This window comes from Brachyhypopomus gauderio, chromosome 16 (genome assembly GCF_052324685.1).
Source record: "Brachyhypopomus gauderio isolate BG-103 chromosome 16, BGAUD_0.2, whole genome shotgun sequence".
Classification (NCBI taxonomy): domain Eukaryota; kingdom Metazoa; phylum Chordata; class Actinopteri; order Gymnotiformes; family Hypopomidae; genus Brachyhypopomus; species Brachyhypopomus gauderio.
Genome location: NC_135226.1, coordinates 466,575 through 610,000, shown reverse-complemented (window position 1 = coordinate 610,000; position 143,426 = coordinate 466,575). Strand labels below are relative to the sequence as shown.

Here is a 143,426-nt window from a genome sequence, read left to right as displayed (position 1 = left end):
CTGGACTCATGCTGTTGAAACATACATCCCCCTGGACTCATGCTGTTGAAACATACATCCACCTGGACTCATGGTGTTGAAACATTAATCCACCTGGACTCATGGTGTTGAAACATACATCCACCTGGACTCATGCTGTTGAAACATTAATCCACCTGGACTCATGCTGTTGAAACATTCATCCACCTGGACTCATGGTGTTGAAACATACATCCACCTGGACTCATGGTGTTGAAACATTCATCCACCTGGACTCATGGGGTTGAAACATACATCCCCCTGGACTCATGGTGTTGAAACATACATCCCCCTGGACTCATGGTGTTGAAACATAAATCCACCTGGACTCATGGTGTTGAAACATTCATCCCCCTGGACTCATGGTGTTGAAACATACACCCCCCTGGACTCATGGTGTTGAAACATACATCCCCCTGGACTCATGGTGTTGAAACATACATCCACCTGGACTCATGGTGTTGAAACATACATCCCCCTGGACTCATGGTGTTGAAACATAAATCCACCTGGACTCATGGTGTTGAAACATTCATCCCCCTGGACTCATGGTGTTGAAACATACACCCCCCTGGACTCATGGTGTTGAAACATACATCCCCCTGGACTCATGGTGTTGAAACATACATCCACCTGGACTCATGGTGTTGAAACATACATCCCCCTGGACTCATGGTGTTGAAACATAAATCCACCTGGACTCATGGTGTTGAAACATTCATCCACCTGGACTCATGGTGTTGAAACATACATCCCCCTGGACTCATGGTGTTGAAACATCCATCCACCTGGACTCATGGTGTTGAAACATACATCCCCCTGGACTCATGGTGTTGAAACATACATCCCCCTGGACTCATGGGGTTGAAACATACATCCCCCTGGACTCATGGTGTTGAAACATAAATCCACCTGGACTCATGGTGTTGAAACATTCATCCCCCTGGACTCATGGTGTTGAAACATACACCCCCCTGGACTCATGGTGTTGAAACATACATCCCCCTGGACTCATGGTGTTGAAACATACATCCACCTGGACTCATGGTGTTGAAACATACATCCCCCTGGACTCATGGTGTTGAAACATAAATCCACCTGGACTCATGGTGTTGAAACATTCATCCACCTGGACTCATGGTGTTGAAACATACATCCCCCTGGACTCATGGTGTTGAAACATCCATCCACCTGGACTCATGGTGTTGAAACATACATCCCCCTGGACTCATGGTGTTGAAACATACATCCCCCTGGACTCATGGGGTTGAAACATACATCCACCTGGACTCATGGTGTTGAAACATCCATCCACCTGGACTCATGGTGTTGAAACATACATCCACCTGGACTCATGGTGTTGAAACATACATCCACCTGGACTCATGGTGTTGAAACATCCATCCACCTGGACTGATGGTGTTGAAACATACATCCGTCTGGACTCATGCTGTTGAAACATTAATCCACCTGGACTCATGCTGTTGAAACATTCATCCACCTGGACTCATGGGGTTGAAACATACACCCCCCTGGACTCATGGTGTTGAAACATACATCCCCCTGGACTCATGGTGTTGAAACATACATCCACCTGGACTCATGGTGTTGAAACATGCATCCACCTGGACTCATGGGGTATATAGGCCAAGAGGTGATACAAACTTCTATGCCCTACATTCATAAGATATATTAGGGGGTGTTTAGAAACATCCATCCCTCTGGATTCCTCTTTATCGATGTTTGCACATGCATGTGGTGCATATGTGCTTGTGTATGTGTACATGTGTGTTTTCTTTACATCCCTCTCTTTGTGTTTACTGTGTAAAGTTTTGCAGCTGCTGTGTGTAACATCTCCGTCTGGTCCCACTCAGCACACAACACTCTGATGGCCAGCTGGGACAACAGCACAAACCATTGATGAGCTATTTATGGACCTTCTGACTCACTTTAATTCACAGGTTTAATTGTACTGCTGTGCGCTTGGGTTCAAATCCTTGTGGTGCATATATCTTTACCTTCTTTAGTCAGTCTTCTATTTAGTCACTCATATTCCCCTCAATTTATTCCACAGATCCATCAGTGAGATACATTAGGCCTCAGGGCAGAAGTCAAGGTATTCTCTCTCCATTTTGATGTTTATTTAATCTGCTGGGTGGTAGAATGCTCCGCTTACTTTAATAGCAGCACAATATCGAGTTCATCGCCACCACATGGCTGACATCAAACGGCCTGCAGGAGGGAGGGGCCTGCAGGAGGGAGGGGCCTGCAGGAGGGAGGGGCCTGCTGTCAACTGCAAGACACTAATCCCTGTTTGCTAAGTTGTGCAGAGTGGAAGTGCGTTATCCCTCAGGCACAACACAAAGGCCTGCACTGACTACTGCTCCCCCTACCACTTAAAACCATTATCTGTCTGTCAAAAGAAAAGCTATTTATGGATAAAAAAAGTTAGACACAGTTTTCAACATGTCAAACTGTTTAGACAAGCTTGTTTTGAAGACCGCGCTTAAGGCTGCATTGTCCATAAATAACACCCAGACATTTCCTATACACTATAAACCACAACAATTAAGTTATTCAGTAGATTTAAAGCTGGCCCTGGACCTCAAATGCAGATATCAAGGCCAAGCTTCAGCTGCAACACAAACACACATATCTAAAGTAAATAAAAATGTGTTTCAGGGTTGTTTCCTTTTTCTGTGTGTTGTAATACCAGAGATTGTTTGTAGGAATTACTTTACCATATGCTTCCTGTTTCTGGAACATTTAGAGGAGTCACCTCTGTGTTTGGAGGAGTCACTTCACCTCCGTGTGAGGAGTCACTTCACCTCCGTGTGTGGAGTCACTTCACCTCCGTGTGTGTGGAGTCACTTCACCTCCGTGTGTGGAGTCACTTCACCTCCGTGTGTGGAGTCACTTCACCTCCGTGTGAGGAGTCACTTCACCTCCGTGTGAGGAGTCACTTCACCTCCGTGTGTGGAGTCACTTTACCTCCGTGTGTGTGGAGTCACTTCACCTCCGTGTGTGGAGTCACTTCACCTCCGTGTGAGGAGTCACTTCACCTCCGTGTGTGTGGAGTCACTTCACCTCCGTGTGTGGAGTCACTTTACCTCCGTGTGTGTGGAGTCACTTCACCTCCGTGTGTGGAGTCACTTCACCTCCGTGTGAGGAGTCACTTCACCTCCGTGTGTGTGGAGTCACTTCACCTCCGTGTGTGTGGAGTCACCTCACCTCCGTGTGTGGAGTCACTTCACCTCCGTGTGTGAAGTCACTTCACCTCCGTGTGTGAAGGAGTCACTTCACCTCCGTGTGTGTGGAGTCACTTCACCTCCGTGTGAGGAGTCACTTCACCTCCGTGTGTGGAGTCACTTCACCTCCGTGTGAGGAGTCACTTCACCTCCGTGTGTGGAGTCACTTCACCTCCGTGTGTGAGGAGTCACTTCACCTCCGTGTGTGGAGTCACTTCACCTCCGTGTGTGGAGTCACTTCACCTCCGTGTGTGTGGAGTCACTTCACCTCTGTGTGAGGAGTCACTTCACCTCCGTGTGTGAGGAGTCACTTCACCTCCGTGTGAGGAGTCACTTCACCTCCGTGTGTGAGGAGTCACTTCACCTCCGTGTGTGAAGGAGTCACTTCACCTCCGTGTGTGGAGTCACTTCACCTCCGTGTGTGGAGGAGTCACTTCACCTCTCTGTGTGTGGAGTCACTTCACCTCTGTGTGTGGAGTCACTTCACCTCCGTGTGTGTGGAGTCACTTCACCTCCGTGTGTGAGGAGTCACTTCACCTCCGTGTGTGGAGGAGTCACTTCACCTCTGTGTGTGGAGTCACTTCACCTCCGTGTGTGAAGGAGTCACTTCACCTCCGTGTGTGTGGAGTCACTTCACCTCCGTGTGAGGAGTCACTTCACCTCCGTGTGTGGAGTCACTTCACCTCCGTGTGAGGAGTCACTTCACCTCCGTGTGGAGTCACTTCACCTCTGTGTGTGTGGAGTCACTTCACCTCCGTGTGTGAGGAGTCACCTCCAAAGTTCATAATGCAATTTGTTTGAAAAAAAGAATCCCCTGATTTTAGTGTAAATAAAACTAAAAACAAATAAAACTATTTTTTTCTGGACTTTTTGAAGGAGTGAAGTATAGCATAGCATAGTAAAGCTTGCAAAAACTCAAGGTTTCTTTCCTCAAATTGCAAATAGACAGAATCTTGACAATCTCTTTTTTCCTCTAGTACATTATTTATTAGGTCTGCAACATGTTGCTTTAATTGCCTGAATGTGTGAACAGCACGGGCTGCTGTGTTTCTGTGGTGTTTGAACTTCAGAATGGATTGAACGCTTTGACAAGTTTGATTACGCGGCTACTCACCACGTAACACCCTCCATTTCACAATGACACATTTCAGCCTGAACGTGAGATAAGAAAGGGGTTGCTTGATACTTTTCTGGGGTTGCTTGATACATTTGAGCACAGATTTCTAATCTTACCTACAATGAGCCTGTGTGGGATCAAGCTTTGACAAGCTTAAATACGCTCATTGGTCAATTACAGTTAATAACCACATCCTTAATTAGATGAATGAGGCAAGTTATTAATTGATTGGCGCCCCCTTGTGGATTGGGTCCACTACATCAGTCTGCTGTAGAGAGACTATGCAACAACTGTGTAATGCATGTGGCTCACAATTCACAAAAGACAAAGTTGATAACAGTAGGTTTGAATAGTTCTGGTCTCCACAGCACAGTGTGGAACCCAGCACAGAAAGCAAAACTGTTTATTAAAGTATTAGCAGACTGTTATGTAGCTCCCTTTAGTGTCTATCTTTAAACAGTTTGCACGTCACATAGAGATACGTAGACCAACTGTAGGCTGGTTCACTTCACTTTTCTTTATTAGAAAACTGCCAAACTGCTTCCACAGGCTCTCACTGTACTGGAGGAGACTGTATAGACTACTGATTTCATACAGTATCAGTAGTCTGATCAGTAGTAGAACCTGATTTTCATACAGGTTCATACATAACACAGACCAAGACCATTTAAGAGGGTAACCAAACCATAAGCAAAGATGTACATAGTCTCATCACATTCAGATGACCATTAAAACTAGCATGAACCCGGGAGATTGGGTGTGTTGTTGTTTGTTTGTGTGTGTAGTACCATGCACAGTGTCAGGCATAATTAAAATGGATTCCTGATGAGCTTTGTTGACCATACACAAGGATTACACACCGCCATCAGAGCAGAGCAGCAAAAAATCACTGGACAAAACACACGGAACGACATCAAAGAAAACTCGGAAAATGTGCTCACATGTCTTAACGAGCTTAATGAGTTCCTGTTCCCGTTCACCTTACATTGCCGTGGAAACATACTTACATAACAGCTCGATCAGCTTCTTCCTACCCCCCCAGAGGCTGAGAGGTGCATTCAGTACACCACCCCCCCACCCCCAAAACACCCCCCCCCCCCCCCCAAACTGCTGCAAGGTTACTGAGGTGGACTGATTTGTTGCTATAATGTCTCTAAGTTTGATGGTGCATCTCAAGCCATTTACAGCCGCGAGTTGAACGGAGCTGTGACGTCAGCCCTGAGCAGAAGGTCCTTCAATCACTATCTGGTCTTGTCAACCAGGTTTGAGTCTTTTGGATCGGCTTTCTGATGAAATTTGGATGATTTACAAATGTAGTTAGAGGGGAAGATAGATGTTGAAGGTATAACGAGGGGGTAGTGGAGTCCCAGGGTAAGAGTCCATGGGAAACCTCTGGGCCATAAAACTTCAAGGACTTTGTTAATTTATTGCTTTGATCTCTGTTTTTGGCAAGTATATTTTGGCAAAGGAAGCACTCAGCCATGTTTTCAGTGTTCTTCCACTTATCTCCACAGACGCAGACAGCGCAGACAGAAATGCACACAGAAAAGACGTCGGGGACACTGATGTGTTAAAAAAACAAAAAAGGCATTTTCAGCATCTAAGAGCTGAGGTTCGTGAAGAATAATGAAACCTAATGAGATAAGACTACAGTGTCTCGCACGTGGATTGATCTCCCTCTTGAACTTTTTCACAACTTGTTTTTTTTTTTTTACAGCTTGACATATAAAATTTATTTAACTGGTTTGGCTACTGAGTGACTAATACAGATAGCCAACGATGTAAAGGTGACAGTATTGATCACACAAGGTTCATCACACAAAAATTAGATGTTTATTGTGTATGAATTCCTCCATTCTGGCTCAATACTTGGTCAAACCACCTTGTGCTGCAGTTCTGTGTGCAAGGAGAGGTTTCAACTGGCTTTGCACATCTAGACATTTTTTTGCAGTCGTCCAGGCAAAATTACTCCAGCTCTGTCATACTGTAAGGACCTTGTTGGCGAACTGCAGTTTTAAAATCTTAACACAGATACTAAATTTAATTGAGGTTGTGGCTTGAATTTGGCTACTCTAATACATTGAGGTTCTTGCTTTTGAACCACTCCTGTATAGCTTCAGTGATGTGTTTACAAACATTGTCTTGTTGGAAGGTGAACTGCCACCCTAGACTGTTTTTGTGTGGACAGAAACAGGATTCATCATGGATTTCTTGGTATTTCGCTCCATCCATCCTCTCTTCAACTCTGACCAGTTTCCCAGTCCAGTCAGATGAAAGCTGTCCCCACAGCGTGATGCTGCCACCACCATGCCTTGCTGTGGGGGTGGTGTTCTCAGGCTGGTGAGCAGATGTGGGTTGTGCCATACACAGCACTTTGCAACAAGGCCATCAGATGAGAGTACCTTTTTTTCCAGAAGTTTGCTGAATCTCCAAAATTCCTTCTGGCCAAGTCTAAATGTCTCATCTCAAATGGCTTTTTCTCAAGGCAGGATTTCTTCTGTAAAGCCCAGTTTTATTTAATGTCTGTGAAGTGGTTGTCCTGTCCACAGCTTCTCCTCTCTCCTTCAGGGTGACCTTCAGCTGCGCGGGTACTTCTCTGGTGACGGCCCTCCTTAATCAGTTACTGACTTTTGATGGACGGCCTTGTCTGGGCAGAGTTGTGGCTGTGCTGTATTCCATTATCCATTTCATAATAATGGACTTAATGGACAGTCCCAGATTTGGGGTATTTTTTTAGAATGACAACCTGATCAATACTTTTCTATAATTTTGCCTGGACTTGTTTCGCTAGTGCCTTGGACTTTATATTTGTGTTGGTATACTCTTATGTTTGTGTTGGTATACTCTTATGCTTGTGTTGGTATACTCTTATGTTTGTGTTGGTATACTCTTATGTTTGTGTTGGTATAATCTTATGTTTGTGTTGGTGTACTCTTATGTTTGTGTTGATATACTCTTATGTTTGTGTTGATATACTCTTATGTTTGTGTTGATATACTCTTATGCTTGTGTTGGTATACTCTTGTGTTTGTGGTGTACTCTTATGTTTGTGTTGGTATACTCTTGTGTTGGTGTACTCTTATATTTGTGTTGGTATACTCTTGTGTTTGTGTTGGTGTACTCTTATGTTTGTGTTGATATACTCTTATGTTTGTGTTGGTATACTCTTATGTTTGTGTTGGTATACTCTTATGTTTGTGTTGATATACTCTTATATTTGTGTTGGTATACTCTTATGTTTGTGTTGGTGTACTCTTATGTTTGTGTTGGTATACTCTTATGTTTGTGTTGATATACTCTTATGTTTGTGTTGGTGTACTCTTATGTTTGTGTTGATATACTCTTATGTTTGTGTTGGTATACTCTTGTGTTTGTGTTGGTGTACTCTTGTGTTTGTGTTGGTGTACTCTTGTGTTTGTGTACTCTTATGTTTGTGTTGATATACTCTTATGTTTGTGCTGATATACTCTTGTGTTTGTGTTGGTGTACTCTTGTGTTTGTGTTGGTGTACTCTTATGTTTGTGTTGATATACTCTTATGTTTGTGCTGATATACTCTTGTGTTTGTGTTGGTATACTCTTATGTTTGTGTTGGTGTACTCTTGTGTTTGTGTTGGTGTACTCTTGTGTTTGTGTTGGTGTACTCTTATGTTTGTGTTGGTGTACTCTTATGTTTGTGTTGATATACTCTTATGCTTGTGTTGGTATACTCTTGTGTTTGTGTTGGTGTACTCTTGTGTTTGTGTTGGTGTACTCTTATGTTTGTGTTGATATACTCTTATGTTTGTGCTGATATACTCTTGTGTTTGTGTTGGTATACTCTTATGTTTGTGTTGGTGTACTCTTATGTTTGTGTTGATATACTCTTATGTTTGTGTTGGTGTACTCTTATGCTTGTGTTGATATACTCTTGTGTTTGTGTTGGTGTACTCTTGTGTTTGTGTTGATATACTCTTATGTTTGTGTTGGTATACTCTTATGTTTGTGTTGGTGTACTCTTATGTTTGTGTTGATATACTCTTATGTTTGTGTTGGTATACTCTTATGTTTGTGTTGGTGTACTCTTATGTTTGTGTTGATATACTCTTATGCTTGTGTTGGTATACTCTTGTGTTTGTGTTGGTGTACTCTTGTGTTTGTGTTGGTGTACTCTTATGTTTGTGTTGATATACTCTTATGCTTGTGTTGGTATACTCTTGTGTTTGTGTTGGTGTACTCTTGTGTTTGTGTTGGTGTACTCTTATGTTTGTGTTGATATACTCTTATATTTGTGCTGATATACTCTTGTGTTTGTGTTGGTATACTCTTATGTTTGTGTTGGTGTACTCTTATGTTTGTGTTGATATACTCTTATGTTTGTGTTGGTGTACTCTTATGCTTGTGTTGATATACTCTTGTGTTTGTGTACTCTTGTGTTTGTGTTGATATACTCTTATGTTTGTGTTGGTATACTCTTATGTTTGTGTTGGTGTACTCTTATGTTTGTGTTGATATACTCTTATGTTTGTGTTGGTATACTCTTATGTTTGTGTTGATATACTCTTATGTTTGTGTTGGTATACTCTTATGTTTGTGTTGGTATACTCTCAAATTTTGGTGCCCTCTAGGAAAAGATGCATTTATACTGAGATCATATGATTTAATTGTACACAAATGGACCCATTCAAATAAATAGGGGACCTCTAATGGCAGTTGGTTGCATCAGAAGTAATTTAGGTGATGTTATAGCAATGGGGTTTAACACTTTTGCAATCCCAATTATTGTGTTTTCATGCAAAGAAAATGGACTTTGCTCATACTTCAGTAATGTTTTGTGTAGTTCATGACATAATTCAGATTAAGTCAATTTCAATTCCAGGTTGAAAGACAAAATAACGTGAAGTTTCAAGGAGGTATCGTATTACAAAATAGGTCAGAATTTAGTTCAGTGTTTGTGATCTTTTCTGGCGGAGCTCAACCCGAAAGGAAGAAGTGTTACTGTGGTTCTGTTTGACTGCTGTGTCTGGTGTTGGTACTGTGGTTCTGTTTGTCTGCTGTGTCTGGTGTTGGTACTGCGGTTCTGTTTGACTGCTGTGTCTGGTGTTGCTACTGTGGTTCTGTTTGACTGCTGTGTCTGGTGTTGCTACTGTGGTTCTGTTTGACTGCTGTGTCTGGTGTTGGTACTGTGGTTCTGTTTGACTGCTGTGTCTGGTGTTGGTACTGTGGTTCTGTTTGTCTGCTGTGTCTGGTGTTGGTACTGCGGTTCTGTTTGACTGCTGTGTCTGGTGTTGTTACTGTGGTTCTGTTTGTCTGCTGTGTCTGGTGTTGGTACTGTGGTTCTGTTTGACTGGTGTGTCTGGTGTTGGTACTGTGGTTCTGTTTGTCTGGTGTTGGTACTGTGGTTCTGTTTGACTGCTGTGTCTGGTGTTGGTACTGTGGTTCTGTTTGTCTGCTGTGTCTGGTGTTGGTACTGTGGTTCTGTTTGTCTGGTGTTGGTACTGTGGTTCTGTTTGACTGCTGTGTCTGGTGTTGGTACTGTGGTTCTGTTTGTCTGGTGTTGGTACGGTGGTTCTGTTTGTCTGCTGTGTCTGGTGTTGGTACTGTGGTTCTGTTTGTCTGCTGTGTCTGGTGTTGGTACGGTGGTTCTGTTTGACTGCTGTGTCTGGTGTTGGTACGGTGGTTCTGTTTGACTGCTGTGTCTGGTGTTGGTACTGCGGTTCTGTTTGACTGCTGTGTCTGGTGTTGGTACTGTGGTTCTGTTTGACTGCTGTGTCTGGTGTTGGTACGGTGGTTCTGTTTGTCTGCTGTGTCTGGTGTTGGTACTGCGGTTCTGTTTGACTGCTGTGTCTGGTGTTGGTACTGCGGTTCTGTTTGACTGCTGTGTCTGGTGTTGGTACTGCGGTTCTGTTTGACTGCTGTGTCTGGTGTTGGTACTGTGGTTCTGTTTGACTGCTGTGTCTGGTGTTGGTACGGTGGTTCTGTTTGTCTGCTGTGTCTGGTGTTGGTACTGCGGTTCTGTTTGACTGCTGTGTCTGGTGTTGGTACTGCGGTTCTGTTTGACTGCTGTGTCTGGTGTTGGTACTGCGGTTCTGTTTGACTGCTGTGTCTGGTGTTGGTACGGTGGTTCTGTTTGTCTGCTGTGTCTGGTGTTGGTACGGTGGTTCTGTTTGACTGCTGTGTCTGGTGTTGGTACGGTGGTTCTGTTTGACTGCTGTGTCTGGTGTTGGTACGGTGGTTCTGTTTGTCTGCTGTGTCTGGTGTTGGTACTGCTTGTATTGTCCTCCCCTGTGCAGGCGAATCACCTGCCTGAACCTCCTCCTCACCACCCCACTTCTTCAAAGGAGCAGTGGGGGTCCAGGCATAACTGCAGGACCACACCAATTCATAGAATTACATGGAATTACAAGATAAAGCACTGTGTGAATAATTTCATGAAAAGTTAGTGGAAAATCAAGATGGATCATCTCCCTAACAGAGCAAAATTCATTCTGCTCTCTAGACTTTTTACTGTTAAATCCTAATGAATTTGTTTCAGTCTATACACATCAGCATTTGATGCAATTTTTGTAAAAAAACAATATAAAATTGTACACTATAAAGCATTCATTATGTTGCAACTGTGACGATCGGTGCTGCGCGAAGGAGGAGACACAGAATCCTTCTGTGGCGAAGACGTCACTTTATTCTTAACACTTATATAGCACATAAAGCGCATGTAAAACATTGAACATATACGGAGACGTTGAAACTTTAGACAACGACGAGCACAGGACACTGCGCGAGCGCACATTAAATAGACAAACCACATTAGCCCCACGTGATTACGAGACGATTCACAGGTGAGACAGATTATCACATGACATAGCCATAACCACGGAGATCCACAGACGCAGACAAAGCACGTGGACAACGTAAACACACGCCCAAAAGGGAGGGGCCGGGGTCCTCAACGTGACAGCAACAGCATAGCATAGCATAGTTGTTAATTCTTTTACATTAAATTCCATTAAATGTATTTGCACAAACATTGTGAAAATCTTTTTAAATAAATCGTTTTTATTTAAATACAATCAGATAATTGATATTCACAACTATGGCATCTACATGTGTAAACTTGTTCAAATCCCTCAGGCTGACATGCAGATGTTTGAAAATAGACTGCTGGGGTGCCTGGTATCTGGGGGTGGGCCGCTACAGCTAGCACCGCTACAGCTAGCACCGCTACAGCTAGCACTCAGACAAGACGTGTTCCTCAGGGACACGCTGATGTTTATACACTGGTGCCAAAAGCACATGAATCTGAATGCTTCAGCAACCCTTTCAATGTTGGTTAAAAAAATCCAGAAATGGTGAGATTGTCCTGTGGATCAGATATCCGCCTCTCCTGTACATCTGAAGCCAGGAGCACATCGCTTGTCGTAAAACCCATAACATCCAGGTTTCATAATCAACAACCCAGATCTGGCGTAGCTCCAGTACTGCTGATAACTATCACAAACAAACAGTCCTTCTCAGGGCTGCATTTGGATACATTTATATCACTCCTACGGTACTCACGTTCATATAGTGACATCTACTCCTCATATTATAACAAATCATTAAGTCTTCACATCAAGCATTCGGTTTGACAGATAGCATGACTTGACCTTTAACTCACTGTTATTCACCTTTAGCTCAAAGATAGTCAAAAGGTCCCTTAACACTGGTCGTGTTTTTGCGAGTGTGCTTATTCTGCATTTACAGATTCTCATTCTGAGTATACATATTCTAATTCTGCATATACATATTCTCATTCTGTGTATACATATTCTCATTCTGTGTATACATATTGTAATTCTGTGTATACATATTCTAATCCTGCGTGTACATATTCTAATCCTGCGTGTACATATTCTAATCCTGCGTGTACATATTCTAATTCTGTGTATACATATCCCTGTCCTTTATTTGCTGGATTGCACTCAGTTCCATAATGCTGCGCTGAACGCTGGGGGTGTGTGTGGTGTGAGGGGAGTGTGAGGGGAGGTGGTGTGAGTGGAGTGTGAGGGGAGGTGGTGTGAGTGGAGTGTGAGGGGAGGTGGTGTGAGGGGAGGTGGTGTGAGGGGAGGTGGTGTGAGGGGAGTGTGAGGGGAGGTGGTGTGAGGGGAGGTGGTGTGAGGGGAGTGTGAGGGGAGGTGGTGTGAAGGGAGTGTGAGGGGAGGTGGTGTGAGGGGAGGTGGTGTGAGGGGAGGTGGTGTGAGGGGAGTATGAGGGGAGGTGGTGTGAGGGGAGGTGGTGTGAGGGGAGTGTGAGGGGAGGTGGTGTGAGGGGAGTGGTGGTGTGAGGGTGGTGTGAGGGGAGTGTGAGGGGAGGTGGTGTGAGGGAAGTGTGAGGGGAGGTGGTGTGAGGGGAGTGGTGGTGTGAGGGTGGTGTGAGGGGAGTGTGAGGGGAGGTGGTGTGAGGGGAGGTGGTGTGAGGGGAGTGTGAGGGGAGTGGTGGTGTGAGGGGAGTGTGAGGGGAGGTGGTGTGAGGGGAGTGTGAGGGGAGGTGGTGTGAGGGGAGTGTGAGGGGAGGTGGTGTGAGGGGAGGTGGTGTGAGGGGAGGTGGTGTGAGGGGAGTGTGAGGGGAGGTGGTGTGAGGGGAGGTGGTGTGAGGGGAGTGTGAGGGGAGGTGGTGTGAGGGGAGTGTGAGGGGAGGTGGTGTGAGGGGAGGTGGTGTGAGGGGAGTGTGAGGGGAGGTGGTGTGAGGGGAGGTGGTGTGAGGGGAGTGTGAGGGGAGGTGGTGTGAGGGGAGTATGAGGGGAGGTGGTGTGAGGAGTGGTGGTGTGAGGGGAGTGTGAGGGGAGGTGGTGTGAGGGGAGTGTGAGGGGAGGTGGTTTGAGGGGAGGTGGTGTGAGGGTGGTGTGAGGGGAGGTGGTGTGAGGGGAGTGTGAGGGGAGGTGGTGTGAGGGGAGTGTGAGGGGAGGTGGTGTGAGGGGAGCGGTGGTGTGAGGGTGGTGTGAGGAGAGTGTGAGGGGAGGTGGTGTGAGGGTGGTGGGAGGAGTGAGAGGAGTGGTGGTGTGAGGGGAGTGTGAGGGAAGCGGTGGTGGAGAGCAGCGGCAGGCGTGATGCCATCTCCTGTGCTCCTGCTGTGGATCAGCACACCACATGCTTCCCACTCCAGCACAGACCTGGAGACCCACTGCAGATTACCATAGCAAGAGCACCACCTTCTCACCATAGCAAGAGCACCACCTTCTCACCATAGCAAGAGCACCACCTTCTCACCATAGCAAGAGCACCACCCTCTCACCATAGCAAGAGCACCACCCTCTCACCATAGCAAGAGCACCACCCTCTCACCATAGCAAGAGCACCACCCTCTCACCATAGCAAGAGCACCACCTTCTCACCATAGCAAGAGCACCACCTTCTCACCATAGCAAGAGCACCACCCTCTCACCATAGCAAGAGCACCACCTTCTCACCATAGCAAGAGCACCACCCTCTCACCATAGCAAGAGCACCACCTTCTCACCATAGCAAGAGCACCACCCTCTCACCATAGCAAGAGCACCACCCTCTCACCATAGCAAGAGCACCACCTTCTCACCATAGCAAGAGCACCACCCTCTCACCATAGCAAGAGCACCACCCTCTCACCATAGCAAGAGCACTACCCTCTCACCATAGCAAGAGCACCACCCTCTCATTACAGCTGAGATCATGGACAAACCACCGGAGCAAAATCATCCACGCATTTGTCTTCTCTAATCACGGCTATCAGCGCGGTGGGAAGTCTAATGGTAGCCCAAGCTCCATGGGCTCCGGGTTCCTGGTTTGATGGGATCAGGAGTCACTGCTTTTAGAGTCATTTATGGTGCAAATGAGCTGATGACAGTTTGTGTGTTGTTTGTTTGTGTGTGTGTGTGTGTGTGTGTGTGTGTTTGTGTGTGTGTGTGTGTGTGCGCGTACTGCATGTATGTATTTGCACACATACATGTATGCACGTCTGTGTGTGTGTGTGTGTGTGTGTGTGTGTGTGTGTGTGTGTGTGTGTGTGTGTGCGTGTGTGTGTGTGTTACTTCTCTTTTTCATTAACTCTGAAACTAAAGGCCAGGTCCTTTGAGGCACTTTAGAGAATGGTACCCAGACAGATTTAGAGATTGCTGTGGGGAATCCCATACAGTACTTATTACTTACAGGGATGCTAACAGTGCAAAACATGACTGTGACTGGTGGGTGCTTAGAATATAAAATGCAAATGTAATAGTGCTAACTGTCCCTAGATCAAGTACTGTTAGCCTCAGTGTTAGCTTTTTTGATGAAAGGTCCCTTTAATACCAAGACATACTGAGTTGACATCACTGGTTGTGAAATAAATTCCTACATCAAGGTGTGCAGTGAGACAGTGAGACAGTGAGACAGCGAGACAGTGAGACAGCGAGACAGTGAGACATATCCACAACAAAATAATCTGGTAGCGCTGCTGTCAGTAGAACACAAGGCCGTGTCAGCGGGTTCAGATGATCCTGAACTGTCGCTGTGTGGCTTACAATCTTATTACAGCCATTACACTAAAGTGGCAACTAGTCACATATTTCTCTTACGCGGTAACTACATACTACAAATTGTACAATCCCATTGTATATCCACCACTTGAGAGACATAGAGAGAGGGAATAAAGGAGAAGAGAGAGACATAGATATAATGTTCACTATGACTGACAACTGTGTATGTCTGTCTACAACTCTATTGCTCTTAACAATCCTATCTTTAAATTATTAATTATGTCACATATACCGTGTTTCTCTTTCCTAGAAGTGGTAAATCATGATTAGAAATGCAAATACCAGGCATTAAGACTCACCCTACTTTTAAACAGTGAGCCTATAAATCCACCCATTCATTTAGATGTATAAATAAGCTAAATAACAGCTAAATAAGTTACATCAAACAAAGCCCATTTACTGTAACTTTAATACGCAGTGTCTGAATCTAGAGATTGCACGAATGACCATTGTTTGAATATACAGCAATTGTACAAGACTGATACGCAAGCCGAAACCTGACAGGATTACTGGCTTTAGTCACGGGTGATGTGAGATACTCCAAATATCTATCAGGGTCTGGCAGTAATAGATCATCTGTAGTGGACATGAAGTAAATGCAGTCTTGTGCCCTAACACTGACCTCACATTACAGCAACTAGGAAAAAATCTATAGAGCCATTCTTCCTACTCCCTAGAGGAGAGAAAGAGAAGGGATAGAAGCTATGCTGACTGGATCGCACAGGGCAAGAATTTCATTAGTGTGTGTGTCTCTGTCACACACACACACAGACAAAACTCACCATGGTGACAATCTGTGTTATGGAAAACTAAGATCAACAGTGCTGGTTTTCCTGATTGCAGTGTGGAATATACAGGTGTGTGCTTGGGATGACAGACCTGCACACCAAACTGTACCTCCATCAGTACCTCCATCAGTACCTCCATCAGTACCCCATCAGTACCTCCATCAGTACCCCCATTAGTACCTCCATCAGTATCTCCATCAGTACCCCATCAGTACCTCCACCAGTATCTCCATCAGTACCCCATCAGTACCTCCATTAGTATCTCCATCAGTACCTCCATCAGTACCCCATTAGTACCTCCATTAGTACCCCATCAGTACCTCCATCAGTACCCCATTAGTACCTCCATCAGTACCCCATCAGTACCTCCATCAGTACCTCCATTAGTACCCCATCAGTACCTCCATTAGTATCTCCATCAGTACCCCCATTAGTATCTCCATCAGTATCTCCATCAGTACCTCCATCAGTATATCCATCAGTATCTCCATCAGTACCTCCATCAGTACCCCATCAGTATCTCCATCAGTACCTCCATCAGTACCCCATCAGTACCTCTATTAGTACCTCCATTAGTACCCCATCAGTACCTCCATTAGTACCCCATCAGTACCTCCATCAGTATTTCCATCAGTATCCCCATCAGTACCTCCATCAGTATCTCCATCAGTACCTCCATTAGTATCTCTATCAGTACCCCATCAGTACCTCCATTAGTACCTCCATTAGTACCTCCATTAGTACCCCATCAGTACCTCCATTAGTACCCCATCAGTACCTCCATCAGTATCTCCATCAGTACCTCCATTAGTATCTCCATCAGTATCTCCATCAGTACCCCATCAGTACCTCCATTAGTACCTCCATCAGTATCTCCATCAGTACCTCCATCAGTATCCCCATCAGTACCCCCATTAGTACCTCCATCAGTATCTCCATCAGTACCTCCATTAGTATCTCCATCAGTATCTCCATCAGTACCCCATCAGTACCTCCATTAGTACCTCCATCAGTATCTCCATCAGTACCTCCATCAGTATCCCCATCAGTACCCCCATTAGTACCTCCATCAGTATCTCCATCAGTACCCCATCAGTATCTCCATCATTACCCCCATCAGTATCTCCATCAGTATCTCCATCAGTACCCCATCAGTACCTCCATCAGTACCTCCATCAGTACCCCATCAGTACCTCCATTAGTATCTCCATCAGTACCTCCATCAGTACCCCATTAGTACCTCCATTAGTACCCCATCAGTACCTCCATCAGTACCCCATTAGTACCTCCATCAGTACCCCATCAGTACCTCCATCAGTACCTCCATTAGTACCCCATCAGTACCTCCATTAGTATCTCCATCAGTACCCCCATTAGTATCTCCATCAGTATCTCCATCAGTACCTCCATCAGTATATCCATCAGTATCTCCATCAGTACCTCCATCAGTACCCCATCAGTATCTCCATCAGTACCTCCATCAGTACCCCATCAGTACCTCCATTAGTACCTCCATTAGTACCTCCATTAGTACCCCATCAGTACCTCCATCAGTATTTCCATCAGTATCCCCATCAGTACCTCCATCAGTATCTCCATCAGTACCTCCATTAGTATCTCCATCAGTACCCCATCAGTACCTCCATTAGTACCTCCATTAGTACCTCCATTAGTACCCCATCAGTACCTCCATCAGTATATCCATCAGTATCTCCATCAGTACCTCCACCAGTATCTCCATCAGTACCTCCATCAGTATCTCCATCAGTACCCCCATCTGTACCCCATCAGTATCTCCATCAGTACCCCATCAGTATCTCCATCAGTATCTCCATCAGTACCTCCATCAGTATCTCCATCAGTATCTCCATCAGTACCTCCATCAGTACCTCCATCAGTATCTCAATCAGTACCTCCATCAGTACCTCCATCAGTACCTCCACCAGACTAGAGATGGGTCAGGAAGCGACGCAGGAGATAGATACTCGAATAAGTAAAGAGAAAGCATAACAGAGAGGTGGCGAGACACCTTCAAACGAGAATCAACCACAGAGAAAGCAGAGACTGGCTGAGAACGTATGGTTACGCCACCTATAGTCTGGGACTGAATCTAGTGCCCCTAGCCACGGCTGGGGGAACAGCATCCGAGCCAGCCCTGACAGCTTGTAAAATGAAGCTCAAGAATTTTGGTAACAACAAAAAGCATTTTATTTTACCAAAGCACATTATTTTTGTTAATTAAATGTGAAAGACTTTGTTTTCTGTATTTGTCATTCTGTCTTGCAAAGCAGACTGTAGTAGATCATGCAGATTTTATAGACTTAAGCAGAAATTTTTATAAATCAAATCGTTTTTTGAATCGAAAATCGTTTTGAATCGAAAATTGATTTTGAATTGAATTGTGGCCCCCAAAATCAGAATCGAATCGTGAGATAGTAAACGATTCCCACCCCTAATCTCCATCAGTATTTCCATCAGTACCCGCATTAGTACCCCATCATTATCTCTATCAGTATCCCCATCAGTATCTCCATCAGTATCTCCATCAGTATCTCCATCAGTACCCCCATTAGTACCTCCATCAGTATCTCCATCAGTATCTCCATCAGTACCCCCATTAGTACCTCCATCAGTATCTCCATCAGTATCTCCATCAGTACCCCCATTAGTACCTCCATCAGTATCTCCATCAGTACCTCCACCAGTATCTCCATCAGTATCTCCATCAGTACCTCCATCAGTAACTCCATCAGTACCTCCATCAGTATCTCCATCAGTACCTCCATCATTACCCCCATTAGTACCCCATCCATATCTCCATCAGTATCTCCATCAGTACCTCCATCAGTATCTCCATCAGTATCTCCATCAGTACCTCCATCAGTACCTCCATCATTACCCCCATTAGTACCCCATCCATATCTCCATCAGTATCTCCATCAGTACCTCCATCAGTATCTCCATCAGTACCCCATCAGTATCCCCATCAGTATCTCCATCAGTATCTCCATCAGTATCCCCATCAGTATACCCAGTGTCCCTTCACTAAATAGAGTCAAAAGTGCATGAAACCTCTTCAATGTGAAAGCAAATCTGCACAGAAATCTGTAAATCCAAACATAAACAATTGTGGATGTAGATTTCCACACATACATTTCTACATCATTTTAAGAACTTCTTACAGTCTTGACCATGATTGTTACAGTAGTACACATAGCAGCACTTAAGAGGCTTGGGAATCACAGCAGAAAGGACCTCATTTAACTATTAAAGGCAACCCAGCACTGGAGATGCTGTTTAATCCTCGCCTGGGACTCATTCATGGACATGAAAGGTGAACAAAAGAAGGAAAATAAAAATACATGAAAAACAAAATCAGTCTAACCGATGCTAGAGCTGAATGTTACTGCCACACAAACTCTGAGCATCTGGCAGAGACTGTAGCCCAAAGCGAGAGAGACATTCCCTTACCTGCCACTGGCTTTGAACATCAGACACTCCCCAAGAGCTTCTACTAGCTTACAAAGTCACACAACCACAATAAGCATTCAAATTAAAGTTAATTAAGCATATTAAACTCATTAGCTGTTATCCAAAGAATCATCACAGCTTACTAAGATAAAAGGAAGAGAATTGTTTGGCCTAAACGAAATAGAGGATCAATTAAGATGTCCTGTTTCTGATGACCAACTTGGGATCCATGTTATTGTACTGAAAACGTGCAGAAATGCACATTACCTTCATATCTTCATATTTTCTAAATTCTTTCTACATCAAAGGTGACGGAGCAGCAGAACCATGCATGACTGCACCTACTCACAGATGTTTCTGTAAATGTAAAAGAGTTAACACATATTCAGGGACGTGAGAGAATGCGTTAGCCATACAGCCTTTCACAGGAAGCTCTTGCTTCCAGCAGTAATCATGCAGCCTTTGTCTCCAGCTGTTTCAGCAGTGTCTCCTGTACCTCTGCACCATGGGAGTGTCACTGTCTTCATCATCACTGCATATCACGGGCACGAAGAACAGCTGTAGTGTGGCAGTTAGAACAAGAAACACATGTGAGTTGCTCCGTCGCGTCCCTGATCTGAGCGGCACTCTGCAGAACTGGTGCTGTGACACCAGCATCACGGTGTCTGTCTCCAACTACAGAGCAGAGCAGAGAGTGTTTGAACATCTACATCTGTACCTCTGATTTCACTCTGGACTTCAACTGTTGCACCTCAAACTGTGTGTGTCAAACAGGCTAATACTCTCTAATACTCTCTAATACTCTCTAATGTCCATGGGATGATTACAGTGCAGTGCATGTAGAAAAATAGGATGGGGAGGGTGGGTAATGGATTATATATGGGAACTCACACATGTTAATGAGGAAGAAGTAATCCTGTAAAGATAAATGTAGGTTTTAATTGGTTTTCTGATGAAAGCGTAATCCATTTCTAAACCTGGCCTAGACGGTCATATGGTCTGATCAAATTAAAATCAGACATAGATGCATAAATATTCATTCACACTGCATGGTAGGAGATTCATTCACACAAGCTATGGAAGGAGATTGCTACGCTATTCTATCAGACAGAGACACCGATGACTGATGTGCTAACCTAGGAAATCATGTAGAGGGGATGTGCTGTGGAAAAGAAACTCATTCAACCTAAAAAGCATCCACACGTCAGAACTGTCCAAAACGTTGTGAGCTCGCAAGCACTGGACCTGAAACCAAAGCAGCTAGCATCAGTGTAAACACACACTGCCCATGACGTTCACACTCCACGGCTGTGGTGCACACATGGAAGCCGCTCCTGAAAAACACCTTCTGAGCAAATCGTGCAGGCAGGGCAGGCGACACGCCAAGGTGTCTCTCTCCATCTGACCAGACATGGCACACACTCACATCTTCACTGCAGGAACACCACGGGTTCATCTTGGTAGCCAGGTCTCCCTACACCCCACGATCCCAAATGAGGTGTAGCGACTAACATGTGTTGTGCAGTGTGTATCTGGGACAGGAAGTGTGGAACAGTCAATGTTTGAAATGTTATTTAAATTGGGGGATAAAACATGGTAGTAGCATGAGGTTTGTGTCTGGAGTAGATTACACACCAGAGCTCACTAGAATAAATATTGACTTTGTGTATTATCTGCATTGCATAAAACCTGTCATTTCTTTTCCCATAAGCAGATGTTTTGGTTGAATTCTGATAAAGCTTGTGCTTTTAGCTCAGTCAGTGGGCTCTAAAGCCTGATTAGTCTTTACCGTCCAAGCTGTTATTATCAGTAAATGGACTCAAGTTCTTCACACAATCTTGTTGCACATGTAATTTCGTTCAATTGTTTAGTTTCGTTCTACACTAAACTCCATTTAGATGTCAGTGTTTGTCGCAATATTTTTTTAATATTTATATTCTCTACAGGTCACTGCACAGTTCCATTGAGGAGCGTTGTAAGAATTTTCAAAAAGCAAATGCTTTCATTTATTTATTTATTTTCTAACAATTCATTACGTGCAGTAAGATTGCACTTCCTCATCACACTTGGGATGAGTTCTCCTTACAACAACTGTGCATTAGAGCTCATTTTCAGAATATTGGCCTGGGGACCTGGTTCCTTCACACAAGCTGAAGCTCTTTTAATAAGCAGCGATCTGTGGAAGTAATACATTACCTGTGGAAATTAAATAAAATTTGTTTAACACAATCAAACCAAAAATGAGTCAACTTTGAAACATACTGTATCTTTTGTTTGAGTATTACTCTAGCACTGCCAGTACACACTGTTTCTTTAAAGAGTTACCAGGGTCCCCATTAAAATATACATATGAGTAGTTACATTAGCAGCAAATGCTTTGCCCTCTCCAGCTGAGCGCTCTCTCTCTATATATATATATATATATATATATATATATATTTGCATAGAGATATATCTTCTCTAATGATGTGGTATCAGAATAAGGCTTCTTGCGGCTGTTTCTCATGCTTCACGTCGCTCTAATGTGTCCATGCTACCAAATGGTTCATTCCTGCGCTATGAGTCTGTTCACCTTGAACTACGCGCCCCTGCTGAATTAATGTAGTCATGTCCATCTCATTTACCCCTTTTTAAAATAAAACTCTGTTCATTAAAAGTAGTAAATTCTGCCCTTCCAACATGTGGATTATAATTAATGAGGCACTTAATCAGACACAAATCCCAAAGCAAAACTTATTAATTTAATTTTTTAGCATCTCTCTTGTTGACGTGGTCAGTTCCCCCAGCAGAGGGGCAGAGGGAGGAACAGACCTCCAACCGCCTCAGTCATGCTAGGAGACGGACAGTGGCACCTCTCTCTCTCTCTCTCTCTCTCTCCCCCTCTCTCTCTCTCCGTCTCTCTCTCTCTCTCCCTCTCTCTCTCTCTCCCTCTCTCTCTCTCTCTCCCTCTCTCTGTCTCCGGCGCGGTACGCGGACACTTATCTCAGTTTAACCAGCTCTACATCGGCGTGAACTACTAAAAGCGGCTAAGAAGAAAACTGGACAACAGGACAGCGATGCCATCTTCTGACGAACCCTCAGTCCAGTTTCGAAAGGAGCAGAATGAATTTAATGCTCTCCAGATTATTGGCATCCCTTTACATCGGGCTACAAGTCGCTCTCCATACGTGTATTTACCCCTGTCATCTTCATCCTCAGCCCTGCCACATCTTGGCACGTATTGGCCACACCGTGCGCTTGGGTGCGCTCCTGCCAACCCGCCAGCCCTCCAGGGTCCAGGCTGCCCTCAACCGAGCCCTGCTCCACCTCCGCCAAAGTGGCAACTACTTCTTGCCTTATAATCTGAGCCTGGAAGTACTATCGCGGGAGCCGCTGGATGGAGACCCAGAGTCCATGTTCAGGTGCGTCTGTCAGGATCTCGTTGTTCGGGGAGTTTCCGCCGTGCTCGCTTTTCCTCAGAGCCACGAAGAGCTCGTCCAAGTGGAGTTTATGTCCTCGTTTTTGGAAATACCCTTCATCAGTATCATTGAACAAGGTGAACCACTCAGGACACAGGTGAGTTCTCCTGCATCTGCTCGTGTGTTATAGGCGAAGTAGTGATAGATCCACTCCAGGTCCACAAAGCTGTATCAGTCTTGTGGAAGATCTGCTTAAAGCGTCTCTCAATTCAAAATAAAAAAACGAATTGAATGAAGTAAAAAGATGTTGCACCTTTTTTCCAAAATGAATCTGTATTTGCTGTATAAATAAGCGACTAAACTCTAAAATTCGACTTCCTACAACGCTTGTTAACGCGAAAGAAAAGAAATAATATTTTCCTCTACTGAACACACTCCAGACAGGCATCGTTCTTCAGATACTGTGAATTAGAAGAAAGTGGAATGATTGAAATCATAGTGGCTTGCACTCTGGTGAAAAGCTAATTTGCCTGGACATAACTGATTATACAATGGCAATAATATAGCATTCAATTAGAATTCAATTTAATCTACGTAAAAATTATTATCGTACTGTTATTGTTCTTAAAAGCGTTAAAATGCCATGGTTTGACATCTAAAAAAATATTATTGATCAAATTTAAAGAAATGTGGCTCCTCTAAATGATTTTTGTGTGAGAATTCGGTAATAATGTAAAGAATTCTAGACAATCCCAATAGTGTTTCAGACTGAAGGCTGAGTCTATCTCACCCTTTAGTATTCTTAGCTGCAGGCCAAAAACCACATCAGTCGTTTCCGTCTCCAACAGTGCAGCCAATTGCAGTGGTTTCTCCTGGCAGGATAACCTCAAGAGTTTTCAACCGTCATGGGCACAGTAGGTTTAAAGCTCCGAGGTTGGATGAGGAGACCTGAACAGATGGTGACTGAGAGTTTTCTATAGGTGAAGCTGACTCTGTAGGCCTATGTCTTTTTTTGTTTTAAATTTTAAATTTAAGTAATCAAGCAGTAGTAAGTCAGTGTGATTAAAACATCACACACTCATCTGAGAAGCGTTATCAGTTCACCTCAATGGTGGATGGAAAATCCCTGAAACTTAAATGTCTGAAATTCATTTAAACCTATAATGTCACAGTGGAAACCTAATGTAGAACTCTTGTAAAGGTGTTGTGATAGCATTCTGAAGTCTGCCTGTTCAGTATGGCTGCACCAACTTGTCATAGATGGCCTCTTTTACAAAACCTTTCCCTGATAAACTGATAAAGCTCCCCATGAGATGAACAAAAGACTTCATTAGAGCACACTTCCCCTGTCCTCACTCGTGTGTTTCTGAGGGAGGGCACATTTTCTCTTTCATCCAGTTTAACACATTTGGCTTCCTTCTGTCTTTCAAATCTGTCCCATGCATTCAAACTAGTAGGGGAATCTGAGAAAGGCTCTGTCTGCAATTAATCAATATTATTGGCAGGCATGTTTGTGATGGCTCTGACATAGTTCAGGCAGAGTGTGGGGTCATTAGAGTCTCTGCCATCTCTCTCACTCCACACAGCCTGGCACGTGTCACTGCTTCACAGTCATTGACTCTCCAAGCCTACTTTAGCAAATTAAAAGGAAAGGCAGTTATTAAGCTGTAAAGTACGCTGGCAGCACAGACAGGAGCATAAGCGAGTATTTTAAGCTACTTTGCCCGTATGTTGTAGGTTTTTATTCTGGCTGGAGGCTCCCAGTGATTCTTTCTTTATAACAGCCCCGAGCGACCATCTTCACTTGACTGTTAGAAATATCTAAAAAACTTAGATATCCATCCATTGGTTCTTTGGGAAAAACATTCTGAAATCTCCATTTAATTCCTGCATGTTTCAGATGAAAGTGCCTTTCGTTTTCCAGTGACTACATGCCTTGGCAGCTCAGCCAGAGATGATCGTTTTCTCGCCATGATTAGTATTGACTGATAAATGCCTCAAGCTTATTTACCACAGCAAAAACCTCCAGTTCTTTATCTGTGCTAAACTCAAGACGCTCATTAACTCTTCCTTTCTCTATTGCAGTTACTTCGGTACAAAAAAATGATGATTAATACATTAAAAACTCAATTTGCTGTTTGAATGAAATTACATTCTAATCGAGGGACCTGAATGAATTATGTTTCATTGTGTCCTGACGTTGGACATGGTTGGAGGAGACTATTAAACTTAATGAACCCTCAGCTCAGAAGAGCTCTGTAGGTTCTGTCTAAAGCTGATTTTCTGTTGACTCATGGGTCCTGTTATCCAGCGGGCAACCATTCAGACATGACCACATGCAGGTTAAGGACGTGCATTTACAATATGTGCCGCTGATTCTGGGATTGTCACATGGCTGTTGGTCCCGTTTCACCAGTGCAGTGCGACTGAGCAAAGCTTCACACTGACCCTCATGACATTGTCAAAGTAAATAACTCACGAATCACATTAGGAACCGTTGGAGAACACTGTGGGTGAAGAACAGGCTAGAGCTGCTCAGAGTATGCCAGGACTTTGTAATTAGATTAGATACAGACTTTGGTTCTCAGAAGCGTCATAGCCTAATATAACTGCTCTCCTGGCTACGCTTTGTCCTAAAGCCTGCCGTATAAAACATAGTGCAGGGGTGCACAATTAAAATGGTGACAAAATAGAGAGAGTAGAGTGAGTATGATGACGAACACTCTTTGGCCCTCAGATGATCTTAATATGCTGGAGCTCTTGAAACCTGAGCGCTGACTGCTGTTGTCTAGAGGACAGAATTACAGTAGTTTTACTTGATAGATCAAAGTATGATCAGCAGGTGTTTCCATTCAGCAAGATTTGCAGACAGTATTGATCCTGAATCAATGGACTTATGCAAACGCGAAAGTTTAGGAGAAAGACCATGCTTGAAGACCATGCTTGAAGACCATGCTTGAAGGTCCTCCTTCCTGGGTGAGACGTTCCCCTCTAGCCACTTCTCTGCTTCTTGAGTCTTGGAGTCACGGAGGTCTCCATGACTTCAGTGTCTCTCTCCAAGACTGGAGTGTGACCACCGTATCCAGACAGGATCACGAATGCAGGTTCAGTTCAAGCTTTTTGACTTCATCTGCCTCTTATACAGATTCATATTTACTCTTCAAATCACAGCCCTTAATTGAAGGTATGCTCTGCACTCACTGAGTTGTATTTAGTTACACACCCGTCTGAATCATCCCTGAATCATCCATGATTGTGCCATGAATCATCACCGTACTCCAGAACACATCCAGCAGACAGATCTCACCTCTTGGAGAGCTACATGCCGTGTCATACCGAGACGTAAAATAAATGTGTGTTTGATCTTCTGCATCTAAATGTAATTTCAACTGTAAATGTACACAGTATGTCAAACATCCTGTGACCTTTAGTTTCTAGCACACTTGTTTCATACCACATTTACGTACAACATCGCAATCTCGTCATGGGGGTCATCAGGTAGGCACCTTATATCATCAGTATTTCGCTGTATTTGTCCATGACACCATCAAAAAGCTCAACAGTGAGGTTTGGTGACGCAGACCCACCCCTCCTCCAAGTTCACATTTAAACCAGCCAAGCTCACAAAACCTATTTAAATGTAAACACACACTGGCCTCCCCGGTGACTAAGGCTGTATCCAGCCTCACTGACACTGTTAATATGTGCTCACTATCAGTTCCATATGGGCTTTACACACTACACTAACAGCACACGCATTTTCTTGTTTACGCACTGTGCTGCCCATGCAGCCAATCACTTCCTAACCACTCAATATTCATGAGCTCACATTTACATAAACAGATCAAACAAATTACATGGAAAACACTTTTTTATGGAAAAGCCCATGAATCTGCCTTTTACAGTTGGTGATACTGCCCCAGTCTCCCAGCAGCTGAGACGTGTTCTGTAACACTGCTCCTGTCATTCACTTAAATTAACGTAACACACCGTGTCGATGGGTGAGATGTAGGTTCTGTCAGTTTCACTGGGAAAACAAAAGGAAACAACCTATTTGTACACAAATCTTAGGATTGGTGTGACTTTATTATAACGGTGAACAGAGCCTCATTTAGTTTCACAAATCAGCCTTCTTTGCCCATCTGGACTAAATACTTTAAGTCTTTAAGTGCATTAATTGCACTCAACAGTAACCGCCCACCCAAACAATGTAGCCTTAAGTGTCATTCCACATGGGGGAATCTGATTGGCCCAATGCCGCTTGCATGGGAACAGAATATTTGAGTGACAGCCTCTGTTCAGTGGATTAAGCAGGACTGTCAGACCAGCACTTGATGAACAAGCAGTCTTAAATAGGCACTTCTCCACAGTTTATCCTGCTACACCAGCAGCAGTAGTGGAGAGGCAGGCCAGCCGCTATCTTCCACGCTCACACATGCGCAGCCGAACACCCACCAGACCCTCACCATGTAGATCATCAGTGTGCTTCAGCTACCATTGTCTGTTGCCTCTATCGTTCCTCTATGGGCTCTGAGGGCTGCTAAGAAGGTGTGAAATACCTGGAGGAGATGCTCCATAATCTCTCACACGTGTAGGTCTGAGATAAGGACAGCCAGACGGCCGACGTGGCCGCCAGCAGGGTGGAGGAAGAGGGGGAGTGGTCTCGCCGCTCACGCCCCATGATGACCTCTCCCAGGGTCATGGCCCTCAGCAGCGCCCGCAGCACTGAGGGGCTCGAATACGCCCTTCCCTAGCTTATTTAATGGCACCTGGAATGGGTTCAATGCCCTTCTGACCCATCACAACAGAAGTGAGTATCCAGGAGTGCAAGGACGTCCTGAAACAAGACCATCTTCGCAGTTTTGTCAGAGCTGCAGAAATGCAAGAGGGTTTTTTTGTGCATCATAATGTGTGTCAACTTAAAATGTGCCCTCAATTTTTCACTGGAGACTGTGGAGATGAAGTCGGGGGAGGACTACAGCTGAAGTGATTATCTCCCCAGAGGTAATTTAAAGGTTTTAGAAGTGATAAATTGGGGAAACCAATTTATCAGGAATTTTTTTCCTGACCCAATTTTCCTATTATTTTCCAGCATATCTTACAGGCTGTCCCCACAGGTCCATATTCCGTATTGTCCTACATCAAACTGGAAATAGTTCTGTTCACTTTGCCTTTGCTTTTTTACCTTTGACCTTGAGCCATCTTGAGCCTTCAGCTGTATCTGTGGTTCTGAGGGGATTTAAACCCTTTTCCTTTCTAAAACACAAGGATTAAAGCTTGGCTCTATATTCACAAGTCACCCTAAATGACTTTTAATTTTTCCACAGATCTCTTTCTCTGAATTGCCATGGTGAGTGTGGCTAAACGAATCAGAGTGCTGTTCAGATCTCTGTGTCACAGCGATTCATTGTCTCTGCTCTGCCAGGCGGCCCGTGGCCCAGTGTTTTCAGGGCTCCAGTGTTGTTGTGGGTTTTTTTTTTTTTTAATTGCCTATCAGATGTTACACGACCTTGAAATAAATGTTGCCTCTCAAGCTATGAGATTTAGAAAGTTTTAAAAGATTTTTTTAATGTGACTGATTCCAAATCCAATATCAGTTGGAAGAGACCTTTTGAACATTTTGACAAATGGTCTCAGTGGGGAGAGAGTGGTTCCATTTCTTTTTTTTTTAGGTAGAGTTGTGAATTTGTGTACACAGATAGGACAGTTTAGCAACATGTTCATTCTCTGCGAGTCTTTTTTCACACATATCTCATTTCTTTTTTCTTCTTCACAATTATTTGTATTTTGCCTTTCATTGTTTGAGGGGAAAATGTTTCAGGTGTCCGTTCTTCTGAGAGTGGAGAACAGTGGCCTTCTGACTGAACAAACATTAGATTGAACAGCAGTTACCATCACGATTGTAGGGCATGCAGCTCCTATATCTTAGCTTAGTTCTCATTTACAAAATGCAGTTTTTATGTCACACAGAGTTCTCATTTACAGTATGCTGCAACTAATCCAGATAGAGCAAATATCTCCTGTGAATGTAAATGCCTCTTTAAAACTACAAGGAGCTGCTGTCTCCTGCTGGGAGTATATTCTGCAGTACTTCAGTAGCTGTCACTGTGATCTATAGGACAGGAATCCATTGGCTGGCTTTAGTTCAAACACCAGGACTTCTCAGTTCATGTTCTTGATCGAGAGAGATTGGCTGACATTGTAGTTCAGAGCTCAAGAACAGCAGTTCAAGATTTATGACACATGCCAAACACTTTTATTCGTTTTTAATACCAGTCGCAATGTGGTAAAAAGGCAGGGCTGCGATTTACTAGCATTATGTTGTTCAGTAAAACATAAGCAGCACGGAGCAGCTGTAAGATTCAGTGGTTCAGTTTTTACAAATGAATGTCTATAAATCTGAGCTCTGTTGAGTGGAACTTCCTCCTCCACCTCTGCATTCTGCCTGAAGGTTGTCAGGCTGCTGTCTGTGTTTGCTCCGGCACCAGTAGTGCGGAATGGAGCTCATCTGTGCCGATAGACCCAGCAGTAGCTGGGGACACACACACACAGCCTTGTGGAAGTGTTTATTCGGTTCTGTCAGGCTCGCTTTCCGGCTCCAGGCCGCAACTGATGACTGGAGACACAGCAGCGGATTGCCTATTGCGGTTTCCTACGCCTTCTGACGAGGTTGTCCAATCCCCTGAACGCACACCGGCGCGCCTTCCAAATTCTCATTAGCTTTCATGCTTTCTGTGGTTCACACCAGCTGTGTCGCAAGAACGCAGGGAAGACGACCTGCGTGGCCTTGACATCTCCTGCACCGCTGCTTAATCACAGAAGCGGGAATTGAACCCGGCTGTGTTTGTGATTTCAGTGTCTCGTGTAAACCGATGCACTGTAACGCCACTACGGAAGAAACACAATTACGTAGGAACTCGGAGGTTTGGATGCACGTCCTGGTCGTTGTATATTTTCTGCACGCCGCATGCAGCAATCAGTGATTCGTTCATTCAACTCAAGCGGGCTTCACTTTCTCTTGGTCTTGGATAAACGTCCTGCAGGGCAGCAGTACTCGGTGCATAAGCAACAACAGCACAGACACTGCAGGCTGGTGAAGGCGTAAGGGTGCGTGCCTCCGTCACAGCTATAGGATCACACACAGAAAGTTTATCTGATGGATCAAAAGTTCTTCTGGGGGCCTATTTGACTGAACGAAAGCACAGGAAAAAACAAAGATTCTAAAACTGACGACCCGCTGTTCTTCACGCATTTAACTCGCTTCCAGAACTTCAAGTGTCTTAAGGTGTATGCTTCAAAACATCTCATGGCTGATATTTCTACACCACCCTGACATTATTCCACCACACACGCTGTCTTCCCAGATTCCACTGTGTATGTACCTCTGCCCAAACCACAAGCTTTCATCTCTTCTCAGCCTGAAAAAGCTCCTTCCACCGATACTTTCCTTTTCCTCTGACACGCTGGCCTCTCAGGAGGCTACACGGATGCTCAACGCAGGCCTCGATTCAGGAGTCTTATTCTTTTTGAGCAGGATGCAAATGTCATCCCAAAAAAAAAACAACAAAAAGCAACATTGATCCATGCATGAAATCATATTATCTGCAACGTCCAGACCAATAGCGTTTGGATTAGGGACATTTCAGTGGTGGCAGCAGTGATGTTGATTCTCTGTCCAAAATGAATGAAAGTGAAAAAGCTGTTTAGGAAAACAGTCATGAAAGAGGCCAGTGTTAGTCCATCGTGATGGCCAGGAGGAAACGTTAAAAAGACCTGAAAAAAGGCATCAGTATTCAGAATTTTTTTTGTAACTCGATCAGATAATACGTCAGTATTATTTACTTGTCCCTGCAGTCCTAAAGATTGTGTCCACTGATTCCATGGATGCAAAGGAATTAGTCTGAATGATGAATTCATCCATAGATGATTAGACATTTTGTTCATTATTAACAGGTAACTATTCACAGCTCTATCAAGAATTCTGTGACAAATGATGTACCATGCATTGTGGATTAAGACTATCCTGCGCTTCCCCAGTTCAAAGCCCGACGACACTCTCCTGTCCTATTGTAAATCAAATGGAAGTTTGCGGTGGAGACTCTCTTAGAGAGAGAGAGCACTTTGCATGTCCTTTAACACATTTCAAATTCTATCAATCAACATATGGAGTTTGGCTTTGCATAGCAAGCAGCTCGCTGAGTTCGAGCAGAGCAAACCACGCATGCAGAGTCTTAACGACGGAGCTTTCCGGCACGTTCCAGCGTGTTTTGGCCCATTTGAAAACAGATCTGTGTGATTTCTCTGCTTGTCTCCATCTGTGCAGAGCGCACAGTGGATCAAGCGCATCACTTTAGGCCTGACTGCAAAAGGCTAATTAGCTTCTTAGTGTGTGATCAGACTCAAAAAAGCTTCTATTTATGTTTGCATATTTCAGAAAATTTCTCCTGATAAGTTACAGCAGGCTTCGTTTGTGGGCACAGGGTTGTTGTGGCTGTGTTGAGTGGGTTGTCTTCCTCTGAAAGTGTTCATGCTACAGATTAAACTGGGATTAAACACTGGGATTAAACACTGGGATTAAACATTGGGAACTCTTTGGTTATTGCTCCCCGGTAGTTTATTCTGCTGGCAGAATAAACTACCCCCACCACCCTCACCGTGCCCCCCATCCCCCACCCCCACTGTCTGGGACTTTGCTGGCCACTGGCAGACTGATAGCATGCAAACACTGTTTAACAGAAAAAGTTGCTGTCAACCATTTCGTATTACTGTGTCATGGTGAGACAATTATGGAGGCTGTGTAATGTTAGGACTTGTTACACTTTCATCCTCTCTCACCTTAGCGCAGCATGTTCGTTGATTGCAAGAGAAAACATTACCAGTCTTGTCTTTAACCTTTTATTAAAAGTAAACAAATATGAATACAGAGCGCTCTGGAGAGAGTACACATAAAGCCTAACTACACTACCCTGTAGTCTTGTGTGCTGGTCTCTACCTGAGACCCTTTCCTGCTGTACTATATAGTGTGGCCTGGGTATGAGCCCCCCTCTGTGATGAACAGAGGACCTCCACGTATATTCCATAGGTTAAAGATACACCTGTTTCTCTCTCTTATTATTATAGGTTAAAGATACACCTGTTTCTCTCTCTTATTATTATAGGTTAAAGATACACCTGTTTCTCTCTCTTATTATTATAGGTTAAAGATACACCTGTTTCTCTCTCTTATTATTATAGGTTAAACATACAGCTGTTTCTCTCTCTTATTATTATAGGTTAAACATACAGCTGTTTCTCTCTCTTATTATTATAGGTTAAACATACAGCTGTTTCTCTCTCTTATTATTATAGGTTAAACATACAGCTGTTTCTCTCTCTTATTATTATAGGTTAAACATACACCTGTTTCTCTCTCTTATTATTATAGGTTAAAGATACACCTGTTTCTCTCTCTTATTATTATAGGTTAAACATACACCTGTTTCTCTCTCTTATTATTATAGGTTAAACATACACCTGTTTCTCTCTCTTATTTTGGAAGCGAGGTCTTCCTAGCTGACCTTACCAAATAAAGTCACAGACTCATCTTACACACCCTGTTTTTAGTAAACTGCAGACACCTCTAGTCTGTGAATGAGCATACAAACACTTTCCCAGATATTCTTGATAACAAGCAGTTTGATTAATAATATAATGTAAGCAAAACATATAGTGATTAATATCAGGATGTTGATTAATACTTTAAGACTAGTCAAATTATATAAGTATTATGATAAGCTGCTTGATTCATACTGTAATGTAAACAAACTATGAAGGGATTAAAATATAATTCCTAACAGACTACATTGACAAACAAGAAGTAACATTATCACTATCTTGGTTAGCTGGGATGTCTTATAACACCTAACTAAATAAGTCAGGCAATGGCAAAGCCATTAACCTTTGTTACAGAAAATAATATTTTTCTAATGATCTTAATACTATTGTTGATATTACTATTATCATTACTGCAATCTGTTATTCACTGTTATTCACTTATATATTTTTACGTAATCTGAATGATTTTCTGGTGCAGATTTGATCATAGCAATGTGCTGGCTGTATGTTGTTTCATTGCTAATGCTAATTACAAGCACAGCTAGATTGCATAATGCTAAATCTTTTATCTGAAACTGTTTCTCACTGCTAGATAGGGAACAGCATATCTTCATTACCAATTTATATCCAGTTAATGTTTTTGAACGTTTAAAATTTTTGAACTCCGTGTTCACTTTGTTGTAGAGTCCTGTGACAAAATGGACGTTTTAGTTGGGTTCAGTTTCCTGCCCTCCCCTCCTCTTCTTCCTCTAACTCTTTCTCCCTTTCTCCCCCTCTCATTTCTCCTCCTCTCCTTTCTCCCCCTCTTATTTTCCCTCCTCTTCTTCCTCTTCCTCTTATTTCTCCCCCTCTCATTTCTCCACCTCCATTTCTCCTCCTCTTCTTCTATCACACTTCCGTGCCTCTTTCCTTTGCCAGAAGCCCATAAATGTGAAAGGCGGGGTATTTGGGGTGGTGGCGCTTGCTAAATCACCCCATCCGTAAGCTCTAGTGCCCCTGAATGGTGCCCATTTGTGGGTGTTACCCAGCCAGCAGCGAGGGCCTCTGGGCCAGGTTCACCACGCAGCCTTAATGCCGTCACTCCCATTATGAAGTGTAAGAGAAATATTTGGGTGCAAAAGCCCTAAGACATCTCATTACTGCCGAGTGTTGCCACGGTGATGAATCTGCGCTCAGTCCGTCATTACCCTAATGTGACATTCTGTAGTACCATTTTTGGTTTCTGTAGGGCAAATAGGATATTTAGAAGTGCTATCTAGACTAATAGCAGGTCAGAGTGCCGCCCCTGAATATATAATAACCTCTTCATGTCCTTATGCCTGGAGTGCATGCGCAGGTCTTCAGAGCACTCCCACTACTGAAGACACACAACTGATTTAATGAGGCAAAAACAAATCTCACTTCCACTTATGAGGAAAAATACTGTATGTACAGATGCATTTAAATAATTGAAATAGGCATAAAATAGGACCTTGAATATAAAAGATTAGTCCAGATTTTCATGTCCTATTACTGCTCCTATTCACAAAGTCCTTGATGTATGCAATATATGGTGAATTAAAGTAATGTTTCTGGCACAAGTTCAAACATGGCTTAAGATGGATGATGAAATTTAGCAGAGGTGAGGTCACCTGATTTCATTAGCATAATGCTTCCACCCAGAAAATGTCGAAATATTTATTACAGCAGTGTTTCCCAGCCCTCAGTACTGACGATGACAGACCTACTAGATTAGACCCCCCACTCAGGGTTGGATTGACCGTTCTCACACGCTCTCACGCGATATCTCACGCCGAAAAAAAAAATCTAGTTTATTTACCTCTGATCCACATCTATGATTCAATGAGTTACTAGTTCGCTCTGGCGCCAACCACTGGCGATCGATTGATCACGATATAACACTTAATTTGTGTCCATTTTACTTACACTGCCCCAGTAACAATTTACCCCCCAGGCAGGAGGACGGGGTGCTGCTCCGTCCTCCCCAGCAGTGGAGACACTAGACGTCCAGCACAAACCACCAGCACAAGGCTCTTATTGACAGAATTGACACACATTTAGGTAATTTCATTGCTGTGATAGCAAAATATCTCAACATCATTCAGATATTTTAAAAGAAACCGGTAACACTTTACATTAAACCTTTACTTACTAACGTTAACTAATGCATTAGTTAACATGAACAACACATGAAGTAACACATTAACAATAATTAACTAACATTAAGTAAACATGTAAGAGTTGCATTAGTTAATGCTGTGTTTATATGAAGTGCAGAGGAGGTGGTGTTGACTAACATGAAGTAATGCATTATGCTTTATGTATGCTTTATGATTTATGAGACTCCATGCTTAAAGTCTCACGGAAGACAAAATTCAAGACTATTCTCTGTCCTGTCTCCAAGATGGTGGAAGGATCTTCCAATAGCTGCTCGGACTGCAGTGTCTCTTGCCATCTTCAAACGTAGACTGAAGACTCACCTGTTTGTTGAGTACTTAAATGAGCATGAACTCAGCAGATAGCACTTGTTGTCTTTGTTCTTAAATTGTTTTAGTAATGCATTACTAACATCTATTAATCATTACTAAACATGTATTAGGTCTTGTTCAGTGAATTAAATATACCTGATGTAAAGTGAAAACCAATAATGTTTTAGTAATGCATTACTAACATGTATTAAACATTACTAAACCTTTCAAATGCTTTTTATTGAATGCACTGGATAGAATTATTAAGGTACAACGTGCTTTATTGCTACAATCTGAAAGCATTACACAATGTTAAACAATAAGCAATCCGTGTACATACAACTACACAGTAGAAACACTAAAACATGTAGAACTAACAAGGTTTTTTTTTTTACTATATTTTCAGTCATTTAACAAAACTGTATTATGAATGTCTTTTCAATGCACCTTACTATTCCAGAACAGCTTTATTCAGCTTTTATTTATTTACTTATTTATCTTTTTTATGAAACGTTAGAGAACATTAACAAGAAAAGTCACCGTCAGTGCGCATTTCGAACAGGCACTGTGCAAAATGTCAAAAATATTTAAAATAAAATATGCCTACCTGAAAATATAAAAACAATTTGCCACACAACAGCAAAAAAATTATAAGTAAAGGTTCAAGTAACAGGGTCTAAAAAGCAAACAACAACAAAAAAATGTTTATAGGCCTACTTGCCGAGATGAAGACGCGACCGAAACAACAAACGGCTGAACTGTTTTTTTTTCACCTTACACGTTTTAAATGGTATGCCATGTTGGTTGTTGTCGTGTGAAATGAAAGACGTTGATGACATAACTTGCACTTTACTTTGTTTTATTCGTCTTTATCTTCTTCAAAACACTCCCACAAGTTTTTGTAACTGTTATAATCTCGGCAGATGCTGCTGAAGATCCTGTAGCGTGTTCAGCTCCGCTCATTTGGATTGTGCAACTGCAGGGTGTGATTTATTAATGTGTAGTAACGAAGAAGCCTATTGCTAATGCTCACACGTCATTTAACCCTTATATGGTCCAAGGGTCTGTGGGACCCATTTTTAAAAAATCAGCTTAAAAAAATTCTACAATTTTTTTTTTTTTCAAACTGAGATTCATTGGTCCTTGGCTCATTTTCCGTGAGCAACATAAATCAGAAAATATTTTCAATGACCACCCCCCCGTACCCCCCCTTCACATTTGTATTACATACAGGGTCCAGGGTCCACTGGGCCCTGGGCTAGTCAAAGTGGGCAATCAACATTGGGTTGGGTAGTTGATAGTCCTCTGTATGACTTTAAAGGATATACAAACAAAGGACAGAGGAGTTTGGCATGCAAAGGTGAGCAACCATCAACACTTTTGATGGTTGTCACATCAGGGGTTGATTGCATATTGTCAGACAGCAGACGAAGAATCTCTATAGAGACAAAGGGGTGAGATCTGAAAGATAATTGATTAACAGAAATTAGTATGATGTTATTTGACAAAAGGCCATATATAATGAAAACAAAGACATTTCATTACTCTGCACTTCATATAAACACAGCATTAACTAATGCACCTGTTACATGTTTACTTAACGTTAGTTAATTATTGTTAATGTGTTACTTCATGTGTTGTTCATGTTAACTAATGCATTAGTTAACGTTAGTAAGTAAAGGTTTAATGTAAAGTGTTACCAAGAAACCTTTAGAGGAAAATGTTGCTGTTTTGGTGAAGCGCCCTCGCTTGCCTCTGTACTGTATTTGCTGAGGAAAACACATTTTCTTTTTCTCCCCATTTTGTTGTAGTTTATTTGAAATCAATTCTGAGCATTGTTGGCCCCTTTCTGTTTCATGACCACTTTCTGGGAGTGTGGAGAAGTGATTGTCCTCCATGATGGTTCGTGATGGTTCTTCTCACGTGATTGTTTTCACGTGGTGAAGATCTCCACTAGTGCAACTCACCTAGCATGAGAAACAGACCCTATCAAAAAAGACATTATATTTCTCACCTGGCACTCAGACCTTAGCTGCAGGTGTAGGGTGAATCTCTCCAAGTGCCTCCAAGCGCTCTGTGAGACCTGAGTGTGAGACGTGAGTGTGAGACTTGAGTGTGAGATGTGAGTGTGAGACTTGAGTGTGAGACGTCAGTGTGAGACATGAGTGTGAGACTTGAGTGTGAGACTTGAGTGTGAGACGTCAGTGTGAGACGTGAGTGTGAGACTTGAGTGTGAGACATGAGTGTGAGACTTGAGTGTGAGACATGAGTGTGAGACATGAGTGTGAGACTTGAGTGTGAGACGTGAGTGTGAGACTTGAATGTGAGACTTGAGTGTGAGACGTCAGTGTGAGACGTCAGTGTGAGACGTCAGTGTGAGACGTCAGTGTGAGACGTGAGTGTGAGACCTCCTACTATAGCAGCAGGTTTGTTTGAGGGGGTTTGGGGAGGAATGAAAATCTTATCAAAGAAAGCTAAAGAAAAAATCTGGCAGTCATACTTAAATCACCATCTGTGGAGATATTTACATATATTCATATATTTACTTTCATATATTTGCTATCATATATTCACTATCATATGTTTACTATCATATTTCACTATCATATATTCATTTTCATATATTTACTATCATATATTCACTATCATATATTTATTACTGTCATATATTTACTATCTTGGTACTGTGTTTGAGAAAAGGCGACATATTCTGTTTGGGTACTATAACAAAATAAAAGAAATCTTCAAGCAGCTGAATATTACCTCCTAGATAAGGAAATCAAATCTGTCCCCTTTTATGCTCCCTGTAAAGCTGATGTCAGTTGTTTATTTCTGCCCGTTGGTATCATGAGCTCATCTATGTTAAACACCATGAGGATCTACAAAACACTGTATAAAATCATCAGCCCATAAATTCCTTTGCTCATAAAATTATTTCACAAGGGGATTGTCTATCTGGGCAGAAATCTGGGAGGGGGCTAATAATCTAACTGGCTGTTACATACAGATAAACAGTCATTTATGGGGCTTTTGCCTGAACTGCTCTGTTGCAGCTTTTAAGAGCCACAGCTTTGTGAGGTTGCCAGATAAATAGTGTACATTCATTTGCTCTGCATCAACAATTTATTTGGTGGCAAACATGCAACAATCCAATTATATATAATGATGCAAAACCATGCATGTGGTCAATGGAATATTAGATTTTAATAAGCTGTTAGGCAGGAGCGTTCGATGCCAGCAATCTGACTCTGAAATGAAATGCACATTTATTTTTGGCTCCAACAGAATGGAGCCAATCCCTTGTCAAACTTTGCTGCACGGCTCAGTGGAGACATCAGTGTTGTAAGTGTTTTAATTCTCTGGAATTTGTTAGAGATCATCACATTCAGAAATCAACCAAAGGTGGAGAAAACCCTCAGAACCACAAAGCATGATGCAGTTTGTCCTGAAGTTTGTTTCCAGTACCGTTTGGATGTAAGTAAATACATGATAAGTTCCCACTAGCTCTCCTCCACGGAGCTCCAGTTAACCCCCAGATGATCATCACCCATCCCTACATGGACTGTTGTTTCTTCCTTCTCTACCCATTCTTACCCTTTTCTTCTGCCTTGCTTCAGAAGGAGCAACTTGAGGGTAGAAATCACCTTGGGTTGTGTGGGGAACGTGAGGAGCACGGCATCCTTCCCCTCCTGCCCAGATCTGTCTCCGTGTGGCGCCGTCTCCGGGAGGGGCTCACACAGTGTGTACATATGTGGAAAGATATGGAAGCTTCTGTCGTAGGCGCTCGCTGGGCAGTAATGCTATTCCAGTCACACGATGGCTCCTCCACGTTACGCTTCCAGCTTCACGCTGTCTGTGCCTGCCCACCAGGTTCAAACGTCCTCTTCTTCCAACCCCCCCCAGCCCAACCACAACCACACAGAGAGCACAGCGAGCCCCCCCCCCCCCCCCATCTCCAAAAAAGAACACTCTTACTCTCCTTCTGTCAAACTCCTATCCAAACATCCCAAACAGCCGTTAAAGAGGAGCAGGAACGTGATCGGAGGCTCGTCTAGCTCATTTCTTTCAACCCGCTGTTGTACATGAGAAATCGACTATGTGCCGGTTCATTTCTTTGAGGACGGAGCCTGATGGGTTTTTCTCTCCGGCTGGTACCTTTCATGCCAATGTATGCGCCTTCCTCAAAGCGGCGATCTGGCTTTCCCTCGAGAGCAAGGTCGCTTTGAGTTCAGAATTAACCAAATAAACTAGCTCTCCATTTTGCCTGTGCCAACTTTCATGAGGAATGTGTTTCCTCTGGATTTATCCACCTTTCTTATTTAAGCATGTAGGCCATGAGGGAATAGGACATGAAGCCTCCGCCCTAGGATATTATTATTTGCATTTTGTTGATGTAAATCTGTGAAGCTGAGTGTGTGTAAGTAAGACTAGCTCTGTGTGTGTGTGTGTGTGTGTGTGTGTGTGTGTGTGTGTGTGTGTGTGTGTGTGTGTGTGTGTGTGTGTGTGTGTTCAGAACCGATTCCACCTGCAGATGCCGACCCGTGTGCCTCCATCGGGCCTGGCGCAGCTGCTGTTAGCCGTGCTGGTGAAGGGTGGTTGGCAGGGGGGAGCTGCCGTCTTCTGTCCCGGCGGGGGGGACGCCGCGGTCCTGGAACAGCTGCAGCACCAGGGTCGTCTGGGTGTGGACGGGGCCCACTGGCACCTGTGGGAAGGCCTGGACCTGTCCCGCCAGAGAAGGGCACCAGCGGGCCCGGAGGGGGAGGAGATGGGGGGTGGGGAGGACGAGGAGGACGAGGTGACGGAGCTCCTCTCCCAGCTCCTGAGCCGCAGCCCCTCGGCCCTGGCGTCCAGCGTGCTCCTGTTTGGGTCGGACCCGGAGTGCGTGGCCACCGTGCTCCAGGGGGCGGTGCGTCTGGGCCTGGCCCAGCCCCTCGCCCGCTGGGCCGTGGCTCTCCCACTGGGTCTGGACGCCTTGCACACCATCGGCTCCCCGCTGGGCCTGCTGGCCTACGGCGAGGTAAACCGCAAGCCGCTCAACGTCTATATCCGCGATGCCCTGCAGCTAATAGGCAGAGCCGTGTTTGCGGCCACCATGGTGAGGCCGGACCTGGCCCTCATACAGAACATGGTCAACTGCTTTGACAAACCCAACAAGCACGAGCTGCCCTCCTCTGGACAATACCTAGCAAGGTAAGCACGAGCTATCGGCCTGTATTAACGTGTAGGCCTTCTGTAATCACTCAGATTACTCAGAGTTAGTGGCTGGGATACATATTTCAACTTAAAAAATATATATTACATTTAACTATTAAGCGTATCCTTTTTTTGTCGACTTCTTATTGATGTTGCTATGAGGAAGTAACCATTGGTGCTCTAGGATTTACAGTCATTGAAATCCTCATATTTCACTCTCAGAGTTATTGCACTGTTTCAGGTTGTCATGGTGGCAAAAGTGATGGAGAGTCTGAATTACACCTCCATGACTCCACAGCCTCTGAAGTATTAACCTGTATTTTAATACTTTAATACATTAACCTGTACTTTAATACATTAACCTGTACTTCTTGTGACCTGTTGGTTCTCCTGCACATCAAACACAGCAGCAAATCACCACCAATAGTGTTACGAAAATATAGTTACAGTCTAGCTGTTAATTTTGTTTGGCTGGGGGCGCATGTGTGTAATTACTGTAAGCTGGTTTGTCAGTGATCAAGGTGGAGTCTGTGTCTGTGTCTGCATCATGTCCGTTATCTTGACTGACTCCCTGCAGAGCAGCCCCGCTGTGAGAGACCACACGCTGATCTCTCTCCTGCAGGACCACACACTGATCTCTCTCCTGCAGGACCACACGCTAATCTCTCTTGTGCAGGATCGCACGCTGATCTCTCTTGTGCAGGATCGCACGCTGATCTCTCTTGTGCAGGATCGAACACTGATCTCTCTCCTGCAGGACCACACGCTGATCTCTCTCCTGCAGGACCGCACACTGATCTCTCTTGTGCAGGATCACATGCTGATCTCTCTCCTGCAGGACTGCACGCTGATCTCTCTTGTGCAGGACCACACGCTGATCTCTCTCCTGCAGGACCGCACGCTGATCTCTCTTCTGCAGGACCGCACGCTGATCTCTCTCCTGCAGGATCACACGCTGATCTCTCTCCTGCAGGACCGCACGCTGATCTCTCTCCTGCAGGACCGCACGCTGATCTCTCTTCTGCAGGACCGCATGCTGATCTCTCTCCTGCAGGACTGCACGCTGATCTCTCTTGTGCAGGACCACACGCTGATCTCTCTTCTGCAGGATCGCACGCTGATCTCTCTTCTGCAGGACCGCATGCTGATCTCTCTCCTGCAGGACCGCACGCTGATCTCTCTCCTGCAGGATCGCACGCTGATCTCTCTTCTGCAGGACCGCACGCTGATCTCTCTCCTGCAGGATCACACGCTGATCTCTCTCCTGCAGGACCGCACGCTGATCTCTCTCCTGCAGGACCACACGCTGATCTCTCTCCTGCAGGACCGCACACTGATCTCTCTCCTGCAGGACCGCACACTGATCTCTCTCCTGCAGGACCGCACGCTGATCTCTCTCCTGCAGGACCGCACGCTGATCTCTCTTGTGCAGGACCACACGCTGATCTCTCTCCTGCAGGACCGCACACTCAAGCTGCCGTCTTACTGCCAAGCTCATGCTTCAGGTCCGAGTGGAACTGTCCTCTTTCCTGTCCCTGTCCCGCTGAGGCAGGTTGGCTCTGTGGAGAGACACTGTATCTATTAGCAACACAAAAGCTCTGAGATACGCTGGCAGTTTGCGAAAGAAAAAGCAATTAATGCGTTGGTGCCTCAGGGAAGAAGACGTTTAACATTTATTATTCAGAGCAATAATCCCAGTGGAATTAACAGATGCATAGCTGGAATACTTATTTCAGTTACGCCTCTCAGCCACGCTGGCTGACACCGTGTTTCAGTCTGTCTGTACGGAACAGGAGAGCCGTTATCATGGCAGACCCGGGTGAGAGTTAGCTATCAGCTCTCTCCAGCAAATTAGATTTTACCAGTGAGGGAGGAAGGAAAAAAAACAGCAAAATAATCTTCAGATGTTAGATTAAAACCCGGCTGGTAAGAGTTGTCTTTGGCTGGGTGAGTAAACTCTCCCAGAAATTATTTTTAAAAGGAAGTGAAGCAAAGGACACTGGAGATTTCGCACCAGATGGGCCTTTTGTATTCACTGCACGGGCTTCCGTGTTCCTGTGGATGACTGGCTTATAGGCCACCATGGGGAGGAATTTAAAGGCAAAGGTTTCACACGTTACAAAAGATAATAGCCCAGAGCAACGATAACGTGACGGACAGTTAGGTCCAATATTCGGTCTTTAATCTCACATAAATTAAAGGAACACAGGACTCGGGTTACCAGGTTATTGCGGAACATAAACATCAAGATGAGCAGGAACTTCAGATCAGCAGATCCTCCCATTTCATGGTGCCTGAGACGGAGGCTGAGCTGGCCCCACGTCCAGCACGCTTCTCCTTTAGTGACATCATGGTAGCGCTCATTACCACTAAAACTCGGGGTCATAGGGTGAGATGAACGCTGCGGACAATCAATTTGCCCAATTCATTTAGTTCTGTCATGTTTTTAATGGCAGAGTGTGGAAGCAGAATCATAGTGGGTGTGCGGTGTTGATGACCTCGGTTAGTTATGGGGGATGGGGAGTGTTCATCTCAACACACTGACCCAGACATCACCCACATCACCCACATCACCCACATCACCCACATCACCCAGACATCACCCAGACATCACCCACATCACCCACATCACCCAGACATCACCCAGACATCACCCACATCACCCACATCACCCAGACATCACCCACATCACCCACATCACCCAGACATCACCCACAACACCCAGACATCACCCACATCACCCACATCACCCAGACATCACCCACATCACCCACATCACCCAGACATCACCCACATCACCCACATCACCCACATCACCCAGACATCACCCACATCACCCACATCACCCACATCACCCAGACATCACCCACATCACCCACATCACCCAGACATCACCCACATCACCCACATCACCCACATCACCCACATCACCCAGACATCACCCACATCACCCACATCACCCACATCACCCAGACATCACCCACATCACCCACATCACCCAGACATCACCCACATCACCCACATCACCCACATCACCCAGACATCACCCACATCACCCAGACATCACCCAAACATCACCCACATCACCCACATCACCCAGACATCACCCACATCACCCAGACATCACCCACATCACCCAGACATCACCCACATCACCCAGACATCACCCACATCACCCACATCACCCACATCACCCAGACATCACCCACATCACCCAGACATCACCCACATCACCCAGACATCACCCACATCACCCAGACATCACCCACATCACCCAGACATCACCCACATCACCCACATCACCCAGACATCACCCACATCACCCACATCACCCAGACATCACCCACATCACCCAGACATCACCCACATCACCCAGACATCACCCACATCACCCAGACATCACCCACATCACCCAGACATCACCCACATCACCCAGACATCACCCACATCACCCACATCACCCACATCACCCAGACATCACCCACATTACCCACATCACCCAGACATCACCAACATCACCCAGACATCACCAACATCACCCACATCACCCAGACATCACCCACATCACCCACATCACCCAGACATCACCCACATCACCCACATCACCCAGACATCACCCACATCACCCAGACATCACCCACATCACCCACATCACCCAGACATCACCCACATCACCCACATCACCCACAGCTTATCTAACATACACTCATGATTTATGGGTGGGAACCAATCAGCAGCAATAAGGAACAGCTGGACTGGCCATGTGTGTGTGTGTGTGTGTGTGGTGTGTGCATGAATGGGTTTGTGTGTGTGTGTGTGTGTGTGTGTGTGTGTGTGTGTGTGTGTGTGTGTGTGTGTGTGTGTGTGTGTGTGTGTGTGTGTGCATGAATGGGTTTGTGTGTGTGTGTGTGTGTGTGTGTGTGTGTGTGTGTGTGTGTGTGCATGAATGGGTTTGTGTGTGTGTGTGTGTGTGTGTGTGTGTGGTGTGTGCATGAATGGGTTTGTGTGTGTGTGTGTGTGTGTGTGTGTGTGTGCATGAATGGGTTTGTGTGTGTGTGTGTGTGTGTGTGTGTGTGTGTGTGTGTGTGTGCATCCCTGTGCATGTGTGTGTGTGTGTGTGTGTGTGTGTGTGTGTGTGTGTGTGTGTGTGTGTGTGTGCATGAATGAGTTTGTGTGTGTGTGTGTGTGTGTGCATCCCTGTGCATGTGTGTGTGTGTGTGTGTGTGTGTGTGTGTGTGTGTGTGTGTGTGTGTGTGTGTGTGTGTGTGTGTGTGTGTGTGTGTGTGTGTGTGTGTGTGTGTGTAAATAGTGTCAAATATGCAGAACAAAATTTATTTGTGTAGGATGTGAAGCTTTGAGATGCTCAGCTGGTTAAACGTTTAGTTCCTACAGGATTCGATGCTCTGGCTTATTTAGTGTCAGACAGGAGAGGAGTTGTTAACAGGAGGAGCCATTTCTCCCTCTCACTCACTCAATCTATAATACGGTAATAAACTAACCTGAACACTGGTGCTCAGGCATCTAGTCGTTACTTCATACAAGAGTGGCGGCTGAAGAAATGTGACCAAATAACAACGCTAACGCCGTTATCTGAAGAAATCACTGCCTCATTCCTTCAGTGCACGGGCGTTGTGCAGTGGGGGAGGCTGGTGTCAGGGTCTGATCACGTATCCCTCTGCTGAATCGCCCACTGAGCTCCTGCAGTAGTAGCACCGTTGGCCCATTGCTGTCTGTTCACAGTCTGCTCTCTTGTGCACAGGTTCTTGTCCAACATGTCGTTTGAGGGGCTGACGGGTCACGTGCAGGTGCAGCCCTCACGCTCTCACGTGCTCACTGCCCATCGCTTCCACGTGTGGAGTCTGCAGCGTGACGCCCTGGGCCAGCCCAGCTGGGTGACGGTGGGCAGCTGGCAGGGCGGCCGGCTGGAGGTGGAGGAGCAGGGCCTGTGGCCCACCGCCTCGCAGCAGGTGGAGGACGAGAGCCCGGGGGTCCAGCCTGGCGGGCGGTGGCAGGCCGGGCTGCCCGTGGCGGGGAGCCGTCTCCGCGTGGTGACGCTGGTGGAGCATCCGTTCGTCTTCACGCGGGAGGTGGACGAGGACGGCCAGTGTCCCGCCGGCCAGCTGTGCCTGGACCCGCACACCAACAGCTCCGACGTCCTGGACCAGCTGTTCAGGGAGCTGGACCAGAGCAACAGCAGCTCCCTGCCGGCCGACGTCCGCAAATGCTGCTACGGCTACTGCATCGACCTGCTGGAGAAGCTGGCGGAGGACCTGCGCTTCCAGTTCCACCTCTACATCGTGGGCGACGGCAAGTACGGCGCCTGGGCGGGCGGGCGCTGGACGGGCCTGGTGGGCGACCTGCTGAGCGGCTCGGCCGACATGGCCGTCACCAGCTTCAGCATCAACACGGCGCGCAGCACCGTCATGGACTTCACCAGCCCCTTCTTCTCCACCAGCCTGGGCATCCTGGTGCGCAGCAAGGACACGGCCGCGCCCATCGGGGCCTTCATGTGGCCGCTGCACTGGTCCATGTGGGTGGGCATCTTCGTGGCGCTTCACCTCACCGCCCTCTTCCTCACGCTCTACGAGTGGAACAGCCCGTTTGGCATGACACCGCACGGCCGGAACCGCGTACGCGTCTTCTCCTACTCCTCCGCCCTCAACCTCTGCTACGCCATCCTGTTTGGACGCACGGTGGCCAGCAAAACCCCAAAGTGCTGGACGGGCCGGTTCCTGATGAACCTCTGGGCTATCTTCTGTCTTCTGGTTCTGTCCAGCTACACTGCTAATTTAGCCGCCGTCATGGTGGGAGAGAAGACGTTTGAAGAGGTTTCAGGAATTCACGATGCCAAGGTGACCTCCCTGACCTCCCTGACCTCCCTGACCTCACTGACCTCACTAACCTCCCTGACCTCACTGACCTCCCTGACCTCACTGACCTCCCTGACCTCCCTGACCTTTAAAATGCTACCCAATAGAGTAGAATATATTTACACTTTATAAAGCACTTTTAGGAAAGAAAAGTAGCTTATAACAATATAGAACAATATGGAAACTTTAGCTGGCAACATATCTTTGAGAAGTTTTCTTTTATTCACTATAAATGTAAAATAGGGTGTCTATAAAAAGTCACCGAACAAGTTCACTCAGAATATTTCCATTTTATGAAGTACTTTCTGGAGGCATTTCATTAACTGACACAGCTGATAATTTGCAGTTAGTGTGAAACCTCTGCTTCTTATAGGGGAGCTACCAGACTTTTGTAATCATAATGTGAATTGTATGTTACACACACGATATATATTTGACCACTGCCACCAGTGAGTGTGCGAGTGTGTGTGTGTGTGTGTGTGTGTGTGTGTGTGTGTGTGTGTGTGTGTGTGTGTGTATGTGTGTGACAAGCAATCAAATCCATAAAAATATATTACATTTGACCACTGCCACCAGTGAGTGTATGAGTGTGTGTCTTGTGCAAGTGTGTCTTTTGCGTGTGTGTCTTTTGTGAATGTGTGTCTTATGCGAGTGTGTCTTTTGTGCAAGTCTGTCTTGTGCGAGTGTGTGTCTTGTGTGAGTGTGTGTCTTGTGTGAGAGTGTGTCTTTTGCGAGTGTGTGTATTGTGCGAGAGTGTGTCTTGTGCGAGTGGGTGTGTTATGCGAGTGTGTGTGTTGTGCGAGTGTGTCTTGTGCGAGAGTGTGTCTTGTGCGAGTGTGTGTCTTGTGCAAGTGTGTGTGTTGTGTGAGTGTGTGTTGTGTGAGTGTGTCTTGTGCGAGTGTGTGTGTTGTGTGAGTGTGTGTTGTGTGAGTGTGTCTTGTGCGAGTGTGTGTGTTGTGCGAGTGTGTGTTGTGTGAGTGTGTGTTGTGCGAGTGTGTGTTGTGCGAGTGTGTGTTGTGCGAGTGTGTGTCTTGTGCGAGTGTGTGTTGTGCGAGTGTGTGTCTTGTGCGAGTGTGTGTCTTGTGCGAGTGTGTGTTGTGCGAGTGTGTGTCTTGTGCGAGTGTGTGTCTTGTGCGAGTGTGTGTCTTGTGCGAGTGTGTGTCTTGTGCGAGTGTGTGTTGTGCGAGTGTGTGTTGTGCGAGTGTGTGTCTTGTGCGAGTGTGTGTTATGATGAGATTCGAGTCACCTCCTCTACAGCAGCTTCAGCAGGATGAATATGCAGACACGCTATAATTTCATGGAAGAATTGAATGGAGTAACGGGAACCCCAGAAAAGGTTTCACGGGCAGCAATAACGCGGCTCGTCTGCCTTCACGGATGTTAGCAGGAAATAATAGAGTCTCTGCTGAAACACAGGAATGTTCCACACTGATGATTTCTCCTTAAAATAGAGGTTCAGGTTTGGAGAAGCTGCTTGTGCTGTGTAGAAACATTCTGTCATGGTTCTGTACATAACGTCTATGTCAGCAGGCCCGAGTGACACAGGAAGACTCCTGCCTGGGGTTCAGGCGTCTGTTCCCGCTCGAACCCTGAGCTCTGCTACGTGACTTCTCCCACGTGTGGATGTGTGGGTGGAGATAACCAGTTCAGTTAAACTTCCTTCTGTGTTTTTCCCAGCACTGCAGTGGCAGTAGTGTAGACCAGCACTGCGGTCTTTTCATTCTTCTGTTTCTGAGAAACCTGAGATGATCTCCAAGATTAAAGGCTGAAAACTTCTACGAAAAAAACCCTAGCTCCTCAGAAGGAGAACACACAGGATGTCATGGAAATATGATGATAAACGTTCAGTATCAATTCTAATTCTAATTCTAATTGTTCAAATTAATACAAAATATTCTGACTCAAATATCTTTTTTAATTTAGGTATGTTTGAGTAAAACATCACCTAACTGTGCCACAATTCATTAAGCACTAACTGGTATTTAAAGACAAGATGTACAGTTTGCCTAAAGTTGAGGTGCAGCAGGCCCTGCTGTGTGGAGAACATTATGTGAGTTCTGCTGTGTGAGTTCTGTTGTGTGGAGAATCTTGTGTGAGTTCTGTGTGGAGAACCTTGTGTGAGTTCTGCTGTGTGGAGAACCTTGTGTGAGTTCTGCTGTGTGAGTTCTGCTGTGTGGAGAACCTTGTGTGAGTTCTGCTGTGTGGAGAACCTTGTGTGAGTTCTGCTGTGTGGAGACCCCTGTGTGAGTTCTGCTGTGTGGAGAACCTTGTGTGAGTTCTGCTGTGTGGAGACCCCTGTGTGAGTTCTGCTGTGTGGAGACCCCTGTGTGAGTTCTGCTCTGTTCTGTGTTCAGCTCCATCACCCGTCCATGGGCTTCCGCTTCGGGACGGTTCGCGAGAGCAGTGCTGAGGAGTACATGAAGAAGAGTTTCCCCGAGATGCACGAGTACATGAGGCGTTTCAACATGCCCACCACGCCAGAAGGGGTTGCCACGCTCAAGTAAGGACCAGACCAACGAACAGGCAGATCACTAACATTAGAAGTGCTGTAGTCACTCCTAACAGGATCGTTTCAAAAGGAGGAGAAACTGTGAGGGTGTGATGAGGGTTGCCAAGTTGATCACCTTCCCATCGTGTGAGCTGATGAGAGAGGGACTCGATTACTCAAAACCTACAGGCCCATGCACACCAGTGTGGAATTCTGGGCATTTCACCAAACATTTGTGATAATTTTTCCCTGTTGGTGTGCATTATACTGGTATGTTTTGTGCTTGCAAGGCTGTTTGGACTAATTTGGAGTTTTAAATAGCTGTTTTCCCAATCAGCTGATTTTTAAGGGGAAAAACATTTCTTGTTTCAGGTCTGTTCAGCTCTTTGTTTGGAAGAGTGAGGGATGAGGGGGTGAGAATCAGGGAAGAATGAGGGATGAGGGGGTGAAAATCAGGGAAGAGTGAGGGATGAGGGGGTGAGAATCAAGGAAGAATGAGGGATGAGGGGGTGAAAATCAGGGAAGAGTGAGGGATGAGGGGGTGAGAATCAGGGAAGAGTGAGGGATGAGGGGGTGAAAATCAGGGAAGAGTGAGGGATGAGGGGGTGAGAATCAGGGAAGAGTGAGGGATGAGGGGGTGAGAATCAGAAGAGTGAGGGATGAGGGGGTGAGAATCAGGGAAGAGTGAGGGATGAGGGGGTGAGAATCAGGGAAGAGTGAGGGATGAGGGGGTGAGAATCAGAAGAGTGAGGGATGAGGGGGTGAGAATCAGGGAAGAGTGAGGGATGAGGGGGTGAGAATCAGAAGAGTGAGGGATGAGGGGGTGAGAATCAGGGAAGAGTGAGGGATGAGGGGGTGAGAATCAGGGAAGAGTGAGGGATGAGGGGGTGAGAATCAGAAGAGTGAGGGATGAGGGGGTGAGAATCAGGGAAGAGTGAGGGATGAAGGGGTGAGAATCAAGGAGGAGTGCAGGATGAGGGGGTGAGAATCAGGGAAGAGTGAGGGATGAGGGGGTGAGAATCAGGGAAGAGTGAGGGATGAGGGGGTGAGAATCAGGGAAGAGTGAGGGATGAGGGGGTGAGAATCAGAAGAGTGAGGGATGAGGGGGTGAGAATCAGGGAAGAGTGAGGGATGAGGGGGTGAGAATCGGAAGAGTGAGGGATGAAGGGGTGAGAATCAAGGAGGAGTGCAGGATGAGGGGGTGAGAATCAGGGAAGAGTGAGGGATGAGGGGGTGAGAATCAGGGAAGAGTGAGGGATGAGGGTGTTAGAATCAGGGAAGAGTGAGGGATGAGGGGGTGAGAATCAGAAGAGTGAGGGATGAGAGGGTGAGAATCAAGGAGGATTGCGGGATGAGGGGGTGAGAATCAGAAGAGTGAGGGATGAGGGTGAGAATCAGGGAAGAGTGAGGTATGAGGGGGTGAGAATCAGGGAAGAGTGAGGGATGAGGGGGTGAGAATCGGAAGAGTGAGGGATGAGGGGGTGATAATCAGGGAAGAGTGAGGGATGAAGGGGTGAGAATCAGGGAAGAGTGAGGGATGAGGGGGTGATAATCGGTGGGGAGGAGTGAATGATGAAAGGTACTTATGCTGTCAGGAACTGAAACACTTTTTACCCCTTTGACTTAGTATAAACAGGCACACTTGTCATAACTTACATACGGTATAATCTTCTGTTTAAGGGGAGGGTGCTGCTGCACTGCTGACAGGGTCCATGACAGTGGCGCTAAATCTCAGCACGGTGCTCCACTTACATTTAGCTGTAGTTGTATGTTGTTGTCTCTCTCTACAGAATAAGGTAAAGCCTTATCGTTCATTTAAGAGGTTCACTGTGCAGCTGTCACAGTCTCAGCAGGAACTCACGTCTTTCAGACCTCAGGAAGCTTGTGGCTCTCTTCAGAAAATTAGAATGTACCAGAGGGAGAAAATGGTGAGATGAAATGTTGAATGTTAGATTAAAACTTGGCTGCTATGGGACTTTGTGTGGGTGAGGTTGTTTTCCTGCTAGTATGACTGCATAGGCTAAGGCACAGGCAGGAAATATGGTTATCATGTCCACAAAAAAAACACCCCATGAGACATCACCTAAAACCACAGGAGGGTCTCACAGAAAGCCAAGACGTGACGACTACCATACACTGAAGTTACGCACGGGGTGATCCTTAATGAATAAAATAGAGGAGAAAACAACATACTGATCCATCATCCAGAAAATGGAGAGGGAATTTTGCTCATTAATCGCAGGATGCAGGGAAGACTGTGGGCGTGCTGTGAGGGGTGATGCCAGCCACTGTGAGTGCAGACCACCAATCTAAAACACGCAGAGAGAGAGAGAGAGAGGGATAGAGACACAGACAGAGAGAGAGAAGCTGACAGACACAGAGAGTAAGACATAGACAGACAGAGAGGGACAGACAGACAGAAAGAGAGACAGAGAGAGACCCATAGCCCTGTGCTCTCCAGAGCCCGGTGGCTTACGGATGTTTATATAGCTGGAGGGTTGGAATGTCTCCTCTCTTCCTAAAGAGGAATTACAGGCATCACCGAGATCAGTGCTCTTGACCAAATGCGGTGTGAGAGTGTAAGGGCGGGCGTGAGGAGTGTGTGCATGGCGGGCTGGCGTAAGTCCCCTCACACCTCTGCTTGCCTCCTTTCACCACGGAGAAAGAGGAGAGGACTGTGAAAGAGGCGACGGCCACCCCCAAATCCTCAGAAGAGGCCAAAGGTTGTGTTGTGAGGATACAGATAACTCCCACATCTACACACACACCCACACGCCTCTCCCTCGCTGTCTCTGTATTGCTATCTTACTTCTTCACACACACACACACTCACTCACTCTCTCCAACACACACACTAAAGCTTTTCTGCACTGTCCATCCTTTTATGCTTGATGGGTTTTTTTTTCTCTCTCGTGTCAGAACTCCCCCGGCTCAGTTCAGGGTGTGTATAACATAGTCAGCATCTTTATTGCTCCTATCTTATTTGAAAACCTCTTCAACCTTGCCAAAACCTTGGGCTAGGTTCCTGACAGATTGGTTTCCTCCACAGATTTTATTGTTAGATATTCAGATTCTTGTAATATCCTCATGAGACTCCATGTCTTCATACGCAGATGATAGAATTTTAAAACGTTAGCCACATTTCTCAAGTGAGGATGTAGCGTTTTTTCTGTTTGAAGGTTTAGTTTCCATTATTATGAGGTACTAGCAATGTGAAATTAGAAATGCATGCAACAACACAGGAAGTCTCAGTCAAGTGGATATAATAGCCTTATTTGTCTGGAATTTTAATTACATATGATATAAAGTAAAAGGACACCATCTATTATGAAGGAGCTTATTTGTTGAATTTGTAGTTTTGGGATAAAAACAGTTTACTGGTCGTGTGTCTCGTCCTTTTTCTCTGGGTCAAATTTGTCCATCAGCTCCTCTTCTGCATTTATACAGCATTACTTCATTCGTTAGAGAGCTCGTTAGAGAGCTTGTTAGAGCTCGTTAGAGAGGGCGGGGCCATGGGTGTGTCTTAAGCGCTCTGCTCTCTGTGATGAAGGACAGATCCCCCTCAGCTGGACGCGTTTATCATGGACAAGGCACTGCTGGACTATGAGGTCTCCATAGATGCCGACTGCAAGCTGCTGACCATCGGCAAGCCCTTCGCCATCGAAGGTAAAGACCTGAGAACAGCGTCTCAGCACCGTGATGCTGTGAAATGTGAATCACACAAATAAGTCGTATTAGTGTTTGTACACAGCAAATTTGGAAGTGTTAATTCAACTCCTAGGGTGTTAAATTCAACACTTTCAAAGTGTCTATATTGGTCCACACGGGATTGAGTTAAAATAACACTTTTGAAAGTGTTAACTGTGATAGTGTTAAAACAACACTCTCAATAGTTGAAATTTAACATAGATCAGTGTTGAATTTATCTAACACTAGAGTGTAGTGTCAAATGTTAACACCATCTACGGTGTTAATTCAACAACGATTAAGGTTCAAAATATAATAACTCGATGGAAAGTGTTAAATATAGCTCAACATAGAAAACTGAAATTTTAAATACTTCTAGTAGTCAATAATCCCCAAATTCACTTCCAGGAACAAGAACACTTGAAAGAAAACCACACAAGTTGCAGTTTGAATTCACCTGTATATCAAACAAGCACACCACCTAAAACAGCACTGGCTTTGCAATAGCTACAACAGAAGTCACGACGTCAGCTCCAGACTCCATGAAACTGCTTGTGCTGTAGACCAGCGTTTCTCAACCAGGGTGCCGCGGCACCCTGGGGTGCCGTCTGTCTTCCTCAGGGGTGCCGTTTTCTGATGTGAAAAAAAACTATAGTGTTAAAACTTGAAGTTTTTATACGCTTTAAAACGCTTTAAAACATAAAAAAAATTGGTGGGCGTGTGCTACGTAGTATACGTAGGAATTCTGGGAGAAACTCTGTCAGGTGTTGATTTTAAACTCAACACCATACAGAGTTTCACAAATTTAACTCCCCGGAATAACACCAACTCTTTTGGGGAAAAACACTCATATCGTTGATCTAGAGTAAACAAGTGTTGAATTAACACTGTATTTTTAACAGGCAACAACAACACTGGAAATTTAACACTTCTGAATTTGCTGTGTAGGATGTCACGTTTACCCACTGGAGGCTGTTGCAGCTTCAGGTTTGTTTGGTGATGCTGGTCAGTTGGTTGTTTTTTTGAGTTCCTCTGGACGTTATGAAAGAGGACCGTGTCTATGTGCTGTCTTTAGTTAGTCTGCTGGATGTTGGCGAAGAGCTTCGATTTGCCCTCTGGTATCTGGAGATCGCAGGTGTAGTGTAACACATAACTGGGCCTTCGCGTGCATCACAGATCTGTTTCAAGCCACCACAGTGCCATCCCTTTTACGGGAGAAACAGCACAAATAACACAAGTGAACCCAAAGTGTCCTAGTCACTCCTGTGGGCAATTTAGCTGTCAATCAGAAATGAACATCCCAAAACCAATCCAGAGTGTTGAATGATATTCAGAGTATCATAAACCCAGAAGACAGTTCTAGTAATTTCTGGAAGGCGTCTCCAGGTGTGGAATCGTATGGAAATTGAAACAACGCTGTGAAAGAACCAACAGGCACCCCCCCCCCATGGTCCCTCCCGAACCCCCCCCCCCCCCCCCCCCTCTGCCCTTCAGCAGATAGTCACGGCGTGCATACGGTGAGGTGATCAATCAGCACAGAGGCGCCAGCGTGTACCTGCAATACCGCAGCCAGAATTTCAATTAACAGGTCGGAGCCGCCATAGGTGCTGCAAACTCCACGATAAAGCCTCGGCTAATAGAAGCGCGTGTAATCATGGAGAAGGCACTCCAGAGTGTGTGTACACACACACACACAACGGCAGCCTCCCTCAGACGGGTTTATAGAGTCCCAAGCCGCTTACATCTGCTCCAACTCTCTCCATTAGGGATATTACTGATATTACTGAAGGCAGCCAGCAATGTTCATGACTGAAGTCTCAGAAACAATACAGCTGTGCTTGGTGTGAACAGAGCAAGGTGACCGTGAGCAGGAGGAGAGACCAGGAAAAGAGGAGTTAGGAGAGTGTGTGTGTGTGTGTGTGTGTGTGTGTGTGTGTGTGTGTGTGTGTGTGTGTGTGTGTGTGTGTGTGTGTGAGTGTGTGTGCATGAGGGACCGTCATTTCTGTAATCTAAACTGCTAGTTAGCTGCTAAAGTTAGCGTAAACAGAGCGTTAACTTAGTACTTACTTAGTAGCTGTGAAAGTTAACATTAGAGATGGCAATTTGTTTCATTAGCCGTAGCACGCATTCATGTGTTTTCTGTAACGTCAGTGAGACCAAAACTTTATTTTTGTGAATAATTCCTTAGTTTCAGGTACCTACCTAATTTGATTTAAATGTAGCTAAGTTTGATGCCAGAGACAAATGAAAGAAAAAAAAACCTAAAAAAAAATAATTTCTTTATTAATGTGTTTATTTTTACGTTGTTTAAGCCAGTGCCTTATACTTATTATAGGGCTTTTCCTATATTGTTATTCCTTTTCTCCAAATTTCTGCAATTAATGCGGCCCGAACCGCTTAACGTACAGACTCCGTTCGAACTGCGTTTCGAAGGTCTCGGCTCGGTGTGGTGTGCTATACGTTTTTGGAGTCAATTAGAGTTATAGATTTTAATAGAATTGAGTTTAAAAATGAAAAATGGCCCTATTAAAATGAATGGTGGAATGTTCAGAATTTCAAGTCATCACTGCCAGTTAGAGTGTGAGCTGGCATAAAAAATGATCAAAACTTTTGTGGCTAAACTGCTGTAAAATCCTTACACCTTGACCTAGAAGCTCCATTTAAATTTTAAATGGGAGAAAAACTTGTCCTTTCTGGCACGCCAAGATATCTAATCATTTGATGAATTAGTTTTAGAGTTATGAGCATTTGTTTGGCACTAGACACAGAAAACTGACCCATTGCCCCCCATATAAATATATCAGAATCAGAATCAGCTTTGTTGAGATTTTTGTGTGTTTTTAACTTGTCATAAATCAGTAATTTTGGGTTAAACCACACCAAAATATATCAAAATCATCAGCAAGGGGTCCTGTCTCACACAATCTCTTCGGTGAAGCGATAGGTTAAATGGGTCCTGAACTACGACCGTTTGTTCGGAGGGTGCAAATCACACTAAAACAAGGTTTTTCCACTCAGAAGAAGCAGACAAAGTGGCAGTTATTATTTGAATGTCTCTCCCCCTCCCCCACACACGCACGCGCACACACCTGCATCTCTCTCATACCCACTCCACACAGTCACACACATATACACCACACACACACACACACACACACACACACACACACACACACACACACACATACATACATGCAGATGGGGCAGATGGAGCAGAGGGGCAGATGGAGCAGAGGGGCAGATGAGGTTGAGGGGCAAATGGGGCAGATGGGGCAAAGGGGGCACACCTTTTCAAGCCCTATAGTATTTTTCCTTGCAAGGAAATGCAAGTCTAGTTTTAATAATTGTTTGTTGCAACAAGCTGCATATTTCATTAAAGGTTTAATGAACTATGATCCGATCCGATTAGTCAACTAATCATAAAAATTAGTCGACTATAAAAATAATCGTTTGTGGCAGCCCTAGTGTGTGTGTGTGTGTGTGTGTGTGTGTGTGTGTGTGTGTGTGTGTGTGTGTGTGTGTGTGTGTGTGTGTGTCAGAAGCTGGGTAGGGGGTTGTTTAGCAGCAGAGATATGTAGGATGGTGAATGATAAAGTGTATGGGTGTCATAAGCTTCCTGGTGCCACTATCTGACAGCAGTGTGACAGACGGCCATATGCAGTTCACTGAGACACACACACACACACACACACACACGCACACACACACACACACACACACACACACACACACACACACACACACACACACACATATAACATGCACACACACACATACGCATAGGCCTACACACACACAAACATAACATGCACACACACACACACGTGTGTTTATTTTTGTGAAGGGTTTTATTTTGCTGCGGCGTTTTTTTTTTTATTTTGCTTTTTTATTTTGCTGCGGTGTCCTTGGTTTCGTTTTCGCGTTGCATTTATCCGCGCTGTTTTTTAGTTACTGTTGTTATTTTGTTTCTTTCTCCCGTCTCACTACGGTTAACTGTTAGTTTTCCCGCATTGTATTTTGCGCGTTGTTTTTTGTTTCTATTTACTCCGTGCCCTCACGGTTTTGGTTTCTATTCGCTTGCGCGTTGAGTCTCCCGTGTTGTTTTGTTTATTCGTTCTGGGTCGCTGTGCGCGTTTCCCTCTCGCTAATACACAGGGTTGCCAACTTTAGACGTTCGGGGGGGGGGGGGGGGGGGGGGGCGGTTAACAACTTAAGTAGTATTATAAGTAGTGTTTGTGTGAGCATGTGTGTTTATGTTCTCACGTGTGAGTAGTGTTTGTGTGAGCGTGTGTGTATGTTCTCACGTGTAAGTAGAGTGTTTGTGTGAGCGTGTGTGTGTTTATGTTCACGTGTGAATAGTGTTTGTGTGAGAGTGTGTGTATGTTCTCACGTGTGAGTACATTGTTTGTGTGAGCATGTGTGTATGTTCTCACGTGTGAGTAGTGTTTGTGTAAGCATGTGTGTATGTTCTCACGTGTGAGTATAGTGTTTGTGTGAGCATGTGTGTGTTTGTTTGTGTGAGTGTGAGTTTGTGTGAACGTGTGTGTGTTATGTTCTCACGTGTGAGTAGAGTGTTTTTGTGAGCATGTGTGTGTTTGTTTTCACATGTGAGTAGAGTGTTTGTCACTTAGTGTATGTGTGTAGTGTATATGGTTAGGTAAGCAGGCCAGCAAGGGTGTGTGTGTGTGTGTGTGTGTGTGTGTGTGTGTGTGTGTGTGTGTGTGTGTGTGTGTGTGTGTGTGTGTGTGTGTGTGTGTGTATTAGAGTAGGTACATGTGCCAGCTCAGATATATAGGAGTAGATCCTCCGTTAGTCCTCCATTAGTCCCCTGTTAATCCTCCGTTAGTCCTCTGGTAGTCCCCCATTAATCCTCCATTAGTCCACTGTTAGTCCCCCCTTTAGTCCTCCGTTAGTCCCCGTTAGTCTCCTGTTAATCCCCCGTTAGTCCTCGGTTAGTCCCCCGTTAGTCCTCTGTTAGTCCCCCATTAATCCTCCGTTAGTCCACTGTTAGTCCCCCATTAGTCCCCCATTAATCTTCCGTTAATTCTCTGTTAGTCCCTGTTAGTCCCCCGTTAATCCTCTGTTAGTCCCCGTTAGTCCTCCGTTAATCCTCTGTTAGTCCCCGTTAGTCCCAAGTTAGTCCTCCGTTAGTCCCCCATTAATCCTCCGTTAGTCCCCGTTAGTCCCAAGTTAGTCCTCCGTTAGTCCCCCATTAATCCTCTGTTAGTCCACTGTTAGTCCCCCTTTAGTCCTCCATTAATCCTCCGTTAGTCCTCCATTAATCCTCCGTTAGTCCACTGTTAGTCCCCCATTAGTCCCCAGTTAATCCCCCGTTAGTCCTCGGTTAGTCCTCCGTTAGTCCCCTGTTAGTCCTCCGTCCTCCATTAGTCCCCATTAGTCCCCCATTAATCCTCCGTTAGTCCTCCATTAGTCCCCCGTTAGTCCCCTTTGGTCCTCTTGTTAGTCCCCCGTTAATCCTCCATTAGTCCCCCGTTAGTCCTCCGTTAGTCCCCGTTAGTGCCCCATTAGTCCCCCGTTAATCCTCCGTTAGTCCCTGTTAGTGCCCCATTAGTGCCCCGTTAGTCCTGTTAGTCCCTTGTTAGTCCCCGTTAGTCCCCTGTTAGTCCTCCGTTAGTCCCCCATTAATCCTCCGTTAGTCCCCCGTTAGTCCTCCGTTAATCCTCCGTTAGTCCCCATTAGTCCCCCGTTAGTCCTCCATTAGTCCCCCGTTAGTCCCCCATTAGTCCCCCGTTAGTCCCCCGTTAGTCCTCCGTTAGTCCCCCGTTAGTCCTCCGTTAGTCCCCCGTTAGTCCTCTGTTAGTCCTCCATTAGTTTGGCTCGTCTCCTGTGTTTTAATGGCCGTTTCCTCAGACCTGTGCCATGTCACTGCGATCACTCCTCATTCCTGCGGCCGCGTGTCCCTACTGCCCCTCAGCTGCAGATCTGACACACAGATGCTGCCCCGCCCACTCCATCAGGCTGCCCCGCCTACTCCATCAGGCTACACTCCATCAGGCTGCCCCGCCCACTCCATCAGCAGCATCTCCATTCGTCACGGCGACGGAGCCACCCAGCTCCACGTGAGGCAACCTCAGTTAATGTGGTTCTCGTAACTTGCTGTCGCTAGTTACTCGTCACGGGGGGGGGGGGGGGGGGGGGGGGGCGAACGAAAGTTGTTAACCGGGGGGGTTGGCGAACGTAAAATGGACACAGATTCAGTGTTATATCGCCGGTGGATGGCGCCAGAGCTAGCGAACTAGTAACGTATTGAATCATATATGTGGATCTGAGGTAAATAAACTGGATATTTTTTTCGGCGTGAGATATCGGAAGTGTGGCGTGAGAGCGTGTGAAAACGGTCAAATGCGTGTGTCTCACGCTCAATGCGTGAGAGTTGGCAACCCTGAATACATGAGACGAGTGTCAAATGTATTGCTTTTGCGAGCCGGCACTCGTGTCCACCCTTCTCTATATTATTTCACGCTGTGTGTACGTTCCCGTGCTCACCGCGTTACACACGCCTTGCACACGAGCTACATTGTGTCAAGATCGGTCTTCCCTGGCATTCGTAAATACCAAAATGAACCCATATTTTTGCCTTAAATGAAGACGGAACAGGTTGAATATCTCTTTCCTCCATCTGTCTTGAAACCTTTCCGCACATGAGTGTGTCCCAGAACCTGCTGCGTAAAGTCTCGCGTAATTTTGTAATTACGTAACGCGACTTAGAATCGATTTTGGGACATTTAAAATCGATTCTGAATCGTAGTAAATGAGAATCGATTTTTGATATATGAATCGATTTTTTGGCACACCTCTAACGTCAGACACGTTCACGTCAGACAGCTGGTGTCTTTGTGAAGGACACGTTCATGTCACACACCTTCACGTCACACACGTTCACGTCACACACGTTCACATCACACACATTCACATCACACAGCTGGTGTCTTTGTGAAGGACACGTTCACGTCACACACGTTCACGTCAGACACATCAGTTCACGTCAGTCAGCTGGTGTCTTTGTAAAGCAAGTGCTCAGAACTCTGAACTTTAAAGATTTGTGTGTTAGCAATCTGCTCTACAAATTTACCTGCAGTTCCCCCTGGACTCTCTCTCTCTCTCTCTCTCTCTCTCTCTCTCTCTCTCTCTCTCTCTCTCTCTCTCTCTTCTCTCTCTCAATCTTAGGTTATGGGATCGGGTTGCCCCCAAACTCTCCTCTAACCCGTAACGTGTCTGAATATGTGAGCCGCTATAAATCAGACGGTTATATGGACATGCTGCATGACAAGTGGTACAAAGTGGTTCCGTGTGGGAAGCGAGTCTTTGCTGTCACAGAGGTGAGACCAGCAGCATTTACACGCAAGCGTTTGTGTGAGTGTGTGTGTATATGTTCTCACGTGAGTAGAGTGTTTGTGTGTGCGTGTGTGTTTATGTTCTCACGTGTGAGTAGAGTGTGTGAGCATGTGTGTGTTTATATTCTCACGTGTAAGTAGTGTTTGTGTGAGCATGTGTGTTTATGTTCTCACGTGTGAGTAGTGTTTGTGTGAGCGTGTGTGTATGTTCTCACGTGTAAGTAGAGTGTTTGTGTGAGCGTGTGTGTGTTTATGTTCACGTGTGAATAGTGTTTGTGTGAGAGTGTGTGTATGTTCTCACGTGTGAGTACATTGTTTGTGTGAGCATGTGTGTATGTTCTCACGTGTGAGTAGTGTTTGTGTAAGCATGTGTGTATGTTCTCACGTGTGAGTATAGTGTTTGTGTGAGCATGTGTGTGTTTGTTTGTGTGAGTGTGAGTTTGTGTGAACGTGTGTGTGTTATGTTCTCACGTGTGAGTAGAGTGTTTTTGTGAGCATGTGTGTGTTTGTTTTCACATGTGAGTAGAGTGTTTGTCACTTAGTGTATGTGTGTAGTGTATATGGTTAGGTAAGCAGGCCAGCAAGGGTGTGTGTGTGTGTGTGTGTGTGTGTGTGTGTGTGTGTGTGTGTGTGTGTGTGTGTGTGTGTGTGTGTGTGTGTGTGTGTATTAGAGTAGGTACATGTGCCAGCTCAGATATATAGGAGTAGATCCTCCGTTAGTCCTCCATTAGTCCCCTGTTAATCCTCCGTTAGTCCTCTGGTAGTCCCCCATTAATCCTCCGTTAGTCCACTGTTAGTCCCCCCTTTAGTCCTCCGTTAGTCCCCGTTAGTCTCCTGTTAATCCCCCGTTAGTCCTCGGTTAGTCCCCCGTTAGTCCTCTGTTAGTCCCCCATTAATCCTCCGTTAGTCCACTGTTAGTCCCCCATTAGTCCCCCATTAATCTTCCGTTAATTCTCTGTTAGTCCCTGTTAGTCCCCCGTTAATCCTCTGTTAGTCCCCGTTAGTCCTCCGTTAATCCTCTGTTAGTCCCAAGTTAGTCCTCCGTTAGTCCCCCATTAATCCTCCGTTAGTCCCCGTTAGTCCCAAGTTAGTCCTCCGTTAGTCCCCCATTAATCCTCTGTTAGTCCACTGTTAGTCCCCCTTTAGTCCTCCATTAATCCTCCGTTAGTCCTCCATTAATCCTCCGTTAGTCCACTGTTAGTCCCCCATTAGTCCCCAGTTAATCCCCCGTTAGTCCTCGGTTAGTCCTCCGTTAGTCCCCTGTTAGTCCTCCGTCCTCCGTTAGTCCCCATTAGTCCCCCATTAATCCTCCGTTAGTCCTCCATTAGTCCCCCGTTAGTCCCCTTTGGTCCTCTTGTTAGTCCCCCGTTAATCCTCCGTTAGTCCCCATTAGTCCCCCGTTAGTCCCCCGTTAGTCCCCGTTAGTCCCCCGTTAATCCTCCGTTAGTCCCCGTTAGTGCCCCATTAGTCCCCCGTTAATCCTCCGTTAGTCCCTGTTAGTGCCCCATTAGTGCCCCGTTAGTCCTGTTAGTCCCTTGTTAGTCCCCGTTAGTCCCCTGTTAGTCCTCCGTTAGTCCCCCATCTATCCTCCGTTAGTCCCCCGTTAGTCCTCCGTTAATCCTCCGTTAGTCCCCATTAGTCCCCCGTTAGTCCTCCATTAGTCCCCCGTTAGTCCCCCATTAGTCCTCCGTTAGTCCTCCGTTAGTCCCCCGTTAGTCCTCCGTTAGTCCCCCGTTAGTCCTCCGTTAGTCCCCCGTTAGTCCTCCGTTAGTCCCCCGTTAGTCCTCTGTTAGTCCTCCATTAGTTTGGCTCGTCTCCTGTGTTTTAATGGCCGTTTCCTCAGACCTGTGCCATGTCACTGCGATCACTCCTCATTCCTGCGGCCGCGTGTCCCTACTGCCCCTCAGCTGCAGATCTGACACACAGATGCTGCCCCGCCCACTCCATCAGGCTGCCCCGCCCACTCCATCAGGCTACACTCCATCAGGCTGCCCCGCCCACTCCATCAGCAGCATCTCCATTCGTCACGGCGACGGAGCCACCCAGCTCCACGTGAGGCAACCTCAGTTAATGTGGTTCTCGTAACTGGCCGTCGCTATGGAGATGTGAGCGTGGAGGAGGGGGGGGGGGTGATGTGGCGGGGGGGGGTGAGCGTGGAGGAGGGGGGGGTGATGTGGCGGGGGGGTGTGAGCGGGTGGTGGGGGGGTGAGCGTGGAGGGGGGGGGGTGATGTGGCGGGGGGGGTGAGCGTGGAGGAGGGGGGGTGATGTGGCGGGGGGTGTGAGCGGGTGGGGGGGAGGGGGGGTGATGTGGCGGGGGGGGTGAGCGTGGAGGAGGGGGGGTGATGTGGCGGGGGGGTGTGAGCGTGGAGGAGGGGGGGGGGTGATGTGGCGGGGGGTGAGCGTGGAGGAGGGGGGGGGTGATGTGGCGGGGGGGGTGAGCGTGGAGGAGGGGGGGGTGATGTGGCGGGGGGGTGAGCGTGGAGGAGGGGGGGGGGTGATGTGGCGGGGGGGTGTGAGCGTGGAGGAGGGGGGGGGGTGATGTGGCGGGGGGGTGTGAGCGTGGAGGAGGGGGGGGGGTGATGTGGCGGGGGGGGTGAGCGTGGAGGGGGGGAGGGGGGGTGATGTGGCGGGGGGGGTGAGCGGGTGGGGGTGAGCGGGTGGGGGGGGAGGGGGGGGGTGATGTGGCGGGGGGGGTGTGAGCGGGTGGTTGGGGGAGATGTGATGTGACATTTCGGGGGGGCAGCCAGTCCCAACTGGTGGACGCCTCGCTGTTGGAGTGCAGCCAACACATTTCGCTTTGGCCCTGCCGCCCCATAAACCCCGCCCACTCCCCCCCCCCCCCCAATTAAACTCTTGTTTACATCCACGTTGTCTCTGGGATGCTGACAGACAACATTCATCTCCCCCTTCACATGGTTTTTTTCTCATGCTAATAAAATTAGTCAGCGCTCTTCTGAAATCAGGGCCAGTTCTGAGATCTACAGGAACAACCAGACGAGGGGACATGAAGGGCTAAATTTGTCTTTCTGGCACACAGACGGTGTGTGTGACTCAAGTCTGAACCTGCAGGGTCACGTGGGCCCGCGGTGCTAGGAGCGCTAGCAGCACTCGTTTAGCTCTAGATTAGAAGGAGAAAAGACGAGTGAGCGGGTCTAAGAGTTCACACACTCGTCTCTCTGTGCAAACACCAAATTCTGGAACATCTGCTAAATTACTTCATTTTCATTTTTGTCTAAAACAATTACTAACCATTTCTACATCTTTTTTTTTTGTGAAAATTGCACACATATTGTTTACAGATTGGGCTATTACTGGTGTTTTCATACCAATTAGTTACCTCGGTATTACATCAGTACATATAAATACTACAGATGCGAAAACACTGTAATATCTAAGACGTCTCTGCTTAAATGTTCTGGAAGAAGTCTAAGCCCTGAAGAGGAGGAGGGGGGAGAGGGAGGGAGGGAGGGCAATACGGCAGGAGGAGCTCCTGTAGAAGGAGTGACAAGGAGGAGAAGGTTGGAAGAAGAAGGTGAGGTGTCACCCTGCGCTGAGATCTCCATCTCCTCATCTTCCTCATCTCCATCTCCTCATCTTCCTCCTGAAGCCTCTGACTGTTGTGTGAGAGAGTGACCACTGGAGTGTGTGTGTGTGTGTGTGTGTGTGTGTGTGTGTGTGTGTGTGTGTGTGTGTGTGTGTGTGTGTGTGTGTGTGTGTGTGTGTGTGTGTGCACCCCGTCACTCCCCCTGTGTGTTCACGCCGTCACTCCTCCACCAAGCCAGACTCTCTCTCCGGGGGAATTGGCATCCATGATGAACAGTGTGTAGCTAAACTCACTAAGGTGTGAAGATGAACTACTCTGTCTGAGGCCGTCAGAGGAGGGCGGGACAAACCGGCGTGTGCTTCATCTCGGGGCGAGTCCAGGAGAGGCCGCGCTCTTTAGGAGTGTTGTCACGGCTACAGCAGCTGCCCTACCACACGTCTAACATCAGCACCCCTGTCATTTCACATTTTTGTAAAACTGCAATTAGTTCTAGTCCCAACACCATGGGCTGTGAACAGACGGGCCTTGCCCCCGAAGACACTCCGCCCCCTTCTGGTGGGTTCTGAAATCCATTATCCACAGATGCGTATCGCAGCAGTGCTGAGAGTGGCCGCGCAGAACTGACAGGCTGATAAATGCTGAACAGATAACATATCTTAATGGGAGCCCGGTCCAGTGATATGATACCAGGAGGAGGGTTTGCAGTCTGACACACTCATTTAGCAAGAAAGTGTGTTTATAGTCCCCCCCACAGAATGGGAGTGATTTAGTGTACATACTGAAATCGTCCATCTCTCTCTCTCTCTCTCTCTCTCTCTCTCTCTCTCTCTCTCTCTCTCTCTCTCTCTCTCTCTCTCTCTCTCTCTCTGTGTTTGTGTACATATTTGTGAATTTGAAAATGTCTCTGTCTGTGTATGTAGATAATTGTGTAAAATAAATAATATTTTGTGTACATATGGACATGTACACCTTTGTGTGTTTGTATGGCTTCATATGATCATGAAAAAGAGCCAGTAACTCAGAATAACCATTACCTCCATCAACAATGAAGTGCACATTTATTAATACGTTCATGGATGAGTGGAATTTAACTAGTGTTGTGCCTGTGTGTGTGTGTGTGTGTGTGTGTGTGTGGGTGTGCGCGTGTTTTGGGGTGTGTGTGCGTGTGTGTGTGTGTGGGTGTGTATGCGCGCGCATATGGGGGTGTGTGTGTGCGCACGTATGGGTGTGTGTGTGTGTGTGTGCGCGCGCACGTATGGGTGTGTGTGTGTGTGTGCGCGCACGTATGGGTGTGTGTGTGTGTGTGTGTGTGTATGCGCGCGCATATGGGGGTGTGTGTGTGTGTGTGTGTGCGCGCACGTATGGGTGTGTGTGTGTGTGTGCGCGCACGTATGGGTGTGTGTGTGTGTGTGCGCACGTATGGGGGTGTGTGTGTGTGTGTGTGTGTGCAGACCCTGCAGATGGGCGTACAGCACTTCTCTGGTCTCTTCATGCTGCTGTGTGTGGGCGTGGCCGGGGCTCTGCTCACTCTGCTGGGTGAACACGCCTTCTACCGCCTCATCCTGCCTCACCTGAGACACTGCCACAGGTTCCAGTACTGGCTGCACACCAGCCAGGTGAGCCCCGCCCACAAGGGCCCAACCTGCCCTCCCACCGCTGCGCATAATGAAGCGATTTTATCACACCTCTCCTAGCAGCACAGATGGACATTTAACACACAAACACACACCACAGCAGGGCTGGGGACACAAACACACACCACAGTAGGGCTGGAGTCACAAACACACACCACAGCAGGGCTGGGGTCACAAACACACACCACAGCAGGGCTGGGGTCACAAACACACACCACAGCAGGGCTGGAGTCACAAACACACACCACAGCAGGGCTGGAGTCACAAACACACACCACAGCAGGGCTGGAGTCACAAACACACACCACAGCAGGGCTGGGGTCACAAACACACACCACAGCAGGGCTGGAGTCACAAACACACACCACAGTAGGGCTGGGGTCACAAACACACACCACAGTAGGGCTGGGGTCACAAACACACACCACAGCAGGGCTGGGGTCACAAACACACACCAAAGTAGGGCTGGAGTCACAAACACACACCACAGCAGGGCTGGGGTCATAAACACACACCACAGCAGGGCTGGGGTCATAAACACACACCACAGCAGGGCTGGGGTCACAAACACACACCACAGCAGGGCTGGGGTCACAAACACACACCACAGCAGGGGTCATAAACACACACCACAGCAGGGCTGGGGTCACAAACACACACCACAGCAGGGCTGGGGTCACAAACACACACCACAGCAGGGCTGGGGTCATAAACACACACCACAGCAGGGCTGGAGTCACAAACACACACCACACTAGGGCTGGAGTCACAAACACACACCACAGCAGGGGTCACAAACACACACCACAGCAGGGCTGGGGTCACAAACACACACCACAGCAGGGGTCACACACACACACCACAGCAGGGCTGGAGTCACAAACACACACCACAGCAGGGCTGGGGTCATAAACACACACCACAGCAGGGCTGGAGTCACAAACACACACCACAGTAGGGGTCACAAACACACACCACAGCAGGGCTGGGGTCACAAACACACACCACAGCAGGGCTGGAGTCACAAACACACACCACAGCAAGGGTCACAAACACACACCACAGCAGGGGTCACAAACACACACCACAGCAGGGCTGGGGTCACAAACACACACCACAGCAGGGCTGGGGTCACAAACACACACCACAGCAGGGCTGGGGTCACAAACACACACCACAGCAGGGCCGGAGTCACAAACACACACCACAGCAGGGCTGGGGTCACAAACACACACCACAGCAGGGGTCATAAACACACACCACAGCAGGGCTGGAGTCACAAACACACACCACAGCAGGGCTGGGGTCACAAACACACACCACAGCAGGGCTGGGGTCATAAACACACACCACAGCAGGGCTGGAGTCACAAACACACACCACACTAGGGCTGGAGTCACAAACACACACCACAGCAGGGGTCACAAACACACACCACAGCAGGGCTGGGGTCACAAACACACACCACAGCAGGGGTCACAAACACACACCACAGCAGGGCTGGAGTCACAAACACACACCACAGCAGGGCTGGGGTCATAAACACACACCACAGCAGGGCTGGAGTCACAAACACACACCACAGTAGGGCTGGGGTCACAAACACACACCACAGTAGGGCTGGGGTCACAAACACACACCACAGCAGGGCTGGGGTCACAAACACACACCACAGCAGGGCTGGGGTCACAAACACACACCAAAGTAGGGCTGGAGTCACAAACACACACCACAGCAGGGCTGGGGTCATAAACACACACCACAGCAGGGCTGGGGTCATAAACACACACCACAGCAGGGCTGGGGTCACAAACACACACCACAGCAGGGCTGGGGTCACAAACACACACCACAGCAGGGGTCATAAACACACACCACAGCAGGGCTGGGGTCACAAACACACACCACAGCAGGGCTGGGGTCACAAACACACACCACAGCAGGGCTGGGGTCATAAACACACACCACAGCAGGGCTGGAGTCACAAACACACACCACACTAGGGCTGGAGTCACAAACACACACCACAGCAGGGGTCACAAACACACACCACAGCAGGGCTGGGGTCACAAACACACACCACAGCAGGGGTCACACACACACACCACAGCAGGGCTGGAGTCACAAACACACACCACAGCAGGGCTGGGGTCATAAACACACACCACAGCAGGGCTGGAGTCACAAACACACACCACAGTAGGGGTCACAAACACACACCACAGCAGGGGTCACAAACACACACCACAGCAGGGCTGGGGTCACAAACACACACCACAGCAGGGCTGGAGTCACAAACACACACCACAGCAAGGGTCACAAACACACACCACAGCAGGGGTCACAAACACACACCACAGCAGGGCTGGGGTCACAAACACACACCACAGCAGGGCTGGGGTCACAAACACACACCACAGCAGGGCTGGGGTCACAAACACACACCACAGCAGGGCCGGAGTCACAAACACACACCACAGCAGGGCTGGGGTCACAAACACACACCACAGCAGGGGTCATAAACACACACCACAGCAGGGCTGGAGTCACAAACACACACCACAGCAGGGCTGGGGTCACAAACACACACCACAGCAGGGCTGGGGTCATAAACACACACCACAGCAGGGTTGGAGTCACAAACACACACCACACTAGGGCTGGAGTCACAAACACACACCACAGCAGGGGTCACAAACACACACCACAGCAGGGCTGGGGTCACAAACACACACCACAGCAGGGGTCACAAACACACACCACAGCAGGGCTGGAGTCACAAACACACACCACAGCAGGGCTGGGGTCATAAACACACACCACAGCAGGGCTGGAGTCACAAACACACACCACAGTAGGGGTCACAAACACACACCACAGCAGGGCTGGGGTCACAAACACACACCACAGCAGGGGTCACAAACACACACCACAGCAGGGGTCACAAACACACACCACAGCAGGGGTCACAAACACACACCACAGCAGGGCTGGGGTCACAAACACACACCACAGCAGGGGTCACAAACACACACCACAGCAGGGCTGGGGTCACAAACACACACCACAGCAGGGCTGGGGTCACAAACACACACCACAGTAGGGCTGGAGTCACAAACACACACCATAGCAGGGCTGGGGTCACAAACACACACCACTGCATAGCAAGGTTTACAAGCACACAAAACTACAGCACATTCGCTTGTGTACACAACACACTATGAGGGAATACAGACAAAGATGCATACCATACACAGTAAGCCCTGTAGTGTTTACAGTACAGTGTACATGATAATAGATAGGAGAAGGTCACTCTGGTAGTGTTTAATAGTCATGGGCCACTGTGTGAATGAATAATGTCCCAGCGTAGTGAGTGCACTACATGAAAAGTCAAAGTGAAAGTCAAATGTGTTTAAAAAGCGCTTTTTACAAGACACGTCGTCACAAAGCAGCTTCACAAATATTTGGGTCCAGATCCCTAATGAGCAAAACCAGTGGTGACGATGGTAAGAGGATAAACTCCCTGAATTAAACAAACCTTGAGAAGACCAAGGCTGCAAAGGGAACCGATCCAGCTTGAATGGCCCAGCTAATAGACCAATATACGACATTATATTAGTGCAGGTAGCCACTTCACTATAGGTGTGAGTCTCAGCTGCTCCAGTGATCTGGGGTGGGTGAGCTGTTTCTGCATCCAACGGAGAAGATGGAGTGGGTGGATGTGGCAGGATCAGAACATCTGCTGGTACCACGGGGATGTTCTGGAGTCTTACATGCGTGGTTGACTCCAGCACTGGCATCATACACTCAGTAACGTCTCAGTAAATCAGTGCAGTGCAACCCAGTGTCCTCTCTGTGCATGAAGAATAGGACAGGTGGGTGCTGGGTACCTGTCCCTAACAGGACAGGTGGGTGCTGGGTACCTGTCCCTAACAGGACAGGTGGGTGCTGGGTATCTGTCCCTAACAGGACAGGTGGGTGCTGGGTACCTGTCCCTAACAGGACAGGTGGGTGCTGGCTGGGTACCTGTCCCTAACTTGCTACAGCTGGAATGCTGGAATGCATTTTATTTATTTCTCCCCCCCCCCCCCCCTTTATTTTAATTTTACTCCAAAACTCTTCTGTTATTTTACTGTCTTGGTGTATTTGTCACCAACTTTTGTTTGTATCTGTTTATTTTCTTTTCTGGCTTTAATGTCCTGCTTCATGTCTCTCAGGATGACTAATGATCAATACGGCATTAGCTAATTAATAGGGAAGCTAATAAATAGGCAGTATATGTGCAGACCGTTTAGCGTTACTGATTAAATACCAGCTGATTAACTAAAACAGCAGTGGCAGAGTGATACATATGCAACACAAGAACAAACAATGTAGAATTGATTGTTTTCAATTATTTAAGTGTTCTGTTTATCACTGTGTTCCTTGAGCTAACGTTTTCTCCACCTACATTTCCTCTTTATAAGCAAGCTTTTATAAAGCATGGAGCAAATGCGCCCTCTAGAGTTAAATAGATGGAAACACATATTACTAGGATTGCATGATAATTCTGTACAACACTTTCAACGTTATGTATTATAATGATTGCAGAAAATCCATCGGGCGTTAAACATGTCATGTGATGAGGACAGTAAAACAGAAACAGCCAGAAGGTGAGTTACCAACGCCTGAAATACGGACCGAACACGCAACACATTTACATACACCCGCTGCTACGCCTGTATTATAATGATAGTATTCAAACGTGTATGCTGTCATCGGTGTTATTTAGAGTGGAACCACAATCAAGAATTATTAACCAAAGATAAAAAATACTGTTCGAGAATTTAGAGTTAAAAGTACTGTGTAATGTAAAAGTACAGAGAGAGCAAATATCATCTCACAAATGTTAGATGGTTTTCTTCTCATTTGTTGATACTTTTGTTCTAAAATAACATTTAAAGTCATAAAAGCAAAAGGTATGAGTCACACCAAAGTCATTCAAACAGAAAGGAAGAGCAGATTTCAATTTACAAATATAATTTAGTACTTATTGCTGAGTGAAGGTACTGATTATTATCCATCTGCTTGCATTAGCATTATTTCAACAAACAGGTTTTAAATACTACAAATACTAGATTATTTTTCCTTAATTTGTAAAACTTGCCATGTATCCATGTGGAGTGACAGCAACAGAGGAGGGTGGGTGATATATCACACCTCTCTGACAGGAGGCTAATGGATCCTATTGAGGGCAACAGTGACTGATGCTGGCATCATTAGTGTACTCATTACATATTTACACACACACACACACACACACACACACACACACACACACACACACACACACACACACACACACACTCACACACACACATACTGGTTTTTATGTCTTACGAGGACACTCCTTGCCAAACCAGTTAGAATGTGGTTTACAGGGACCTACCTTTCCCATTGCTCTAAAGAGTTGCTGGCTACATTAAAAAATCTGGATTTTTTTGCAGAACATGAATATCACTTCAGATTTCTTCTAGACAAAATCAAACTCTTTACATGTCAACCTGACATTGTGCTTGCATATGGGGACATGTTGAAAATGTCCCGCCTATAGCTAGAATGTGGTCTATAAGGTCTTACCTGCTTTACCAGTACACTCACTTAACAATACACAAAAATGGCCATTTCACTGTTTTAGAAGGACAAGGATGGTTTACTAGAACTTGATTATACACAAACACAAACATGACTGCTTGATGCATTACCAAGACAGGCATGCTTAAGAAGAACAAGTCCTTGCATTTAATAAACATTGGACATAATGAGTTTATAGCTTTGTTATTTATAATTTGTATTTTAATGTAAATTATATTAAAAAACAAGAGAATAATCTCCTACATTTTTAAGGAAAAAAAAACAAATCCACAAAGCCTGAAACAAAACTATGTATTATTGTAAAATCTTCAATTAGACTGGGCTTTCCTTTGAAATGTTTTCCCTCTGTTTCTAACAAAATCTCTTATATTTTGTACTGTTCGGCCTGCCAGTACAGGGTCCTCAGCATCTTTGCACTGCTGACATTCTCCCAACGTGGCCAGTTTTCCTTTTGTTATATGAGGCTTGAAGTGTTTTCATCACAGCCATCACTTCTTGTTTAGACCACAGTGTTTTTGTCCTTTTCCCAGGACCTTTGATTTCTGCTGCAGAATTGTCATTGCACACTATTAAAAACAAACAAAAAACAAGTTACAAATTTTGCATTAAGCAAATGTAAAATGATTTACTGTCACAGAATTTAAAAAGTGTGAGATTACTGTGATCATGTAATATCCTAATGATTAGCTGCCATGTAAATTGTGATTCACAATTAAAATTCTGTGTGACACCTAATGTCCATCTATGTGATTAAATTAAATACCAGGAGAGCATCCCACAGTAATGCTCCTATCTGTCTGGGTCTTCTGTATCTCTATAAAAAAGGGAATTACAATGAATCAGCATGTGTATTTGAAAATATATGTAAACATTTGTTTCTCTGCATACTTTGCTATCGCCTTTTCATCCTATCCTTCAATTTTCATGACTCCCACAGAACAGTGGACTAACTAAAAAAATCCAGTGGGATCTTGTGACCACTGATGAAAAACTAGAGGATGATATAAAAGAATTGTGCAGCAAAAAGATTGACTTTACATCTACAAGGCAGACCAACAAAGTAGCAGTGTGTAATAGAGTGTACAGTATGTGGACAGTGTGTGCAACACTGCTGTGTCTTATCCATCTGTGCCTAAGTGGTCCATCAGCTCAAATACAGGGGTCCAGACCACTGATGAATGGGTTAATGGAGGGCTAACAAAGTATGTATGGGAACAAATGCTCTACAGTCTGTAATTGCAGAACTACAAAGTGGTCCTACATGTAAGTGGAGTTGAATAGATGGAGTGTGTATATGGAGATACTCCTAATAAAGTGTCTAGAAAGGATCGCCATCCGATCCAGGAGAGTTAGACAGTCTAACCAACTGTATAGAGAATACCTGCAGATCAGCTCTAGATATAGTAGCTCCACTCAAATATAAAAAGACTAGATCTAAAAAGCTCACCCCGTGGTACACTGACCAAACTAGAAACTTCAAACAAATAGCACGTAAATTATAGCGTAAATGGCGATCTCACAAGTACTTCACTGTGCCTGGAAGGATAGCATTATTGACTACAAACGGGCTCTCACTAAAGCACGCTCAGCATACCTAGCCTCACTGATAGAGAAAAATAAAAACAATCCTAGATTTCTTTTTAATACTATTTCCAAACTTACAAAAAATCAAGCAGGCGAAGAACCTCAGATTCTAGTAAACCTCACTAGTAATGTATTTATAGATTTCTTTGATAATAAAAAAAAAACCTTTTATTAGCAAAACAACTGGTATGTCATCTGGTTTGGTTGATATTGATTTAAATTACATACTGGGAGAAAAACTTGATGCTTTTCATCCACTCCCACAATCAGAATTAGAGAAAATAATTTCTTCCTTAAATTGTGCTACCTGCACTCTAGACTCGGTTCCCTCAAAATTATTAAAAGAGGTATTACCAGCGGTAACTGAACCTCCTCTAACTGTAGTTATCTCATCCATTACAATAGGTCACATGCCCAAATCATGTAAATTAGCAGTTATTAAACCTCTGATCAAGAAACCAAATCTTGATCCGACTGTGCTAATTATAGACCCATTTCAAACACATCATTTATATCTAAGATCATAGAAAAAGTTGTTGCCCAACAATTATGCCTATAAATCTGCATAGGAATCACATATTTGAAAAGTTCCAATCTGGTTTTAGGCCCCATCACAGTACTGAAACAGCATTAGTTAAAGTAACAAATGATCTCCTCCTTGCTTCAGATCAAGGCTATGTATCACTGTTAGTGCTTCTTGATCTTAGTGCAGCTTTCGACACAATTGATCATAGGATCTTGCTAGAAAGGTTAGAACGCTGGGTTGGAGTCTCAGGCACAGCCCTTTCATGGTTTTATTCTTACTTAACAAATCGCTATCAGTTTGTAGAGCTCAATAATATTCCATCCAAACGTACAAAAGTTAAATATGGGGTCCCGCAAGGCTCCATTATTATTTACATTATATATGCTACCATTGGGCACAGTTATAAACAAACATAGTGTCAATTTTCACTGCTATGCAGATGACACTCAACTTTACATATCAGCCAAACCTGATGACAAACTCAGTTTAAGAAAAATTGAGGCCTGTGTAAGTAACATAATACAGGAAGATGATAAATCATGCACCTAACATCCGGAGTCATGCAACAGGCTTGGCTAGGATGTATTAACCAACTAACAACTATGATCTAATAATACCTACACAATACTACTAAGAAGACAAGATATATTTCACACACCCTATGCACACACTAGTTGCTTGAACAGAACACAGCAGCAGCTACAATCTGATACTGGCTCGACAAGGATCCAGAAGCACAGTGCACTATGTTCATGGTCCATTGCCTCAACTGCCAAGTACTCAGACCACCAAACAAACCTGGACTGACCTTCAAAACAAAGTGACATGGACACACACAATACCTTGCAAGCTTTTCCTTGGGGTCATCAGGAAGGCACCTCCCTTTGTTGGTGTTTCGATGAATTGAGCCCCCAACACCTCCAGAAGGCTCATCAGTGGAGTCTGGCGTCCCAGACCCACCCCCCTCCAAGCTCACAATGTAGCCCATCACAGAATTTACCAACAACCCTGCTACCCGACGGCTATCGGAAAAGCCAAGTGACAATCCTACCCATATCTCAACATCACACACACCAAACAATTGATCTCTTCAAGTACTATCCTTACCCCACCTAACCTCAGCCCTTCTTAGCCACACCCACTGACTAGATCTCTTAGCTACCGCTGACAACTCTTTTACCACTGCTCTCATCACACAGCCTCTAAATCCAAACTCAGCCAGTAGTCTTGTGGCAGACTTCGCCACGAAACCCCTAGCCCCTACCTCTACAGGTCTAATATATGCTTGCCAGCCCCGCTCTCTTACCTCAGCCACCAAATCTGCATACTTCAACCTTTTCCTTTCATGTGCTGCATCAACTTCGTCCTCAAATGGAACAGTTAGCTCTATGAAATACACTATCCAATTACTTTCAGAGTACAACACAACATCTGGCCTCAAGTTTGTGACAACAATACACTCTGGAACCTGCAATTTACAGCCTACATCAACCAACAGTTTCCAATCTCTTGCATCAGCCCACTTACCACCAACTTTTGAAAACTGTGCTGGCTCCTTGCTATGCTGCCCCTCACACACAAACCTAATTACTCTATTGGAACTAGCAACTGGCATGCCATTAACTTCCAACCGCTTCTTATCAAGTGCACCTGCCAATGATTTAAGTACCTGATTATGCCTCCATGTATAACGTCCCTGTGACAAACTCACCTTGCATGCCGACAGGATGTGCTTCAATGTACCACTTCCTGCACATAGTTTACAAGTTGGATCCTCACCAAACCACTGCCCAAGGTTTTGTGGAATTGGAAGCACATCATAAGTAGCTCCCACAAGAAACTTTATACGACTTGCATCCAATGCCCACAACTCTCGTCAGGTGATTCTCCTCTTCTCCACACTTTCCCATTTCATCCACTGACCCTGCTTACTCTGTCCTGCAGCTTTTGCCCACCTTACTTCCTCCTCCTGCTCTTGAATAAAACCAGTCACCATTCGCCTTCTCTCAGGAGATGTGGCCTTGCTGAATGCCCTCCATGTATCACCTGACCCTAGTCCTGCCCTCCCATTTTGCACGTGCCCTACAACATCTCTATGCTCCAATGCCCTCTTTGCTGCCTGAGTTGCCTCTTGGGAATTCCACTTTCTTCCTGTACGTGTCACTGGTGCCGCTGCTTTGATCAGTGCATCTTTCGACCCTATCAACAACATTTCTCGGCCTACCTTGGCACATTTAAACTCCTCAACTAAGCTTGTTAGTGGCAGTTCTAGCACTCCTCTCCCAAACCATGCCACACTACTAAGACAATGTGGAACCCCAAGCCATTTTCTTACAGCCTTATTAACAATCCTTTCTAGCCTCTCAACTTCAGTCATTGGAATATCATACACTGTCAGTGGCCACCTTAAACGAGGCAACAATCCAAACTGCAAACACCACAAATTTACCTGGCAAAAAGGACTTATCGATACTATTAATCGCCTCACCCAATTCCTTCCTTAACTCTACAACCTGCTCTTTGTCGTTCAGTGCTGCGGTGTACCACCTACCTAGACTCTTAACTGATTTCTCCAGAATAGACGGTATTACTTCTCCCTCCATCACATACTTTTCTTGTGTCAACTTCCCTTTCACAATTGAAACACTCCTAGACTTACTGGGTTTAACCTTCATCCTAGCCAGCCTAAGATTATCCCCTAGCTTCTCCAACAGCCGCCGAGTACATGGAACAGTAGTCGTTAATGTAGTCATGTCATCCATGTATGCCCTAATCGGTGGGAGCCGGGTGCCATCATGCAGCCTCTCCCCACCTACAACCCACTTAGAAGCCCTGATAATCACCTCCATTGCTATTGTAAATGCCAATGATGAGATTGTGCACCCTGCCATTATACCTACTTCCAGACGTTGCCAAGATGTAACAAACTCCTCTGTGCTGAAACAAAACTGAATGTCTCCAAAATAAGCTTTAACTAACCTCGCAATCTCATCTGGAACCTGAAAAAATTCAAATGCCTTCCACAACAGAGCATGCGGTACCGAACCAAAAGCATTAGCCAGATCTAAGAATACCACATGTAGATCACTTCTCTCTGCTCTTGCTGTTTGAATCTGGTGCCAAATCATGCTACTATGCTCTATACACCCTGAAAAACCTGTAATCCCTGCTTTTTGCACCGATGTATCAATTAACTTATTCTTTTTCAGAAATGCTGCCAACCTACGTGCAACTACACTAAAGAATATTTTACCCTCCACATTAAGCAAGCTTATGGGACGAAACTGCTCTATGGCTACAGAATCCTTCTCTTTCGGAATAAGAACACCACCTGCCCTTCGCCAGTCCTTTGGGATAATCCCCTTCTTCCACACTATAAACATCAACCTCCATAACAACTTCAAAACATCTGGTGCACTTTTATATAATCTATATGGAACTCCATTAGGCCCTGGTGCTGAACCTGCTTTTGCGCACCGCACTACTTCCTGTACCTCACTCCACTTAAGGGGATTAACATCCATCTTCCACTGTAGGTCACCTACTGGCGGAATATCTGCTGGCAATTTCACCTCACTAGTCTTTTCCTCCCTTGAGTACACCTTCTGAAAATGCCCCTCAAGCTCCTTCTTTCCTACCTTTAGGCTCCCTGACTTCTCCTGACTAAACAACGTTTTAACAAATCTAAACAGATCCTTAAAGCAGTGTTTCTCAACCTTTTTTCAGTTGTGGCACCCTTTATATGCATGCAAAATTTTAAGGCACCCCAGTTGCGAACGTAAGTTGTTGACGGGGGGGTTGGGGGGTGGCGAACGTAATCGCGACAGATTCCAATCCCTCCCCCGCCTGAAAAAAAGCTCACGCCCACCAAACTTGAGAGATCTGGTGCCGCGGGAGCCTGGTTGAGAAACGCCGCCTTAAAGAATGCCTCTCTAGCGCGCTTTTTCTTCTTCCTTCTTTTCCTCATAGCTTCTGCTCTCCGTAATTTCCCTAACTTACTTTTCAACTCGTCTTGCAGTAACTCAATGCCCTCTCTTTCCTGCTCATTACCCCGCTTCCACCGCTTCCTCAACAACCTTGACTCCTTGACAAGTTTTCCTATTTCTACCTGCCTCCTTGATTTACAAACAGCCTTACTCATTCCTTTCTTCTGCACAACACCAAATCTTGCCACACCATAATCATAGATAACTTTACCTAGCCTGTTCAACTTACTTTCCACTGTAAGAGATCAAGTGTAAGAGATATTAAATGCTGGATGTCTCTAAACTTCCTCCAACTTAATGAGGACAAAACTGAAGTCCTCCTCCTGGGCCCAAAGGCCTCAAAACAGAAAATTCCAGATCTAATTCTTAATCTCGCAGACTACCCCATTACACCTGGCACAGTAGCCAAAAACCTAGGCGTCATACTCAACTCTGACCTATCATTTGATAAATACATAGATAATACTACTAGGATAGCTTTTCTACATCTCCGCAACATTGCTAAGTTAAGAAATACATTATCACAAGATGATGCAGAAAAATTGGTGCACGCCTTTGTTAGCTCCAGACTAGACTACTGTAACTCACTACTGTCAGGATGTTCAAATCGGAATTTAAATAAACTTCAAATAGTTCAAAATGCCGCAGCCAGGGTTCTGACCAGAATAATAATAATAATAATAATAATAATAAATTTTATTTGATGGCGCCTTTCTGACACTCAAGGTCACCTTACATAATAATAATAATAATAATAATAATAAATAAAATTAAGACAGAGAAAAGGTACAAATAAATTAAAATAATGGATAAAATAGACAGAAGATCGGAATCATACATTAAAGGCAACTCTAAACAAGTATGTTTTGAGACCTGACTTAAAATACGTAATAGAGTCAGAGTTTCTTAAATCGGGTGGTAAGACATTCCATAGCCTAGGAGCAGAGTTACTAAAAGCCCTGCCCCCCATGGTGCTTAAGCGGACAGTGGGGACAGACAGGTGAGTGGAGGCAGATGATCTCAGAGATCGTGAGTGAGTGGTAATGTTGATGAGATCTGTTATATACGGAGGTGCAAGGTTATGAATAGCCTTGAAAGTAAGTAGTAAAATTTTGTAGATGATGCGTTGCCTAACCGGCAGCCAGTGCAGCTGTTGTAAAACAGGAGTGATGTGGTGAGAAGAGGGAGTTCTTGTAATGATACGTGCAGCTGAATTCTGAACCATTTGAAGTTTGTGAAGTGATTTACGTGGAAGACCAAAAAGAAGGGAATTACAATAATCTATGTGGGATGTAACAAGACTGTGGACCAGAATAGCAGTAGTGTGGGAGGAAAGAGAAGGCCGTAGACAATTGATATTTCTAAGGTGAAAGTAAGCAGATCTGGTAATATTGTTGATGTGTGACTGAAGTGATAAGGTACTATCCAGGATGACACCCAAACTCTTTACCTGAGATGAGGGAGAGACAGAACAATTATCAATGGTGAGAGAAAAACTGGTCACTTTGGATAGATTGGATTTAGTGCCAACAAGTAAAACCTCAGTTTTATCACCATTTAATTTGAGAAAGTTGAGAGAGAGCCATGTTTTTATTTCGGGTAAACAGTCTGTAAGGAAAGGCAGAAGAAGATTGGAAGTAGGCTTACTTGAGAGATAGAGCTGTGTGTCATCCGCGTAACAGTGAAAGTTGATATGATATTTACGGAAGATGTTACCAAGGGGGAGAAGATAGATTATGAAAAGAAGGGGGCCAAGGACAGAACCCTGAGGCACACCAGAAATTACAGGAGAAGGTTGAGAAGTGAAGGTTTTGAGCTGAATAAACTGTGTGCGGTTTGACAGATATGATTTAAACCATTGTAACGGTGTGTCAGTTATGCCGATGAAAGACAGTCTATGAAGAAGAGTGGAGTGACAGACAGTATCGAAGGCAGCGCTCAGATCTAAAAGAATAAGAATAGAAATTTGACCGGAATCAGCTGTGCAGAGGAGATCATTGGTGACTTTAACAAGTGCTGTTTCTGTGCTGTGAGAGGAACGGAAACCAGACTGAAATTTTTCATAAAGATCATTGTGTGACAGATATGAGTGAAGCTGAGCTGTAACAACTTTCTCAAGTATTTTTGAAATGAATGGGAGATTGGAGATAGGGCGTAGGTTATTAAAATCGGTAGGATCAGCACCAGGCTTTTTTAAAATTGGGTTGATAGCTGCAGTTTTCAAGGCAGCTGGTACAGTCCCAGTTGTGAGAGACGAGTGAATGATTGCAGTAATAAAAGGAAGCAGAGAAGGAAGACAGGATTTGACCAGTTTAGTGGGAAGAGGGTCCAATGAGCAGGTAGATGGCTTAGCCTTACTAATAAGATCATAGAGTTCTGAGGTAGGAGGAAGAGAGAAAGATGAAAAAGATGTAGAGGAAAGAAAGGAAAAATTATAATAATTAGGGATAGTCAATGTAGAAGATGGAGATTCAAGAGACTTGTAAATCTTCTTAATTTTCTCATTGAAAAATGACATAAGAGAATTGCAGAAGGTAGTAGAACAGAGATACGATGGAAGAGAGTCCGGAGCTTGCACAGTTTTTTTATAAAATGCATACAATGATCTAGTGCAGGGGTAATCAATTAAATCTTTCCGCGGTCTATTTTTGGCAGATAGCTTAGACCTTAGGTCCGGGTCCGCGGTGGCGAACGAAAGTTGTTGAGCGGTGGGGTGGCGAACGTAACACTAAAATGGGTGGTGAACGTAACACTCGTCTGAAAATAAATTCTCCGGTTTAAAATATAGTCTCCCGTTAAATTTTTTTTGGCATTTGGGTCCGTATCCAGTTAATCAGGAATGTGATTGGGTCCGGACAGGACGGCGTCCGGGTCCGGATCCGGACCGCGGTCCGCCATTTGGTGATACCTGATCTAGTGTCTCCATTCATAGAAATAATTAATCCAGTATAGAAGTCCGATTTAGCCTGTGATAGTGAGTCCTTATAGTGCAGCATATGGTCCTTATACATGTCCTTATGAACAGATGAACCAGTTTTGCGAAACAATCGCTCATATTGTCGTCCCTTGGTTTTCAAGAGACGAAGCTCAGGTGTAAACCATGGGGCTGAGCGTGAGAAGTGAACCATACGTGTTTTCAATGGGGCAAGAGAATCCAGAATGGCCTGAAGACCAGTGTTATATGATGACATTAGTTCATCAGGGAACATTTGTTGTTGGAAATCCAAGTGGGAGATTATACTGGAGGACAGAGAGACAGAATCAATATCCTTAATATTACGGAAGGTGATGAGACGGGGAAGCTTCGTGATGAAGAGAGGCAAACTGACATTAAAGGAGATGAGAGAGTGGTCAGATATAGCTAGCTCTTCAACCGAATGGTTAAAAGGAGTGACACCAGAGCAGCAAACGAGGTCAAGAATGTGACCTTTACAGTGTGTGGGAACGTCAATAAACTGTTCCAGTCCGAAGCTCCCCAGACATGATATAAAGTCTTTGGTGAGGGGATTGTTAGTGCTGTCCATATGAATATTAAAATCGCCCATAACTATAATAGCAGGTGAGAGAGTGATCAGATGAGTTAGCAGCGCAGCGAAATCCTGAAGAAAGTCTTTGTTACCTTTAGGAGGACGGTAGATGTTCACAATGATGGTAGGTGTGGAACCAGCAAGTTGACAGACCAGTGACTCAAAGGAGGCGAAGACAGGCGCAGACACCGGAGAGACTTTTCGGTCCTCCCGATGGAATATCGCAAGACCTCCTCCTCGACCAGAGTCACGTGGTTTACAGATGTAAACATATCCAGCAGGAGCGGATTCATTAAGTTGCGTAAAGTCATTTTGTTGTTGCCACGTCTCAGTTAGACAGAGGATGTCATACTTACGGTCAACAAGGAGATCCTGGATAAGAAGTCCTTTGCTCGTTAACGAGCGGATGTTAAGCAGACCGAATTTATGGTACTGTCAGCTCCAGTAGAGGTGCTAGCCAACCGGTCTGGGCACACTAGCACACTGTGGTCAACTACCCGACTCGGTCCACGGCGGGTTCGACGAGCAGTAGATCCGATGGATTGCAGTGGAGCAGTTATGTCCTCATATAGAGACCGGCGGGACCCTCGATGAATATATTTTCGACGGGGGATATAAATCAAATCCGCGTTGGAAAGCAGAGGCGCCGGTAGTGAGAGCAATGGAACAAACTGAGAGTATCGTAGCCGAACCAGTTCCGCAGCAGAATAGTGGATAATACCCATCACAGGTTGGTAAATTCTTGAACATAATATCCAAAAAAGGACGAGCCAGAGCTGTAGACTGTATAGTTTCATGATGTCAGAATATGAATTCTGTTCCAATCCACATTTAATATATGTTGACGAATTAAGCAATCGCTATGTCTAAATCCACCAAATACGATAAATACTTAACTAAAAGTGTAACTTTAAGAACCATATGACTATTAAACATTCAATTAATAACAGTAATCAGAACTACAAAATGGTTCCCAGTTAAATTCCGTATTGATTTTTAAATTCTTTTATTAACTTATAAAGCATTGCACGGGTTTGCTCCTGAATACCTATTATGAACCACAACGTCTGCTACTCCTGACTTCCTCATACAATACCACAGCTCCTGTCTCGGTACTCTATCATAAGTTTTCTCTAAGTCAACAAACACACAATGTAACTCCTTCTGTCCTTCCCTATACTTCTCCATTAACATTCTCAAAGCAAACATAGCATCTGTGGTGCACTTAGCTGGCATGAAACCATACTGTTGCTCACAGATCTCTACCTCTCCTCTAAGCCTAGCTTCCACTACTCTTTCCCAGATATTCAGGCTGTGACTGATCAACTTTATTCACCTGTAATTACTACAGCTCTGAATGTCGCCCTTATTCTTGAAAATCGGCACCATTATGCTTTGTCTCCACTCCTCAGGCATCTTCTGACCTTCCAAGATTCTGTTAAATAACCCAGTCAAAAACTCCACTGCTGTCTCTCCCAAACATTTCCATACCTCCACTGGAATATCATCTGGTCCAACTGCCTTACCACACTTCATTCTCCAAATTGCAGCCCTTACTTCCTCCTTGCTCACCTGAGGCACTTCCTGATTCACAACCTCTACCTCTTCTAACCTTCTTTCCCTTTCATTCTCTTGATTCATCAGTTCCTCAAAATACTCCTTCCACCTTCCCAAGACACTCTCCTCACCAGACAACACATTTCCATCTTTATTCTTTATCATCCTAATCTGCTGGACATCCTGCCCATCACGGTTTCTCTGTCTGGCCAATCTGTACAGATCCTTTTCCCCTTCCTTAGTGTTCAACTTCTCATACAGCTTGCTATACGCCTTCTCTTTAGCTTCTGCCACTGCTCTCTTTGCCTTATGACACATCTCCTTGTACCTCTGTCTACTTTCTTCATCTCGCTGAAAATCCCAATGTTTTTTAGCCAACCGCTTTCCTCTCAAACTTTCCTGAACTTCCTCATTCCACCACCACAACTCCTTGTCTGTCTTCCTCTGTCCTGAGGTCACACCAAGTACTTTCCTAGTCACATCCCTCACTGCATTTAAAGTCTCATCCCAGGTATCCAGAACACCACCACCATTACCCAGTACCTGCATCACCTCATCCCTGAATTTTACACCACAGTCCTCATCCTTTAACTTCCACCACCTGATCTTAGGTTCCGCTCTCACTCTCGTCCTCTTCTTCACTTCCTGCTGTCCACTGCTGTTTAGCTACACTCTCCCCTGGTAACACCTTGCAATCACTAACCTCTCTCAGGTTTCATCTCCTACAGAGGATAGAGTCGACCTGTGTGCATCATACCCCACTCTTATATGTTACCCTGTGCTCTTCCTTTTTCTTAAAGTAAGTGTTAACTACAGCCATCCTTTTAGCATAAATCTACCACCATATGTCCTTCCGTATTCCTTTCTTTAACACCACATCTACCCTACACCTCCTCATCACCACTGTTCCCTCCACCAACATGTCCATTTAAATCTGCTCCAATAACCACTCTCTCTTCTTTAGGAACCTGCAAAACAACTTCATCTAACTCTCTCCAGAATTCTTCTTTCTCCTCCACATCACAACCTACCTGAGGAGCTTAATCACTGATGACATTCATCATCACCCCATCAATCTCTAACTTTACACAGATCACCCTGCCACTTACTTGCTTTACCTCCACTACACTCTTACTAAACTCATCTTTCAGGATTACCCCTACTCCATTTCTCTTCCTGTCTACACCATGGTAGAAGAGTTTGAAGCCACCACCAATTCTCCTGGCCTTGCTCCCCTTCCACTTGGTCCCATGTACACACAGTATATCTATCTTCCTCCTCTCCATCGCATCAGCTAGCTCTCTCCCTTTACCTGTCATAGAGCCCACATTCAACATACCAACTCTAACAACTTCCTGCTCTGCCTCCTCTCCTTCAGCTTCAGAACCCTCTTCCCCCCTCTCCTCCTCCTCCTCCTTGTCCCAACAGTAGTCCAATATCCACTAATGCCCTGTTGGAAAACAGCACCAGTGGCGGTCGTTGTTAACCCGGGCCTCGACCGATCCGGTATGGAATTTCTATTTTTGATCCGCATCATTTGATTTGGCGCCGTTTTTACACCGGATGCCCTTCCTGACGCAACCCTCCCTATTTATCCGGGCATGGGACCAGCACTAAAATACACTGGTGTGTGCACCCTAGTGGCTAGGTTTTAAAAACCCTCACTAACCTATTGCTGTTCCTGGGGTAATACAATTTGACAATTGTAAATGATAACTGAAATGCAATTTTCCAAATCTGCTGTTGTGGACAGCAAATGTTTGTGCAACAGGTCCTCAAAAATAAATTTGTGGGATCAAAAGGTAATTAGTATGTCAATACAAATGACCTGTTGTGGCTCTTTGTCAGGTGATAAGGTAGCCATTGTAGCACTGGCAACAGGTCCTTTTGCAGGAATGGCCTAAAAACTTTACAGAGACAAGATACCACTATCATTGTATCATTGTTAAGCACCAGTGCACTATGTTCCTGTGATGTCAGTATATGGAAATGGTGTGAAAACAATGTGCAAGAGAGTCTGTGATTTGAAATACAGCTTCAGAAAAAGAAGTCCCTCGAGACCACAATCACGTCATACTGTAACGTTTGGCTCCGCCCCTTTGTGTGTATCTTGCCTTGTTCCCTCCCTCTGTTCCCTTTCGTCGATTCTGTTTCGATTCGTCACGCCCCTTTTGTTTATCCCTGCCAATGTTATCCTTGTCAGCTGTTTTGAATATGTGGTTTGATTAGTTTGTGTATATAGTCTGGTTGAGTTCATGTGTTCCCTGTGGGTCTATGTCTGTAGGTTGGTTTACGTTGGTAATGTTCTTTGTCGCGCTTTCAAGTCTCCGTGTCCTTTTTGGACTTCTGTAATCAGTCTGGTATTGAGGTGTCTAGGTCTGTTGCGGTTCTGGTTAGAGTTCTGTCGTCTTTGATTCGTTTCGGTTCTTTGTTGAGTTTCCTATGTTATATGTAATTGTCCTTTTGATCTGGTTGTAATGTGTCTTGGTCTTACTTATACTATATGGTTGTTCCCGCTGTGTATTCGTACTTAAGTGTTGCGAGGGTTTTCGTATGTCTGGGTTTTAGTTCGGTTAAATATTATGGTTTGATCCAGTGTGAATTGTGGTGTGAATTGTTCATGACTGTTGTTAGACATTGTGATTTGATTGTGTGAATTGTTTATTGTCGTTGTCCGAGTCGTAATCTTTGTCTTTACATCAGTGTGTGTTTCTTGTTATGTGTGATTATTATGCCGCGCCGATCCCGGAACGTGCGTGTTGGAAAGGTCGAGGTTATAGGAGGTAGTACCGCCTCTGACTTGAATAAATGTGGTTCTTTGCAGCAATTGTGTCCGCCGTCTGATTCTAGATCGTTACATATAGACCCACCTTTAGAGGACGCAGCTGGAGAACTAAGGATGTCTCGGGATGACTCCCCGTTGAATTCAGTTAAGCCTCATTGTTTGTTGCTGTTGGATTCTTTGCAATCGTGTTTAGCTTTGGATGAAGGAGGTAGATCGAGTACACTGCCTTCACTCATGGCTTGCCCTTGTGAGTACTCAGGTGATGAAAGCAACGCCGATATGTTTGTAATGCATTGTGAGTTGTACTTATTGCATCTAACGTGTCCTCAGCCCTCTCCGAATGTAATAATAGCGTTTGTGAGATCTCGATTGCGGGGTAAGGCGCTAGATTGGGCAAATCTTCTTTTGTCCCGTGGGAGTGTTGAATCATGGACAATATCAGGTTTTCTCCAAGGCATAAAGAAGAGGTTTGCTAATGTGCCTACTCAACGGAAATCCTCGTTTGAGGAGACAGATGCAGTCAGTAGTTTGGAGCCAGCAACTCCCCTGTTGACTGTAATTCCTGAACGGTCCCTGCCCTTGAAATTAACCGCAGTGGACACCGCTACTCGATCCCTCCCAGTCATTGCTACTGTATCTCAAATCCTGACGTCAAAGGACGAGCCGTTCAAGTATCCTCTTAGTAAAGACTATTGTCCAACGCACCGTAGCCTTATGTCCCATCAAGCAGACCCTATTGGTTATGTAGGGAGGGTTAAGGGCCTTAGAATTAACTCTACCACTGTGCTATCCCCTAGAAATAAAGGCCCGCCTGATCCAGAGGCTGTTCTACCTGCTGTACTGCCTGACCCGGAGACTGTTATACCTGCTGTACTGTCTAACTTGGAGGCTATTCTGCCTTGTGTGCGGCCTGTTCCGGAGGCCGTCCTGCCCGACGCCCGGCCTGTCCCGGAGGCCGCCCTGCCCGACGCCCGGCCTGTCCCGGAGGCCGCCCTGCCCGACGCCCGGCCTGTCCCGGAGGCCGCTCGGCCCGTCCCGGAGGCCGCCCTGCCCGACCCGGAGGCCGCCCTGCCCGACCCGGAGGCCGCCCTGCCCGACCCGGAGGCCGCCCTGCCCGACGCCCGGCCCGACCCGGAGGCCGCCCTGCCCGACGCCCGGCCCGACCCGGAGGCCGCCCAGTCCGAAGCCCGGCCCGACCCGGAGGCCGCCCAGTCCGAAGCCCGGCCCGACCCGGAAACCGCCCAGTCCGATGCCAGGTTAGATCCCAGGCCCATTCAGCCTGAAAACAAGCCTGACCTAGAGGCTACCCAGCCTGCCGCGCCCTCAGGCGCCACACTGCCTGCCGCGCCCTCAGACGCCACGCCGCCTGCCGCGCCCTTATACGCCCCTCCTTTCTCTGGCGGTGTCTTCCCGGCTACGTCGCCCTCTGACTACATCTCTCCAGCTGCAGCTTTCCACAGTGACGTTTTTGGAACATCATCTTTTCCTTTAACTTCCACTATCTGGAAGGGGTCTGATCGTGTTTTGGAATCCCGTGACATGGTTGATGTACCCTTTAGGCCTGCGACCAGTTCTACTGCTTCTTTTTCCTTGCCTGCTCCACGGACTGGGAGGGCTGTCATGTCAACTTTAGGGGAGGGTGTTCCGGGGCCTGTAAAAGGAACTAGTAGTGCGGACTCTTGTCTTGATGTCCCTTCTGTTGTGACTCCTAGTGTCTTTGATTTATTGAACGCATTTGATCCGAAGTCGATGCCCTTGTTCCCTGGTCCTTTTCCTGATTATGTGTTTGTTCCTGTGTCTGTAACAGTTCCTTTGCCGATATGTGTTCCAGTGTTTCCTGTGTTAGGTTTTTGTATTTCTGTTCCAGTGACGTATTCTTTGTTGTTTTCTTTTACCTACCTGGTCCCGGTTCATATGTCCGTGATTTTGCATATTTGTTCTTCTGTTTTTTCCCTTCCGTCTGATCCTAGCCCTGTGCCTTGTAGTCCTTTTTACGGGTCTTCCCCTGTTTGTAGTTCGCCTGTTTCTGCTTCCACTGCTCCAGGGTTCGCTGGCCGGGGTTCGGCTCGACATTCTGGGACCTCACGGCCTGGCTGTGCTCTTGATGCGTCTGAGTCGTTGGTGCCTTTTTCTGTGTCCTCTGTTTCAGGGCTTGCCGGTTTGGACGTGTGTGGCTTGGAGTCTTGCCCTCCTCAGGAGTCTCTTGCGTCTTGTCCTGGTCTTTTGCCCTCTGTTCCGGATGAGTTGATGTACGCTGTTGTATGAGTCTGTTTACGGATTTTTTCCTTGGTGTGTTTTTCCTTTTTTTGTTTTGCGTGCCCAGGAGGAGCACGCTTTTGAGGGGGGCTACTGTAACGTTTGGCTCCGCCCCTTTGTGTGTATCTTGCCTTGTTCCCTCCCTCTGTTCCCTTTCGTCGATTCTGTTTCGATTCGTCACGCCCCTTTTGTTTATCCCTGCCAATGTTATCCTTGTCAGCTGTTTTGAATATGTGGTTTGATTAGTTTGTGTATATAGTCTGGTTGAGTTCATGTGTTCCCTGTGGGTCTATGTCTGTAGGTTGGTTTACGTTGGTAATGTTCTTTGTCGCGCTTTCAAGTCTCCGTGTCCTTTTTGGACTTCTGTAATCAGTCTGGTATTGAGGTGTCTAGGTCTGTTGCGGTTCTGGTTAGAGTTCTGTCGTCTTTGATTCGTTTCGGTTCTTTGTTGAGTTTCCTATGTTATATGTAATTGTCCTTTTGATCTGGTTGTAATGTGTCTTGGTCTTACTTATACTATATGGTTGTTCCCGCTGTGTATTCGTACTTAAGTGTTGCGAGGGTTTTCGTATGTCTGGGTTTTAGTTCGGTTAAATATTATGGTTTGATCCAGTGTGAATTGTGGTGTGAATTGTTCATGACTGTTGTTAGACATTGTGATTTGATTGTGTGAATTGTTTATTGTCGTTGTCCGAGTCGTAATCTTTGTCTTTACATCAGTGTGTGTTTCTTGTTATGTGTGATTATTATGCCGCGCCGATCCCGGAACGTGCGTGTTGGAAAGGTCGAGGTTATAGGAGGTAGTACCGCCTCTGACTTGAATAAATGTGGTTCTTTGCAGCAATTGTGTCCGCCGTCTGATTCTAGATCGTTACACATACACTATACACATCAACATTAACTGGCTGCCATTAACATGCACTGATAAACTACTATAGCCTCCCTGTAAACCACAGTGTGCTTACAAAACAGGTCCAAACTTAACACAACCTGGTACACACAATATCCTAGCAGACACTGCAGTTACAATAAGTTGTAGTGTCCTGATATTAAAGGTTTCTGTCACACACATTGACACATGAATATTCCTTAAGTAAAGACAAAGCACTTTGAGATATTCTGTCACTGTCCTCAATAAACACAATGTTCTCTCATAACAGGTCATGGTCAAACACAATCTTAAATACACTTATTAAGGATTTAGCCAATACAACACAACATTCAGACAACTTCCATTTACTGAACTCATCAAGTTCTGCTAGTGAATGCAGGGGTTCATAGTCTGACATAATTTTTATAGTTCTTTCTTCCTCAGGGACCATAAAAGAATTGAGGTAATCACATAGTGAATGTTTACTGTAACTCCAAAAAATGTGCAACATTTTTCTGAAAATCACAGCATTGTGTCTCAAAATTACCTCTTGTGCTACTTCACATGAAATCTGTGAATGGTGCTCCTCAGTCCACAACTGGTCCTTCATGGTCAGTGGTGCAGACGTTGTTTCCTCAGCATCCATCTCAGCTAAATTCTAGAAACACAAATAAGATTCAGAAATGTGACACCAAACATTCCTGAAGGAAAGTAAAAAGTGTTATCTTTTTAAAAACCCATCACTAACCTATTGCTTACTTCCTTGGGTAAAACAATTTGACCGTAAATGATAACTGAAATGCATTTATCCAAATCTGCTGTTGTGGACAGCAAATATTTGTGCAACAGGTCCTCAAAAATAGATTTGTGGGATCAAAAGGTAATTAAGAATGGTATGGAAATACAAATTACCTGTCGTGGCTCTTTGTCAGGTGATAAGGTAGCCATTGCAGCACTGGCAACTGGTCCTTTTGCAGGAATGGCCTAAAGATGTTACAGAAACAAGATACCACTATCATTGTATCATTGGTAGGCACCAGTGCACCATGTTCCTGTGATGTCAGTATATGGAAATGGTGTGAAAACAATGTGCAAGATAGTCTGTGATTTGAAATATATTTTCAGAAAAAGAAGTCCCTCGAGACCACAATCACGTCATACACTATACACATCAACATTAACTGGCTGCCATTAACATGCACTGATAAACTACTATAGCCTCCCTGTAAACCACAGTGTGCTTACAAAACAGGTCCAAAATTAACACAACCTGGTACACACAATATCCTAGCAGACACTGCAGTTACAATAAGTTGTAGTGTCCTGATATTAAAGGTTTCTGTCACACACATTGACACATGAATATTCCTTAAGTAAAGACAAAGCACTTTGAGATATTCTGTCACTGTCCTCAATAAACACAATGTTCTCTCATAACAGGTCATGGTCAAACACAATCTTAAATACACATATTAAGGATTTAGCCAATACAACACAACATTCAGGCAATTTCCATTTACTGAGTTCTGCTAGTGAATGCAGGGGTTCATAATCTGACATAATTTTTATAGTTCTTTCTTCCTCAGGGACCATAAAAGAATTGAGGCAATTACATAGTGAATGTTTACTGCAACTCCAAAAAAATGTGCAACATTTTTCTGAAAATCACAGCATTGTGTCTCAAAATTACCTCTTGTGCTACTTCACATGAAATCTGTGAATGGTGCTCCTCAGTCCACAACTGGTCCTTCATGGTCAGTGGTGCAGACGTTGTTTCCTCAGCATCCATCTCAGCTAAATTCTAGAAACACAAATAAGATTCAGAAATGTGACACCAATCATTCCTGAAGGAAAGTAAAAAGTGTTATCTTTTAAAAGCCCTGACTAACTTACTGCTATTCCTTATGTAACAAAATTTGACTGTAAATGATACCTGAAATACATTTATCTACATCTGCTGTTGTGGACAGCTGATTTTTGTGTAACAATCCTTCAAAAATAGATTTGTGGGATCAAAAGTTAATTAAGAATGTTATATTAATACAAATTACCTGTCGTGGCTCTTTGTCAGGTGATAAGGTAGCCATTGCAGCACTGGCAACTGGTTCTTTCCCAGGAACAGCCTAAAGACGTTTCAGAGACAAGATACCACCTGCATCATTGCTAGTTACCAGTGGACTATTTTCATGTGTTGTCAGTATATGGAAATGTTGTGTAAACAATATGCAAGATAATCTGTGACAAACTACAGCTTCAGAAAAAGAAGTCCCTCGAGACCACAATTTTGTCCTACACTATACATATCAACATTAACTGGTTGACATTAACATGCACAGGAATCAATGCCATCACTTAGTATTTTGATTAAAACAGGCTCACTTAAACAGGAGACATACAATTTAAGAACAGACTACAAGTGTTATTCATTGAGTTAGTGCTCATTTTAAGTACTCAAGAAACAGGTCTACGTTTCAATCTATGTTTGAAGACAGCAAGTGACTCTCTAGTCTGAGACTCTGCACCTTACAGAGCAAGAGACTCTGCAGCTTACACAACAGGTCTATGCTTAACTCAACCGGGTGCACACAATATCCCAGCAAACACTGCAGTTACAATATGTAGCAGTGTCCTTATATAGAAGGTTCCTGTGACACACATTGACTCATGGATTAAGCTTGACCAGCAAATTCTTAATGTCCTTAAACACACTGCACTCACAGGACACGTCTGAGCCATGCACAGCTCAAATACACTCACCGAATTTATTAAAATATATCTGCATATAGAATGTTGCTTTAATTATAGTGAATGCTCATATCTTAATACCTTGCATCTCCATGGCCATTCAGAGTCACCGTAGTTGTATGTGATCTCTTCTCCAGGACTAATGCTCCTTGTTGCAAATAAACACAAATGGGGTTTTCCCGCTACTCTGATTGTTTTCATTTTGCTGTTTGGGCTAACATGGTCATCATTCACAAGTCTCCCAAGAGACTTATCTTCCAATGAAGCATCAACAATGAAACATTTAAATAAAGCATAACAGACAACTTTTAGTACAACAATGAATAAAAGAATATCTTTTTTTTATCACAGCATAACCTCAAAAATAATCACCACACAACCACTTTATGTACACCTCCTTGTATTTACACTCACTATCAATTTATTCAGCACCACTTCAAGGTGCTCTTTATTGTTCTACAGTTACATTCTATCAATTACTTCTGTTTGTCTGCATACTTTACTAGTCCCCTTCACCCTGTTCTTCAATGGTCAGGACCACCACAGTGGTAGATCATTCTCATCAATGCAGTCACACTGGGGGTCCTGACCACTAAAGAGGGTGAAAGGAGGCAAAGTATGCAAAGAAACCGCTGGATTATATTATTTTATTGTAGAACTACAAAAACCATTGTTGTACTGTTCAAATGCATGAGTTGTACTGATCAAATGCATGAGTGTGGATACAAACAGGTGGACTTAATGAAGTGACTGGTCAGTGTGTAGCTACAAATGAGTATAATATACATACCAAAAAAGCTTTCCATTGTAACGAAATTCAAACATGAATATTTTCAGCGCTTCTTTATATATTCTCTGTCTTCTCTCACATTCATGTTTGTTTATTAGGTCCCCTCTGTATTCCAAAAGAAAATCTCCCTTATCAAAATGGACACAGCTGAAAACTCCACGGCCTACATGAGAAAACAGAGAACATGTCAAGCTAGGTCTTCCCAGTGTGGACTTCTTGTTGCTATTGGAAAACATCACATTAAACCACAACAATGCAAAACAAATACATGCTATTACGCATGAATATTAAATTACCTTTATTTATATAGCATTTATTATAGCATTTATATACTTCACATCAAACCCGTCTTTGTCTTTACAAGCAGATGTAAAATATGCAGCCTCCTCTTTTGGATTAAGCTTTCTCTTTCTCAGCTCCATGGCAACTCAAGTGCTACTCTTCCTAGCAAAAAAAAACTTAAGTTTTACTTTGCTCATTAATATCATTAAATACATCTTAGTCTGTTTATTTGATTGTTCGGGGCTTATAGCTAACATATTAGCCCACATTTCTGCATTTTTGAACAAGATATGAGTTTCTGAATGGCTGGAGAGTGCTGTGATGAGCGGGTTAACTTAATTCACAGCATATAAACAATGCAGGCCCAACTGTCATAAGAACATGCTGGTAATAAGGTTACTGAAAATACACAACTGTGATTTTTGTGATTGTCTTTTTGGGTTTATCTAATTAGTGTTGTATAGTTTGCAAAGAAAAAACAATGTAGACTGACTTAATGACAAGTACAAACTAACCAACCATTAATAACCACTACAGGGGATTTTATTCATTCTCACAATGTGATTTGGGGGAGCTGAACTACCTGAGATAGTTATCTACAAATATGAATGGCATTTTAAATTGTATGATGATATATTCAAATACAGTAAACATCATAAACATCAGAGCACATATTCATGCAGATTAAACCCAACAAAAGTGAGAAAATAACTGAACTAACCTAGCACTCACCCAGTCACAGAAAACTCCCTAACACTGACTAGCTAGCTGACAAGCTTATAGGCTACTACTACTCAGAACTACTCTAAATCAGCTACTACTACTCTAAATCAAAATAATCATTTAAACATTTTAAATTACGGCATTGAAGCTAGCGCTACTCATTCTATATTGTATATAGACTGTGCTGGTGTGATTAGCTAAGAAATTATATAACACAATTAGCTTGATGCTAACGTTATATAGGAAATCCCATAGACATGCTAGCGGAAATTAGCATTATAATCGCGGCGCTAATTGGCTTTCTAAAACATCAAGTACAGCATACTTTCTCATGTAGAAGCATCAAAGCACTGAAATGTTTAAGATAAATGTTTGTGATCTAACCCAGCAGGCTAGAGCTACTCATTCTATGGTGTATTAAAGAGTAGACTAGACCACATATTCATGCAGATTAAACCCAACAAAAGTGAGAAAATAACTGAACTAACCTAGCACTCACCCAGTCACAGAAAACTCCCTAACACTGACTAGCTAGCTGACAAGCTGGCTACTACTACTCAGATGGGGTGAAATGTTTAGTAACAAATGAATTCTAAATCAAAATAATCATTTAAACATTTTAGATTACGGCATTGAAGCTAGCGCTACTCATTCTATATTGTATATAGACTGTGCTGGTGTGATTAGCTAAGAAATTATATAACACAATTAGCTTGATGCTAACGTTATATTGGAAATCCCATAGACATGCTAGCGGAAATTAGCATTATAATCGCGGCGTTAATTTGCTTTCTAAAACATCAAGTACAGCATACTTTCTCATGTAGAAGCATCAAAGCACTGATAAATATTTGTGATAAATGTTTGTGATCTAACCCAGCAGGCTAGAGCTACTCATTCTATGTTGTATTAAAGACTAGACTAGCTAAGTAATTTGATGCTAACGTTATACTACAAACCCATGGAAATGTTAGAGGAAATCAGCGTTTTTGTAGTCGGGACAAATAGCTTTCTAAGACCCAACATAAAGCTTAATTTATCATTCAGACAAATCTAAAGTATTAATAAATGTTTAGCAATTATACAACAACAGTGTTTGTATTTATAAAGGTCATTACCTTACCTGATTTTCCAGTCTTTAGAAATTATGGGACGATTAGTATGACGTGGCATCTGCGTAGTGAAACTCCGCCCACTGATCGAATAACACTGGCATGATTGACAGAACTTTTAGCCAATTACAGCTTGAGTAGTCAGTTTAAAGCCCAACCAATCAGAAATCGCAAATCTTAACACTGAGGGCACACAGGAGCATTTCCGACACCAGGCTACGGGGGGCGCTATACTAAATTCTGGGACAACACTGTGTAAAGCGATTTTCATGGTTTTATGGTGTATAAGGACATGGCCCCAAAATTTGAGAGGGAGCTTCTCTCACTTAGATAAGAGCATCTACAGTGCCGGAATTATGAGGACACCAGCCCTGTCCTGATAAACCCAAATGTCCTGGTAATGTCGGTATGTAATCAGGTGAAAAGTCTCTGTAAACCACATAAACCAACGCACACACACACACACACAGTGACTGTGTCTTTTCGAGTGTTACCATAGTTCCAGCAGTCACAGGAGAATAACCAAAGCTGTTTTCTCCCCTCAGCCACTCCCTGTGTCTCTCCAACAGCTGTGACATCCACCGCCTGCCTCCAACCGAGCGCCCCACCTCCCCAGCTCCACCCTCCAGCTCCACCTCCAGCTCTTGTTCTACCTCCACTACTAAGTGGAACAGTGAGAGCACCATGGTTGGCCGTGAGCCCAAAGACGGCAGCCACAAGCGTGTCCACTTCAACCTGGAGACCCTCAACAGCTACCGGCTGCAGGCGCCCCCTCCGGGGCCCGAGCGGGGCAGGAGGGGTCTGGTGGGCAGTCCCCCAACGCAGCTGTGCGCCAATGGAGGCCCGTCTCTGGGCCTCAGCCTGGTGCTCTCGCCCCCCGCCTGCTCCCCGGGCTCCTCCCTGTGGGAGGCGGAGCTGCAGGAGCTTCAGAGGAGAATTGAGGAGTTCCGTGGAAAGCTGAGGTCCGCCCTGGCCCGCCGGGCCGAGCTCCAGACAATCCTGGAGAAGGAGAGACAAGACCAAGCAGAGGGAGAGAGGCGCACCACCAACACCATCTCCACCTCCACCACCACCTCCACCTCCACTGCAGCAGCCAAAGACATGAACAGGAGGTGATGAGCTCAGGCAGCAAAGGGAGAGAGGGAGGGAGAGAGGGAGGGAGAGAGGATTCACATGATTGGCTGGTTAGTGGAGGTGCTGACAGGTGGACCCGGTCATGGCTGGTGCGCTGGAGTACACACGTAATCAGCTGTTTGTGTGGATCATCTCAAGCTGTGTCTTTGTGCACTGTAAACCAGAGCAGACTGTCCCAACTGTCCTGGCTGTCCCGACTATCCCAACTGTCCTGGCTGTCCAGACTGTCCCAACTGTCCTGGCTGTCCCGACTGTCCCAGCGTCTGGACTCTACGCTCCCATGAGGAGAAACACTTGAAACTGAGGCTGCAAATGAGATCTTCATAAGTTTCCATCTACAGCTGACCAACTTCAACACCATCCGTCTCCTTTTTGTAAATAGAGGAACTGGATCTCACAGGTCACTCAGAGGTCATCAGACGTCAGCTAGAACAGACAGTTTTCCAAACCCCAGTCAAGCCACCATGTCTTGTGATAGTGTCATTTTTTACTTGCTTAAATTTGTAAGTAGGTGTAAGGTTCGCTTGTCTGTAGAAAAGTGGTAATTCAGTTTGGCCCTGTTGGAAGTTCTGATATCAGTAGCCACCTATATTACCTTATATTAACTAAACATTACCACATCTTGTTAATACATTTTCAAATAAATATTATTTCTATTTGGGTATGATTTGTTTACATGGTTTGTTTACATGGTATCTAAAAACTAAAAGAAGTCCCTTGTCTCACAGCGCTTTATTTCTCTATTTCTCACTGAACTTGAGACAGACATGAGCGTCTAGTGCTCGATCCTGCGGCTGTCTGGCTGCAGTTCAAGGCGACGTTCACCCCCAAGCCCAAAGACTTCTGTTATCAAGCATTATGGGTGTTGTCGTTACAAATTGGTATTATGCAGCTTTGGAAATAACATGTGAACTCAGAAAAATGTGATTTCTTAGATTTAGATTCTAATCTTTCTCTTTTTATATTTAAAGAGCCTGAATATTTTAAAGTTAGAAAGTTTAATTTAAAACATGAGTTGGTTCCCTGAGAGAGTGTATGTCTAGACAGTATGAGACTGTATATTTGGAACCCCAGTGTGAATCCACAGGCATCTCTGTTATACCATGTGGCAATAATTAATAAGAAAAATATGCACTGACTATATGCAATGTGATTCATAATGAGACAAGCAATTTTTCCCCATGTTGGAAGCTTTTAAAGCTCCTCCCTGTGGGTATAGGAGTTCTCCGAAGCTACAAAAATGGCACAATCATCACATTCACAATTAAAGTAAATCTGTAGGGAATAAATTATCTTGGAGTAGAGAATCTAGGGGCAGTTTCAATCTAATAGCGGAATCAGGTGATCTCAAGGGAGCATGCAAAAACGGATCTTCATTAAGCGTGAGGGCTCTCCTATGCCACGTATACATGTGCTTGGTTGCCAGTTAGCTGCTGGACTAAGTGTGCAGTGTCAGGCATCTGTTATGTGTCTTCCCCGTCGTCTTCTGCCATGTGGGGGCAGTTGGATGTTTCTGAAGTTTCTTGACTTTCATATTCAACCTCTGAGATGTGGAGTTAAACACGAGTCCAAAACACAATTGCACAGAGACAGACTGAGTTTGTCTTTTTATTGAATACATTGGTTATTGCTCTGAGGTTTTGGGGGTTGTTCTACTATCTCGGTTCATTTCTGACTTTACAGGGGAATATAGTAAATACACACACACACACACACACACACACACATAAACAGGAAGTATTGTTTGCACACAACTACCATGACCCAATGCTATATAAAATGAATTCTGGGCAGTGTATGGTGTATGAGAGAGTCCTGTTCACTAATGTAACACACTTCTCTCATTACTCCACACCAGGTGTTCATGGTGCCACAACTGCCAACTGTGTCCATCAAGTTCCAGAACCATGTCACAGCTGGGCGCACCACACAGACCTTCCTCTGGGTGGCGCCAGTGTGGCCATATCCTCGTGTTCACACTGTCCACAAATGGCCTTCAGCGCCAGCACACCCCGCTGCCTCGGTTTGGGCCCAGCCCGGCCAATCACTGCCATATGTCAGCGTGGCTGGAGCGGACGGGGCCCCACTGGAGACAAACCTGTGACATTATCACTGCTCCACTTCAACACACACTAGCAGCACGTGCCAGTCACACCAGTATACCAACCACCAAAGCAAGTGATAATGCGTGCTCGCCTTTGAGGCAGATGGAGATATCCAGCCTGTGTGGGATCTTACGGTGGGGTAATGCGTAAGCGCACAGATGAGGCCAGCAGGGAGAGATGTTCTGGATAAACCTGCAACAGCAGGGTCTATTTTTAGAGCTCCTCTCTGAGCTGTTCGCCAGGTTTAGGATGTCTAATATTTTATGCATTTATATTCAGTGCCTTCCTACATCCAGAGTGAGGAGAGGAGATGAGAGACAGCTTCTCCTCATGTTCTCCTGGGGATGGTGAGGTCTGCCCTTCCTATAGCCCACATCACCTGTCTCCACTCAAATAAAGGAACAGAATACAACATAGAAGTCAAGTTCTGCTAAACTTGCTGATGAAGCAGTTCTCTCTCTCTCTCTCTCTCTCTCTCTCTCTTGCTCTCTTCCCCTTCTCTTCCTTTTTCTTTCATTCTCTCTCCCTCCGCTTTCACTCTCTCCCTTTTATTCACTCTTTCTCTTTCACTCTCTACCTGTACCCATTCCCCCTCTCTCCCTCTTATCTCTCCTCTCTCCATCACTCTTTCTCCCCCTCTCTTCTTCTCTCTCCCCCTCTCTTCTTCTCTCTCCCCCTCTCTTACTCCCTCACTCCCTTTTTCTCACTCTCACCCTCTCTCCTGCTCACTCCATCTCTCAAATTTCACAAGAGGCTCAGCCAACCCACCTCCACCCACCTCCACCACCTCCACCAACCTCCACCACCTCCACCCACCTCCACCCACCTCCACCACCTCCACCACCTCCACCCACCTCCACCACCTCCACCCACCTCCACCAACCTCCCCCCACCTCCACCACCTCCACCCACCTCCACCACCTCCACCAACCTCCACCACCTCCACCAACCTCCACCACCTCCACCCACCTCCACCCACCTCCACCCACCTCCACCACCTCCACCAACCTCCACCACCTCCACCACCTCCACCCACCTCCACCACCTCCACCCACCTCCCCCCACCTCCACCACCTCCACCCACCTCCACCACCTCCACCAACCTCCACCACCTCCACCCACCTCCACCACCTCCACCAACCTCCCCCCACCTCCACCCACCTCCACCCACCTCCACCACCTCCACCCACCTCCACCACCTCCACCACCTCCACCCACCTCCACCACCTCCACCAACCTCCACCCACCTCCACCACCTCCACCAACCTCCACCACCTCCACCCACCTCCACCACCTCCCCCCACCTCCACCAACCTCCACCACCTCCACCCACCTCCACCACCTCCACCAACCTCCACCACCTCCACCACCTCCACCACCTCCACCCACCTCCACCCACCTCCACCAACCTCCACCCACCTCCACCAACCTCCACCAACCTCCACCACCTCCACCACCTCCACCCACCTCCACCACCTCCACCACCTCCACCCACCTCCCCCCACCTCCACCCACCTCCACCACCTCCACCCACCTCCACCCACCTCCACCACCTCCACCCACCTCCACCAACCTCTTTATTAAGGACTCGTTATTTTCAGAAATATCAGTAGCTCAATCTGTCAGTACTTATGACAAATTGCTGAGATGACAGATTAGAGAGATTAAGAGCACAGATTAATTGGAAAACAAAGTAATTTAGATTGTTTGCTCAGTGTTCCAGTGTATAGAGTACTGGTTAGGGAGTTACTGATGCGAAAACAATTAACTTAATTTGTGTCATTTTATTATCAAACTCAAGGGAATGTAGCTTACCTGACAAATACAACACAAGATACAATTGAAGAATACAGGATCATGTTTCATTTCCCCATTTTGTATTTGTAAACAGCTTTTGTCTCGATACCTTCTGTCTAGGTTCAGCTACAATAAGTAACTAAAATTTATTTATATAGCACTTTTCACAGACAAAGGCCACAAAGTTTTACATATGCATAATACATCCAAAATATATAAAACACCACAAAATATATACATAAAACAACACATAATTCACGAAGACAGAGCATTTCTATTTGGTCCATTTATCCAAATGCCTGTTTAAACAGGTAGGTCTTTAATTGCTACAATGGTGATTATTGATATTACAGTTTTTTACGACTGCTAACATGCGTTTCCCAATACTTGTGATACATTTTCAAAACTCTAAACACAGCAACACATTTACCACACACAAATAGCCAAATAGTTAATATCGTGTTCAAAAGCGCATTTTCTTAACTAAATACCAACTCTGCATTTCACAACGCAAACAAAAAATACACATATACAAAAAAAGCCACACAAGGGGGAAAAACAGAATACAAAACTGAACAGTCTTGTTATGTGTAATGTAAATGGTCTTCAGCAGTTGGCCACATGTTTTCATCCACATCACATCTGATGTTGGCCCTTGCCATGCACCTGAGATAGAAAAGCTTGGTATGCCTTATTCACCCCTGGCAGTCTTCAGCTGAAATGTCTCTGCAGCCGGGATCCATTGTATCCAGGAGGGACATTTGGTCATGGGGCCGATGATCATACACCTTCCACCTCCAGACTGAAAAAAGTTCCTTAGTGGGGTTGAGGAAAGGCGAGATGGGCGGGAGGAAAAGGGACATCACTCTTGGATGGTCTATAAAACAGACCCTCCAGAAAGTCGCGATGTTGCGATTTGCAACTTCAACGCAACTTCAAGCAAACCCCGCGAATTCAGGGCGGTGTTGCAACTTCAGCCAATCACCGCAACTTTCCCGCAAATTTGACCAATCACTGATGTCGTATTGATGTGACGTCGACAAACTCCCGCCTTACTTCCAAGACTTACAAGAGGAGCACACTGAAAGCAGCATGAGCGTAGAAAATAACGGCAAAAAGATCGGGAAATGCAGTATCCCAGTACACTACATGAAAGCGGGGATAAACTGTCCAGATCCGACCCGCGAATTGATTATCTATGGCCCCCTGGATGATATTTAATTACTATTAGAACCGGCCCGCAGGCCACAGCCGCCCGATGGTGTTTTGCACGCACAAACACTACATTCCCCACAATGCAACGGTAGCCCGTGAAGTCACTGCAGCTCACGCAAGCGGCGAGGGTCTGAGATAAAGTTTATAAGTTTAAACTTTAAACTGAGATAAAGTTTATTTATCTCTGATCCATATCTATGAGTTACTAGTTCGCTCTGGCGCCAACCACTGGCGATCGATCTCGATATAATACTTAATTTGTGTCCATTTTACAGGCCGCCTGGTAACAACTTACGTTCGCTAACCCCGCCCCCCCCCCCCCCCCCCCCGTCAACAATTAATGTTCGCCACCCCCTCCAGGTTCAAATCTCACTTCAAGCGATCTTGAAAAGTTGGCAACCCTGAATAAATACGTAAATAGATAATTAAAATGGACTACTAAATAGAGGAAACCATACAACATTTACTCCCTATTGTAATGTACTCACAAAAAAGCAAAAACACACCGCAACTTCCATCGCAATTTTTTTAAAAACACCCGCAACATCAAACATTTTAGCCCGCAACAATCACAAAAAAGGCCCGCGAAATCCTGGTGGGACTGATAAAACAGTTTGTGATGACATGAGAATGACAGAATGCTACATCGTCCCATCACAAATGTCCTCATGTTTCCTCCCACCTGTTCCATTTCTGCTTCTGGAACCAGTTGTTGGTAGAGTTCATTCAAAAACGAAAGAAGGAGGTCACTGTTATAGGGACCAATCTGGCATTTGTGAAGGACCAAACCAGCACTTGAGATTGCAGGACAAATTGTTATATTTGCTCCTCTCTGACCATGTACATTACTGTACTTCATTTTATTTCATTGATCTATATGTGCAAAAAATATGTATTACAGTAATAGCTTTTCAGCTGCCTTTGTTTTTGCAGAACTTTGCATTTTATACAGTATTTAAGGTTTTGAACCTTGTTTTCATTTTTGACATGCTGTGTGCAAGCATTTGTAAATAATACAAAAATGATTCAGAATTTTGTTATTGGATAATCTTGTGTGTATAGAAAATGTAAGCATTGTAGAAACATATAAAATGACTGCATTTTGTGCAAAAACAACATGAATTGTACCAATAGTATAGTCACTGAAGACTGATGTTGTGTTCACTGTGTTTAGAGTTTTGAAAATGTGACTGGACAAACGCATGTTAGCAGTCGTCAAAAACTGTAATTTTTTAATGATATATATGGATGCCGTACATGGATCCATAGGAGTTTTAGTGATTCAAGGACGTCCAGTTGCAAAACATTAATATATTTTTTGAGTGTTGCACAAGTATTAACTCACGATGCTCGACAAGCAGCTTTAATTCTGGGACTTTGCCACAAGGGGGCTCTTGAGTTCTGTGAGAGACGGCTGAGCCCATCACAGACACCGGGGGGTTGAGAGTGAAATGGGATTATTCTACATGACTGAAGTCTCCAAGACCAAGCGATGGAATCTCCATTTAGAATAAAACTCTCTGTCCAAGACTCACTCGTTAAATCATTAACCGTGGGCAAAACATATAGAGACTCTCCGTTGTATATCCTTTAAACAAGTGTTAGTCTACTTTTTGTAAAATCAAAGAAGAGAAAACTCGGTACCTATTTAAAATAACTACGAGTACACCCGTCCAGTCCTTGATTCTAGCCTCACCTAAAACAGGGTCCTAATTATATCCCCCAAACTCCTCGACGAGGTCAGGCAAGTGATGTTGGTGACCGGGAGAGTGACCATCATTGAAACCCTCACTGTGTTGCACCTCTTAAATACACACCCGCGAGCAGATCCATACTCCAGTAAGAGATCGGAGTCAAAATCAATCACAACACAATACCTTCCTGCCGAGTCATAAACATGAGGAGAGCTGGAGTGCCTTCACACCCTGTAATTGGCTTGTGAAATGTCGAGATGAATTGTACCCAGTCCAAGAAACACACTGCACCCCAAAGCAATGAATGGACCATCAGAGGGAGTGTCGCTTTAAGAGGACGTGACTCCGAGGAGTAAGTGGTGAAGCAGCCGGGAGCGCCTCACACACGCTTCACAGCTGCCACCATCTTGTACCGGTGGGTTGTGGAAGTGAGTGGATATGAGGAGAAAGGATGGCGTGAAGGATGGCGCACAAACGCACATCTGCACGCGCAGCGTGGTGGGGTTCAGATGTTCTGGGGCTGGGGCTGACCTCCAGATACAACACCACAGGCCTGGCTGGTCTAGAGTCAACAAAGAACAATGATGTAGGGAGAGTGAGAGAGAAGAAGAAAGTGTGTGCGTGTCTGTGTGTGTGTGTGTGTGAGAGAGAGAGAGAGAGAGAGAGAGAGAGAGAGAGAGAGAACCCTTCTGTTCTAGTGTGGGGGAGAAGTAAAGAGAGGTAGGGTTAGGACCATGGTTTGGGACCATTAGGGCAAATTTTCAAATGATAGTACATTTACACACGTTTTGAAGCTTAGCGTGTCATATATAAATGTATGCGTAGAAAGAGACTTGTTTGTTGCTTGAAATAGGCTACCAGTGAAAAATTAATAATCGTGGGATTCCTGTGCCATGCCAATGTTGTAGGTAATAAGAAATATTCATATGTTCTTTTGATGTGGAGATTTGTGGATAAGGATCCTGATGTTGTTACAAAAATGCTAACATTCACAATCACACGTCTTTAACCCACGGAAACGACCACGCGAGGTCTGCGCGTGCGCAGAACGGTGGTCGTGGCTGGTGGCGAGGCGCTTCTCACCACGTGTTGTCCCCCTCTGACGGGGACACCGAGACAAAGGGGCACGTGGTCAAACTAACTCCACCCCCTCAAATAAATGAGACTGTACTAGAACACGAACTATGTTAATGTTGTATGAAATACCCCATTTCCATTTCCAGTGGGTTTGTGTGTGTGTGTGTGTGTGTGTGTGTGTGCGCGCGCTGTGGGGGGGGGGGGGGGGGGGGGGGGGGGGGGGGGGGGGGGTAGACGGGGACCAGATGGTGCACACACTCATGAACACACACCACCGTTAACCTCGCGGTCATAAACGGAACTCCCCCGCAACGACCACACGGCCATTCCACTTTGCTGCCTTTGTTTAGCTAAACCTTAATGATGGATGAGTGGAAATAAGAACAGAAACCTAGGCTCTGAATGACGCTCCAAGGAAGTGTGTGTGTGTGTGTGTGTGTGTGTGTGTGTGTGTGTAGACCGCCTCCTCCTTCATTTACGCTGTCCCCTCCCTCCAACCCCCTCCCCAAAGTCTTTGTGTTAACGTTGCCCTACACAGTTCATAGTGGCCGCATTCCTGGTTCCGTCTAGGTTACAGTAGTCTTTCATGTGCTGCACATTTAGAGGCTTCCGTGAGAAAGTCACTGGATACCCATTCATCTACACAACACTAAAGAAAGTAGTCTGCTCCGATTGGAAATCGCGGACTTTCTTGTGCTAGAAACAGACTAAGCTAACCAGGCTTCCTGATTTAAATAGTTTATCTGCACACTCGTCGGAAAAGACAGAAGCAAAATCGGACACTGATTTTGTGTCCATCCGGCCAAAGCCTGAAGTGCTCAAGTACATGATATGGATTAAAATCTACTGAGCCAAACTGGAGCACCACAGACGATCGAAAAGACGGGGACGGGGTCGCAGAGAGCGCAAGGAGTCCGTGAATTTACACCATCAGCGAGAAAGGGGTAAGACTCGTCTGTGGTCCATTATCGGTTCTAGTCTGGGGCACCTAAAACAGACGTGGTCAAATAAGGTGGAGTATTATGACATTTTCAGTGCTGCTTTCTGACTATCTTTATTAAAGACATTCATTTGGATTCTTAAATCATCTAAGTCTTTTCATTGCCGGTGATGTTTGCTCAGACCACTTACGCGACGTTTAACAAGCCATCACCCTCTCTTGGAAGGAGAAACATGACTGGCACGATGAGGTAGCCAAACCGAACCTCCAAAATTCAGACAAAACGCTTAAAATGTGTGTTTTTACGAACAACTATACATTCATTTATCTTAACCGATTTTCATAAGTTTACAAGTTACATTACGAGCGGGTACCAAACCACCCATAACAGCAAATAACATCATTATTTCAGAATAAAGGCACGTATCGTATAAGCTCCAACACGTTAACGGCGTGGCACGTTGAGCCGCGCGCTCTCTCGGGTCTTCAGCACTATATGGTGGACAGCGCAGCTCACACTCACCCGGAGCGTTTACTGACTTTACACCATCTCATCAACTGGCTATTACAATCAACATTTTAAATGAAAGGTAGCTAGTCTTGAAGTTAGGTGTTCCAGAGGTGGATTGATAATAGTTTTGATGCATCATCACGATCAAATGACAAACTCATAAATAACAAAATAGTCTAGACCATAAAAAAAGCAATATTTTTAAGTAGAAATGTTGTTATTAGTGGTAGACTGTAGCAGTGCTACCACAGAACTGGCCTCATTGTTACAGCTGAGACGCTAAAGTTCTGGAACAAGAACGTATACATTTTGTTTCTTTGCTGCTTTAGCATATTCAACAACTTTTTTACCTAAGACGTGAGCGCAAGGACTTCAAAATGCATTTTTGCAGGATTTACTGAATGGTGGTTTGAAGGAATATCTCCCACACTTGCTGTGCTCAGTAGACATTTGTGGACGTGTTTGGCACTGACTCCCAGCGCTCTGCTGAAAGGAAAAGCTGCTCTTCTCTCCTCTTTTCCTTTGCCAGCCAATAGCATCTTTAACGGTGCAGAATCCAGTGCAAAAACCAGGCCTCTCTGAATCCTTCGCTGTCTCCAGAGACAAACACGACAGAACAAGATAAATAACCCTCTCCACTGAAGGGCCCCTTTGTGTGGTGCTGCATATAGGCATGGGTACTGGGATGGACACCATGTTGGAGTTTGAATTCATTCACTCTGCCTCTTGAAGAAGAGAGCTCCCTTCAGCAATAGGCCTCATGCTTGCCAAAAGTAGATAACCAGATTTCAGTAATGTATTTTTAAAGATATTACATAAACTTCATTCTTATCTGTCTCAAAAATGCAAACACCAAACACACATCTGATATCAGCTGCTTTCAGTTTTATCCCATTTTGAGGGTTTAGTTCAGAGTTACTTCATATCATCTGAGATTTTACTTTTGTGTTCTGTCAGAAGCATTTTATCCCTCATTACACATAATGTGTGCGGTGCAAAATGAGGTTTATATAATAGTCACATTTTTCTTGGTCTTTCAAAATGTTTCAGAGCCTTGGATCAGAACCAGGCCTGTTACCCCCTGTTTGGGCTGACCGAGCCCAAGACCACGAGGGTTTGGGAACTCGCATGTTCTTTATGTCTTTTTGATGCACCTTAAGAAAATGAAAATTGTTTGATGATTTTCTAGATTTTTGGGGGATTGCATGTTGCTAATACTAATGTTTTTTATTAGTTTTTATATAATCAAATACTAATATTATATTACATTACAGAGCCGTCATGGCCTGGTAGTTAGGGAACTGGTTTTGTGACTGGAGGGTCGCGGGTTCGATTCCCAGACCTGAGGCCATGACTGAGGTGACCCTGAGCAAGACCCTTAACCCTCAATTGCTCACTTGTATAAAAATGAGATAAAAATGTAAGTCGCTCTGGGTAAGGGTGTCTGCCAAATGCTGTAAATGTAAATATTATAAAATATTCTGATTAAACATAAAAAGCTGTATTTGATTATTCTTCCATAGCTCTCTGCAGAACATCTGAATGAAAGATGTCTTAACAGTTTAGTAGGTCAAACTTTCATTGGTCATAATAGGGCTCCCAGTAGACTGAGTGTGAAATCCCAGAAGATGCATATGAGTGTGTTTGGTTTTGTATTTAGCTTTTTGTGGGGACCAAATATTTCCACAGCATCATGTAATTTTGTGAAGGTGTGAGAACATTCGGACATTCCCTATGAGAATTGTTAATGAAATTCAGGTTTTATTTTTAAAACAGGGTTTTTTTTTGTTACTGCATTTAAAAATTAAGTCAGTACAAATACTATAAAAAGATACAAGACTGTGTATGTGTGTGTGTGTGTGTGTGTGTGTGTGTGTGTGTGTGTGTGTGTGTGTGTGTGTGTGTGTGTGTGTGTGCGTGCGTGTGTGTGTGTGCGTGTGTTTGTCTGCTTAGCCATTTGCAGGCACGTATAGCAGATTACTAAATGTGTATGTTTAGTAGCACAACTTTCTAATTTTGTCAATAAACTGTCCATTCAACCAATGTATTTATATAACTAAGACACATAAATCATTGGACCTAGAAGATTGAAAGTCTGGGCCTATTCATGGAGAAGGCCAGTGCTGTCTTATGCCTTATGTTATGTAGTTAATTTTATATCTCAAAATGTATTTTTTGCATTCAGATTTCTGTTTTCTTACGTGGACAATTTCTACCATTAGCGTGTTTGCGATCCAACCCCAAGACGATGTCCCCAAAGGACAAACCCAAAAAGCCACCGAAGGACAGCATGACGTTGCTGCCTTGCTTCTACTTTGTGGAGGTATTACGCCCGAATTTGAACTTTTAGAATGAATATTATGAATATTATGAATATTATGAATATACGCATTAAGTCGCCCAGGACGACTTACAAAAAATTGTGACAGCAAAATAAAGAGATAAGGAAGCAGATGAAGATGACGTAGATGGCGTAGATGAGGTAGATGGCGTAGATGAGGTAGATGGCGTAGATGACGTAGATGACTTAGATGACTTAGATGGCGTAGATGACGTAGATGAAGTAGATGGCGTAGATGAGGTAGATGGCGTAGATGAAGTAGATGGCGTAGATGAGGTAGATGGCGTAGATGAGGTAGATGGCGTAGATGACGTAGATGGCGTAGATGACTTAGATGGCGTAGATGACGTAGATGACGTAGATGACGTAGATGACTTAGATGACGTAGATGACTTAGATGACGTAGATGGCGTAGATGAAGTAGATGGCGTAGATGAGGTAGATGGCGTAGATGAAGTAGATGGCGTAGATGAGGTAGATGGCGTAGATGAGGTAGATGGCGTAGATGACGTAGATGGCGTAGATGACGTAGATGACTTAGATGGCGTAGATGACTTAGATGGCGTAGATGACGTAGATGACTTAGATGACGTAGATGACTTAGATGACGTAGATGGCGTAGATGACGTAGATGACTTAGATGGCGTAGATGACGTAGATGGCGTAGATGACGTAGATGACGTAGATGACTTAGATGACGTAGATGACGTAGATGGCGTAGATGGCGTAGATGAAAGGGGTTGTGCTCTAAACGTGTCCTGGACTGATGCAAATCCAGCTTAGGGCAAAAATATTTTAAGTTTGGTAGTAAAACACAATCAGCAACCTCATTTACATTTAGAAAGTAAGAGAATTTTACCAAGTGAAAAAATGGGTACACACTTAAAATAAAGGGGCACATCCTACGATAGACACACGATTTTACCCTGAACAATGAAAACTTCAAAAAGAGGCAAATGAACAACCAAACTGATTCCTCATGGATTAATATTGGAAACACATGTGCAGGTTGAGGTGCAGGTGTCACTCCAGGTGAGTCTCGCTGTGGTTGTGACTCAAAACTGTGAAGTCCTGGTAGATCTGAGTGAATATTTAGCATCAAAGATTCAAATTTATTCTCAAATACTGGGTTAGAAGGTACAATCTCATCCTTCATTCTTATCTTGTGTTCATGGATAATGAAAGTGATGAGAAGTAATTGTTTAAATTTAACTGGGATTATACCTCGGATTATGAAGATTTAGGAAGCAATCGTGTGTATTCAATGAGATTAAAAGTTAATGATTACATTTTAGCAACTAACTCATGTTGCATTCAAATGAGAAAAAATAAATAGTTTGTTTATGAAACTCACTTCAGCCTTGAGTTGTAGACTGTTGGTTGATTTATCATGGCACAAAGGTTGTTATTATTTTAAATAATCAGGAGTTCTCCAAACATTAAATGTTGACTGTTCCTGCTGTAATCCTCTTTCCCATAATCCCACTATATTGCCCTTGCTCTCTCACTGTCTTCCCTTATCTCTTACCCTACTCTATCTATCTATCTATCTATCTATCTATCTATCTATCTATCTATCTATCTATCTATCTATCTATCTATCTATCTATCTATCTATCTCTTGCTGTGACTGTCTCTGTGCCTCTGTCTCTCTTTCTCTCTCTTACTGTACCTGTCTCTCTGTCTCTCTCTCTCTCTTAATGTACCTGTCTCTGTTCCTCCTGCTCTCTCTCTCTCTCCTCTCTCTCTCTGTGCATGTCCCCCCCCTCTCTCTCTCTCTCTCTCTCTCTCTCTCTCTCTCTCTCTCTCTCTCTCTCTCTCTCTCTCTCTCTCCCCCAGCTCCCCATTGTGGCTTCCTCCATCATCTCACTGTACTTCCTGGAGTTGACTGATGTGCTCCATCCAGCTAAGGTGGGCTTCCGCTGCCACGACCGTGCCCTCAGTATGCCCTACGTGGAGGCAGGAGACGAGCTCATCCCCCTGCTCATGCTTCTCAGCCTGGCCTTCGCCGGCCCCGCTGCCTCAGTGAGCACAGCACCCCAACACACTCCAACACACTCCAACACACCACTCCACCACACCCCAACACACCACTCCACCACACCCCAACACACTCCACCACACCCCAACACACCACTCCACCACACCCCAACCACCACTCCAACACTACAACGCACACCAACCACCACACCCCAACACACCACTCCACCACACTCTACCCACCACTCCAACACTACAACGCACACCAACCACCATACCCCAACACACCACTCCAACACACACCAACGACCACTCCAACACACCAACCACCACTCAAACCCTCCAACACACACCAACCACCACTCCAACACTCCAACACAGCCCAACCACCACTCCAACACACACCAACCACCACTCCAACACTCCAACACACACCAACCACCACTCCAACACTCCAACACACACCAACCACCACTCCAACACTCCAACACACACCAACCACCACTCCAACACTCCAACACACACCAACCACCACTCCAACCCTCCAACACACACCAACCACCACTCCAACACTCCAACACACACCAACCACCACTCCAACACTCCAACACACACCAACCACCACTCCAACTCTCCAACACACAGCAACCACCACTCCAACACTCCAACACACAGCAACCACCACTCCAACCCTCCAACACACACCAACCACCACTCCAACACAACTCAACCACCACTCCAACCCTCCAACACACCCCAACCACCACTCCAACACTCCAACACAACCCAACCACCACTCCAACCCTCCAACACACACCAACCACTACTCCAACCCTCCAACACACACCAACCACCACTCCAACACACCCCAACCACCACTCCAACCCTCCAACACACACCAACCACCACTCCAACCCTCCAACACACACCAACCACCACTCCAACACTCCAACACACACCAACCACCACTCCAACCCTCCAACACACACCAACCACCACTCCAACACTCCAACACACACCAACCACCACTCCAACACTCCAACACACACCAACCACCACTCCAACCCTCCAACACACACCAACCACCACTCCAACACTCCAACACACACCAACCATCACTCCAACCCTCCAACACACACCAACCACCACTCCAACCCTCCAACACACACCAACCACCACTCCAACCCTCCAACACACACCAACCACCACTCCAACACTTCAACACACACCAACCACCACTCCAACACTCCAACACACACCAACCACCACTCCAACTCTCCAACACACCCCAACCACCACTCCAACACTCCAACACACACCAACCACCACTCCAACACTCCAACACACACCAACCACCACTCCAACCCTCCAACACACACCAACCACCACTCCAACACAACTCAACCACCACTCCAACCCTCCAACACACACCAACCACCACTCCAACACTCCACCACACCCCAACAGACCACTCCACCACACCCCAAAACACCACTCCGACACACCCCAAAACACCACTCCGACACACCCCAACCACCACTCCAACACTCCAACACACACCAACCACCACTCCAACTCTCCAACACACCCCAACCACCACTCCAACACAACTCAACCACCACTCCAACCCTCCAACACACACCAACCACCACTCCAACACTCCACCACACCCCAACAGACCACTCCACCACACCCCAAAACACCACTCCGACACACCCCAAAACACCACTCCGACACACCCCAACCACCACTCCAACCCTCCAACACACACCAACCACCACTCCAACCCTCCAACACACACCAACCACCACTCCAACACACACCAACCACCACTCCAACACACCCCAACCACCACTCCAACACTCCAACACACAACAACCACCACTCAAACCCTCCAACACACACCAACCAACACTCCAACACACACCAACCACCACTCCAACACTCCAACACACCCCAACCACCACTCCAACACACAACAACCACCACTCAAACCCTCCAACACACACCAACCAACACTCCAACACACACCAACCACCACTCCAAAACTCCAACACACACCAACCACCACTCCAACACTCCAACACACACCAACCACCACTCCAACACTCCAACAAACACCAACCACCACTCCAACACTACGACACACCCCAACCACCACTCCACCACTCCAACACACATCAAACCACCACTCTGACACTCCAACACACCCCAACCACCATTCCCAACACTCCAACCACCACTACAACACACACCAACCACCACTCTAACACACACCAACCACCACTCCAACACTCCAACACACACCAACCACCACTCCAACCCTCCAACACACACCAACCACCACTCCAACACAACTCAACCACCACTCCAACCCTCCAACACACACCAACCACCACTCCAACACTCCAACACAACTCAACCACCACTCCAACACTCCAACACACACCAACCATCACTCCAACTCTCCAACACACCCCAACCACCACTCCAACACTCCAACACAGCCCAACCACCACTCCAACACTCCAACACACACCAACCACCACTCCAACACTCCAACACACACCAACCACCACTCCAACACTCCAACACAACTCAACCACCACTCCAACACTCCAACACACACCAACCACCACTCCAACACTCCAACACACACCAACCACCACTCCAACCCTCCAACACACACCAACCACCACTCCAACACTCCAACACTCAAACACACAGCAGCTTCCACTCTGACACACAGTGAGCTCATTAAGAAGTTTTGGCTGTGATGTCACAGGCAGATTTCAGTGCGTATCGGGACATAAAAAGCTTCAGAGATGAAGCAGGTGACATCAAAACCCACCTGCTTGTTTGAGGCTTGATGAACTGGAACAGGTAGAGTGGAGGAACAGAGACAGAGCAGAGGGGGGCAACTGAAGCAGAGGGGGCAACTGAAGCAGAGGGGGCAACGAAGCAGAGGGGGGCAACGAAGCAGAGGGGGCAACTGAAGCGCTCCAGCAGAGCAGAGGGGGGCAACTGAAGCAGAGGGGGCAACTGAAGCGCTCCAGCAGAGCCGAGGGCAAACGTGCACGGTGCAACCCTGCTGCTTTCTGCACCGTGGCACTTTTTTCCGCATCACCGCTGCTGTTAAAACAGCTCAGAGCTGTAATATCGAGCTCACAGAGCACCTGCTGACCCAGTAGTGGCTGTAGTGAGTGAAACTCATGCTAGATTTTGATGGAAATTGACGATGGAGTATCAAACAGCAAAAAAACATTTCCATTCATATTACATCAGGTTAAAAATGAGCTTGTGATCCATTTTTTAATCGTACATTTGTCAGAGCTCTGACTAGACTCCTGCTTCTTTATTTAGCCTGAAATATCTGAGGGATCTCCAGAAATAACGCACCTCTGAATGTCTGGCCTGGTCTTGTGTGGAGCTGATATTGTGGCAGCAGGCGTGTGAAGGTGAGGATGTGTGACTGGTCTCTGGAGTAACGCTGCTGTGTCTTAGATCATGCTGGGAGAGGCTCTCATGTACTGCGTGCGGTCCAGGCTGCAGCGTCGGCCCGGCTCGGAGGCCAGCATCAGTGCCGGCGGCTGCAACTTCAACTCCTTTCTGCGCAGGACCGTGCGATTCGTAGGTTTGTCCCCTTCACTCCTGCTTCACTCCTGATTCTCTCCTGCTTCACTCCTGCTTCACTCCTGCTTCACCTGGCCCTTAGTGGACATGACCAGAAGACCAATGGTCCTCCACACGACACCATGAGTTGGTTTCTTGTAGCAGGATTAAGGGCTGGTGGGCACTTGAATGTCTCACCATATCATTCTTCAGAATCTTTTCTACAGGTCTGCCAGCTTTGTCCTTTGAGAAGACACCAATATGGTTAACAGAGAGGTTTACTGCTGTAGTGTCTCCAACACAAGTTTCTTTCTCATTTAATAGAGTTCTATGCAAGGTGTGTAATTCTCTCCTCTCCTTCTCCTTTCTCTCTTTTCCTTTTCTTTTCCTCTCTTTTCTTTTCATCAGGTGTGCATGTGTTTGGCTTGTGCGCCACTGCCCTGGTGACTGACATTATACAGTTGGCCACTGGCTACCACACCCCCTTCTTCCTGACTGTGTGCAAACCTAATTACACACTGCCTGGTGTGGCCTGTGACAAAAACCCCTACATTACCCAGGACATCTGTTCTGGACGAGACCAGTATGCAATCTTGTCTGCCAGGTAATCTCTCCAGACCTGGACACGGACACACACACATACACACACACACACACACACACACACACACACACACACACACACACACACACACACACACACACACACACACACAAAAATTTAAGAACACACAAGTTCTGATTGTCACACACAAAATCAGATTCACACAAAATCTGAAACTCATGCATAGAACTACACCCGACCTATACACAGACCTGCAATACACCTGTGTAAGAACACACACCTGACCTATACACAGACCTGCAATACACCTGTGTAAGAACACACACCCAACCTATACACAGACCTACAATACACCTGTGTAAGAACACACACCTGACCCATATGCAGACCTACAATACACCTGTGTAAGAACACACACCTGACCCATACGCAGACCTACAATACACCTGTGTAAGAACACACACCTGACCCATACGCAGACCTACAATACACCTGTGTAAGAACACACACCCGACCCATACGCAGACCTACAATACACCTGTGTAAGAACACACACCCGACCCATACGCAGACCTACAATACACCTGTGTAAGAGCACACACCCGACCCATACGCAGACCTACAATACACCTGTGTAAGAGCACACACCCGACCCATACGCAGACCTACAATACACCTGTGTAAGAACACACACCCGACCCATACGCAGACCTACAATACACCTGTGTAAGAACACACACCCGACCCATACGCAGACCTACAATACACCTGTGTAAGAACACACACCCGACCCATATGCAGACCTACAATACACCTGTGTAGGAACACACACCCGACCCATACGCAGACCTACAATACACCTGTGTAAGAACACACACCCGACCCATACGCAGACCTACAATACACCTGTGTAAGAACACACACCCGACCCATACGCAGACCTACAATACACCTGTGTAAGAACACACACCCGACCCATACGCAGACCTACAATACACCTGTGTAAGAACACACACCCGACCCATACGCAGACCTACAATACACCTGTGTAGGAACACACACCCGACCCATACGCAGACCTACAATACACCTGTGTAGGAACACACACCCGACCCATACGCAGACCTACAATACACCTGTGTAAGAACACACACCCGACCCATACGCAGACCTACAATACACCTGTGTAAGAACACACACCCGACCCATACGCAAATCCCTGATAACCAAGTGCAGCTACAGTCACAGATTTAGGGCTATGAATTATGGGGCAGTGATTAAACATGGTCCATTTGTTTTGCAGTTTTGGTCCAGCCTCTTAAGCACTGATCCTCTGCCAGTGTTTCCTACCCAGGATTAGTGACAGTCTGATCTCATCTCGTCTGATCTCATCTAGTCTGATCCACAGCAGGCAGTAGAAACGACAGGCGCGGTCACAGAGACGGTTCTGTACACGCTTACGTCTGTTTAAAACTCCAACAAAGTTGGGAAAGACTCCCCAGTCTGTTATTGTCCATCTGTTTAAATAATTTCTCTTTTCACTTCTCTCTCTGATCAGAAAAACGTTCCCTTCCCAGCATGCAACGCTCTCCGGGTTCGCAGCTGTCTACATATCTGTAAGCATTTTTCTGGATTTCCCTCCAATGTCATTGTCAAGGCACACTTAATTTAACCCAAACTCAGACGTAGACTGTGAATGAAATAGTGTGGCCTGTTGTTTCCTGGGCTGCGTCAGCGTCAGACACACATCAGCTGTCTTCACTCACTCACTCACAGTAGTGATGGTTTCACAGGCCAGAGCTGGTCAGGTCCTGTTCCCACTCAAACATACGTACCTTCCCCACCAGAGTGGAGAAGTCCTCGTTAGTCAGGTTGCATTAGCTCCGCCTCGTTGACCTCAATGAAGTATTCCAACTGTTAATTAAAACATTAGCTCAATATGCATCGTTAAGGGACACAGATGAGCAGATGTGGGCTTAGCCATATCTGTTAGCGCCAGCAGACACGGCAATGTGCCGCTACTGGTGACGGCTACAGATTCATGCGATGGCGTCAAGTGTGTTTTCTCTGTCCTTCCCACCAGATGTACTTCAACTCCACCATCTCGGACAGCACCAAGCTCCTGAAGGCCGTGCTGGTGTTTGCCTTCGCCATAGCTGCAGCGCTGGCCAGCCTGACCCAGATCACGCAGTACCGCAGTCACCCCGTCGACGTCTACGTGGGCTTTGTTATCGGAGCCGGAATTGCCGTTTACCTGGTACTTTTGCCACTTAATTAACTACAAGTCTCATAGAACAAACTCACTGTCATTTATTTCTACACAGCAGAACCACATGTTTGAGACGCCTTCATCATTTAGCTGCTTATGATGTTATATCAAAGGTTTTTCCTGTAATTAAGGAAAGACAAGTCCCGAGATGAAGGGTTAGCAGACGTCTGTTTACCATTATGGTGGTAGAGTTGTGCTGTCTGCTCCCCAAAAACCTCCTTTAGTTATTATTTGCAGTCTCCTTATTCTTTTAATGGCCGTCTCTCACTCCATGTGGGCTGCTGTAATTCTGAGTGACCAGCAGAACCCAGACATTCTTTTGCTGCATTGTCTAGGATGTCTCCTGCTATATATAGGTTTGCTTTTCTTGCAGGAGAGAGAAAAATCTTCCCCAAACTCTCTGGAAACAATTTCACAGTTGTTTTCTGTCTCTTTCTCTCTCTTTCTGCTCTGTCTCTCTCTCCCACAGACATAAACACTCCCTCACTCCTGCTGTCTCACTCTCTCTCCCACATACACAAACATTCCCTCACTCCTGCTGTCTCACTCTCTCTCCCACATACACAAACATTCCCTCACTCCTGCTGTCTCACTCTCTCTCCCACATACACAAACATTCCCTCACTCCTGCTGTCTCACTCTCTCTCCCACACACACAAACATTCCCTCCTGCTGTCTCACTCTCTCTCCTACACACACAAACATTCCCTCACTCCTGCTGTCTCACTCTCTCTCCCACACACACAAACATTCCCTCACTCCTGCTGTCTCACTCTCTCTCCCACACACACAAACATTCCCTCACTCCTGCTGTCTCACTCTCTCTCCCACACACACAAACACTCCCTCACTCCTGCTGTCTCACTCTCTCTCCCACATACACAAACACTCCCTCACTCCTGCTGTCTCACTCTCTCTCCCACACACACAAACACTCCCTCACTCCTGCTGTCTCACTCTCTCTCCCACATACACAAACACTCCCTCACTCCTGCTGTCTCACTCTCTCTCCCACACACATAAACACTCCCTCACTCCTGCTGTCTCACTCTCTCTCCCACACACACAAACACTCCCTCACTCCTGCTGTCTCACTCTCTCTCCCACATACACAAACACTCCCTCACTCCTGCTGTCTCACTCTCTCTCCCACACACACAAACACTCCCTCACTCCTGCTGTCTCACTCTCTCTCCCACATACACAAACACTCCCTCACTCCTGCTGTCTCACTCTCTCTCCCACACACTTAAACACTCCCTCACTCCTGCTGTCTCACTCTCTCTCCCACACACATAAACACTTCCTCACTCCTGCTGTCTCACTCTCTCTCCCACATACACAAACACTCCCTCACTCCTGCTGTCTCACTCTCTCTCCCACACACACAAACACTCCCTCACTCCTGCTGTCTCACTCTCTCTCCCACATACACAAACACTCCCTCACTCCTGCTGTCTCACTCTCTCTCCCACACACATAAACACTCCCTCACTCCTGCTGTCTCACTCTCTCTCCCACACACACAAACACTCCCTCACTCCTGCTGTCTCACTCTCTCTCCCACATACACAAACACTCCCTCACTCCTGCTGTCTCACTCTCTCTCCCACACACATAAACACTCCCTCACTCCTGCTGTCTCACTCTCTCTCCCACACACATAAACACTTCCTCACTCCTGCTGTCTCACTCTCTCTCCCACACACACAACCACTCCCTCACTCCTGCTGTCTCACTCTCTCTCCCACACACAAACACTCCCTCACTCCTGCTCTCACTCTCTCTCCCACACACACAAACACTCCCTCACTCCTGCTGTCTCACTCTCTCTCCCACATACATAAACACTCCCTCACTCCTGCTGTCTCACTCTCTCTCCCACACACACAAACACTCCCTCACTCCTGCTGTCTCACTCTCTCTCCCACACACACAAACACTCCCTCACTCCTGCTGTCTCACTCTCCCACACACATAAACACTTCCTCACTCCTGCTGTCTCACTCTCTCTCCCACACACACAACCACTCCCTCACTCCTGCTGTCTCACTCTCTCTCCCACATACACAAACACTCCCTCACTCCTGCTGTCTCACTCTCTCTCCCACACACACAAACACTCCCTCACTCCTGCTGTCTCACTCTCTCTCCCACATACATAAACACTCCCTCACTCCTGCTGTCTCACTCTCTCTCTCACACACACAAACACTCCCTCACTCCTGCTGTCTCACTCTCTCTCCCACACACACAAACACTCCCTCACTCCTGCTGTCTCACTCTCTCTCCCACACACACACAAACACTCCCTCACTCCTGCTGTCTCACTCTCGCTCACACACACAAACACTCCCTCACTCCTGCTGTCTCACTCTATTTTTCTCTCACTCTGTCACTTCTTTAGGTCACACACTTCAACACTAGTTTATCAGCTTTCTCTGTCAGCATAGGAGAGAGAACTTGAACCGTCCTGAAAAAAACAGACTGATCTTCATTTTAAATATGTTAAAATCAAATGCAGTACATTGATTTTATTTGTGATAATAATTATCATTTGAATTTATATAGTGCGCTTTTTATATATCCCAAAATTTAGGAGTGAAATCAAAATTAGTTTTAGAGACAGTCACCCACAGAACAGAGCACAGTCACCCACAGAACAGAGCACAGTCACCCACAGAACAGAGCACAGTCACCCACAGAACAGAGCGTAGTCACCCACAGTACAGAGCGCAGTCACCCACAGTACAGAGCACAGTCACCCACAGTACAGAGCGCAGTCACCCACAGTACAGAGCGTAGTCACCCATAGTACAGAGCACAGTCACCCATAGTACAGAGCACAGTCACCCATAGTACAGAGCACAGTCACCCACAGTACAGAGCGCAGTCACCCACAGTACAGAGCGCAGTCACCCACAGAAAAGAGCGCAGTCACCCACAGTACAGAGCGCAGTCACCCACAGAACAGAGCGCAGTCAGCCACAGAACAGAGCGCAGTCACCCACAGTACAGAGCGCAGTCACCCACAGAACAGAGCGCAGTCACCCATAGTACAGAGCACAGTCACCCAAAGTACAGAGCGCAGTCACCCACAGTACAGAGCGCAGTCACCCACAGAACAGAGCGCAGTCACCCACAGAACAGAGCACAGTCACCCACAGTACAGAGCGCAGTCACCCACAGTACAGAGCGCAGTCACCCACAGCACAGAGCGCAGTCACCCACAGTACAGAGCGTAGTCACCCATAGTACAGAGCACAGTCACCCATAGTACAGAGCACAGTCACCCACAGTACAGAGCACAGTCACCCATAGTACAGAGCACAGTCACCCACAGTACAGAGCACAGTCACCCACAGTACAGAGCACAGTCACCCACAGTACAGAGCACAGTCACCCACAGAAAAGAGCGCAGTCACCCACAGAAAAGAGCGCAGTCACCCACAGTACAGAGCGCAGTCACCCACAGAACAGGGCGCAGTCACTCACAGTACAGAGCGCAGTCACCCACAGTACAGAGCGCAGTCACCCAAAGTACAGAGCGCAGTCACCCACAGTACAGAGCGCAGTCACCCACAGAAAAGAGCGCAGTCACCCACAGAAAAGAGCGCAGTCACCCACAGTACAGAGCGCAGTCACCCACAGTACAGAGCGCAGTCACCCACAGTACAGAGCGCAGTCACCCACAGTACAGAGCGCAGTCACCCACAGTACAGAGCAGTCACCCACAGAACAGAGCAGTCATCCACAGTACAGAGCACAGTCACCCACAGTACAGAGCGCAGTCACCCACAGAACAGAGCACAGTCACCCACAGTACAGAGCACAGACACCCACAGTACACAGCGCAGTCACCCACAGTACAGAGCGCAGTCACCCACAGTACAGAGCGCAGTCACCCACAGAAAAGAGCGCAGTCACCCACAGAACAGAGCGCAGTCACCCACAGTACAGAGCAGTCACCCACAGTACAGAGCACAGTCACCCACAGAACAGAGCGTAGTCACCCATAGTACAGAGCACAGTCACCCATAGTACAGAGCACAGTCACCCACAGTACAGAGCGCAGTCACCCACAGTACAGAGCGCAGTCACCCACAGAACAGAGCGCAGTCAGCCACAGAACAGAGCGCAGTCACCCACAGTACAGAGCGCAGTCACCCACAGTACAGAGCACAGTCACCCACAGAACAGAGCACAGTCACCCAAAGTACAGAGCGCAGTCACCCACAGTACAGAGCGCAGTCACCCACAGAAAAGAGCGCAGTCACCCACAGAAAAGAGCGCAGTCACCCACAGTACAGAGCGCAGTCACCCACAGTACAGCGCAGTCACCCACAGAACAGAGCACAGTCACCCACAGTACAGAGCGCAGTCACCCACAGTACAGAGCGCAGTCACCCACAGAACAGAGCGCAGTCACCCACAGAACAGAGCGCAGTCACCCATAGAACAGAGCTCAGTCACCCACAGTACAGAGCACAGTCACCCACAGTACACAGCACAGTCACCCACAGTACAGAGCGCAGTCACCCACAGTACAGAGCGCAGTCACCCACAGAACAGAGCGCAGTCACCCACAGTACAGAGCGCAGTCACCCACAGTACAGAGCACAGTCACCCACAGTACAGAGCACAGTCACCCACAGTACAGAGCACAGTCACCCACAGTACAGAGCGCAGTCACCCACAGTACAGAGCGCAGTCACCCACAGTACAGAGCGCAGTCTAGCTGGAAACTGCTTTACACGGTTGTACTTACATTTCACACTTTCAGACAAACACAGTACAACAAATGTGTGTGTGCGCCCAAGGAATTCAACCCATGGCTCTGATGTTGCCATGACATTCCTCTATCTGCATTTGCAGATGATCTGCAGGAGGACTTGAGGTTAGCTGGTGATTCATCTTGATATGTAATCTACACTGTGTACTGGTGCTGTTAGTGGATTCATCTTGATATGTACACTGTGTATTAGGTGCTTTTGCTGGCTGTCTTCACTCTTAACCACTGACGTCATTTCCCTTTGGAAAAAGAGTTTATGATATAGGACTAAATAAGGACTGAATAAGAGAACTAGATGTTTTAGGGTTATTGTATTATAATAAATTAATCTCCGAAATAATTAGTTATTTAATTACTTATTCACAGCAAATACATTGAATTTGATTGAATTAACACAAATCTAATTAAATTGCTTAATCAAATTCAGATTTTTTACTGTTATAATCACATCCTTTAAAGCTGTTTGATGTTATTCCATCATATTATTTATCCTCATACTTGAGAATACCAAAATTAGTTTGTCTTGTTTTTTTCTTCAAAATGTTGTTCTGTAATTGAAGACGGAGTCAGGTGTAGTGAAACATACACTTCTGAATGTAACCAGAGTCATGTTACTATGTGTTCAGTAGTAATTAAATATTACATGTAAGTGTGTTGTTTTATGCAGTAGTCCTCAGTACACGCTGACATCTCTCCCTCTCTGTAGGCTCTGTACGCTGTGGGAAACTTCAAACCCTCAGAAGGCTCCACCCCGCGGCCCGTGAAGCAGCCGCACCCCCCCCAGAAAGACGCTCTCCGAGCACTGACCCAGCGTGGCCATGACTCCGTCTACCAGAAGGCCCACGCCTCCGAGAGCAACGAGGAGCTGGTGGCCCCGGCCCAAGGGCCCGGCCTGAACCGCAAGGTGCCGCGGGAGAAGGCCTCCATGGGCAGCCTGAAGAGAGCCAGCGCTGACGTGGAGCTGCTGGCGCCCCGGAGCCCCATGGGAAAAGAGACCATGGTGACGTTCAGCAACACACTGCCTCGCACCAGCACTAACGCTGCGGAGGAACCCGCCCACGCCCAGCGTCACATGACCTTCCACGTGTCACTGGACACCCAGCGCTCCAGGCAGCTGGTGTCTGAGTGGAGGCAGAAGTCTGTGGAGATGCGGAGCCTGAGGGATGATTGCCAGGAGGGCGGAGCCATGGAGGAAGAGGAGGAGTCAGAGGGAGGATCCAAGGAGGAGCTGGGCCTGCCGTCTTCTCTCTACCCCACGGTGCAGGCCAGCCGGGCTGCAGCAGCACCCGCAGGAGCCCGAGTGACCATGTCTCAGAGGCCTGGTGCTCCACAGCTGGTCCACATCCCCGAGGAGACAGCCAGGCCTCCACCCGTGTCCCCGAAGAGCGCCACCACCAGGGCCAAGTGGCTGTCCATGACGGAGAAGGGCGTGGCAGTGCCAGCGGCCACGCCCGAGCCACCGCGTCTTCCCAACCAACCACGGGTCGTGCAGGTCATCGCCATGTCAAAGCAGAGTAGCCAGGTCACACTCAGCACTCCCAGGTCGTCCGAGACGACCTCATCGTGTGCCACGTCCAGCACGGGCTCCGAGTCGCCCTACTACCGCATCCCGTCCGAGCGTGACAGCTGCAGCATCGTGACGGTGGACGCTCACGGCCCGCACCACCCCGTGGTACGTCTGTCCTCGGGCAGCGCCAACACCTGGCACTGGAGGAGCAGCACCAACGGCAGCCTGGAGGCCCACGAAGTCAGCCGCACGCTGCCCAGGCACGAGTACCGCCACGTCAAGACGGACTCCTTCAGCTCGTCCGGGGGCGAGGCCAGTCCAGGCCCGCTACCGCCACCGCCGCACCCCGACCTGGTGCTGGACAGCCACAGCCGTGAGCTCTCCAGCCACCACAAGCCCTCCATCTCGGGACCTGACTGGGACCCCGGACAACCCCACCCCGAGCCTGACCATTTCTTCAAGAACCTGCCGACAGACAGGCTGTTCAAAGATGGATTGTAGGACATCAGAACACAGGAGACTCTTTTCTCTAGCGGGTGGGATTCATTGTGAATATGTTGTGGGTTTTTGGGAGCTGGGAAGAACACGATTGCTCTCTTGGCAAAGAGCATCTGGTGTGGATCAGAGCACAGGAGAGTCTGCAGGCACACAGAAAAACCCTACGCAATCTGGGAGGAAAATCTGCCCTGCAAATCTGAGCGGCGAGAAGGAGACATCAGTGGAAAAGCACCAGTGGAATGTGCAACCAATCGCTAATGAACACAGATGTCAGAGGCTCTGCCAGATTCATGAATTTATAGTGCAGCTACACTTGCTAATCCATTTCAACAAGATTCAACGCATCAAGAAGCCATTTGATATGTTTGAGGACCTTATTATACTCCATTGCTAGCATTTTTCTAATCGTAATTCTCCATGATAACATTTCTGTCTGCCATTGTGCCATAGGCTTTCATTAAAACAAAAATCTACCATTTTATGGAGGAAAACCAATTTGCCGACGGACCTCTGAGTCACGTAGGATGTTAACGGAGACGTTTGCGTAGAGGTGCTGGAAGGAGAGACACTCTTTTATGACTTGGCTTAGTGGGCCTGGAAACTTTTGACCTTTTTATACTTAACCATTGGGAACTGTTGCTTGTTTGTGTGTTGCATGTGTGTTTATTTATGTGCTAAACAGTGGAAAGACTGTTATATATCAGCAGGTCAAAGCTTATTTCATATTACTGCCTATTGTTGAATTTTTGGTAACAATAAAATTGCTGTTACATTCCTTTATATTAATTCTTTACTAGATTTATTGACTAAAGAAATTGAATGTTTCCTCCATTTGTTTGGTATCTACAGCCAGTATAGTTTTAACTGGATCCATTTCAATCAACAAACAAGGCCGTAAGTTAAATAGAGATTAATGTATATGTGGTAACTTATACCACAGTGCACAATCACAGCCACAGTACAAAACCATAACCACAGTACAAATATAGTATAAAGTCACGTTGTGGCAATGATGGCTCAAGCTTTTGCTTGTTAATAAACACATCAAGAATGCTGCTCTGAAAACCAGTAACCCTAAACAGTCTGATTTTATTGGGTCAAATGAACAGCGTGGAAAAACCAATCATTATTATTCATTGTCATTAAGAATTATGCAAGCACGTATTCCACAGTCAGTAAGACATCTATGTACATCACTTTGCTAGCTACATAACACCAATTTGTATTTATTTATTTGCTTTGGGGGGGCATCACCAAAAACAGCCCCCTGAGATTTTACATATGAGATTTTCACAAAAGTTACATTTAAATGCATAAGTTATATTAAAAAATACACAATATTATGATATTAATTTGGGGAGTGATTTAAGATTGTTTTAAGAATAGTGTTTAAATGGTTTCTAGGGGCTAACAAAGAAGATAAAGACTGTTTACACACACTATATTACCAAAAGTATTTGCTCACCTTCCTTGACTCACATATGTTTTTAAGTGACATCCTATTCCTAATACACAGGGTTCAATATGACGTTGGTCCACCCTTTGCAGATAGAACAGCTTCAACTCTTCTGGGAAGGCTGTCCACAAGGTTTAGGAGTGTGTTTATGGGGATTTTTGACCATTCTTCCAGAAGCACCTTTGTGAGGTCACATACTGTTGTTGGATGAGAAGGCCTGGCTCTCAGTCTCCACTATAATGCATCCCAAAGGTGTTCTATCAGGTTGAGGTCAGGACTCTGTGCAGGCCAGTCAAGTTCATCCACACCAGACTCTGTTATCCATGTCTTTATGGACCTTGCTTTGTGCACTGGTGCACAGTCATGTTGGAAGAGGAAGGGGCCAACTCCAAACTGTTCTCACAAAGTTGGGAACATGGAATTGTCCAAAATGTCTTGATATACTGAAGCAATGAGAATTCCTTCCACTGGAACTAAGAGGCCAATCCCAGCTCCTGAAACACAACCCCACACCATAATTCCCCCCCCCCACCAAACTTTACACTTGGCATAATGCAGTCAGACAAGTACCGTTCTCTGCCAAACCCAGACCCAGTCCGTCAGATTGCCAGATGGAGAAGAGTGATTCATCACTCCAGAGAACGCACCTCCACTGCTCTAGAGTCTAGTGGCATCGTGCTTTACACCACTGCATCCGACGCTTTGCATTGCACTTGGTGATGTATGGCTTGGATGCAGCTGCTCATGGAAACCCATTCCATGAAGCTCATTGTTCTTGAGATAATCTGAAGGCCACATGAAGTTTGGATGTCTGTAGTGACGCAGAAAGTTGGTGATCTCTTCACACTATGCGCTTCAGCATCCGCTGACCCACTCCATCAGTTTACGTGTCCTACCACTTCATGGCCGAGTCGCTCTCATTCCCAAACCCTTCAATTTATTTAAAATACAGCTGACAGTTGACTGTGGAATATTTAGAAGTGAGGAAATGTCATGACTGGATTTGTTGCACAGGTATCATCCTATCACAGTTCCACACTGGAATTCACTGAGCTCCTGATAGTGACCCAGTCTTTCACAAATGTAAAAACAGTGAGTGAGTGAGTGAATACTTTTGGCAATACAATGTATGTGTAGGCACAGAGAGGCTGGAGTGTAGCACCCTGTTAGCCATAGCAAACCTGAGTCATAGCAACCCTGCTACACCCCTGCAGTTTAGGGTGGAGCTCTTTATATTCACACTGGCCTGCTGACTGGGTCAATATCACCTATCTATAATGAAATCTACCAGCTCAGGGAAAGAACAACTGACACTGAACATGATTCATGTGCCTCTGGAATTATCTAAAAAACAAGTTTATAGGGGGATATGAAGTGAAGCCAATTGGTTAGATCATATTTAAAACCTTCAGAAAGGAGCCTGAATCAGAAAATACCGTGATATGCCTGCATGGCAACCAAATCATATATTCATGACTGATGCGTGAAAGCAGGTGGAATGCTAGTCCGAGCTAAAGCGTGAGTCAACACTGCAGTGTGGGGCAGGAGCCTCCGTAGTGGGTCGTGCTGTCCTGCTCCTGTTCTCCTGGGTGCTCTGCAGCTCCGCCTGAACTGAACAAATACAGCAGGTCTGACCATTGCAGTAGCCCTGAACACCTCGGGGGGGCAGTTCCAGAGGACAGAGGACAGAGGGAGAGAAAGTTCAGGAAAGACGGAGAAGAAGTAACACATAGTTGTACATGTCTGGTTCGTCTCACTGCATATGGACTCTAGCTGCTGTACACCTGCGTGTGCTTCAGATCAGAGCCTGAGACATACCATCCGTACAGATAACAACATGCTTTGGTTGTCAGAGGTAACGGCATTCAGATGTAATTTTTCCCTAGACAGTTATTGAGCTGCCTTGTTCAGACAGGAAATTACAGAACAAGCCCTCAAATTAGCGGCTGCTATGACAGATCAACAACTGTAGTGTGTCCCACCTCGCGAGCCGCACAGCGAGGGCGTTGTGGCCGCAGATTCAGGCGTGGGGAACCTTGGGCTCTGGAGTGGGCGTGCCTGGTGTCCCTCAACACTGCTCCATATGCTAATGTCACGACAAGGTCCTGCAGGACTCAGTAATGCAGTGACACAAGTACTTCACCAGGCTAATTCAGAAAATCATTGGTGTGTGTGTGTGTGTGTGTGTGTGTGTGTGTGTGTGTGTGTGTGTGTGTGTGTGTGTGCGTCTCTATGTCTGCCTGTGCATTAATGAGTGCATTTCTGAGAGTGTGACAGAAGGGGTGAGTGACACAGTGAGACAGAAATAGTGAGACAGAAACACATCTCTGGGGCTGCGTGTTTTGCACAGTGACAGCATTTTGAACAGGAAGAGAGATGCGCTCTCTTAGGAAGCACTCAAACCCACCACCCTGTTAGCAGCTCCATCGCAATCCATTCAGAGCAGGAGCAATCATCACCAATCCACCAGTCCTCCTCCACTTCCTCTAATCATGCAGCTCCGCTTCTCTGATAAAGCGTCTCATCATATCACATCATCGCTTGTATTAATGATGAGCCCAGGCCTATTAAAAAAGGTCGTTGAATATTTTTAATTTTTCTATAAATATTATGTCTCCAAAGACAAACCTTGTGCTTGTTTATTGCATTGCCTAGCTATGTTTACTTGTTTTCTCATATCTGTTCCTACAATGTGTGAAGGTTTGACATTTTCTGAGGCTGCCCTTGTCTTACTGTGCTAAGATTTAACACTGATTCTTGAACGCCCATAAAACTGCCCTGTGGTGACATCCTACTGGTTGAGGATTCTTGACTTCATAGTAGATGCCACGTTCCTGATGTATAGATGAAGCTCTCTGATCTTCACCCAACCTTGCTTCACCACCGAGTGACAACGTCTGTGAGAAGACCCCTCTCGTGTTGGGATCCCTCTGCTGAAGAGGGTGAAGGGGCTCTGTGTTTGGCAACATGCACGTTTTGTGCTACATTGTAGATGTATTTTCTCACAGAACCTACAAAGAAATAGCAACTCAAGGAGTGTTACTTCACTCGTGCTCAAGTGTGAGGTGTTACAGTTCCAGCCAATCAGCACAAATGATGGAAACACTCAACAAAATTATGTTTCTCAAGTTTAAAGGACATAGGTCTGCTCGCTTACAGAAGATCCACTCTGTTATCATACATTACTTGTTAATGACTTTAAAATTTACATAAGGATCTGCTAATCTCTATCTCCTTTACTCAATCCCCACCCCACCCCCAGAAATCTTGAGAACTTCATGTAATTCAATAATTAATTTTAAAGGGATGGGGGGGCTGTTTAATCTTGATGTGAGAGATCCCTGCAGCGATATCTTCCGTTTTGCAGCTCACATAAGCTTGAACTGGAGTCCCCTACCAGTACTAGAAACGCTCTGTTGTTGTTGAGGGGTGGGAATAAACCCTCGAGCAGTTTGAACCTTCAGAGGCCAAATTATGACAAAGATAACTCGTACTTTTATTCGCTGAACTCTCACCCCTGGAGCTGCTCGTAAACACAATGGAAACTGAGATGATGTAAGAAACTACATAAGCACCAGAGTGACCCCAGGAAAGCGGATTGAAGATGGTTCACAGTCTGCATATCTCTGTCGTTTAAGCATTCGTCTTGATGACACGAGGGTTGGCAGCAGCTTTGTAAACGTATCCAGATACAGTGTGGTTGTTATTGAATTATTGAGGTCCATAAAGCAGGGTTACACGTCTGCAGCCCACGGGCCACAGCAACACAACCCCCTGTCTTCTCCACAAAGGTTTTATTCTTTTGGAACAAATGTTGAATTTCCTACTACGTCTCTGATGCAAGCACATGAAATCGTTCAGATCAAACTGGATTTTAAATCATATTACATAAAATAAAGATTGTGGCAGCGATAAAGCCACACAACAATAGATCCTGTAATAACGTTTAGACATATCATTCACGTCCATGACAACTCAAAAATATTGTTAGCATTTCCCATAAACTCACACATGAGCGGAACGGAGAAATGGTCCTATTTTAATTATGATGTATCTTTCTATTTTTTATTGGGACCTTATTTATCATTTAGCTTATGAAGAATATCCAAATCACGTAGACATTGTTATCTGTACTCTAGCAGTAACTGAACTAAAGCGTAGTCGCATTTATAATAGTTGCTACTGTATATTCTCAATTCTCAGTGACCTACACTGACACCGATGAGAAGGATCACAGAACACTGTCGCCCCCTAATGGACAACACAGCACATCGCGCTTGAGTACATGACTATAATAATTAAGAACAGTATAAAGTTGAATGCAGAGATCAATACCTCCCATATTAACAAAAACATATTTGTTTTCTCAACGTAATAAGATGTGGATATGTAATATAATTTAATTGTCTTAATTCACATGTCAGAATTACAGTTTTTAAGACAGGCAAGAAATTATTGAGCAATAAAACTAAGATCATTGAGTTAATATAGTGTGACTACACTTCACATTTGGAAGCCACAAACGAATAGAAACCATATTACACTACTGACTTTAGTGTGAGTTATAGTGTAGTGCAGTAATGCATGAATAGGGTGTAGTATGGAATGTAGTAACACATGCACAGAGTGGTGATACACAAGCCTTCATCATCTTCATGTTCTTCATCAATGTCACGTCTTGCCCCGCCCACCTGTCAGTCTTTCCTTGTTTTCGTGTTCTATGTGCTTTTGTTATTATTTCAGTTGTTAGTCCTCGTTGTTCGTAACTCTGCCGTTATTGGTCTCATGTACATCTAGTTTAATTCTTTGACTATTTGTGTATTTAAACCCTGTTTGTTTCACTGGTTATTGTACACAGCCCCGGGTGTCCAGTGTATTTCCTCTATCCGGTATTGTACTGTAAAGAAGTTAGAACAACACTAAACACGGTTTAAAGAAAACGTCTCATACTTTCGGTTTTGGCCACTTTGTGTGACGAGACCACAGCTAAGTGCCCGGAGTCCCGTTCTGATGAACGCTACATGAAGGAGCGACTTGTAGCGCAAATGTAAGAAGGAATGTAGATAACCCATGTAAGGGCTCTGAAGTGCCGGTGTGAACTCCCCAGAGCTCGGGTAAAGGGGAGCAGACCTGGTGGTAATGTGAGGGGAATGTGTCTGTTTGTTCTTCCAAGGTCTCCCCTGGTCTCCTGTGAAGGTGGGTGACCCTCTGGCCATCCCGTATCCCCCGTCTCCAGCATGGGAGAAGCTACGCTTGGTTCATGTTTCCAACGTGGCAGTAGCCATGCCTCCACTTCCTGTTCCCAGTGTGGGTGAGACCACACGTTTCCTGCCTGCAGAACCCTCAGACCCAGCACCTCCACACCTCCAGAACCACCCTAGACCCACCGCTGGATGTGGCCTCCACACCTCCAGAACCCTCAGACCCACCGCTGGATGTCACAGCTGCACCACTGTAACCTCAAGGCCTGACGCTGCTAGACATCACCTCCCCACCCACAGAATTCCCTGGCCAGCCGTTACTGGACATCACCTCCCCACCCACAGAATCTGTTGTGCTAAACATTATGACTGTGCCTCCTAGTTCTGCAACTCCGTGTTCCCCCCACATGTGTTCCTCTCCACACGTGTTCCCCACACACGTGTTCCCCCCACACGTGTTCCCCACACACGTGTTCCCCCACACATGTTCCTCTCCACATGTGTTCCCCCCCACACGTGTTCCCCCACACGTGTTCCCCACACATGTTCCCCCCACACGTGTTCCCCCCACACGTGTTCCCCTCCACACGTGTTCCTCTCCACATGTGTTCCTCTCCACATGTGTTCCCCCCACACGTGTTCCTCTCCACATGTGTGCCCCCCACATGTGTTCCCCTCCACACGTGTTCCCCTCCACATGTGTTCCCCTCCACACGTGATCCCCCACACGTGTCCCCCTCCACACGTGTTCCTCTCCACATGTGTTCCCCCACAAGTGTTCCCCCCACACGTGTCCCTCTCCACGTGTTCCCCCACACGTGTTCCCCTCCACACGTGATCCTCCGCACGTGTTCCTCTCCACACGTGTTCTCCTCCACACGTGTTCCTCTCCACACGTGATCCCCTCCTTCTCTGTATTGTCTGGTAACCCTTCTGTTTCATGTGAACTTTCCTTGTCTTTCTCGGGTTCCTTGTTTTGGTCTTGTTCCCTGGTTTTGTTTTAGCGTGTATTGTTGTGTCTGTTCCTATCTCGTGTTGTTGTGTCTGTTCCTATCTCGTGTTGTTGTGTCTGTTCTTATCTCGTGTTATTGTGTCTGTTCTTATCTCGTGTTGTTGTGTCTGTTCCTATCTCGTGTTGTGTCTGTTCTTATCTCGTGTTGTTGTGTCTGTTCCTATCTCGTGTTGTTGTGTCTGTTCTTATCTCGTGTTATTGTGTCTGTTCTTATCTCGTGTTGTTGTGTCTGTTCCTATCTCGTGTTGTTGTGTCTGTTCCTATCTCGTGTTGTTGTGTCTGTTCCTATCTCGTGTTGTGTCTGTTCTTATCTCGTGTTGTTGTGTCTGTTCCTATCTCGTGTTGTTGTGTCTGTTCCTGTCTCGTGTTGTTGTGTCTGTTATTATCTCGTGTTGTTGTGTCTGTTCTTATCTCGTGTTGTTGTGTCTGTTCCTGTCTCGTGTTGTTGTGTCTGTTCTTATCTCGTGTTGTTGTGTCTGTTCTTATCTCGTGTTGTTGTGTCTGTTCCTATCTCGTGTTGTTGTGTCTGTTCTTATCTCGTGTTGTTGTGTCTGTTCTTATCTCGTGTTGTTGTGTCTGTTCCTATCTCGTGTTGTTGTGTCTGTTCTTATCTCGTGTTGTTGTGTCTGTTCTTATCTCGTGTTGTTGTGTCTGTTCTTATCTCGTGTTGTTGTGTCTGTTCCTATCTCGTGTTGTTGTGTCTGTTCCTGTCTCGTGTTGTTGTGTCTGTTATTATCTCGTGTTGTTGTGTCTGTTCTTATCTCGTGTTGTTGTGTCTGTTCCTATCTCGTGTTGTTGTGTCTGTTCCTATCTCGTGTTGTTGTGTCTGTTCTTATCTCGTGTTGTTGTGTCTGTTCCTATCTCGTGTTGTTGTGTCTGTTATTATCTCGTGTTGTTGTGTCTGTTCTTATCTCGTGTTGTTGTGTCTGTTCCCTCGTGTTGTTGTGTCTGTTCCTATCTCGTGTTGTTGTGTCTGTTCCTGTCTCATGTTGTTGTGTCTGTTATTATCTCGTGTTGTGTTGTTGTGTCTGTTCCTATCTCGTGTTGTTGTGTCTGTTCCTATCTCGTGTTGTTGTGTCTGTTCTTATCTCGTGTTGTTGTGTCTGTTCCTATCTCGTGTTGTTGTGTCTGTTCTTATCTCGTGTTGTTGTGTCTGTTCTTATCTCGTGTTGTTGTGTCTGTTCCTATCTCGTGTTGTTGTGTCTGTTCCTATCTCGTGTTGTTGTGTCTGTTCCTATCTCGTGTTGTTGTGTCTGTTCTTATCTCGTGTTGTTGTGTCTGTTCCTATCTCGTGTTGTTGTGTCTGTTCTTATCTCGTGTTGTTGTGTCTGTTCTTATCTCGTGTTGTTGTGTCTGTTCCTATCTCGTGTTGTTGTGTCTGTTCTTATCTCGTGTTGTTGTGTCTGTTCTTATCTCGTGTTGTTGTGTCTGTTCCTATCTCGTGTTGTGTCTGTTCTTATCTCGTGTTGTTGTGTCTGTTCCTGTCTCGTGTTGTTGTGTCTGTTATTATCTCGTGTTGTTGTGTCTGTTCTTATCTCGTGTTGTTGTGTCTGTTCCTATCTTGTGTTGTTGTGTCTGTTCTTATCTCGTGTTGTTGTGTCTGTTCCTATCTCGTGTTGTTGTCTGTTCCTATCTCGTGTTGTTGTGTCTGTTCTTATCTCGTGTTGTGTCTGTTCCTATCTCGTGTTGTTGTGTCTGTTCTTATCTCGTGTTGTTGTGTCTGTTCTTATCTCGTGTTGTTGTGTCTGTTCCTATCTCGTGTTGTTGTGTCTGTTCTTATCTCGTGTTGTTGTGTCTGTTCTTATCTCGTGTTGTTGTGTCTGTTCCTGTCTCGTGTTGTTGTGTCTGTTATTATCTCGTGTTGTTGTGTCTGTTCTTATCTCGTGTTGTTGTGTCTGTTCTTATCTCGTGTTGTTGTGTCTGTTCTTATCTCGTGTTGTTGTGTCTGTTCCTATCTCGTGTTGTTGTGTCTGTTCCTATCTCGTGTTGTTGTGTCTGTTCTTATCTCGTGTTGTTGTGTCTGTTCCTATCTCGTGTTGTTGTGTCTGTTATTATCTCGTGTTGTTGTGTCTGTTCCTATCTCGTGTTGTTGTGTCTGTTCTTATCTCGTGTTGTTGTGTCTGTTCCTATCTCGTGTTGTTGTGTCTGTTATTATCTCGTGTTGTTGTGTCTGTTCCTATCTCGTGTTGTTGTGTCTGTTCTTATCTCGTGTTGTTGTGTCTGTTCTTATCTCGTGTTGTTGTGTCTGTTCCTATCTCGTGTTGTTGTGTCTGTTCCTATCTCGTGTTGTTGTGTCTGTTCCTATCTCGTGTTGTTGTGTCTGTTCTTATCTCGTGTTGTTGTGTCTGTTCTTATCTCGTGTTGTTGTGTCTGTTCCTATCTCGTGTTGTTGTGTCTGTTCTTATCTCGTGTTGTTGTGTCTGTTCTTATCTCGTGTTGTTGTGTCTGTTCCTATCTCGTGTTGTTGTGTCTGTTCCTATCTCGTGTTGTTGTGTCTGTTCTTATCTCGTGTTGTTGTGTCTGTTCCTATCTCGTGTTGTTGTGTCTGTTCCTATCTCGTGTTGTTGTGTCTGTTCTTATCTCGTGTTGTTGTGTCTGTTCCTATCTCGTGTTGTTGTGTCTGTTCCTATCTCGTGTTGTTGTGTCTGTTCTTATCTCGTGTTGTTGTGTCTGTTCCTATCTCGTGTTGTTGTGTCTGTTATTATCTCGTGTTGTTGTGTCTGTTCCTATCTCGTGTTGTTGTGTCTGTTCCTCTCGGTTCCTGTTTCTCCTCCCTTGTCTTGTCAGACCTTTTGTCATCCTCAGTCTTCTGTTCCAGTGATTTTGAGTTATGTTGGTTCTGTTCCTCTGTCCACGTCTTTGCTCCTATGTCTTCTATGTGTGGTCCTTCTGTCCATGTGTCTGTCTTCTTTGGGGTCTGCTTTGTGTTTTAGTTGTGCTTCTGTTTCTGGTCCTCTTTGTGGTGGTTCTGTGTCTTCTGCTTCTTTGTCCGTTCCGGTGTCTGCGGTTTCTGTTCTGTCTTGAGATCCGGTTTCTGGTTCTCCTGCCCTGTCGTTCTGTTTCGCCTGTGTTCACTGGTCCGTTTTCTGTCCCCAGTTCTGTTTCTTGTGTCTCTGCTCCGACAACTGCTTCTGTTTCTGTTAGTTGATCTGCTGTGTGTGTTTTGGTTTTTGGTTTGTTTCTGGTTTGCGTTGTTTTCTGGTCTGTGTTCTGTTTAATCGGCTTGGTTTTTTGCTTTTCTTGTTATTTGTTTTGGCATCAGGCCCCGCCCACTTGTCAGTCATGTCTTTGTTTTTGTGTTCACGCCTCGTTGTTTGTAACTCGTTATTGGTCTCGTGTGTCTAGGTAAATTTCTTGATAATCTGTTTATTTAAATCCTGTATGTTTCACTTGTCGTTTGCTGATTATTGCACGTTGGCCCGGTGTTTCGTAACTTCTGTATTTCTTCTGCCCGTTATGTCTCTCGTGTTGCTGTCTCGGATGCCCTCTAAATATGAACCCCGAGTCACTCATAAACCTTCACAGTACAAGCGTCCACCTCCAAAACGCAATCGGTGTTACAATAAAATGAAGCAGTTATCATTGTAAATATGTCTTTTATTTATTTGGTCTTTTATTATTTTTTTTACTATAAAATTTACTCAAAACAAAGATACCCGAACACATTCATTCCCACTAGAGGGTGTATTTCATTCATGCAAATTACTTTTGGCAATACAATACTGTTGATGAATTGAAAATGCTGACTAATAAACAGGAAAATGTCATAATTATTTCACTAATTTCACTATTTCAAAACATTTCTTCTGCATCTTTCCAAGAAAAAAAAATTATATATATATATATATATATATATATATATATATATATATATATATATATATATATATATATATATATATACACGAAAATAAGAACTCAACCAAAATCCTTCGTTGCTTCAAAGGTCTCGTTGCAATATTATGAGCCATATTGCACATGAAATAATCCACTTTAGGGCACAATTGTCCTGACATAAATACATGAAAGGATACGGATTTTATAAATCTAGTCAATATGGGTTAGACCACCTCCTAAAATATTATTTACTGCAAGACAATTGAACTTGGAGTGTTTCTGATACCATACATCTAAATAAAAGAGAGCATATGATACAAGTTCATCTGTGAGGCGTCGTCAGTGGGTGAACTGGGGTGTAACTGATCAATCCTCATCGATTTTGAATAGATCATACTTAGCACAAGTGTAACTGCGTTACAGTCTTGTAACACACACAAATTAAGATGATTCTAGGACAAATGAAGGCTAAAATCTAAACACTATCCCCAGGACTACTGAAAACCCTAAACACCTCCCTTTCTGTTTCTAAGGACGAGTGGACGAGGCGATCATCTGTCTCTCTGCTCCTAACACACCAGCGCGGGAAACAAAGGGGCGGTGGAGTCGGGGCTCGCGCTCCATCCATACGCGCCAAGCCACGTGAGAGCGCGCGAGAGAGAGCGCGCGCGAGGGAGCGCGCGAGCGATCTGCTGCTCGCGCATTTTGAGAGGGAAACAAAACAAATCCGTTGACGGGTTGAGCGGCGCTCCCCGTGAAACACAAACATCTCGAGATCTACGACTGAACATCGGACGAACCGTTACTGCATTTGTGCTCAGAATCAGACGGTGTGAGTCTACGAGTCGTAGGATTGTCGTTACGTCTGCGTGAATATTTTTATTATAAGACAAAAGTAGAAGAAGCACTTCTGGACCAGAGGAGCGGATCACGAGTGAGTAACCGAACTGATTCATCGCCCTTCATGTCCCTGTATACTGATTTATTGATTTATTGATTTATGATTTATTGATTTATGATTTATTGTGGGCTACGGTCACAACGGCGCTTTAAATAACGCAGAAATGGTCCAGAAAATAACGGAGACGTGCGATATGGGGACTAGAGCTGCGTGTTTCTGGGCTCCCCACACAACGGTCAACTGGACCGTCTCACCGAGACTCGTGATCATATAACACACACTGGTACCTGAAACACATCAACTACAACATCACAGACACACTGGTACCTGAAACACATCAACTACAGCATCACAGACACACTGGTACCTGAAACACATCAACTACAGCATCACAGACACACTGGTACCTGAAACGCATCAACTACAGCATCACAGACACACTGGTACCTGAAACATCAACTACAGCATCACAGACTCTTAATAATGTGAAGCATCTGAGTGTGTGCAGCGCCCAGCCTGCAGGTCGGTGAGGGTGGGTGTGGGAGGGTGTGTGTGGGGAGGGTGGATGCTCCAACATGGCCGTGTGTGTGTTGGGTTTACTGAGCTTACACACGTCGGTGTGTGTCTGATCTCACTGCCCTTCACGGATCTTTCTTATGTTCAGATGGGTGTAAGACATAATATACACATTGCGCTGGTTTAAGACTCTGTTTAAATATCCTCCAGCCTTGAATTCCTCCTGGGTTGTGTGTGCCCCACCCGCCTGGTAAATGTGGTCTTCATTCGTCAGTCGAAAACAGCGTTTGTCTTGAGTGTTGGTGAAATGTGCCCAGCACCGTTTACTCAGTCCCACTGATCACACGATTACACAATGAAAAAATGCATTAATGTTAAACGACAGAAAGAGGCTGGAAGAGAGGGCGTTGGGCGCCCACAGACCTAATACACCGCTCATGCCAGAAGCTGCATCAGTTTACGCTCCATGGGGTTTCAAGCACAGAGGGCCCTCAAATGCAGACATGAGCAGTAGTATCAATCATAAATACAAACCTAAATATTACAGGGAGCAGCAAAAACACATTAAATTAACACATGTAGTGCTGAATTACATTTAACAATGTATAAGGGCGTGAAGAACCTGGTTGCGAACTCCAGACTGGGAAGTTATACCAAGGACACATAAACTTCTAAGCTGTTTGTCATATAGACAATAACTCGTCTGTCTACTTTTAACTTGTTTTCATGGTGATAGCTAGGGCAGTGTAACCTGTGTGGGCCTTAAGACTCCTGTGATACGGATTTAGATAGCATCCTGCCCATTAGAGCAAGTTGAACGAGTCCTGTAATCACTACACCGTTTTTCCAAAACAGCGCCTCTTATCTGGCATTGAGTGTTGTGTTGAAGCACACCACATTCTTCACCCGCGATCTGTTGGTGCTGCTTTGGAAATAGCATCAGCTGGCTTTCCTCTCACACTCGCTGAAAGCACTTTAGTGCAATAAGTTAAACAGCAAAAATATTGATATTGTATTTTTTTACATCACAAATGTGTGTTTGAAGTTGAAATGCAAGAAGACAGTAGTGATGAAGTGATGAAGTGATGACACTCAACATTCTCCAGCTGTTGGTTTGATCCTCTTGTGTTCAGTGCCCAAAACTGACCTTTGTTCACAAAAACACGGACTGTTGCTTTTTTAACCTCTTACTTCTATTTTAAACTAAAATTTCCTAATGAGTCTCTCTAAATGATTTCCATACAGTACATCAACTTTATACTGTGATGCATTAGCATTTGGATCCAAAGCTTGGATTGCAATTAACCTCCGGTTGTGTGTTTAAACATAGAACGATAGGGCAGACTGAATGAGCATGGAGTTAAGTATAATAAAAGAAGTACTTAAACTTCATCTGGCGAGTGTCTGTCCATCTGGGAGTGCATGGTTGAGTCTGGATATTGTCCAGAAGATTCCAGAGTCAGGAAGTCACTGACGTGCTGCTAGCTCATGGCTGCACACTAGCCCATATCTCTGGCCCGATACTAGCTGCTGCGTCTGTCAGTGCAGTGTGGAGATGAACGTGGAGGTGGGGGTCCGCCCTTCCTGCTATCTGCCCCCCCCCACAGAGCCCCCTCTACCCTTGACATTGCACAGATGAAGGGTTTTCCTCATATTCAATGCCTTTTTCACTATCCAAGGTTGTACTCAAACTCCTCAACTTCTTACCTGTAAATCCTCCCTCTCAAATACGTTGTAAGATAACGCCTCTTAGCGTGGTGCTTGTGTCACTCATCCAGCTAACCTCAAAACTCAAACAGTACCAGACTAGATTTAGGCTTTTTTTAGTAAAGACTTTGACATAAATCACTTTGACATACTATACCTTGGTGTCGAGTGTAAACATCGGCAAGGATCGTCTGTACTGATACCACATTTCAGGCTATGAAACATAAAGGAACTACACACCTGTCTTCACCCATCAAGCTGCAAGTGTCTGCAGGTGAAATTCACTTGAGTTGTAATATCAACACCCATGATATGTAGCTGCTCCATTTTGTATTTTAAGCGAAGTACAACAGAGCCGTATATATAATCACAGGAGCTCAGAGTAAGTACTTCATTTTTATTTAGTTAAGAATTGTTTGAACCAGTTTCTGTCTTGGTCTGCCAGCACAGTTGTATATGTACTCTACATACTACTTAGGCTATATCAAATATTTAACACAGAAAGTAAAACATGAGGCAATTGAGGTATTGATGCAATAGGCATTAAAAACACTTTCGTTGTTAAACTCATAGCATACTGCTAGTGTGTGGATTTTTTGTACGGATTCCTTCTCTGGGATGTGCTTTTTCACTATTTTGGATTTGGTGTTTTATTTTGCTTTTGATGCTTCGTGTTTCTTTTTTCTTTCACTCTTTTGGATGTAAATCTAAGTATGTTAAGGCTTTGATAGGCTGCTTATTGTCACTGGCTGGTGTTTTTTTTCCACTGGCATTTAAAGCTTCATTGGCTGACGAGTTATATGCTGAAAAGGTCAAACTGGCCTGACTGCTGTCCAGTGGCGCTGGTAACAGACCATGAGCTTGAGCAGACCCAACCCACACAGCTCTCAGATTAGAAGACATTAGTCAAGCTTGTATTTTTTCCTGGACTCTTCCACTCTTAGATCTTTCCTTCTTTGTGATGAAATTATAATAAGAAAAGCTGGCAGCACGAGATTAAGCCTTTTTGGAAAAGGAAATTTCTTGAACCTTTACTCCTCTGTTGTGAACACTGTCCTGTCTTCAGGCTGTCCATAGCATAAAAATGATAATCCTGTGGTGTTAAGTTTGGTTGAAATGATCTCAGATTATTTGGGTGAAAGCTGCTGAGACCAGGGGTCAGATTAGGAGACCACTGTGGAGATAAACAAGATAACAGAACAGTTGTTTGGAGCATCATCTGTGCCTTGATGTGGGAGGATTTGCTAATTGGGACGATATACGAAATCAGAGGGTCAGCGCAGGCGAGCTTTACACTAAAAACAAAATGTGCATGATGCAGAGACCTCATCAAATGCTAACAGATGTTGGGCAGCACCGTGTGGATCAGGTCCACCATGCTATGGATCGCCTTACGGTTAGTTGGCTACACTGTGTTGTGAGTGGGTGTTGTGCATGAATCATTTGCAGTGTGGCTCCTAAATGCTTCCTTTGAGTGATTTGTGCCTAGAGATGAGTCCTGGTGACAGTGTTAACGTACTGTCGACTCTGTGAAGAAGGTTCAGCTCTTAAACACCTTCATGTACGACGTGTTTCAGAGTCAACTGATGTTAAAAGGGATACTTCATCCCAAAATACAGAGCCAATACAGAACGAAAGACAGTAGCCTTACCATAATTAGCCTAATTAGCATTGCCCTAATCATATTAACAGCTCCCATTTACTTTTGTTCAGCACCTGGCACATTAGCTTTTTTGGTGGGGCGGTAATGCATTACTTTAAGGTTTGGCTCTAATTGGACAAGACATGATCAGTTCCTTTGTGGGAAATGTGTGGGTAAGCACAAAGCGAGAGAGGGAGTATCTGTGGACGTGTTTTTGCAGTTTGCTTGGTGAGGGCGGCATGTGACATGCCTGCTTGGGAGCACCATTAAGTTCTTCATAATCAGCTGGATGTCTGTTCCCTGTGGACTTGTTTCAAAAGAGAAGCTCTTTCTCTGTGGACCAGAGCAAAACACAGCAATAGAGCATGCTATGACAAAAGACAGCATTGTGCCAGACTTAACTAGGCCTTCCATCAACCATCTCTTGGCTACATAGCTGACCTCATTTTTATCTGTGTGTACCTTTAAGTCTGATACTCTGTGGCAACACATTCCTTGATCGCACTCAAACGATTTCCCAGCCTTTCTCACTGCAACAGAAAAAGTCGCAGCATTGAGCAATTCCCATGTAGGTGGAACGTCACGCTGATCTCTGCTGCCCACAATCACCCCAGCATTAAAGCCCAAGCTCAAAGGACTCCTCTTGATCTTCTACTGTGTTATTCGTGCATCCCAGGACGCGGGACATGGGTTTAATCAGAGTCTTCTGGTGCTGAACCATGTGTCCTAGGCAGGGCTTCTCTCTGCTTCATGTAGAACGTCTGGAGTCAATCTTCTGAGGAATGCAAGCGAGTGTTAGCAGTCCTGAAATTTGCATGCCGTGCATAACTTTTGCTTTTGCTGCCGTGGTCTTGCTGTGGCTTTGTGGACCTGCAGTATAACTCCTCCTATCTGCCTTTGAAGTTCTGGGAAGAGGGACGAAGCTTCCCATTGCACTCCTGATTTCCACTGAAGTGTTTTTGATGGATCATTGACGTGTTTCTCTTGGAAGATAAAGAATCGTTGTAATGCTACATGAACATCCATACGTCATTTAGTACTTATCTGAATTTTTATCTAAACACTGAAACTGTAATCTGTTATTTCTCTTTGCAGGATGTCTGAGGCTTTGACACAGCAAGAGAGACTTCAGGCAATAGCTGTAAGTGAGCTGTGACACACACTCACACACACACACACACACACATACACACACACAAATTCCATTCTCTTCTGTAGTGATATAGTTCACAGATGAATTTGGATATTAGATACAATAAAATACACTAAAAGATACTCTGAACGTCCCATAAGGCAGGCATGCAGCCCTGAGTGCCAAAGGGCTGTTGGTCAGGAGAAGACCCAAGGCCTCATGTCTAATGTGTTTGTAAATCTCTGTAAAGGCTAATGTGTGTCCTGCTGTCTTCACCACTTTTATGTGGTAAATTATTGATGGGGCCTCCATCCCAGAGCCTTAGTGTTCACATCCTGCAAGGCATCTCACAACATGTAGCGATAGTTTCTCCTTGTAGACTTCAGTGGCATTTATTCAACAATGTTCATTTATTCCACAGTCACTTGTTTTTGCTCTGGTCTTATTATATTGGAAACTAGTGGAGAGTTGAGGCTTTGCTGTGTGTCCCCTTTAGGGGCGTTAGCTGTGTCCTCTTTAGGGGTGTTAGCTGTGTCTCCTTTAGGGGCGTTAGCTGTGTCCTCTTTAGGGGTGTTAGCTGTGTCTCCTTTAGGGGTGTTAGCTGTGTCTCCCCTTTAGGGTCATTAGCTGTGTCTCCTTTAGGGGTGTTAGCTGTGTGTCCCCTTTAGGGGCATTAGCTGTGTCTCCTTTAGGGGTGTTAGCTGTGTGTCCCCTTTATGGGCGTTAGCTGTGTCCACTTTAGGGGCGTTAGCTGTGTCCACTTTAGGGGCGTTAGCTGTGTCCCCTTTAGGGGCGTTAGCTGTGTCCACTTTAGGGGCGTTAGCTGTGTCCCCTTTATGGGCGTTAGCTGTGTCCCCTTTAGGGGCGTTAGCTGTGTCTCCTTTAGGGGCGTTAGCTGTCTCCCCTTTAGGGGCGTTAGCTGTGTCTCCTTTAGGGGCGTTAGCTGTGTCCCCTTTAGGGGCGTTAGCTGTGTCTCTCCTTTAGGGGCGTTAGCTGTGTCTCCTTTAGGGGCGTTAGCTGTGTCTCCCCTTTAGGGGCGTTAGCTGTGTCTCCTTTAGGGGCGTTAGCTGTGTCTCCCCTTTAGGGGCGTTAGCTGTGTCTCCTTTAGGGGCGTTAGCTGTGTCTCCCCTTTAGGGGCGTTAGCTGTGTCTCTCCTTTAGGGGCGTTAGCTGTGTCTCCTTTAGGGGCGTTAGCCACATCCAGTTCTGTTGCTGTTGGTTTGTTCAGTCGTGTGCTAGCGTCACATGGAGAAGGACCACTGTCCCCGCGCTGACACTGATCTTCACATTCACTGCTTGATCATTTAGATACTAATTTCAAGCAAGGAATTTGAAGCATAACCCCCCACACAGTGATGTATTTAATAAAGTATCTAATAAAGTAACTTGTAATAGTTACTTTTAAAATCAAGTAATCAATAAAGTAACTAAGTTAATTTTTAAAGGAGTAATCAGTAAAAGGATTACTTTATCAAGGTAACAAAGCCATCACTGACCCCACATAACAGCCACACCCACACATTGAAAGAGTGTCTGCATTTGAGACTGAAACCATTAGCTGGCTTGGCCATGCACACCAGGCCTATCAAAGTCCTGATGACTCAGTGAGGGGTCCTGACAACAGCCTGATCCATGGTAAACCAGAGGTTCACTTTGATATAAATGAAACCAGAGGTTATTTTTCATTGAAACAAAAGTTTGCATAATAAAGTCATTGCTACAAGCTGGATGTTGTTGCTTACATTTATGTGATATCTATATTCAGATGAATGGGGTGAAGCATTTTCTGAATGTACTAAATATTCAGATATTAGTATTTGAGTTACTCTCTTCTACACACTCGTTTGTCTTTTTAATCTATTGTTCTCTCTCTCTGTCAGGAAAAGAGGAAGAGGCAGGCTGAGATAGAGAACAAACGAAGACAGCTAGAAGATGAACGCAGACAGCTGCAGCACCTGAAGGTAGCAACGTGAAACTAAGACCTGTCTTCTGTTACAGAACTGAGGTTGAAATGAATGGTCTGCTTATTGAATTATTTGTTGAATTATCCTGCAGAAAAGGTACAATGATCATTAAAGGAGCAGCTGGTGTGTGCATGTGTGTGTGTGTGTGTGTGTGTGTGTGTGTGTGTGTGTGTGTGTGTGTGTGTGTGTGTGTGTGTGTGTGTGGTGTGTATGAGCATGCTCCTGGGAGCAGCCTGCTTGGGTGTGTCCTGCTTGAGTAATGACCTTTGCTGCACCCGGGGCCAATATTTCTATTTCAAGCCTTTCTTTTGAAAAGCATAACATGAGAATGATTTTGGCCATTTTGAAGTCACAAAACGGGATGAGGTGGTTGTAACAACAGTTTCCTGTTTTGAGAGCCAGAGAAAAATCTGTATCCTCTCTCAGCATTACCTCTGCGTTCTTATGGAAGACCAGAAGCCCTTCACAAATCAGCTGTATTTCTTCACAAATTAGCTGTATTTCTTAAATGTATGTGAAACCTCTCTGTGCTCTGTGATTTGTGAATCAGCCCCAGTTGTCATTTATAGATATATGGAATTAATTAACCATTGATTAAACAAACATTACTGTAACAGGCAATTTATTCATAGTGTCTCATCTGTGGGATAAGCAAGACAGGTGCATAAATAGATGCATAAAGGTTTTATTGTGATAGAATTTAATAATGGTGTGTTTATAATTTGTTAGTATCTGGTTCACTTTTAAACACAGCCTATATTCCCAGCAGATTTCGCCTCCCTAATGAGAAAGTCTCTGTTTTTCTTCTTGCTGCTCTGATATCATTTGCATGGTCCTGGCCATTTTCTTGAAGGTTCCTATTAATGGAAGACAAACCCTCATGCACATGAACACAGGCATGAAACAGCTCTTCATTTTCATGCATGTTTGTGTACCTTAAATATCTGTCAAATTGATAGCTTTGTTTATGTCACAACAGATCTGTGTGATCTGTTCATCTTTACCTGCTATTGTCTTTTGGCCACAAGGGATTTGGTCTTCCGGGGAACCATCGCGCAGGACTGGGTTCACTCTATTGCACTCTCAGAGCCTTTGTGTTTCCTTGTGGGCTGAGACTGTATTGTGTATGTGGATGGGTGTGAGCGTGTGGTGATGTCAGCATCACAGACACAGTGCCAGAAAGGGCTGTGATACAGCCAGCGTGGGGGGGGGGGCAGGGCCTGGAGGAGAGAGGGAGGGAGAGAGAGGGAGGGAGAGAGAGGGAGGGGGAGTGAGGGAGGGGAGAGAGAGAGAGAGAGGGAGGAGAGAGAGAGGGAGAAAAGAGTCATAAAGGGAGGGAGGGACAGAAAGTGATATTTGATATGCTTTTTGAGCAAGATTTGGAAAAAATAAATATTCCTCGTTTACGTAAAGTAATTTTTGACAGTAAAGCTAATTCTGCTATATAGTAAAATAATGGACAATCTTTAGATTTAATTGACAAAAACATTCAGTAGTGCACAGAAAACCTTTATGTAATGTTTGTAAAGCAGTCTGGGACATTATCCCTTACTTTAAAGTAAGCTTACTTTAGCTTACTTTAAAAAGATCAATAAAATCCTGACAATCTCTCAATCAGGCTGTAAACAATTAGTAGTATTACATTGATTCAGTATTCAATAAAGTATATATTCAGTATTCACTAAAATAAAAATCCCTCTCTAGAATGTCTCTGTCCAGAATGATAACGTGCTTTGCTGGCGTTCTTCATCTGGCCATACATCTCTAAGCTCTTCCTTCTGCCTGGGCACAATTCTGACCTTCAAATGCAGTGACTTATGTAAAAATGAAAGAAATACAAAAATACAACAGCTATGAATCGTTAAAAGCTAGGAGGAAGCTGGGTGCTGTTAATCATAATATCAAAATATGTGCACATATTAGTAATCTAGTCCCTTTTCCTCCTGTATATGAAGACGTTTGCAGTACCAGGAGAGAACGTGAGAACAGCTCGGGGTGCTAAATGTGTCCTGGAGCTACATCACTAAAGACTAAAATACTCTCATCTATAGCAGTGCAGTCTATCTTAAATATCCCCAAACTCAGCTCTGTAGATACAACCCATCTCTATTTATTAAACCTGATTTATTATTGTTTGTATGTAATTATCCTTATTTCATTCTATATTACCTTCTCTGTTATTTCATTGTGGGTGAGAGTGAGAGAGAAAGAGGCAGAGAGGGAGTGCAAAGAGAGAGGGAGAGAGAGAGAGAGAGAGAGAGAGAGAGAGAGAGAGATGAGAGAAAGAGAGAGAGATGAGAGTAGGGTCTGCACTGTATCTAATGTCACTGACACAGCAGGTGAGTTTGTAATGTAGTTTATAGATGCTTGCTAATGGTTTCAGTAACTTTGATATTTTTTAATGCGAGGAACACGTATGAGTATTGATCTGGGGGATAAAAGATAGAGGAGTCATAAGACAGATAAAGAGGGAGGGAGAAAAAGAGGGAGGCAATGATGTCATGATGCACATACAGATCTCAAAAGAACAAAATCTTCCCTCTTGAGCAAACATCCCAAATGCAGCCATATTATCAGTAATTCTCAGTAAATAATACTACTTAACTACTGCTAAGCTATGTCCATATATGATACCACTTTCCGTTGTTCTTTAAATTGTATGTCTGTCTAAGGTTATTTGTGCTTCTTGGCAAACGTCTAACTTGCAAAACACTTGGTAATGACTGACTCCTGTAGTTTAGTAGTAGTCTGACTCAATGGTGTCTTGAATTCTGGCCTATCTATACTATTACCTAGGATGAATTCTGTGATCAGATGCAAAGCACTTTGTAAGTCGCTCTGGATAAGAGCGTCTGCTAAATGCCGTAAATGTAAATGTAAATGTATGTCTATTTAACAGAAATTCTTCTTGAGCTGCTCAGTCCCTGAGCTCGCACAATAGTAGCAGTACGGCCTGACCCCACCCCACACACAGACACACCCCCCTTCATGTGACCCCACCCCACACACAGACACACCCCCCTCCATGTGGCCCCACCCCACACACAGACACCCCCCCCATGTGACCGCACCCCACACACAGACACACCCCCCTCCATGTGACCCCACCCCACACACAGACACACCCCCCTCCATGTGAGGACCCGCAGCTCTGTGGCAGGACGTTGTGTGTTGACTGGCTCCTCTGGTGATGTCTGCGTGGCCAGCCTCGTGCACTAGTGCATTAGCTGAATGCCCTAAAGGAGGAAGCTAATGGCCCACTAA

The 143,426-nt window shown here is 45.5% G+C and overlaps 4 protein-coding genes across 7 annotated transcripts in view; 3 read left to right on the top strand and 1 right to left on the bottom strand.

Moving 5' to 3' along the window:
- The first annotated feature begins 22,003 nt into the window (after positions 1–22,003).
- Positions 22,004–94,532, top strand: grin3ba (glutamate receptor, ionotropic, N-methyl-D-aspartate 3Ba). Of its 3 annotated transcripts, none has more exons than XM_076976679.1 (9): positions 22,004–22,703; positions 39,122–39,798; positions 44,561–45,653; positions 48,026–48,171; positions 51,710–51,825; positions 59,035–59,186; positions 64,198–64,362; positions 68,971–69,032; positions 93,328–94,532. In XM_076976679.1, exons 1-9 carry the CDS (start codon positions 22,251–22,253, stop codon positions 93,872–93,874), a joined length of 3,411 nt encoding a protein of 1,136 aa, XP_076832794.1. In that variant the 5' UTR covers positions 22,004–22,250; the 3' UTR covers positions 93,875–94,532. The 3 variants fall into 3 exon arrangements, with proteins under 3 accessions (XP_076832794.1, XP_076832793.1, XP_076832795.1); XM_076976678.1 differs by having other exon boundaries at positions 93,304–94,532; XM_076976680.1 differs by having other exon boundaries at positions 22,410–22,549; positions 93,304–94,532.
- Positions 70,298–88,903, bottom strand: LOC143477837 (uncharacterized). Its single transcript, XM_076976681.1, has 5 exons — positions 88,797–88,903; positions 88,019–88,090; positions 87,654–87,764; positions 70,778–70,828; positions 70,298–70,580 (listed from the first exon to the last, which is right to left on the bottom strand). Exons 1-5 carry the CDS (start codon positions 88,893–88,895, stop codon positions 70,503–70,505), a joined length of 411 nt encoding a protein of 136 aa, XP_076832796.1. The 5' UTR covers positions 88,896–88,903; the 3' UTR covers positions 70,298–70,502.
- A 7,575-nt stretch (positions 94,533–102,107) lies between the features above and the next one.
- Positions 102,108–121,538, top strand: plppr3a (phospholipid phosphatase related 3a). Its single transcript, XM_076977165.1, has 8 exons — positions 102,108–102,724; positions 105,454–105,554; positions 107,412–107,597; positions 111,057–111,186; positions 111,573–111,768; positions 113,288–113,345; positions 113,813–113,986; positions 119,497–121,538. Exons 2-8 carry the CDS (start codon positions 105,480–105,482, stop codon positions 120,796–120,798), a joined length of 2,121 nt encoding a protein of 706 aa, XP_076833280.1. The 5' UTR covers positions 102,108–102,724; positions 105,454–105,479; the 3' UTR covers positions 120,799–121,538.
- Positions 121,539–132,971: 11,433 nt separating this feature from the next.
- palm1b (paralemmin 1b) overlaps positions 132,972–143,426 on the top strand; it is a 24,046-nt gene continuing 13,591 nt past the window's right edge. Inside the window, exons 1-3 of one of the 2 annotated variants that reach the window (XM_076976816.1) lie at positions 132,972–133,235; positions 138,163–138,208; positions 140,079–140,159. In XM_076976816.1, coding sequence (XP_076832931.1) covers positions 138,164–138,208; positions 140,079–140,159 — 126 coding nt within the window. In that variant the 5' untranslated portion in view covers positions 132,972–133,235; position 138,163. Of the gene's footprint in view, positions 133,236–137,631; positions 138,072–138,162; positions 138,209–140,078; positions 140,160–143,426 lie in introns of those variants that run through there. The other variant, XM_076976817.1, reaches the window with a different exon arrangement.

Coding starts and splice junctions, on each gene's coding strand:
- grin3ba (XM_076976678.1), top strand. CDS start 22,251: ATGAATTTAATGCTCTCCAGATTATTGGCATCCCTTTACATCGGGCTA. Junction 48,172..51,709: donor GAAGGGGTTGCCACGCTCAA/GTAAGGACCAGA, acceptor TCTGTGATGAAG/GACAGATCCCCCTCAGCTGG. Junction 59,187..64,197: donor GAGTCTTTGCTGTCACAGAG/GTGAGACCAGCA, acceptor GTGTGTGTGCAG/ACCCTGCAGATGGGCGTACA.
- LOC143477837 (XM_076976681.1), bottom strand. CDS start 88,895: ATGGATGCTGAGGAAACAACGTCTGCACCACTGACCATGAAGGACCAG. Junction 88,091..88,796: donor CATGTGAAGTAGCACAAGAG/GTAATTTTGAGA, acceptor TAACATCTTTAG/GCCATTCCTGCAAAAGGACC. Junction 70,829..87,653: donor CATGTGAAGTAGCACAAGAG/GTAATTTTGAGA, acceptor CCTTTTTTATAG/AGATACAGAAGACCCAGACA.
- plppr3a (XM_076977165.1), top strand. CDS start 105,480: ATGTCCCCAAAGGACAAACCCAAAAAGCCACCGAAGGACAGCATGACG. Junction 107,598..111,056: donor TCGCCGGCCCCGCTGCCTCA/GTGAGCACAGCA, acceptor GCTGTGTCTTAG/ATCATGCTGGGAGAGGCTCT. Junction 111,769..113,287: donor TATGCAATCTTGTCTGCCAG/GTAATCTCTCCA, acceptor CTCTCTGATCAG/AAAAACGTTCCCTTCCCAGC.